Source organism: Haliotis asinina, chromosome 1 (genome assembly GCF_037392515.1).
Source record: "Haliotis asinina isolate JCU_RB_2024 chromosome 1, JCU_Hal_asi_v2, whole genome shotgun sequence".
In the NCBI taxonomy this organism is placed as follows: Eukaryota; Metazoa; Mollusca; class Gastropoda; order Lepetellida; family Haliotidae; genus Haliotis; species Haliotis asinina.
In genome coordinates, this window is record NC_090280.1 from 96,362,438 (window position 1) to 96,506,616 (window position 144,179).

A 144,179-nucleotide genomic window follows, 5' to 3' on the forward strand; every position below is an offset into this window, starting at 1 on the left:
CGTAAAACAAAACATTACATGGAAACAAAAGTTGGTACTTTGTATTTAAATGGTCAATATTACAAAATGTATGTTCAAAAGCGACAGCTCCGGTACATTTTGAGTTTTTCATTTAACCAAGTGTAATTTTGCTCCTGTTTTGTTTAACACCATTGACACTTTTTAATAACCCTTGATAAGTGAGGTAACTGCTTCAGGGCATGCCATTTGAGGTCATGTGCTCTCACAATGAACAACCCAGAGAATGTCCAAAATAGTGGTGAGAATAACTATTGTATTTTCATATTTCATGAATTATTTGATTTGTCAAAGTAACTTTAATCTATCTTTCCATTTAAGTCAGGGTAATGTTTGTTTTTGAATTGTTCTATATTTGGTCATTTTGTGGCAAATAGTAAGTTAGTCAAAATTATGTAAACACGTGTTTTCATGGCACAAGGTTAACATTTTTCTCAGTGCTTTTGTAAAAGTGTTCATTTGTATTTGTAAGTGTTTTATTGTATTTCAAATATGCTTAGGAGCAAATAACAGGTTTTTTTGTGCTTTTGACATTTGAATGAATTTGGAAGTGGCAGTATGGCTATTTGCTCACTGGCAAATTCAATTCTGTTTTACGGCTTACAATGACATTGTCCTAAACCGTACTTAGTTCTTCTACTGTTTTCAGTTAATCTACTGTAAAATGCAACAGATATGAACATTAGAACTAGAATTGGAAATGGATGGACATGTCGGACAGTGAATAAAGTCATGCATTATTATACAGGAACCGTGCTGTTCGCAACACTTTACATAGTATGCATATGACTGGCATTGCATACATAAAAACAAACATTACAAGAAAACACAAGTTGGTACTTTGTATTTAAATGAACAATAATAGAAAAGGTATTTGATGAGAACATATCAGTTGAACAAATTAAAGGTATTTTTCCAAAAATATGTTGTTTTTCTCTGATTTAGCTATATCATTTAAAGATCATATATACCTTTGGTTGGTACCGTATGCATGAAGGTCTATTACAAGGAAGGAAAAGTTGGTACTTTGTATTTAGATCAGCATAATGACTGTTCAAGAGTAAAAGCTCCATGCGTTACATAGTATCAACGATACCAAATATGTGGAAGATACTGACGGACTATCATTAATATGACACCGCATAACAGAAAGCTACTAAATGTATAACTATATTATTCCTCGTGCATTTCGTTGTTCATCAAAGAATGATGAGTGAGTCTGTTCATCATAACGTAAGCAACATTTCCTGCATATCAATTTGTATTTATTGTTCTAATAGGCATATTGTATTCCCAGATGATATGGTAGTCAATGTCAACAATGCACAGATCACGGGAACATGTCACAAGTCCACATCCACATGTTGATGTATACAACAGGTTCAAGCTCTTACAGCTACACCTTCCTGTACATGACTTTCACATGCACACACATGAAGTTGAAGAATGTCCACGGCACAATTTAACCTTAACTTACTTGCAACATTATCACAGAAGAATATATATTTAATGAAGTTTTATTACGACAGATACGCATTGTGTCGTTCATTAAAATATTCAGGCCTCTGTTCTATTTACATGCAAAAATAAGCAGACAAGAGTTATAAAAACATGGCCATGACACAATGAGCATCGATCTTCGCAAATGGTATATGCTGACATGCATCAAACAAGGCGGGATTTACACTGCAGCCGGCTTTGCATTTCCAACAGCGTCTTTCCAATACACTTGGTGCGATCATCTGCGATATAAGACAGTGCAGTCTGACTCTGTGTTGGCATAGACGGGTGTTTTCTTTGTGCTACTAGTAGATGTGGAGGAGGAAGAAGACATGGACGAGGAAATCCTAGCATCTCTGTGCATGAGGAAGACCCCTGATAGGACATGGAGATGGTGGAATCATCCCTTAAACCAACAAAGATTACTTGAAGGAGAATGTAATCGTCTAATAAGAGAAAAGAGGATGATGAAATATTCCGCAACTATTTGAGGCTTTCAAAAGAGCAATCCTATGCATACATACAATACCGAAACACACTAGAATGCAACCCGCTGTTGCAGCACGGAAAAGATTCGCTATCACCTTAAGATGAGTTCAGAACTTTTCACCGTTCCTTAACAGTCAGAGTTTAAGAGCTCTTTCATTTCTACATTGGTACATCAAGTGTTACAATTCAAATCAATTAACAACAATCGTTGATGTGGTTTCGAAACATTGGACTAAACGTAAGCAGAAAATACACTACAAACAAAGAGTATGGGAACAACCTAAACGTTGATAGTCACATATAAGTTTAAACGCAGCGAGATTATTTATATTCTAAGGTAAATGCAACTTTTTGTGTGCTTAAAAGGCACTTCAAGGGACAAGTTCCCAAGCAACTGATTCAATATTCGGTGAGTTTGGGTGAAATGAAATAGCGTCAAAAACAGCAAAACAAAGGTGCTGAAACACACTAGCACCCTGTTTAATTCAACAGATTAGTGCATTTGGAAGACAGACTTCTCTCGCAACGTTTCCTTTGAAAGAACGTCTTTTTACTGTCATTCTGCTTGTTCTTAGAAAGAAATGTATCATATGTTTGCTTTTCTATGAAATGTTATGTACAGACAGGCTCAGATACACATTGTGAATAATACCCCATCAAAGTCACAGCTTCTCTGCATCTGGAATCGTGTGTTTTTATGGAAAGATGGGGGAATACTCTTACCTGATTGCCTAGGAGTTGGGAAAACACCTTATTGGAGTGACGTCATCGTAGGAATTCCTCATGCGAATTCATTTGAGTTACGTCAAAAACAGGAGGCCTACCTATTTAAATCGCATCGGATCGCAACGCGTACAAAATTCACACCTAGTGTATTGTCAAAATGAAACAGTATTGCTTGGGAACGAACCATATTAGTTCCCCCTTACGACAACATTGGTTGCCGAAGATCAGTTTTGAACCTGACGCATTTGTGAACCCGAGGGAATGAGTAATGAATAAATACATAGTCAGTCTCATGATATGGGTTGTAGTAGGATAGTCACCCGGATACCCATGACGGGTGGGTAATGAATACCCGAGTACCCGTCTCAAGACCCGGACCCGTTATGCCGGTGTGATTAATCAGATTAAACAATGTAATGTGTCAAATATTCTTTAGTGAATAAAAGGTTGCATAATTATTGAAGATTTAGGCATAATTTACAGTCACTTTGTTATTACAACACATGGTTAAGGTATTAAAAAATCAAAGTTTTAGCCTCAGAGCTGAAGACTACATTTGAAGTCAGAAATTAACATAACGGGTATCCGGATAGGCTAGGGTAATAGGGGGTGGGGTACGCGGGTTGAAAATTTGGACCCACCCAAGCCCTAGATTGTAGATGCTTCCCAATGTATGTCGCCAATATCAGCTGGTCTCTGCATGAGTGGTAAATCAGAGGGCCAATTGTCAAGTTGCATTTGGCTAGACAATACTCGCACAGAAGTTGGTATACACGTTGGCAAACGCTTTAGAATTAGATTTTCCAAAACCATGAAATCCTTTACACATTTTGATAGTAGTGGGTGGCCTCGACTGTATGGATACTAAAATACCATCTGTCGTTCATTTCCCAATTTCAGTGTGTCGCATGACTACCTTGTCCTTTAAGCGGACCATTAATGAACTGACAATAGTTATCGCATTATGGGATTGGCTAACGTGAATCACTATCTAAATCAACTGATGAACGTCGAAAAAACAAGATCAGCTCTAAAATACTGACAGATTAACAATACCAAGTCGGCTGTAGTGAACTCCATTGTTCCAAAAGATATTATGAAGCAGCCAGCTGTGGTCAGCAGAGCGTGTTTTAAATGAAGGGAAGCTTCTGTTGGCCTAGATCTATATTTATTTTTCGAAATGCAAATGTTACTTACAGGGAGGTTATTTTTTTCTTTTCAAATTCGTTTACCTCATTGTAAGAACCACATTCGTTCTGTGTGGCTGTGACTTACACATGACAGTTGACTTATTGGACAGAACTTTCGATCCAGTCTAGACCCTCAATGGTTCTGTATCTCAGAGCTCACCGGGGCTAATTCAGTACATATGTCCTCGACTGGTGTTCCCCAAGGTTCCGTTTTAGGTTCACTTCTGTTTGTCATCTATATTAATGACATTGTTGACGGTATAGATAACAACATTCGCCTCTTTGCAGATGATACATCGATATATATACGATAATAAATGACCAAGTCACAGCAGTCGCAACTTTAAACAGAGATTTGGCAAAAATTTCAGATTGGGCTAAAAAGTGACAAGTTAGTTTTAATCCTAGTAAGACTGAGAGTATAACATTCACTCGAAAAACGCAAAATAATGTCAGGCCGAACTCATTAATGAATGGCGAAGTTGACAATCATAAACATTTAGGTATTACACTTCAAAGCGATTGTTCTCGAAAAGTTAATATATGCGATATGATAAAGTAAATTAGTCCAATGATCAATTGTCTGAGAAGTTTGAAATACCGTTTTAAACGCTAAACACCTTATGTAATTCCTTTATCTTACCACTTTTTGATTACTGTAGTCATGCCTGGGATAACTGTACGATTGAACAGGCACACCTACTGGAGAACTTGCATTTAGACGCCTTAAGATCCATATGCGGCGCGGTTCGTGGCACAAGTCATGATAATTTTATACAGAGAAACCAACTATAGCACATTGAAAGAAAGACGACACCGCTCTAAGCTCATAATGTTTTATAAAATGTATTATTGTCTGACTCCAGATTATTTGAACAATCTTGTACCAGGAAGGGTATCTGAACAAAGCAACTATAATCTTAGGAATAATACTTCTATTCAAAAAGTTAACTGTAGAACACAACGATATTCAAACTCATTTTTACCAAGCGCGATTATGTCGGGGAATTCATTGCCTGATGGATTTGTTAATGCTGTTTCCCTCAGTCAATTTAGAGCAATGATAAACCCAACAGAAACTCATAACTACTTTGATTTGAATGTTGGAACAAGATTTTGTCAAACCATCCACTGTCGCCTCAAGCTCGGCTGTAGTGATCTAACCGCGGACAGATATAAGTGGCACATATCGGAAACATCCAGGAGTTCATGTGGCCATGATAACGAAGACGTTCTCCACTATCTCTTTTAATTGTCAGAACTATACGAATCTATGTAATCTATGTATTTTTATGCTCAAGGTTATGATGATAAAACAACTTTATACGGAAATGGTGCATTGAAGAACGTAATAAATAATGATATTCTCAACTCATTACAATACTTCATTTAAAAAAGTAACCGTTTTCAGTGATCATTTTCTATGCATATATATTGAATGTAAGAATATCTAGATGTACACGATCTTCTGCACCAACTGACTTGGTTACTAGGCATAACCAACACCTAGCAACAGTTGTATGTTATTTGGTCCTACTATTGATCTTTGTCGTCAAACTTCTTCAACTATATATCCACCTGTTGGAACACTTTAACGCACTGGAGCGGCGTTAATATAAGCTTCTTGCCTTATCCCGATTTCAGCACATTTTTAAATAAAAATACGTTTAAACCAATTGAATTAAAACATTCGGTCACGTGTCGGGATAAATGTATGTTTTCCAGTTTCAACCAAATGTGCGTTCACTTAATAAGTGAGTGTTAAATGTACATATCATGCTTTTGAAGGATAATCTCATAAACTTTGTACATGGTTTCCCCCTATTACCTTATCAGTAAAAAAATAGTTTCCTACATGTCTGTAAGGAAATGCTGTAAAGTAATGAGATGACTGAATTTGGCCGTCTGAAACAGTGACCGTTCCATGATGATCAACTGTGAATATGGTGATTCATATATATAGGTGAAACTTCCCATCCCGTTGACGCCCGCATGAAAGAACACAAATCCTCTACAGCCAAGGCAGACAGCAAATCGGCCCTCTCAATTCCCCACTGATCGAATCAAGTTCGGCGAATTCTAAGTCCTAAAACCAAAAAGCAGGACTTTACAAGACGGAAACTGTTGGAAGCCATCGAAATCCGCCGCCACAAACCTTTGATCAGTGGAGACCAAAGATACTACATACCATTGGCCTATGAAGAACTAATCAAACCATAGACTATCTAAGCATTGTGTCTGTTTGTTGTTACTGCTTAATCCCACTCGTCATTGGCTTCTTCACTAGTGCTCTTTCTTGGTTTAGTTCCCTACTGGCCTCCTCCAATCATGTACCACTTGTTTACTTTATCACATACTGTTGTTAATGTTATTCCACTGTTTGTCACAACATAGCATGTATAAAAGCTTCTCACTATTTGGTTGTATTCACATTTAGCTTCAAAACGATGTAAGAATCTACATCGAAACGTTGCTCAACGTAATATACAAGAAGCTGTGATCCATAAAGCTGCATGTTTCATTTTTGACTCACCAACTTCCAGAATGCCCATTTAACACGCTCCATGATGGTTACACAGCGTTGAAAGTGTACCGAGCTTGATACCATTAACTATGCTTCTCATTTAAACATTTATCTGATGTTTGTGGAATGTAATTTAATAATTGAGCATGCTTCCTACACCTGTAGCCCCACTTAGTTGAGTTATTCAAATTTAATATATGATGTAAATGTAATCACAAGAATCGTATATCATCTATCCAACAAGAGGTGGAGTCATAATAGGTGTGCAGTATATTCCGTCACATGTTGGATAATATCTATATTGTGGTGAGTTAATATTTGATATTTGTGACACATTACCTTAGATTTGTGGCTCAACTGCACAAGTGTAAGCGATATTACCTATTGATCAGACAAACGTAGCAGTACCTAAACACCGATCCACCGTCACCACCCCACTCTAACCCTACCTATCCCACACCCTCTTCCTCTCTCGTCATCAAGCACACGACGTTCACCACCTGGGGATTCAGAAACGCATCCTTTTCCAGGTCAGTAGGAATGCCTTGATGAAATTCAACGTAGGGATAAACACGACTTTGAATGACATTATACATGAGCTTCCATCGTTTGTAGAGCCATAGAATACGTTCGGGATATGGTTTAATGTTCAATCTTTCTAGAAGCTGCTTCACCAAGTAGGTTTTTCCACAGGAGGTGGGCCCAGAAACAATCATGGCAAACGGGTGTTGCAACTTAAATTCATCACCCACATGGAGCTGCTATTGCTGCTGCTTGAGATCCTCTCCAGAAGTTTTGTTCAAAAATGACGGGACAAGTCATGAGCCCAAACATATTGTTTGGAGCACACGGACAGGAATACATGGTCACACGGCGACAGTCCTACTACAAATGACACATTTAGCCTTTTGTCTCTATTTCAAAACCTGTTTTCATTCGTTTTGTGGGCACTGCTTCCATGGTGTTTTCCCTATGGACGACATTTTTTTTCCTTCAACTTCTCTTTCGCCTGTTGAAAGACTGGTTGGGTGGGAGACGTAAGAGCAAACGTGTCTGTAGAAGTGGGTGAGTCCATTTTGACCCCTTGTTTCTCATAATAGATGACATAATCATCTACATTCGTAAAGGGATTGGGTTAGCCCTTGGCCTGCAAGTAGTAATTTTTGGTCCATTTCTTAGGGTCATCCAGATAGGGTCTCCAGTATCTCCTGTCCATTGTTTCTGCTCACACAGCGGTTTCAGATGAAGTGTCACTATCACGGGTCCACGACTAAATGTACCTAGGTTGCCCTTTTAGCCCTTTATGCAGAACTCCCCTCGTGTTCAAAAAGGAGCAGAACGTGATTTCGATCCACAGTCCTCTGGGTTATGAGCCCAGTGCGCTTCCACTTCGCCACTCTGCTGTACTTGCATCTGCCTTGTGTTAAGACATTCATATCAACCAATGACAACCAAATAGTCACAAATACATTCAGTCCCTATATTAAACATGTAAATCCATATGACTACCCTAGGGGCCATCTCTGTCCGAGGTACTCCTACCAGGGCCAAACAGGGACAGTCTGAAGACCACTTTTCATGTTCACTCCAAGGATTATCCTCTACGTCCCAGTTCTTGAGAATGACATTACATTGAACACACCAAAAATCTGTTTTCATGAAACCGTTTGCACCACTTCATTCAGACTGAGGTCGGGGGATGATTGTTCAAAAAAAAAAAAACATGAGTCAGTGACTCTGTGACCAGCTTCGTGCTCTCTATGCTTAGGGGTCTAAGACAGCTCTTAGTCTTGAGACTTGTAGACCTAAGACTTCTAGGCGACCTCTACACAGGCCAGAGTGTAACTCAGTAAGTAAATTTACCGTACTTGTGGGGAGCTAGGAAGGGAGTCCTTTTTCCTGATGGGTGTCCCCTTTTCCTCCTCCTCCTCCCTGGCTGGGGTCCCAGTGTCAACCACCTTTCCTACTCTCTGTATCGCTTGAACGAGGCCAGAATAATTCTTCCTTAGGGTATCCCGGTGAGTAGCTTCCATTTTCAAGACGGAGAGAGAGAGACCTGGATGTCGTCTGAGTATTTAGGAATGAAACTGATGTATGATCCAAAATGAAAGGGATTTTATATATTCCCACTGTCAAACCGGATGAAACCAGTTCATCTACGAGGGGATGTCAATAAGTTTTGAGCCTTGCATAGAAAAACACAAAATATTGGTGTGAACCACATTTATTTTTCAACATAGTCCCCTTGTGAGTCAAGACACTTGTTCCATCTTTTCTGCCAGTCGCTGATGCCATCTCTGTAGAAGGCGCCATTTTGGTCCTCAAACCAAGCCTCAGTAGCAGCAATAAGCTCATTATCATCCTGAAATCTACGACCACGCAAGTGTTTCTTGAGATTTGGGAACAGATGGTAAACACTTGGTGCCAGGTCTGGAGAGTAGGAGGGGGTGCGGCAAGATTTCGTACCCGCATTCCTGGACAGCAGCGGCTGCAACGCGAGAGGTGTGTACTGGAGCATTGTCTTGATGTAGAAGAATACCACGTCTGATCTTGCCCCGGTGCTTCTCCTTGATTGACTGTCGCACTTGCCTCAACAAGTTAGCGTTATATTCCCCATTCATTGTTCTTCCTTCAATGTTCTTCGTCGAGTTTCCTTCAAGAACTAAAAACTTAATTACTGCTCTATACTCAATTTTATTCATTTTCACTGCCGTCAGGAGGGTCTGTTTCTGTCAATGTGAGCTGGTCAATAACTTCTGAGAGTAGGATACCAAAACGTATATATCACATCAGCTACACCCCAAGGTTCAATGTCGTACCATAGGCTGTGACACCTGGGTATGAACAATGCTCAAGGCTCAAAACTTATTGACATCCCCTCGTATCTGTATGGTTGCTAGGCGTCTGACCTAAAATACACCCATGACTGCGATGACCGCTCAAGGTCGTGGTGAAAAATAAGGTTAGTGTTTTCCAAGGTCATTGCCGAAATGAGGTCACGCAGGTGTTTGATGACGCCAGAACCAACATGGCAGATTTTTCTGCTATTTGAGCCTGTATACAAAATATATGTAGTCAATTCAGCATATGGAGAGGCTGTGGAAATATGTTTAACTCTTATTCATTTTCTGTACAAGAAGCTGATCTTTGCACCCCCAGCACCCCTATCTCGACCCCTTTTGTTCTCTATAAATTATACCATTGAAAGAGCAGTGAGATGACACGAGACTTGTCAAACACCCTGTAAAATTGTTATGTGATAGGGCGAAAGTTTCTGTTGTTTGGACTCGTATAATGTGCTAGAATATAGGATATTTTTCAGTGCTTAAATTAGCACTAGTAGGATGCTGAGATGGACGTGTGCTTTATCTCCCAAACCACAGAAAATATAAAGATGTAAAAGGAGCCCAGTTAAAGTCTAGAATGACTGGCCAAGTGTAGGTCGCCTCAGCTAAAATTATTTTATATTTTACAGAGTATATTTTGTTGTCTCAAGTAGAAAACATATTTAGGTGACGTTTTGGTCTGGGACTAAACGTTAAACGACGTAGTCTGTGGAGATTGGCACGACACGTGATGAAATCTGTAATAAAGAAACATATTGTATGTAGGAAGCTAATAAAGGGACTGAGTTTTACGCCGCACTCAGCAATATTCCAGCTAAATGGCTGCGGTCTGTAAATACCCGAGTCTGGAGCAGACAATCCAGTGATCAAACAACATGAGCATCGATCTACGCAACTGAGAACTGATGACATGTGTCAACCAAGTGAGTGAGTCTGACCATCTGATTCCGTTAGTCGCCTCATATGACAAGCATAGATTTTTTTAATACCAATATATTAACCCTGACCCGGTCGCTAGTAGATGTTATGAAAACGTATACAATATACTTAACACGAGGAATAGAGTCGGGTGTGTCGAGGCCACTAGTAATCACCACAGCTGTTGAGTATTTATTGGACATCCCTGCTGGTGATCTCAATAAAGGTGCTCTTAATGAAGGTCCATTAGAAAAATAGCTCGCATTAATACAATAGATATTGATGTAATATAATACTGAAGAATACGGGCTAGTTCGCATCAAAGGCGCAACAACTTCTGTCACAGAACGCATATAAGTATCAATGGAAAAATGATGTTTTGATATTAACGGGTTGTTGTTTGTTTGTTGCTATTTCACTTTTGGTTTTGTATTTTGTTTCTTTGGATATTTTATTAATTCATGTTTGTTTTATACTTTATTTTTATTTTATTGTTTGGTGTTTGTGATGGTGCGGTGTGTGCGCGCGTGTGTGTAGGGGAGCGGGGGAACGGAGGAAGGCATCTTAAAATGTCCAATTTTAAAGTCTTGCATTGTTGCGCCGACTAAACATTGCGACGACGACATGGCCTTGTGGGTAAAGCGTTCGCTCGCCACGCTGAAGATCCGGGTTCGATTCCCCACATAAGTAACATGTGCGAAGCCCAGTTATGTTGTCCCAGCCGTGATATTACTGCAGTATTCCCAAACGCGGCGTAAACTCGCTCACAAAATACTAAATATGCTTACAACAAATTGTCGTAATACAGAAAAATCTGAGAGTCACCTTAACAAGAGCGTGTGTGAACATGTATGTGTATGACCGCTTGCCTCTGATTAAAAACCAAACCTTCAATTGAAATGTGTTAACAATTTACACGGATTACAAGTAAACATGAATATTAACAATGGTAGAATGTATCATAATGCCTGCATTTCGTATAACTAAGGTACTATAAACAGCAGCAAAACTAATCAACCATATCGCCATAGCTATATCATGTGTAACATAGCTGCATACAGCTGAAGAAGAAGAAATATTTGTCAAACAAATACTCTACCATGTAATTATTGAATGACGTACTTACAATACGCATGTGCTGCACGCAGAGTGTTGCGGAAATAACAAAGCGCCCATGGACATTAAAAAGGGCTAACCTGATTATTGTATTTCATATATATTATAATAATTATAGTTCATATATATATATATTATTGTATTTCACATATAAACTCACCGATTGCAAAATGCGTATCAGAAGGTAAATATTATTGTAGTGTGAATCCATGATTAAGCTTGGACGGATTCAATTGAACCCATGTAATCGAATGTCACAGGTTTTCCAAGTAGTATATGTATGGTATATGTGTATGGTATATATACAGCCCGTATAGAAAAACAACATCATATCTGGGAGTAGCGTTAACCAATAATCTACAATTACCTGAGGGCCTTTTAGGTTTGTAAATGGATTGTTTCTTAATGATAAGTTGGTTGTTGTTGTATTTATTATTTGTTTGTTGCTTTTTGTGTTTGTATTTGTTTTAGTTGCGTTTTATGTTTTGTATGTCTTAACAATTGTTTGTGTTATGTTTTGCTTTTTGTTGTGTTATTTGGTGATGTTTCTTTTGTTTGTTTGGGTTTTTTGTAGTTTGCTTGTTCGTTTGTTTGGAGTGACGGGGGGGGGGGGGGGCTAGTTGTTTTGAGTGTTCTAGTTAAAAAGCCTGAGTGCTTGCACAACATTCCGAAAACAATCCATTCCGAAAATAATCCATGAGTGCATATAATTCGTTCGTTGTTCGTTCGTCGGCCACTTACACATGCAAGGTGGTGTTAGATAAGAATGTATTCATTAGACATATTGTCACCTGATATGTTACTAACAGCACATTTACAACACATTTACCGTTTACTCTAAATCGATGGTAATTACCTATGCTCTGCTAAAAATAGGTCGCTGACCGTGCGAATTTCTAAAAATAGATTTGTGTTTACGTTTCCTATATCTTCGTAGCAACTATTTATCTATTAATCACGTCCCTCGGGTTGTTTATTGAATTCAACAATTTTTTTAGATATATTTCAATGTATTTATTATCAATGTTCATTGTCCTAGTATGATGGCACATTATCCGTTTCAGAACCAATTTTTAATTCCCAGTTTATTCATCGAGCGTACACTTACTGTTATTAGTTGAAGGGAAATCTTATTTCCTGATCGTTCGCCCAAATGGCATGATAGAAAAGATAACTTCTGTTATTTGCAGGTCGCCTACTGGAGCAAAATAGTTGAATGGGACGTTGGTAACAATGAGTGGAAATGTCGGCGATCTTACTCAGTATCAGAGGGACATTCTTGAACAGGTAAAATATTATGTTGTGATGGTCACAGTCACTGGATCTAATTGCCATCAGCCTCAAGACAAGTTACCGTCATTCAGTGTTATGAATTTGAGTGAAGTATGGGTGTTAGCCATGGCACCATATATGTGTTCTTTGTCAGATACGACATGCACTTATTTATTTAATGGTGAGCTATCATATGACAACTCATATTAGCCATGGAAATGATATGAACAGCATAAACGCTACAGTATCATAAATCGCGAGACAAGACTTGCTCTTGTGTGTCGAAATCTGATGATTGGTCTTGTGACATGTGATAATCCCCTGCGTGATGTCGCCCAGCACTAGCAGAGCTTTTGTCTGATCTGATCTGTTTTATCTGAACATGTTCCAGGGACCAGTCATTTGCGCTATTTTTGGTACAGTCAGATCAGAGTCCGTGCTGTTGTGTCAGAGTGGGGTATTCCAAAATACGCAACATCAGCATGGCAACACACAAACACACCACTACACGAAAACATATTCGGCCACCCCAGAACCACAGCACACAGGGGTGCAGACACGCCCAGAGCACCACCAGAGTCCCACCCAAGCCACCCACACACCCACACACACCCACACACCCACACACCCAAACACACACACACCCACCCACCCACACACACACACACCACACACACACACACACACACACACACACACACACACACAGACAGAGCATCCCCACCAACAATGCACGTGTATACACACATCTCTACTCACCCATTCACTACCCTTTCACAGCATAAAACAACACCCACTCAATGATATTTTGTTTTTAATAATAATAGTATGCAATTTGTTTATGGGTTGGCATTTTCCCCAAATTGTTTAGACCATCTCCATGGTATAGTGGTCAGAGAATCTCACTGGAGAACAGAAGGTCATGGATTCGATCCTCAACCACACCATACCAAAGGACGTTTAAATGGTGGCATCTACTAATGCCTACTAAATAGCTACAGTCTTAAACAAACAATTTTACACACCAGTGGTCACACCAAAATTATACTGCCTCTACCCTTTCACTGAAGTGGTAGGTCCCACTTGATTGTGCACTAATGCCTATAGGGAATGAAACACAGACTTTAAATGACATTTTATAAGGTGTAATCATATCACTTTCATGTCTTCTCACAAAATTACATCACACTGTAATGTCTCTGTATAGAATCTCTTATGGAATGGGGGATGGGCGCAGTGCGACATCTGCACCAACTTGTTTCTCTGAGTTTTCTCCAACTTCTGCAGCACTTTTACAAAAGCAAAAATGTTAGGTTGAGCCCTTTGCACAGTCTTGTTAATGTGGGAATGACAAGCCTCGAGATGGTTGTTCGTCCTCGGACCATGCGTCGCATGATGGTTCCATATTCCGGCTAGGAACTTGGCATGGTCATCCACCCAGATGCTGATGACATGGTCGTGGAAGACATCCTTCTGTGCAATGGCAGGGGCATCGTTCATGATCTCAATCCATATCCATGTCTTGAACCATAGCCACTCCAAGGAAGGGAAGTGCTGCTGTTCTTTGCACCCAAATGCTGAGTTCAGAATCCTGCTGATAGACTTCGCTGAAGCCAAGAGACCTTCCTCCAAAGAGCCTGTGTGAAGTGAAAGTAGCAGCCAGGGTTATCACAATCTGGATCTTTCGTCTCTGCTTATTCAGTCCATTCTTCCCTGAATAGAAGGACTTGACTGACGCTGCTTCATCTCAATTGAGTCTTGAAATCTCCTTGTCGTAAATAGTGGGTACTGGCGCTGTCTCAGTCTGCGCCCGTCGCCGCAGAGCACTGACAGTTTTCAGAGCACCTTGATCCTCCTGTGGATGGTTGTGAAGGGACTGATTTCAAACAAATTGTCCAACTGCAGTGCACTTTCCAAGGCAGCCCCCATGAAGACACTTCCAGTGTACACAGGTCTGTTGTCAGTTTTTGAGTCTGTATCTGTAGCCATCTAGTAGTATATGCTGTCCTCCTTTCTGTGATATGAAGTACTCAACTTTCTTTGGGTTTGCCATGGTTAGAAAAGAAGATTTTGGTTACAAGAATTTTAAAATAATACATTTCCTCTTCAATAAGAAAAATCTCTCTCAATAAATTGAATTCCTTCTCACTCCTATCCCTAAATATGTTTTCTACCCTTCTACTGTGCGAGATGCAGTATAGCCTCCGCTAACTGCCCTTTGTCCTCTTATTCCCTAATCCATTGCATTAGTGCACTCTAACCGGTACAGTCCATGCGTGTGCAGGTAAGCGTATCACTGTCACAACAATTTTTGTAGCTATTATTCCCTGTAGCTATTTGTCCCTGTGGGCATTAGTAGACCAAACCGTTTAAATATGGTACTCGGTGGTCCCTGCCTGGCATTGATGGGTAAAACGAGGACTGGTCAGCTCAGAGTCAGTATAATGTGTCAGCTTGGTATTCATACTTAACTGTGGCATGGCATCACAATGAACTTAAACTATAAAACCATGTTGATCATCCTGTGAGCGAAATATTTTTATGTACGGTCTTAAAGCCTATTTCCCCTCACCTCCAAAATGGTTTGGTTAATACTGAAATGAATAGACAGGTTAACTAGAAACAAAGTGCCAGTTTCGTTTTTGAGTCAACTGATCATTTTCTGTTCAAAATATGCACCGTGATTGTTGAAAATAAGCGTTACCAATTATGATTCTAATATAAGAACAATGTGCATACATTACAGGGATCAGAATAGTGTTTAATGTTTGTGTCATGGTATGCTAAATCTTCAAATTGTGGCATGACTTAAATTACATACATCATTTAAAACACTTTTTGGCTCCACATTAGACTGTTTATCAGTGGCACTTTCGATCTTACAGTTTAAATGAGCATGGCCATTTTGAATGCCACTGAGAATAAGCAGTAACAGGAAATCCTGTTTGGATGATAAAATAGTTCCTGGGTTAGTGTATGGGCCTGGAACAAATGAATCTGAACTGTTCTTACAGCCACAAGAGTGTTCAGGATATCCAGCTTTCAGGTTTGCAGGTTCATATGATGTTTACTCATTTATTAAATGATAAATTGAAATGACATAATTAGTGATTTTTAAACTTTTAAAGTTTTAATTGGCACAGGTGAATTATATGTATTATGGCACCCTTTGAAAAAAGTTACATTTTTATGCCTGCATAATAACGTTTTTTTCTTTTTTTCACAGTTCAAGAACAAAGTAAAGGACATATTAAAACCGGAGCATGATGATAATTATCTTCTCCGGTGGCTGCGAGGTAAGTATAAAAGATGCTGAAATCTCACAAAGAGGTTATCTCATCTCTTATCAGTGCTTAATTAAGAGTCATCATTCTGTAGTCTTTCCAGTTTCTCAACCAGTCCATATATTATGTGCCATATAACAGCATTGAAGTTTATATCTATTATATGTTTTTCAGCCAGGAGTTTTGATTTGAAGAAATCTGAAACAATGATCAGAAATGTGAGTATAGCACAAGATATGGTAAACAATATTCGGCTCAACTGAGGCCAATTTCACAAAGTAGCTCTACAACTGTTTTAGCTCTTTTTTAAAAGTGACTTATAAGTGTTCCAAACCGTGTGCTCTTGTACTGTTTCAGAAGCATTCTAGAAGTGGCAAGTAATAGGAATGACAATCTACATGGATTAACCATTTCTTTATTGTATGATAGCAACATTTCGATAATGATATTTGTACCATTTTCAAGCCTGAGGTTGTGAATAGATACAGCAGTATATAGTTCTCATGTACCCTATGTGATATATACTGTGGGAAAAAGTAAGAGATCACGTCAAAGCACAACTGTTCGCCTTTTCTTTCAGTTCATAATAAATAAAAGAACACTTGTCCTTTTATGTGATCCCCTAATTTTTTCTCTCAGTGTATATCATATAGGGTACATGAGAACTATCAGTGACAATGGATGTTAGACAAGATGATTAACACTGAAAATGGTATATGTAGTGTAACAAAACTTCATGTCTATTCTTGGCTTCAAGTATAGAGATAATAAAGCTCTCAGCCTTGAAAGTGATTTCCGCCAAGATACCAGTCTTATGCTCCATTTTAGTAAGGTCACCTTTGTCCATTCTACTTCCAAGCTGCAGTATGAAGTAAACAGTAAATTCCAGCGCAAGTGACATCAGTCATGCTTACAGTCACCATTTTGAATTTTCTTATGTCATGTTTGCATATCGTGTGACCTTATGTCACCTATAAATAGATCGGTCAACATTAGCATCAGAGTGGCAATTTTGACAAGCAAGATAAGATCCAGGGCTACGTCACATCCAAATTCTCATTTTCAAATTTTAAGATGTTTTTATTGTATAACTTTTAATTAAGTAGGATATTATTAACACTCTAGGCAGGAAAACTGGAGTTAAATGTAATTGTGCAAAATTGTTTTGAGTGTATTTTTCAAAAGTCCATGTGTTTTAAGATTTAGAGGTATTCCATTTTATTCAGTCCCATTGTTACCTTTCCCTTTTAATGGACAGTTATACATCACCTCTGGAAATGCTGAGGCGCTGAGGTAACCTAGTGGTTAAGCCTTCACTCATCTCGTCAGAGACCCAAGTTTGATTCCCAACAAGGGTACAATGAGTGAAGCCTGTTTCTGTTGCCCTTCACCATGATGTTGCTGTTGCCCTTCACCATAATGTTGCTGTTGCCCTTCACCATGATATTGCTGTTGCCCTTCACCATGTTATTGCTGTAGTATTAAAGCTAAACTCACTCTACTTCAAACTAGATTCACACGATTAGGAAAATCGTAATTTCAAATCAGAACTTGTTTTCAAATCAGTCTGAGTGTTGTGATAGTTATGGCGCTACAGTCACTCTGAGGTTCAGGGCCTGGAATAGTGTTAAACCAGAATGACTCTTCACATCTGTAAATAGAGTGACAAGAATTACCATTTTATTTTTCAATATTTTAAGCTGACCAGTGATCGCGGTAGGTTTTGTACGAGTGCATGCAGAAATAAAATCATAAATATGTAGTCCAACTCTTTTGCGCGCGAAATTTTCAGTTCAATCCTGAATCATGATAAAATTTATTGTCCGTCTATGTGTTGCGGTTTTAAGGTACTTTTTGAAATTATGTAGATCAGAATCTATGCGTCCCAAACATGCACAAAATAGGTTTTGTTTGGTTTTATTATTTTTCTGTGTGAAAAATGCATGTTTCTGTTTTAACGCAAACACTGCTGACATTATATTTTAAATGTTTAGAAACACATACTTCACCCAACAGCATACACAATCTGCAATGTGATTATGTTTTCGATATATTATCAATGCTCAAAAATCACATGAAAAATTGATGAGTTGGTGAAAAAGAATTGCATCTCAATGAAACTTTTGTCATGGATGTAAAGTATTTCTTGGTTGCCATGGTTACAGGATAATGCATGGAGGAAGCAAATAGGGGCTGATACAATACAGGAAGACTTCAAGGTCCCGGAGGTTTTACAGAAGTACTACATTGGAGGCTTCTGTGGCCATGACAACGAGGGGTGTCCTGTGTGGTACGAGCCATTTGGTCACATTGATTTGAAAGGTAAGAAGTAGAGAAGTCCAGCTGACCGTGCTGTCCATCCTACAGCAGCACCTTGTAACTTCATCTGATTCCAAGGAACCTTTCCCCTGGTGATACAGGTGAAATATTTAGAGTATGGCATTAAATAAACAAAGAAAGAATACTGTAAAGATTCTGTTTGTTTGTTGTTTAACACTGCACTAACAGTATTCCAGCTGTATGGCAGCAGTTTGTAACAGTCAAGTCAGGACCAAACAATCGAGTGATCAACAGCATGAGCATCAATCTATGCAATTGGGATACGATGACATGTGTCAACCAAGTCAGAATGCCAGACCATCCAATTCTGTTGATCGAACGTAGGAAAAAAAAGTAACCGGAAAAAGAAAAAAGTCACAGTTTTTTATATAAATACTTATGTAAATACTTAATTAAGATAAGGAATATAAGCTTTGATCATCTTCTTTTAGTTATTTAAAACTGTTGCTTTGATCATCTTATTTTAGTTGTTGTTCGTTTACTGAGCAACTTCTCACCTGCCCAGCTTGATAGTTTGAGCCACTTTGTTAAGTAAACTACAGTAGAACACGGATATAACGAACTCCAAGGGACCAAGGGATTTAGTTCGCTATATCCATTGTTCGTTATTCATGTTTGACCGCCATATTGGCTTATAGAGATGAAGAGACACATATTTACATGGGCTACATATTTTTATTCTTGTACATTATGGTTGGCTTCATTTTGTAGAAGAGGCCAGTTTCGTCAGCATTAAAAATGACGAGTTTTCAGCCAATCATTGACGAGGTTGGGGTCAACTGATGCACTTTCCCCGTGAGCTGATTTACATACGATACCACGCCTCTGTTTGAACCTGTCAATCCAACTGACTGTTGATTTCGGAATGCCAAAGTCGAGAGCGATGTTTGTCTTCGATCTTACTCCTGATTCTACAGCCTGGATTAGCTGAAGCTTTGTGTCAAAGGTGATAGGTTAAACTATGTTGATTCACCGCCAGCGAGGTTAAACAATGTTGATTCACTGCCCACAAGGTTGATGTATACCGCTAAGTCGCTGAGTTGACACTGAGCTGACACTGAGTGAGTTCGCTACTCACATCGTTAATTGGGCTTGGGGTCAGGAAATCAGTTCGCTATAACCGTTAATTCGCTACTCACGAGTTCGTTATTCACGTATAATTTTAATGATATTATAAAGGGACCATTGACGGGACTTTTAAATTTGTTCGCTATATCCGTTTGTTCGCTATATCCGTGTTCGCTATATCCATGTTCTACTGTATTCATATGTAAAAACAAATCTCCACTGAGCAATTTCCTTCACTGTCCTGATCTACTTAACTTACTTGATATTGAAACCATTTTGTTAAGTAAACTATTCTTCTGAAAAAACAGCTGGCAGTCCATCTGCAAATTCCTGACTAGAGTTGGTCAGAACATTAGACTTATCATCTGAGAACAGGATGGAAAAAATGTGCTTTTAGTGAGAACTGAGAACAGAGAACAGAATGTGAAAAATGTGCTTTGTTGATAAAGAAAAAACAAATAACTGAAAAAGTGTTTCTTTTATTCCTGTTATTTTTTTTCCTAGTAAAATCTGTTTCTTTTTTTCCGTTTCTTCTTTTCCTGCTACCTATTTTTCACGCACATGTTAGTCACCTCTTGCGACAAACATCAGTCACTGAAGACTAATTGTAACCCAAATCTTCTCGCTTTGATATGATTTTTATGCACATTATAGTGAAGTTTATCACAGGAAGTGCGCATCAGAAATCCAGGATAGGAGCTGCAAATCCAAATTCACAATCATGTTTCTGAGGTTTTTTTCAGCACCATACATGTGCTGGTGGGTTTGCCAAAATGGTAAATGCTGACCTCCTTCTTTGTACTTTTTCACAATGCTTTAACTGTTGGATACTGTATAAAGAAGCATTGTCTAAATTTGCACTCACTCATTCAAACACTATTTACAAGAAATTCTATTGACATTGTTACATTTATTGCAGTATGTTTCTACCCTTCGTGTCAATGAGGAAAAGTTGTGTTTGCTCACAATGACATCATTGTAAGTGGGCGTATGTAATACTATAGGTCTTTATCTATTGTCAGTCCATTAGCGCTGAAACATAAAATCTCTTCTTTTTCAAAACCAGCTGAGATTGTTGTTATCCCCCACAACGCGTTTTGCAGGGGTATTTAAATGGTTTCCTTCAGTCTGTGCACATTTGTCTTTTCTGGCGCATAACTTTCAAACTGTTCAATAGTTTTTCACCAAACTTGGCACAGAGTTAGATCTGGTGAGGCACTGATGCCTTTTGGTAGTTTTGGATTTCTGAATAAAATATGTTTGCTGTTTCTATGGCAACAACATAAAAATACTTTCGGCGTTTTAATGGCAACAACTTTGACAGACATTGGTGGTAGTGCTTTCTTACAGAGCAAAACTTCAAAACTGTTCTCCGTTTCATCAGATTTCATACATGGGTAGGTCTAGTGGTGAACTGGTACCTTTTGGTAGTTTTGGACCTCTGAAAAAATGGGGTTTTTTTTGCTTTTTTTTGTGTTGCCATAGCAAGATTTTGGCTTCAATTGAATTTGGTGGTAGTGCTCCTTTCTGAAGCAGAACTTGAAAAATTTTCAGTACTCTTCAACCACTTTACTATGTACTCACCAAAACACTTGACATAATCGTAACTCATAGACATATTCATGAAGAATATTTTGCCATTTTGGGTGGTATTGATGACTTTGTCTTTTTGTTATTCTTTTCCCAAGAAGTGTTTTAATTCTCTACTACGACAATTTTTGGGTGAAATGTAATGACTTATGGATTTCCACTTCTTCAGAATCTACACCGGAATGTTGTGTTCATCTTATAAGAGAAGTATTTTTGACAGTGTATGAAATAAGCCAAACTCCCTGCCGGAAATCAGGGCTGTCAACTTAAAAAATTATCAGCCCAAAATGGATTTAACAACACCAGACACCAAGAACCAAGAATTCACTCACATGTATAAAAACATGTGAAATTGTACATCAGACTGTATGGCTGGGTAGCTATAAATTTAGACTGTCCATCAGAAATCTAGCTCATCTGGGGCAGTCAAACGGACCAAATTTCGTACATTGCTGTTATGTATATCATTTCCAAATTCAGTTCAGAGGAATTATTGACTCACCTTCACAATAGACAAAAGAGCTTTGCAATCATCATAATCAGTTGACTGGTTGAGGGAAGGAGCAATGTCACAGCAGGAGTCACCAAAACTGGGCTTCACACACAAGCATTAAAACAAAGCTTGGGATTCTTGTTAGGATTCCAGTTTTGACATGAGTCACCAAAACTGGGCTTCACACACAAGCATTAAAACAAAGCTTGGGATTCTTGTTAGGATTCCAGTTTTGACATGATTCCTCCAGAGATTAGTGTCACCCAAAAAAATCACAAATTTGAAACTGGTATTTATCTGTGGTGAGTTAAAGTAAGAATCTTACCCTGCACAACTTCCTCTGAAGCCCGATGAAGCAGTCAGTCAGTTTGAGGAAACAGTAACCTTGGTAACTCTGTATTCAGTTTTGTTTTGCTAGCATCAGTAGATCATGTCACTATCAGAATTCATGACCAGAAAAGAAATAGTATGGACAGAGTCTGTATCATGTGTCTATCTATCCGTAGTCCTCGTCTGAGTGGATGCATGTCATTACAGGCAGGTGTTCTGTGGAGGCAGTGAGGTAGCCAAGTGATTAAAGCATTTGCTCATAGCACCGAAGGCCCCGGTTCGATTCCCCACATGGTTACAATGTTTGGAGCCAATTTCTGGTGTCCCTAGCTGTGATATTGTTGGAATATTACTAAAAGTGTCGTAAAACCATACTCAGTCACTATGCAGGTGTTTTGCAGTCTGTCTTTCTGACTTTCCGTGTCACTGCATTCTGTGACTCTCCATGGTGTTGCAGGTGTTCTGCGGTCAGTGAAGAAAATGGAGATTATGAAGATGAAGGTCCAGCAGATGGAGAAGATCTACCACTATTTCAGGACAGCTAAAGAAAAGGTGAGGTGTGCAAAACCAAAGAAACAAGAGCATGACTATATTATCTCTGACTAATCTTGATCTAGCTACCTCTATTCATACTGATTAGTCATCCAGTTTTTATCCTTTGTAGATAAGATAAGTGTAAATTTATGAATCAGCCATAGTATGGCATGGGACTCTGTTTGAAGGTGAAGTACAATATGTACTACCCATTAGAAGTTTAGACCAGTGTATGAAATCCCTAAGGAAGTCCAGAAAGCCAGGCCCTAGATTTTCAAAGCTCTCTCAGCCTTAAGATAGGCACAAGTGCCATACATTAGCATTAACTTATGACTGTCTTAGAGCTAAGACTAGTAAGAGAGCTTCGAAAATCTAGGCCCATGGCTGATAACTAAAATATGTTGCAAGCCTTGTTAACATGTAATCAGCCCTGTATTAATAATAGGAAATTGAGATATGGTCTTAAGAGAAGTACATAATGAATTACTTGAAGGGAGGTAAATTTTATTATTACCCACGAGGTACTTCGTAAAGGTGTTTCATAACAAAGTGTTATGACACATGTGTGTGAAGTTTGACAGTACTGGTACTACTTTCCCATTCCCATTCATGCTTTTCATTCACATTTTCGCACCTGAGAGCATGTAAAATGAAAACACTTCTATGGAATTGGATAAAATGTATTTCATTTATTGTGGATACAAGGATTATTTTCAATTCTATGATGACTAAAGTTTCTGTAATAAAAACGAAAATAAAACAATCTGTACAAATACGTAAACAAATACGTCTAGTAGGCCTCTCTTGAGTGTAAACAAATATGGTGTCGCCCGTAAAAGTTATTGATTTCGAACCAATTGACGGACAATTGGTTGGAAGAGTTGTGAATGTTATCAAGAGATTGAATACCTTCTGCGTGTATGTTGCCAGGACTGCACAGTAACACACAACATCAAAATACAAGCAGCGCGTGTATCTCTATCACTGTCACTGTCAGCCGCATCCATTCGTGTCCTCCTGCACAAACATATTGTCACTGCCATGCCTCCCATTTAGAGATCAAAAGCACTTCCCAGAATCTGAACACAATAGGCTTGAAATCGTCTTCGTTCGAGGTTGTAGGCTGTGTTTTGAGACCCAATTTTCGGTGGAGTCTTCAACATAAACATCAAATCTCGACAAGTGGGAATTTCAAGCTGAGATGAGAAGGCGTCACTGGCATCCTGCGCAAAGCCTCACCAAATTATTTACAGTAACTCGTCCTCCAATGAAGAACATTAAGCTCAACTATTTGAGACATACAGTTCCCTGTTATTCACATTCATCTTTGTTGTTGAGTTTGCCGCTCCTAATTAAATGCTCCATAGAATCTTCTTCTTAGGTAACACATGACGACTAGCCCAACAGTGATGCCGACTGATGTTCAGGCAAGATTTAGGTCACATAGTCAAGTATTTACACTTCACAAGTGTTTTGGTGAATTACATTATTGTGTTCAAAAACAAATCCTCATTGGAAAAGAATTAAATTTTCATTATGACTTAATTCTGTCTTAATTTGTTTATTTTCTTGTGATTTGGTGCCGTATAAGGAAATACATTGCCTCTACGCAGCGTACGTTTTCCTGGAGTGAAGCGGTTGACATTCCAATCGCCAATATGATGTATTAATCCACATTACACGGTTCTGTATAGGAAAGCAAAATATTGCTTTATTTTAACAATATTTTCACTTTTTAGAAAGTGGGTAATAAATAGGATACAAAACTCATTCCCCTTTCATATCAAGTTTATGTCCCTCGTGAAATAATTTTGGTTTGTCACTAAAGTTTGACAAATTATTTCTCGAGGGACATAAACTTGATATGAAAGGGGAACGAGTTAAATATCCTATAAACATGTTCAAAAGCAAATTTAATAAAACCATTACTTGGTGGTAACTGTTAATTCATTTAGTGTCACTGCCATCTGAATCAGAAAAGTAGAAAAGAATGACATTATTCATCTACTGAATTAATTCTATAGAGCAGTCACATTTAGTGTTAGATAAATGGGTAGGTTGATTTGTGGAAGTTACAACTTGATTGATCATGAACTTTATAGACATTATCTGGCTACCACAATTGCAAAATATTTTCAAAATATTTCCCGTAATCAGTGACATAGTCAGATATATGCCCTTGGTAAATGTGCTGACAAACAGGGCTGGCTATGAAATAATGTTGTAAGCTCATCATGTAACTAACAAGCAGCGGGCCACCAGGCAGACACTATTTCAATTTTCATGCACTGATCATTTTCTCTACTAACATGGGCAAACCAACAGCAAACCTTATGCAGATGAATTGCATGACTGTCTTGCATCAAATTGCTGAGAAGCATGTGCAAATATTGTTCACAAGAACATTTGGTCTTTTTTATGAATTCTATAATTTTCTCTGAATTTCATCATTTGCTGAACTAAAGACAATAGTTTTTCAATGTTACGAATTTGTTGTATAACACGCCAGTTCATGTGTAAACAGTACCTCTATATAGTATGGAATATTTTACAAAATCCACTTTTGACAGGAACTTTTGATGATATTTCCCTTAATTACAATTAAGCCCAAATATTTCTTCTTGAAAACACTTTGCAGAAATGGTAGGGAAATTATCTTATTTATTACCAGCCTGAAACATTTAATATGTTTTCACAATTAGTTTTGAAGTCTCAGAAACATCATGTGTTTCATGTCTTTCATGTGTTTTATGAAAGGGTAACAAAGTTCCTGCTCAGATCATCATAGTGTTTGACCTGGACAAGTTCAGCATGAAGCACCTCTGGAAGCCAGGTGAGTGAATGTCCAGAACCTTCACATGAATTGAGGTTTGTAAACCTAGTCTTCCCCAGAATCTCTACAAAGACATGTATTGAGGTCTATGAACCTAGTCTTCCCCAGAATCTCTCCGACGACATGTATTGAGGTCTATAAACCTAGTCTTCCCCAGAATCTCTACGACGACATGTATTGAGGTTTGTGAACCTAGTCTTCCCCAGAATCTCTACGACGACATGTATTGAGGTTTATGAACCTAGTCTTACCCAGAATCTCTACGACGACATGTATTGAGGTCTCTGAACCTAGTCTTAGCCAGAATCTCTACAAAGACCAGCATTGAGGTTGAGTCTTCAACAGAATCTCCAAATGGAGACATGCTTTGAGGCCTGTGAAACTAGTCATCACCAGAAGCTCCACATGGAGGCATTGATATCTGTAGAGCAATGCCTGCAAGGACCCTTATAAGTAGGCAGATTTTGCTATCTGGGGAGCACATCTCCCAAGGAAGCCTCATACTGAAACAAGCGTCTGTGGACCTATTCATGCTAAGAACATTCAAAAGGAGATCAACATCTGTTGACCTTGTCCAAACAGGAACCCCCTCGAGGAGACAAGCATTCTGTAGATCTATATTTCTCAGGAATCCCCACAAGGAGATACGTATTGAGGTCTATATTTCTCAGAAATCCCCACAATTAGAAAAGTATTGAGATCGGTGGATCTCAGAAATCCCCAGAAGGAGATGAACATAAAGTCTTATGGATTTCTATTTCTCAGGAATCCCCACAAGAAGATAAGTATTGATATCTGTGTATCTATATTTCTGAGATATCCCCACAAGGAAATGAGCATTCATCCCTGCAGATCTATATTTCTCAGAAATTCCCACAAGAAGACACGTATTGAGATCTGTGGATCTACATTTCTCAGAAATCCCCACAAGAGGACAAGTATTGAGAACTGAGAATCTCCATTTCTCAGAAATTCCCACAAGAAGACACGTATTGAGATCTGTGGATCTACATTTCTCAGAAACTCCCACAAGAAGACAAGTATTGAGATCTGTGGATCTTCATTTCTCAGAAATCCCCACAAGAAGACAAGTATTGAGAACTGAGAATCTCCATTTCTCAGAAATTCCCACAAGAAGACAAGTATTGAGATCTGTGGATCTACATTTCTCAGAAACTCCCACAAGAAGACATGTATTGAGATCTGTGGATCTTCTTTTCTCAGAAATCCCCACAAGAGGACACATATTGAGAACTGTGGATCTATATTTCTCAGAAATCTCCACAATTGACAACTGTTGAGGTTTGTGGATCCTTATTTCTGAGAAATACTCACAAGGAGACAAGTATTGAGGCCTGGGGGGTCAATATTTCTCAGGAATCCCCACAAGGAGACAAGTATTGAGATCTGTGGATCTATATATTTCAGGAATCCCTACAAGAAAACAAGCACTGAGGGAATTGCATCTAGTCTTTGCAGTCTGTTTTTGTTTTTTTTTGTTTTGATGTTGATTATTTTTTGTAGTCAATATTGGACAGATTGTACTCAAATGTATCCTAAAGAATTAGTAACATTAGGAACGAAAAAGAAACTTTTAAGTTATTTGGTACATAAGTAAATAAATAATATCACATTTACCAATGTTTTATGACTGATTGATCACCCCAGTTTTCTGTCCCCAGGGGTGGATGTGATGTGCGACCTCATCACCATGTTCGAAGACCACTACCCAGAAACACTCAAGTCATCCTACATTATAAATGGTACAGTCAACAAGTGTTTCGTACTAACATGAGGGGAATTAAAATATGATGCTGAAGTTGTTTGATATCCTTCATATATCAGCCGCTGTTTGTGTTAGTAACATGGGGGATAAGCCTTGTACTTAGAGCTATTCCTCGTCATGCTGAATACCCTGGGTTGATTTCCCACATGGGTGCAATGTGTGAAGCCCATTTCTGGTGTCCCCATTTATGATATTGCTGGAATATTGCTAAAAGCAGTGTGAAACAATACTCACACAATCACTCACTAGCAAAATGTATAAAATGGAGAGGAACTTTATTCCATTGCACTATATGCCAGGCATGTTTAATGAGCTTACAATTTAGCTATGTTCAAAAGTGACAGCGCTGCTCAGGAAAAACAAAACTTTTGTTAAAGGTCACATGCAACCAAAAAATCAAACATAATTAAAACACATTTCTCACTTATTCATGACATATAATATACATTGCTGCTTTTAAAAAAAACCAAATAAACAAAATTATAAGCGTACAATCGCGATTCAAAAGTGCAATATTTTGTACTTTGGCTTACTTCCCCTGAAACGAAGCCCTCGGGAGACCGAATCCAGTCATAGCGGGTGGATATGCACTCAAGTGTAACGACGGCTTCCGATTGGCTGTTTCATTTGCTGATATGCTGAGGGTTCATTGTGTGTACAGAAAGATGATCTGTTTGATGGGCATTTTTAGAAGTATGGCGAGTCACAAGAAAGTAAGATTCTTTATGGATAACAACTTCTTTTTGTGTACTTGATGCGTTGTTTCAGTATGGATTCATATACTGTTGTCAAACAAAATCATATACACTAAAAGAAGTCGTTATCCATGAAGAATGTATATAGAGATGTTGGGTTTGGAAAATACATGTTCTCTGAATTTGCGTTCGATCCAATCAAATATCATGTCAGTAGAGATGGTAAACTACTGCGTGGCTGGAATCTGTCCAAGTACAAAGCAGGACTTGAGTTTGCACCAGTTTCCGTCAGATCCAGTCATCCGAAAAAAATGAATGTAGTTTGTTTGCAACCCACAGACATAAAAACATGTCATGTGTATCACACGTGCCTAATTGCATAATGTGACAGACACGGGACTCGGGTGCACGAGTCATAAATCAACTTATTTTCTTTATGTCGTATAGTCTGATAGGTGCTAAGTTTAAATTGCACGTGGTCAATGATTGAAGCTGTGTATTGCATGTTGTCTTTAGCAGACAGGCAGGCAGACATATAGGTGTGAATAAACCAGACAATGAGCTTTCTCTGTGACAGAGACTGCTTACCACAATCAACAAGTTTTTTTACATAACGAGTAGATTATTTACTTGTTTGTGTACACAACCAAGATTAGGCTACTGCTCACGACCTAAGACGCTGGACATGCATACTGTTTCAAGCTCCACGAACCTATTCACTGCGCATGCGTTATGGACACAGCGCAGCACAGCAGTTGAAACCAGTTTTCCCCCCAGCGCTGGGGGGAATTTAGTGAAACGTTTGAACTCCAATTTTGCAGGCTTTTCTTTCATCGCGTTTTTTTTCAGCTTTATAGGTTGAATTGGCATTTTTTTATGATTTGTTTCGGTAAGTGCATACCGAAAGGTACCAGAATCTGCAAAGTTGTGTTTTACGTTGCATGTGACCTTTAAGCATTTTGCTGAGAATGTTTGTAGTTCATGCAACATAATTCCAACTAAGGTGTCACAACATTTAAGTCAAATATGAACTTAACAAGTTTTGATAAATACATTACTAGCATTTGTTCCTGAAATGCATTACAAACCCAGGAATATTCTACATCAAAATTACCACATGAAATCATTCACTGAAGAACATACATGAGATATGATAATTAAAAGAGAGGGTATTTTTTATGTTGTGCAATAAGATAAAGTTCCTCTCTATGTATGTTTATTATTCTTTTTTTTTTTTTAAACAGCTCCTCGTATATTCCCAATCGCCTACAATCTATTTCGACCATTTCTGAGTGAAGGAACAGTGATGAAAGTCCAGATACTAGGGTGTAAGTTAACACTATTTATTCCTTCAAATGCCTTCATGGTGATAAGCTATGGAGAGAGCAATATCGCTGGTTTGAATCCGGTTCACCTCATTTTAAGATGACACTTGTTGTTACACTGCCTAGCACTGGGGTATCTGTGTCTTTGACATGGTATCTCTGTGGGATGTTGAGTAGCAGGTACATACAAGTATAATCAAGAAATACTGGGGACAATAGTACCCATTTTGAAAACATGTTAGTAAATAATCGAGTCTGGACCAGACAATCCCATTATCAACAGCATGAGCATCAGTCTACACATCTGGGTATGATGACATGTGTCGACCAAGCCTCACCACCCATTTCCGTTAGACACCTCTTACGGCATGCATTGGTTGCTGAAGACCAAATTTAACACATGACTGTTATATACCATACCAAGTATACCTCATTAAGACCATAAACAAATTAATCTTTTCAAGAAAAAGATGATGAGGAGTGACTAGCCCAGTTATTATCTGTATTTGACTTTACTTGATAAAGAAAAGATACTCCAAGGAACTCTGTTGCTGACAATGCAGGTTTTATTTAGGGAACAATACTGGGGTTTTTGGAGAAGTAACTGAGATAAAGTGACATCTTTCCCTGGTTGTTGCAGCCAACTACAAGGAGGTGCTGGCACGCAACATCCCACCTCAGGAGTTGCCCACCTACTATGGGGGAACCAAGAATGATCCCGATCCAAGGTGTACAAACCAGGTGAGTGTTGAGTGAGTGTCCAGATGTAAGAATACTAAGATCCACGTGTGTTTTAAGGAAAGCCCAGATGTACTGTATATGGCACTTGCGACTATCTTAGTGCTAAGACTGCTTCGAAACTCAAGGCCCACATGTGTTTTAAGGAAAGTCCAGATGTGAGATCCAATCAAGTTTTGACGAAAAACCCATATGTAAGATCCAGGTGAGTTTGGGGGGAAAACCAAATGTAAGATCCAGGTGAGTTTTGAAGAAGAGTCCAGATGTAGTATCCAGGCGAGTTTTGCAAGAAAGTCCAGATGTACTTTCCAATGGAGTTGTGAGGGAAGGCCCCCATATACTATCCAGGTGGGATGAGTAAAAGTCAGAGATCACTTGTGTATCCCCACTGGATTTTCCCCATTGCTGACAAGCCATCATGTAACTGAGATACTGTTAAACTTCCTGACCAGATCTGCTTTGGAGGAGAAGTCCCAGAGTCCTACTACGTCCAGCAGATCGCTGACCTGTTTGGCTTCACAGAGTCCACCATCGGCCGGGGGTCATCTCTACAGGTGGATTACGAAATTAAAGTAAAGAATAGTGCCATCAGGTATATTCAAACATGCCATTTTGGAATATTCCACTTCTGTATATCGATGCTTATTGTAATGGTGTAGCTACATTTGCTTTGAAAATGGCAGCCGTTGTTACCGATGATTAGTGCGCTCAGCAAATTGTGTTTCGACCGCACTATTTATTTCTCCTACCCACCTTTATGTTATGTCAGTTGTAGCCCACTTCTCATAGTATTGTTACATTATTGTTGGTGTTAAGTAAGTTTTGAATACACTGAGAGTTTAACGTTTTCTCAGTCCGTTACTACGGAAGTAGTGAAAAATAACTACTTTATAATTAAATATCTCTTTTGCACATAGGAGTTAGTAAAATCATCTCATGAGGTTAGATAGGTTAGTTTCAGATCTTTCCGTGCATATATGATGAAAGATGCTATCATTGTTGCGTACATGCATGGGAAGGCAATTAGAGTACTTTACAAACACAGATTCAGGAACAAAGTGAATCTTGACTGCCAATGAGAGTTTGTTTTCTCTGACGCCCGCTTCGGTCATATTTAAGCGAAAGGACCAAAATAGTGCGGGGTCAGTAGGTCATAAGCATATAAACACACACGTCAGTCAGGCACACACATCAGTCAAACTGGATACCTAGTGGAATATGTATTGGACACTTGGGAATTTACACTCTGGAAATGGAGCAGTCATTGTAAAACTGAGTAAGTACCTTCTCTAGTGTTGCTAAGTCAGGGGAAGTGCGACTGCCAAGTGTCAATCTGAGCATATTGAATTTTTACATTACTGACCATTAGCCTTTGAAAACTTAGAGTTGGCCTGCGTAAATTAGTGTACTGCCTAGTGCCAATCAGAGCATATTGTAGTTTTCAATCACTGGCCTTTGCATTTGAAAACGTAGAATGTGCCTGCATAATAGTTAGGCTTTCCTTATATAGTAATAGCCTGATAGTTGTCTTCTTAAACTGCATTTATTCATGACTGGTCGAATGGTGTTGAAGTTTCCATGGTCTGTCAATGAGTTGTCAGTATTTCAGGCAGAGTGTTGTTTTCACCCTTGATAGTGAGTAGCTCCCTCGTTGTTGAAGGTAGGGCTGTAGGTGAAGTATCTCTTATAGTTGCTTTTAGGCAGGTTCATGTTTGTGACTCTTTTATATGACTACCTGTCGATCATTAGGAAATTGTAGAATATATCTGCCTAATATTCCTCTCTGACGAAACAATGTCAAACCGCATGTAGTCTTGCATTGGTTCTAATACAATTTCTGAAATTCATCAACCTTGTTGTGTGTTGTTTTCACGTTTATGCTATCTACAGTTTATAGATAGATTGTTGAATGACTAATAGTGCATTCCACTGTAACATGTATTTCCTGTTATGATCTTGAAAGAATCATACAAACCATACAAATATTATTCCCTAGGTGGCAGTTTAAGACTGATGGTTTTGACATTGGCTTTGGAGTTTATCGTCGTACAAAGGACGGTCGCCAAAAAGCAGGTGATATGGAGGCTGTGATGGCAACAACAAGGGTTAACAGTCACCTGGTGCCAGAAGATGGCAGTGTCACTTGCAGGGACACAGGCACTTGTGAGTTACCTCCCCTTATCTAGGCTATATTTCACACTGACTTATTTAAAGCATGCAATTCTGTGATGACTTCTTGGCACGGATATTGCATCTTGTTTTGCCCCTTTTAAGCACCATTTTCACCACAGTGTAAATATAAACATTGTCATTCCTCTGGTATTCTGGTATTAGCTATCACAGTTTAGAGGTAGTGAAATGTTACATTCCGCTTTACTCTAACACATTTTCTCATGACCATTGATGATTGAAACTCCCATGAAACTGATGGTGCACTACTACCCACACCCCACCCCCTGGTCTGAAAAGGCTGTATCCACCCCTGACTGCACCCCAACCCCCTCAACCCCCTTTCATCAAAAAGGTGTATCTACCCCTGACTGCACCCCAACCCCCTCAACCCCCTTTCATCAAAAGGTGTATCTACCCCTGACTGCACCCCAACCCCCTCAACCCCCTTTCATCAAAAAGGTGTATCTGCCCCTGACTGTACCCCAACCCTCTCAACCCCTTTCATCAAAAAGGCTGTGTCCACCCCTGACTGCACCCAACCCCCTCAACCCCCTTTCATCAAAAAGGTGCATGCACCCCTGGTGTCTGTCACTCACTTCATCAGCTGTATGCCAGTAGTTTTGAAACATATACTGCTTTCCAAACAACTGACTGTTTCGTTGGATTTGTAGATGTGGTTCGATTTGACAACACATACAGCTGGACTCGGGGGAAGAAGATCTTCTACCAGATCGAAGTCCTGGAACCAGACATGACAGACCTCCAGATGCCAAGATCTCCATCCCAAGACAGCAACAGCGTATTCTACGACACAGTCAGCAGCTAACCTCAACTCAGTGATATTAGGAAATAATGTTATCTCCACTAACTACTAATGACTTATAAACGATGCTAGCTCAGACATCCAAGGTACCAGCCACTGTGCACAGTTGCTCTCCTGGTGTACCAGACACATATCAGTATGGGTTTGAATCCCAGTGTGTCCAAGATGTGACACCTCAAGGTGTATAGTTCTACCGAGCAATTCTGTTAATTTGTCTGTCCATTTGTGACAATTTCGTTCAGCCAATAACTTGAAAACTGCTATTTGGATTATTTTCAAAGTTCAGGATCACAGTCTTTGTCTAAGTGAAAGGTGCAGTTCAAATTTCTGTAATGATGTTTTAACTTTTTTAAGAATTAAAGCAATTTACAAATTTGAACTTACCTACCTAGTGCAAAACTCGTGAGTTACCTCCCCTTATCTAGGCTATATTTCACACCGACTTATTTAAAGCATGCAATTCTTTGATGACTTAAAACATGTGAAATGTTCTTCTTGACACTGTAATTCTGTCCTCTGGATTTGTGCATGTTGAACGTTAATGTGTTTGATGATGACCAATTTCAGACAAAGAGCAAATTTTAAAATCATAAGAAAATAATGTTTTGAATGTGTGAACCCATTCTCAAATGTTCAACAGTTTCGGGTATATAATAGATCTAGATTACCCTTAAACAGTCTTCAAAATTGACTTTTTAGCTTGTAGCAAGCACTTGTAGCAAGTAGCAAAATCTCTTACCTGGGAGCAGCATCCTATCATAATTAATCTCTCCCTCCTAGTCCCATTACTGATTTTGGCCATATGGAACTGTATTAGGTCTCCTGACCCTCTCTCCACTCACCCACCACCTGTTCACTAGTGGTGTATAGGATCAAACCTCTAAAAGTCTGTGGGTCTACAAGTTTGATTTTCATCAAATCTTCAAGGGTATCTGTCTGCAGTCTACATCTCCAGTCAAGTGGAGATGTATCCTTTGTAAATGATGGCTAATTGATGAATGTATGTGGTTTCACTGAAAATACTAGGTAGCAAATTCTTGCTACTGTGTTTTCCTTTTAGGTAGAAAAATAGAATTTTAAGTAGCAAATTTGCTGCCTCAGGTGCAATAATTTCAAACCCTGTAAAGGCTTATCAGGGGAAGTTTGAGCACATGATGTACATTTTGGCAGAGGGCATCTTCCACAATATGTTGTTATATATGTCAATTTTTAATGTCTTTGCACTCATAGAAAATGCTTTTTCAGTATTTGCACATAAATGAACAGACCAAGCCAGCTAATGCTTGTGTGAAAGTGTCTGCGATTGACGGGATCAAGGCCAAGTTTAGGATCAGGGGAATGAACATACCTCATGGAGTACAATATTCAGGGACATGTCATGGTATTTTATTGGATGGCCATGACAGCTTGACGTGAGACAACTGTGTCGTGACTTGTTGCCATAACAACCCAGGGCTAATTATCAGGTTATTCTCTAGTCACTGGTCATTCCCCAAATGTGGATGATACAGTCCACAATGACAGTAAGATTATGGTCATTTTCTTGACAAAATATTAATGATTGATTTAAATATTGTTCAGTGGCCAAGATTTTAGTAAGAATGTAATTACATTGATATTTTGACTCCATAGAGACAGGGCTTTCTAAGGAATGTCAAGGCCTTTGTTCTTGCCCATGAAACTATTTATATTTGACTGTTTGGGATGCATTGACATTTCACCCTCATTTTGACATTTCAACTTGTGTCTCACTGGCCAGGCAAGGCCAGGCATAGAAAGATGACACTGGTTTTTTGTCTTTGTATTCTGTGGTTATATACTTTGTTCCTGTGTCCTAAAGTTGAGAATATATGGCAGGTATCCAGGAGCGAAAATACAACATTTTCTGAAACTACAGAAGCTAGATGAGTTTTGCTGCTGCTCCTTGCAACCTGTGTGAGTGAGTGGAAAGGTGAGCTAGTGCATGAGTGAGTGAATGGATGGATGGATGGGTGACTGTGTGAATGAGTGAGTGAATGAGTGAGCAAGCAAGTGAGCCAATGTGTGAGCAGGTGTGTTAGTTCTCAAATCTGCTGCCTTTTGCAATATAACAGCAACATTGCATCAGAAACACCTGAAATTTGTGTTACAAACAGCACCTGTTTCAGAGATGTAAAGCCAGATCTTTGGCAGGACTAGGGATCACTTCAACCACTGGGCATCAACTGTACCTGAATTCACTGAGGTTGTTTAGCAAAAGGATAATTGAAATATAGGGATTGTAGTGCTTTACCATTATGCTGTTAGTACCAAGTATGATATTATGTAGGTGTGAGGTGAAGTATTTGCTTCTGTTATATGAGGGTAATTGTTAATGCAGGTATTTTTGTTTGTATATGTCATTGTGCATTACCTGTGTGATCATGTCAGTGGTCAAGTCAAGTCCCATCAACTTGTCTTTTCTTGTCATCTGGTATTTGAAAGATGAATGGCTGTGAATGTAACAATATTTAGTTTGGTTTTAGTGTTTAGAAAATTTCTACTGGTAGAAGTAGTATTTTTCTGTGAAATAGATATTTTGATAACAAAGTAATTTATGTGAACAATTGCATGAGACAAGAAGTATTTGTAAGGGGAGACAACCAATGGGAAATATCCAGGACCTTAATGCAAGGTGAGGATAACCGTGTACCTGCTGCACTAGGACATAAACAAATACTTACTGAAAGGGGAGATATTCAAAATGATAAATTGCAACAATGGTGTGGTTTGTTTTTGAGTGGCTCTGAGCACTTTCTAGTGCAAAGATAGTTACTGACATTTTCTGTTGTTATAGATAATCAAATACATCATCGATGTTATGTTTTACTGATTGCATTTATGTTTTATACAAATTGCCGGTGTTCACATGGTGGTGACTACATACCTATTCACTTGAATATTTAGTTTGTCTATGTGATATAAAAAATTCCACATTACCTGGCATCTTGTTACATTATTGAATAATTGTATGAACAGAATATTTTTATTTTTTGTGTGTTGAGTTATCAAGGTGAAACCGACAATGCAAAATATGCCCGTATTTGGAAAAGGTATGTTTAAAACATTTTATGTTAAAGAACTTTTAGATTGTTTGATACTGTTTACCAATATTATGTAGTATTTAACTGTGTTTTTAACCTTTTTTAATGCTTTTGTTGTCACCCTACGTACACATCATATTTGGAACACCAGCCACTAGCTATTGCTTTGTTGCCATGGCAACAGGTGCATCAGGAAATCATGATTATGAAAACTTTCATGAAATGTTATTTGGGTTTTTTTTTCATTTTCACATGAATTTAATGTGATGATTTTAGAAATGTTGTTATATCACAATGTTGCAATGAGCTAAATAAGTTCCAAATGTTGCTAGATAGGCAGGCTACCAATTGTGGCAAAATATTAATACTAGTCCACAAAATGATTCCCTAGCCCGAAATGTGAATGTGGAGATGGATTTCATCATTAAGCTGCCATTATGATGAATACTTTTGTCAGGGGGTAATCTTGCATGCGTTAAAAGTGTAACTTAACAAGTGAGAGAGAGTGACATATTTGCAAAATGACCCCATGAAAATTCACAAATCTGTTGGACCAGTGACTTTTATTTACTGGCCAGACTGGAATTTTACTAGCCATGGGCTAGGAGGCCAGTGACTGTTTCCATGATCACCTTTGCACATATCTCATATTCTCTGATTCCATGTACCATTTTCTGATGACGCTCACAACATGGACGAGAGTTTACATTTTATGTCATAAAATGTGCATTGATCTCTGATGTCATTTAAGACCCTTACAGACTTTACATTACTTTTATTCAGACGGAAGAATGACTGATGTGCTTACTTGCATGACATTGTGGTTCAGACATCATTTCTGGAATATTTTTTTAACTAATTTTTGATAATGTTTGATGTTGTTTTGGATTCCACCCTCAATCTGTATATTTTGAAACAAGGCTACAAGAAAGAAAAAATCATATTATCTTTATTCTAAAAGGACCATGACTCACCTTTGTGATCTTGGCATGTTAAAATAGGTTTTCCGTTAATTAGAAGTACTCATACTAACATGACTAGTTAGACTACAATAGTCTTGATCTTAAATTCTATCTTGTTTTTAATATAGTGACTAATGAAAAATGGAAGACAGTCATAAAATGATGTCACAGAATTATGCATCATGTTGATATTTAGGATGATCAGATTACCCAAATACCCTGTATTATAGCAAGATGTAGCTGTTTAGGTATGAGTTTTAATATTTGAATGAAGTGTCACCGGGGTTGAAATTTGTGTCGTTATCTATTCAGTTAATTTTGTGGCTTAAGATGGACTGATGGTTAATAGTCTTACTTACTATCTATATGGTAAAACATATAGATCATATGTGCACATTTCACTTTTGCCTAGCAACCATTCTATCGGAATTTCATTGTCTGTGAGGTCATTAACCAATTGAAAGCAACATCATTGAAGACACCTGCATTTGTAATAATCTCTGTTTTTGTTTTGCCGTATGAATTTAAGTTATTTGGATTCAGCAAAATTTCTACAGAGTGGCACTAGAGCATAGAGTGTCCTGAGGTACATTTGTCAACTGTTAATATAATTGTTTGAAAACAGTCCTCATTTTCACTTGTGTGACATTTGTCAACCATTTCTAGCAGTGTGGGCATCAGCAGTAGTAAGGTTTATGGACAAACATGGATCACAGCATTGCTTGTTAACACCCATTTTGAAGGTGTTTTTCTGACAAAGAGTTGCCTCCCGTAGTTGTGTCAGCAGCTGTTGATTATGATTCACATAAATTCATCCTAATTTGGATTCTTAATTTGTAAGCACCTTATCCTGCTCATGCATTTGACTAATGTTGATAATCTACATTGAATTGACATCAGTAATATGTATGACAAAAGTCCAAATCAATGTTAGTTTTCAAACACCTGATTAAACAACATAACTTTAAGGGTCTCTTGGTAGAAGCTCAGCTCCCTTGCCACAGGTTATTGATGTTTTTCTTGATGTCTTTGTTATAAGACGCTTCTGTCTCACGTTCCTGTCTTTTTCGCAGATGCCAACTTCAAGCAAGGGCAGATAACTCTAAGGATATTACTTTGTTGTTGCTCTTGTATTCAAGTATTTACATGACACCTTACCTTTCTCATGTTTAACATACATTAGCATTTTCATAAAAACACAAGATGTTTATCATGCTTTACTTCAGTCTTATCTCAAGAGATATTGTATGGACAGTTCATTTATGAAGTGGGTAGAGATTTTTAGTGTATGCTAATATGCAGGCATGATCTACTCAGGCCAAGAGCAGTGATGTGGTTCTATACCCTGCATCAGGGTCATTTCTTGACTGTATAGGACCATATAGCTGCTCTCGGCTAGCACAACCCCATTTATGTAATGTTTGATAAACCATTGAACACCAATCTCAATATATGTAATATGTATATAAATAATGTAAATATTGTATAACTTTAACATTTGAATTTGAAAATAGAACTGAGTCATTTTCATCTTGGCCCATTAGCACAATTGGCAAAGAAATCACTAGCCCTTCCTTTCTGACAACTGATAAATACCAGTATTAGATTTGGGATGTTTTTGTGCCACTAATCACTGTAGTGAGAATTGGAATCCTAACAGGAACCCCAATGTTGAATTTGGCTTCTATCAGTAGTTTGTAGTCCATGTATGGTACCAAAGTTCCAAAGTGCTATTACAGTATATACCAGACGGCTGATATCATGGTAGTATACGGATGGTGTATATAATTTATATGGGATAACTATTTATTTGTCTATTTCATACAATAATTAAAAGGTACTTACATTCTAGATGACCATTTTTCATATATTTTAGTTGACATTAATTGTCAGTGGAAATATACATGTGACAGTTAATTAATCACCACTTGATTATTTACTCCCTGTAAGTAATTCAGTCTGTGGTATGCAATTCAGTGACTGACTTCATGAGCATCAATGTCAAATCTCTTCATTCATAAACATCTTAGTGTATGTTATCCCAGAGACCATATAATAGATTTATATGGTCTCTGGTTATCCTAACAACAGGTTTGGCATACAAAATATGTATGTGTTTTGAAATGATGTGCAATGTTTAATCTGTGATGAGTGAATAAATGAAAATGTGTTATGTGTCCTGTGTTAGCATTTTGTGTGTGAAAGTTCATAACATTCTCAACAACTCCCTGGGTAGTTATGTGGTTTTGAGTGAGTGAGTGAGTATGGATTTACACTGTTTATAGCAGTATTCCAGCAATATCACTGCACACCAGAAATAAGCTTCACACGTCCTGCCCATGTGGGGTATCAGCTCAGCTCGTCCTGGCAGTGAGGTAGGCGAGTGGTTACAGTCTTCACTTGTCACAGCAAATGGTTACATTCCTCAGATTGGTACAGTGGGTGAAGTCCATTTCTGATGTCCTGGCTGTGATATTGCTGGAATATTGCTACAAATGAAAACATACTCATTCACTCATCCTGATAGAGATTGCGCAGAAAACGTTAGATACTTCTATGTCCCTTGTGGCACGATCTAAATGACCCGCTTCAGGGTCTAAATGAAGCGGGTATATCCATACAGTAATCAACATACGGTGCTGTGGTGGACCTTGAAGTGTCTAGCAACGGCAGACTAGGACACCCTTGCTTCCCGACGTACAATGGCGATATTTCGGTCAGTAGTATTTATTCTTGGCGTTTATTACCTTCATTTAAGCTGTAAATTTTGAAATGAAGTGATGAATTTGGTTTAGCCTTTAATACCTTGCACGTGCATTACGTGGAAAACCCTTTCAGCAAGGCCATTCACGTATCGTTTTCATGTTTTATGACACGTTTACGGGCAATACACAACAACCATGATATGATTCACGGGATTCAAACGCGGGAATGGTCTCACTGACGATTGCTGCCAAAATATTTCGAAATGAACTGCAGAAAACACCTGTGTATGAGCAAAATGCCTGTGAAGCTGTGAACCACGACGTCAAGATCGAACCCACTGAAAAGACCATGATCAAACATTGTAACCTCCAAATCTTCATTTATCGGCCCTTGCTACGAGCAACAAGCCCTAGACAGACATTTGCTCGTTTGTATAATGATGAATCCAGTTATATGACGGTGATCTGTAAAAACATCAACCGTGGATCGGTTTGACCTGTGATCGACATTATTGATTTAGGTGCTTGACATACGAACACTTGTATCAACCAAGTCAGGGAGCCAAACTTCCCACCGACATTAGTTAACTGCATGTTACAAGATGCTGAAGCTCAAACCCATACATTATAATGTGTTCTTATTGAACTATCATTTGATAAAAACGGACTGTGACAGCCGCAAATATATTTACGTATCACCGACAATGATAGAATTCCCTTTGACGTAAAGAGTAAAGCCTCTCCCCAAAATGACCAGCTGTCATATTTGGATGGAGATCTATTTTCTTGCTCGTCTGGAAAGATCGGTATTTCAGACATTGGTATACATGTCTACATGTCTACAAACTGTAATAAAGTCTTTTGAAACTTGTAAACGTTCGTATATTTTTGTATTGCCATGTCAAAACGAAGTAACTCTACTGTAGTTGTGTTCATAAAAGTTCGTTTCAGTAGTCCGTATGTTTCACTATCCGAACGTTTTTGATGAAAAACAGAAGTGTCCGGATTATCGCGGCCTGACTGTACATAGGCATTAACAGTATACATTTTCTCTTGAAAAAGATAATATTCCAGCTGTATGGCGGCGGTCTGGACATATCGAGTATTGACCAGATCACCCAGCGATAAACAGAATGATCATCGATCTCCTCAGTCGGGATACGGTGGCATTTTTGAACCAAGCCAGCAAGGTTGACCATCCAATCATGACAGGTGCTGAACACCAATTCTTGCCCGGATCTTCACGGGTGCAAACGAATGTAACACACCGGTGATAGGTGAGTGAGTTTGCTTTACGCCGCACCCGGCAATAGTCAACCTATATGACGGCGGCCTGTAAATAATCGAGTCTGGACCAGACAATCCAGTGATCAACAACAGGAGCATCAATCTACGCAATTGGGAATCACTGACGTGTGTCAGCCTTCACAGGTCAGTGGTGATAGGTACATTGGACTTTTACATGACACCAAATATAAGACGAGAAAGCGATAACACTAGGCGAGACAGCGATAACATGAGACTAAAGTGATAATATGAGACGAACGATAACATCAGGCGAGAAAGTGATAACATGAGACTACAGTGATAGCATGAGACGAGAAAGCGATAACACTAGGAGAGAAAGCGAAAGCAGAAGTTTAAAGTAATAAAGTGATAACAGAAGATAAAACGCGATTACAAGAGATGATACTGCGATAAGAAGGGAAGAGGTAGCGATGGTTACTAGTCTCACGTTATCGTTTTCTCACCGCCGTTTTTGAAACCGATAAGAGCGTTGACCACTGTCGTCGACCACAGAGATACACAGAGCACAATTTAAATTTGGTGATGAGACCCAAGAAGGGTATGTGCGAGTCAGGTTGTGGCGACTTTCCCTAACAACAAGCGTTGAATTCAGGGGAGCTTTGCGTTACCAATGTGAGTGAGTATGGTTTCACGCCGCTTTTAGCAATATTCCAGCAATATCAAGGCAGGGGACGCCAGATATGGGCTTCACACTTTGTACCCATGTAAGGAATCGAACCCGGATCTTAGGCGTGACGAGCGAACACTTTAACCACAAGGCTACCTTACCGCCTTGTTACCAATGTGGTTAAAGCCATTCGAGAAAACTCGAATCCCAACGCAAAGAATATGTGAAGCACATCCTTCCTGCTACCCCTTGGAATTTATTACACAAGGGTTAAACCAGTCATTCAATTAACCAAACTAACAAAAGCAAAATTCGATCAAATTATACAGTTTAAAACATAGGGGCACTTTAAGGGTACATATTTGGTAAATGGCCTTGGATATTGTCTTTTTTCAGTCAGTTGAATGAAAGTGAGACAATAGCTTTTTGACAGGCACTTATCAACAAGTCCGTTTTCCAACTGCGAGTGCCCCTCGGTGTGTACTAAAACTAGGAATGCGAACCGGCAAAAACAGTCTGACCTTTCCCCTCGGAGTATTGTCAAAACCCAACATAGCATGACAATCGGAACGCGGATCGTATTGACTGACCCTTGCAAAGTAGCCGTGGGTCAGTGAACTGGCTGAGTACGGGACGGAGGTAAGTTGTCTGTATTCTGCATGTGAGGGTGTGACCTATTTCAGTTACCACATAATATATGCATTAATTATCAGTTGTCATGTGTTCGAACCCCGACAGCGACGTGCCAAAACACAAGGTGATCCTTGTATCCCTGCACGTCGCTTAGCACTGTAAGACTTAAACAAGGTGTCTCTATGCTGTGTCTGAGAGGGGTATCCATGTTTATCGGTGACATTTCATCTCCGTAGACTAACACCGGTATTTGTCCGGATCAGTGAAGACAGCTCACTCGCCTGCATACCTACAAGCCTACATGCCTGCAGAAGTGCAATATTCAGATTCCACTCCCCAACATTACAAAATTAAACAACAATTTTACTGCCTGCGTTAGACTGTTAACCTTCTTAGCGCCACCCATGCATTCTTCTCAGGGCTCAGGTTCTTCTTACATCAGTGACTGGTAATGTCATGCTGCTTGGTGCACGACCAACATTAAAGAATCTACTATTTAACCTTTCACACTATAAGGTTTCATTAGGGTAAGCTGTTGTATGTTTTCTTCTTTACATCGATTAATGGTGCTGTCATATATTGCTTATTGCAAGAACGACTTTCGATGTGGGGTTTATTACAGAACTGCATAATATTTCATAGCTTGTACCCGCGTGGTTAGAAATTACAGGTGAAATTAATCCATACAACTTTCTTGCGAATCTGTACGAAGAGGAAGTAAGTAGAACCCATCCTCTAAAGGGCACTATACATCCTTGCGGCTACGATTGGAAAGTGAGTGAGTGAGTTTACTTTTACGCCGCACTCAGCAATATTCCAGCCATTCCGGCGATCTGGACCAGACAATACAGTCATCAACAGCATGAGCATCGATCTACACAAGTGGGAATCGATGACATGTGTCAACCAAGTCAGCGAGCCTGACCGTCCGATCCCATTAGTAGCCTCATACGCATATTCGCCTTTTTATGGCAAGCATGAGGTGCTGAAGGATTATTCTACCCCGGACCTTCACGTGTCCCGATTGGGAAGAGTCGTTGTAGTAGTCTAGTCGTTAAAGCGGTCACTCGTCACTCAAAAGACCAGGGTTCGATTCTCCACATTGGCTCAAGGTATGAAGCCCAATTTCTAGTGTCCCTTGTGGTGTTGCTGGAATATTGTTAAAATTGGAATGACAGACACAAAAAGAATTGTTTGATAGTGATAGCTTCTATGTGGAAGAACATCATGAACCAACTGAAGCCAGCAGCGAATAGCTTAAGGACATTTTTTAATGACCGAATTATGGGATATTATGCACTGGTTGGTTGATAATGACCTATGTATGTATACTATTATACTAGTTTGTATATTACGTTATACCCATTTGAAATAAATACATATGGTGGGTTAATATAAGATAGTGACGGCATGTACTGGTCAAGTGGGAGCGACACATCCACACACATTCAAGCACTTATGTAATTACTACATAACAATGTCACCTCAGAAAAACATTATTTACATCACTTGATATTTTTGAACGATTAAGACATGGTATTCTAAGATCGGAAGTGATTATTAGTCACTTGATTACCTGTCACCTTGATCTGAAGATGTGACTTAACGTCACGCGGACATTGCTAACGATGTGTCACCGATCTTTGTGAGTGATTATAAGTTTACGCCGCTTTTACAGCATTACAACAAGTTCACAACTGGGAACACCAAAATGGACTACACACATTTTACACATAAGGGGAATTTAACTCGGATTTTTAATCCGAAAGTTTTAAATAACCACAAGGCCATCCCACCCACCCACAATCCTTGAAAGCATGTTCGCGAGACAACAACACCGGTAGCCTTCACCTTCGAGGTAATCTCTGCTTGAAGGACATTCTACGTAAAACCTGATCTGACAAGTGTGAATTTATGACACCAGACTATAATCGTCTGAATGTCCACTAAGGAGTGGCTTCTTGTATAACTGACCAAGCGTGAAGAGAATAGCCGGTCTACCTCTGACGCTGTTGTGATTAGGTTTAATCGGGTATAAATAGCAATGACTGGCGACCTTCCGTCAGAGGACTCTTGAAAGGAGACAATATCATTTTGAGAAATGTGAAGTCATTCGTGACGGATCGGGTATTTCCGCAACTGAGAAATGTCGTTTACGGTGAATGGCGAATATAGGGCAAATGACTGAAAGAAGTTGCTTTAAAATCGCGAGGCGGTGGGGTAGCCAACTGGTTAAACCCCCCGCTTGTTTGATTCCGAACCCGGGTTCGATCCTCCACTTGGATAGAATGTCTTAAGCACATTTCTAGTGTCCAGGGTCGTAATATTGCTGGAATATTGATACAAGCGGCGTGAAACTAAACTCACTCACTACCAACTGCTATCATCAGCTCTGTTCAGCGGTTGGCGAAGGGTGGCCTTACGGTTAAAGTGTTGGCTCATTCCACTGAAGGCAAGGTTTGAATCCCTAGAAGAGTAAATAGCGTGTTGCCTATATCTGGTGTTTCCGAAATGAAATATAATAAAATATTGTCAACAGCGGACTAATGACAACATCATTCATTTATTATATGAAATATGCCGTTTTTAAGATAGGACTCTGCAGCTAAATATACCCAGTGTCATAATTTAAGCGTTACCGAGGTGAGTAACCTGTGGGGAGTGAATACAGGCCAACAGGCGTCAGCTAGTCTGTGTTTTCAACAGTTAAAGGGGGTGTTGTTTATGTCTATGCCACACAACCTGGATGATTTTATGAAACAGGGGAAACGGACACTGGAAAGTCCAAGACAACGATGCTGGAAAAGGTAACCCATTGTTTACCCCATACACATGCAGTACATAATAGCTATTTACATAATTTAACACATTTGCTTTGAATAAATTAATGATTTAGACGTATCTACACCAGAGACTTTGAAGTTGAAAATTTCTTGTCAGCTGAGAGGCTACTCAAAAATGACTGCGTGCATTCCGTTGATCATGTGGTTAAATACCGCGCGGCATTTGATCTAACTCTTTCACACACGTTAAGCCCCACAGTCGCTACCGGTTTCATTGAAATGGGAATAAATGATCAGCCATCAAACCCACATAGCCACTGAGGTCTCAACGAAAATGAGTGTGTCACCTATTGCAGGTGTTCCCCGTTGTGATATTGCGTGAATAATGCTAAAAGAGGAGCAAAACCAAACTTACTCACTCACTCACTCAGTCTTTCTTTCGGCTTCAGTGCTCTGCATGAACGACCAACGGCATCAGCAGCGACTGCGTGGCTCACGACTGTACTCCTCACAACATCGCGGTACTAAAAGATGCACCGCAAGAAAGTAAGATGTTTTGTCATGAACCCATAAATGTCTTAACACTGATACAGGTTTACTTACGTGTGTACTGAAAGGTGTGGCCATAGGGTTTAACATCCTTTGTCATTCACTCACGTAACCATTGTATTCGCGTGCATATACGAGTGTTTGTTCGGTTGTGTAACGCCGCATTCAGTAATTTATTAAGCTATATGGCGGCAGTCAGAAAATAATCGACTCTGGCCGGATCAGATTATCATAAAACATGAGGATATTTTTTATGGATATACAACTTCTTTTTCCTGTATTGTCGACGTTTCGCCATAGATTCTTATGTCGTTGTTAATACCGTTGCTTGGAAACCATATTAAAAACTATGTCGAAATATCGCCTATACCGTATGTAGAAGTTGTATATCCATAAAAAGTATCTTAATTCTTCATGTGCTCAACTTCTAGAGTGTCAGTCAAAGAAAACATCCAATCATCAACATCTTAAGCATCGATATACACAGTTGGGATACGATGACATGTATCAGCCAAGTCAGCGAGCCTGCTAACCCGACTCAGTTAGTCACCTCTTACGACATGCATGTTTTGCGTGACCATTCTAACGAGTGTCTAGCGCATGTACGACTGCCCAAATTGCTACTAGTGTAACACATCTGGCTCAGTGAGAGATCATTTCACAATCTAAAAGTGATGCGCGTCGATGAATTCGTTAAAATGCGTTAAAACCATCTAGACTACCAGTTGTTCGACTGTCCTTGTGGTGGCGGAGTGGGTTAAATCGCCAACTCTGTGTGCTGGCGCATAGGTGCCTGACTCTTAGAGTGTGGGCTCGAATCCTGAGATGGGCTGAATCTTCAACAGCACGAGAATTGGTACGTCACAGAGAATATGTAATCCCAAATATAAGACATGTTTAATCATACGTATAACATTTACCCACTACGGATTCCCTCCAACCCTCTCCACTTCTCTCCAGAGACAGTGTCTGTTATATATTACCCCTGATATACCGATCACCTGTCAATCGATGGATCTGTGTAAGTAGAGTCAAGGTCATCCGTGAAATCCCCACATCATGCTTCGAGCTAAGTGGATAACTGGTCATGTGACAGATTTATCCTTCCCGTCACGCAGCGCAAATGCTATGCACGCGACAGATGAGTAGACTTTGTTATAATCAAGCATACACACTACATTCGCGTATACTAGTACTTATACACTATATACAGTCAGTTCGCATTCGCCCCAAAACACCAGTGTAAGCCTTCTTGTTGATTTGCTATGTTTTGTTTGGGCGCCGATTCTGATATATGCAGTCGTGGGTGCATGTAACATTCTTTTCTGGAAAGACTAAAATAAAATATGAATTGTTTAACTGTCATATTTTACGAGGAGACTGGTGCTAGTCTAGACTACAGTACGCCACTGTTAAGTCAATCTGATTACAGCGACATGTTAGGTATAAGTCAGTTTCCTATAGCTGCAACAGTAACAGCAGTAGACAGTCACTGTCACCGGAGTTGTAGTACTGGTGCACAAGTTGCTGTTATTACACTGAAGCGAAGGCGAACGCACACGCCCACAGCGCTGGTCAAGTGTGAGTGTATTGTGACATTGATGGTTTTGTAGCTGATATTGTGTAAGTCGTTGTTTTATGGATCCACAGTATACACTACCCCATCACAATGGATCCTGTGTCCGAGACGACGGGGAAAAGGACCCGGCGTTGCAGAAGGTAAGGGGGAAAGAGGTTATGCTTCTTGGTAAATATCACAGGCGAAGTATATGCAAGATGCTTTTTAATGTGAACGATAACAATATCACAATATCTGAGGTTATTCTGGCACTGGGTGTCAGGTGTTAAGGAACGCACCCACCAGGTAGTGGTCTCGTTAACAAGGAAAAGGTTTCAAATTCCAGGGGGTTTGGCAATAGGGGTAGCCTAGTGGTTAAAGCGTCCGCTGGTAACGCCGAAGACACAGGTTCGAATCCCTTCCAGCATGGGAAGTACACATCCGGTGACGTGATATTGCTGGGATAATTGCTAAATGTGGCGAACACCCATATTCACTCAGTCACTCAAGAATTTCTGGAATATGCGTTTGGAACACAATGGGTAATGGTTTAAATTAGAGACTGGTGCCGCTTTCAGGACACCCTGAATGGTGCGGGATGTATGACAAGGGACAGGAATGGGAACAATTTAATTGTTTACGAGCCTTATCGGGAACACATTTTTTATAATGACACTCATCTAAAACTAACTATGCTCTGTTGATGCAGAGAAATCTGTATGCAGTCAAATCCGAGTGTCTTCCCTCAATATTAAGCCAAATGTTATTAACTGGTCTGCGTGATACATGTATATAATTGTTTTTTATATTTTTATTTGTATTTTTAGTTTGATTTTTTCATATTTAACTTCACACCATGTTCGCAACGACTTTACTCCATGACTCCATGATCCGCAACCTCATTCCATTTTTAACCTTTTAATATTTTATATACATGGCAATAATTAAAAACACAAAATAAAATAAAATTAGAAAGGCCGTCCGGATAAACGTCTATGATGTCGACAATGTTGGTGGTAGTAATGGTGAAGTGAACGCCCTTTGTACAGATGAATGTGTGTCACCAGGGTCTGTGTTGTAACTGTCAGATTTACTTATGTTGTGCAGGCGTCAGGTATATTTTCAGTCAACGTTCTTATATCGTTCACATTTTTGGTATCTTGTTCTAGTTTAAGGCTCAGATCCAGGACTTGCTGACTGACAAACATGATGACTACTCGCTGACTAAATGGCTGAAAGGTAGGTTGACGTGTCCGTGAAAAGATACTAGTATGTCTATACAAGAGTTTAATGTTTCATCATAGGCATATCATTATCACTATTGTAGTAGTAGTAGCAGCAGTAGTAGTAGTAGCAGCAGCAGCAGTAGCAGTAGTAGTAGTAGCAGCAGCAGCAGCAGTAGTAGTAGCAGTAGTAGTAGTAGCAGCAGCAGCAGTAGTAGTAGTAGCAGCAGCAGCAGTAGTAGCAGCAGCAGTAGTAGTAGTAGTAGTAGTAGCAGCAGCAGCAGCAGCAGCAGTAGTAGCAGTAGTAGTCGCAGCAGTAGCAGTAGTAGTAGTGTCTGAGATAGGGGTGATAGTCACGGTAGTATTTGCTCTGTATGGGTAGGGCTGTATTATCATGTTATGTCATGTCATATTACATAGAGAGTGATGGCTCAGGAGCCAAGGGGTGCCTGGACACCATGTTGATTTCGGTTTCATATTCGATCCCTGATTATGACCCTTGCTCTATCAATACCCTCGCTGCTCGCTGCTCGTTGATTTCATCTACGTTATACACGTCAACGGAGTACGACACTCAGAGCTTCCCTCTTAGACAAAGTCGTCAAGCCGTGTTATAAGTGTTAACATTGCTCAACACGGCGTTAAACAACATTCATTCATTCACACGTCTTGTATGTAGTGACGTTCGGTCCAACACAGTACTCATTACACCTTTGCTTATCTCTACAGCTCGGCAGTTTGATGTTGCCAAAGCCGAACACATGTTTAGAACGGTGAGTATATGTAAATGACCCTTCCCCAATCATTCCCCTCACGGAACAGTTGACGTTGCCAAAATACTAATGCACAGACTTATACTGAAGAAATAAAGTTTCGTGTCATCAATGAGTTTGCTATATTTTGATGAAATCGTAAATCCGAAACATACGTCCCTACATATTCATGATCCCTCAATGTGGCACTCGTCATAGATTGTGGCATAAACGAATGTATCCTTATATTTACGTACCGCATTAATTGGTATCATACACTTATCCATTCGCGAGTACATTATCTAATACCATAAACATTAATCAAGATATTGTCAATAACCATTCAGCGAGTAAGAAAATTTCCATTGTGCATGTTGCAATTTAGACCTGTTTCGTCAACGTTACCGAGAGCGGTGGAGTAGCCTCGTTGTTAAAGCGCTGGCTTGTCACACTAAAGACCCGGGTTCGAGTCCCCACATGGGTACGATGTGTGAACCCCATTTCTGGAGACACCCGCTGTGATATTGCTGGAATATTGCTAAAAGCGGCGCAAAACCATACTCACTCACTGAACCTAACCGGAGTATAACCCAACTCACCCACTCACTTTAGGCTTGAACACGATCCAACTCTGTATCTTATTCTTCAGAGCATGGCCTACCGAGAAAAGATGAAGATAGATGACCTTGTTAAGAACTACACTCCGCCAGAGGTGAGACAGCCATCAAAAGACTGATCCCAAAACATGTACTGGAGTGTATTACGTATCGTTTTATAACCAACAGTCTGTTGAAGCAGTTCATAAGCGATAGAGTAGGTTGAAGGTTAAAGCCTTCACTCCTCACGGGTTCGATTTCCTGTATGGGTAAATGTGTGAAACCCATTTCTGGCGTCCCCCCACTGTGATTGAATATTGGTAAATGCGGCATAAAAATACTCTCACTCACTCATTCATACGACAGTAAGTGGCATTGCATTTGGACTAATTGGAGTAATCCGGGGCGACTTACTGAGAGTGTTACGCTTTCCCCACATTGATCAAGGAGAAGATTAATCCCCAACATCACGCCAGGAATCAACCAGTCAATGCAGTCACTCGTTATAATGGGATCTACTGCACGCATCGTGTTCAGTTAATGTTAATGACCCAAAGGTTTGGGTGGGAAATGTAAAACGTCAAACCTCACGCAACGGAAGTTATATCTGAAACGAATTGTGATTTTCAACCAGTTAATAATGAACTGCAGATGCATATCAAAATGCTGTTTTCACAACATACCTTAGGGGTACTAACTACCAAGCAACGTGATAAGGGTATATATGGGAACTATCTGCAGTTTAAACAAACTGTTCAGGGCCCACTTGCACAAAGCAATCTTAGTGTTACAATGATTGCAACTCCCACTCTTCAATATAGGCTTAAGATAGTCATAGCGCTAATATCGCTTTGTGCAAGTGGGTCCAGGTTATAAATTAACACTTCTCCGTCTCCTGTTCCACAGAGAGGTTTAAAAATATATAAAGAATACAAGTCCGTAACGATTGGGCAAGACTAGATTGCCTCGGCTTTAAGACATGTTTCCCAGGCTTCTTTTTGATTAATTTTATTCTTATAAACTAGGATTTCTCTGTTTCGGGATAAAGGTGTCAAAACGACACATCTGCAATATGTGTGTAACGAGGGGCCTTCAATATATTTTGCAACTTCAATATATGATTTTGCACTTTTATTTTTCTATACAATCTCCATTCACATCACTACACATATTCTATTTGTCCTTCAAGTGTTTGATACCACTTTTATTGAAATCGGCAGTTTTTTAACCCTCTAACCCCCACTTACGACTATCTCAGAGCTAAGATGACTTCGAAAATCTTGTCCCTGGGCTGTAGGGTGGGTGATTTAACTATTCACGTATTTAGGCCTGTGCAGGTCTCGACTAGTGAACAGGATGCAAAAGTAGAACACCACGTGTTCACACCCCACGGCGTTTCTTGCGAATAGGTTTTCGCAAATCCTTCATTAAATTAGCATTATACTGTCCACTGATTGTAGTTCTTAGCTGCATATAATCTTCATTAATATGCCTCATGTATCCCAAATATGGTGGTCATTACCTTACAAGTGGATGGTTGAGCGCGAAACATGGTCGGAGGGTGTTTCCATTGCATGGAATCCAATTTAGCATGGAATCCAATTTAGTTTCTGGGTTCCAGTGGTGGATCCATGTTTCATCACCTGTCACTCTACAAGAGAGACATCAGGCTTCATCAGCAGTATAGAGACATTGCAGCTCTCGACAACTTTCAGTGCTCTGATCCCTGATCATGAGCTCTGATGTTTCTATGTAGCCATCTTGAAGATACGTTGGACATACCAAGATGCTCATGGTTTCAACAGTTCCAACTGATATCTGGAATTCCGTAGAATATTCAGATTCTTATATTCGGCGGTCAGAAAAAAGTCTTCTTTCTACAGCGGTTGTGGTTTCCGGTTGGGTGGCACCTGAAATCCTGACAAACCGAATTAGTCAGGAACATTCTAACCCCTCACTTTGCATATCACATCGATCATGAATTTCTTTTGCTTGCATCCCCCATGGTAAAGACGTTTATTATAGCGCGCCAGTGTTGATGTTTGATTGAATTCTGGATTGTGACCAGCTTTAGGTGACGGAAACCATCATATCTAACGTCTTGTTGTGTGACTGGAACTTGTTATAACACGTGTCAACCTGCTGTCGTGACTAGTAGCACACCTGCCACAAACTGACGGCATGTTCTCTATTCGCCCACACCTCATTTCGTCCACAGTCTTAAAGCAACATGTTATGGTCTGTTGGCTAGTGACTATACATATCCATCAGCATGTGTCATCCCCGTGATTTGAAAGTGGACTCTCCCATTTCAAAGAAAATAGTCAGTTTGGTTCTACGAATTTTTTATTCCTCCATCATTCATTCATTATCATTTTTACATTTAAATACAAACATGCATATGAGTTTAAACACAATGATTCTAGTCTTACATACAGTCTAATAGATTTCCAACACATTTTCACACACTATCCCAGCTGCGTGAAAGTTATTAGTTGATGTTCATTATTAATATAACTTGATAAGCTGCCCAGCCGCGTCGAGGAACTGAAGCGCTGTTCTCCTTCCAGTAGCTAGCTGACGACGAAGCCTGTCCAGACAGCAGTCCAACTTTCTGTAAACTCTGTATCTGGGGCGGACAGCTGCGCCATGTCAGATCTGTCCCCTGGCCAATCTGTTTAATGTCTCGAGTTTCTTTAGGGCGATCACAAATTCATAAATGTTGGGGTGATGTTTTTTAACCATCTTCTTGAATCCGTTGTGGAATCCCTCGAAATGATTGTTAGTTCTGGGTCCATGTTGATTACACATGCGAGGCGGGAATCGTGTGTCATAATCTACCCAAGTAGACGTCATGTAGTCGTTGAAATGGTTGATACTATCAACGTCTGGAGACTGGTTCAGGACTTCCATCCAGGCATCGTGGACCTGATCCACTGAGACAAGGGGAAGAGAGGCAGCAAGTCTGCTTTCCGTAGGTTAGCCATTGTGATTATCGTTACTTCCCAAACTACCATTTTATAGGGTTACAGTGAGTTAAAGAAATGAAAGCAGAGAAGTGAGTTGCGAGAATTAGATAATCGAATCTCCTCTCCATTTTATTTTCACTAAGTTGTAATTTTCACCGAGTAGAGATGTGGGCGAGCAGAGATGTGGGCGAGTTGAGATGTAGACGAATGGAGACTAACCCTAAACTGACATTGTTTGTGTTGACATAAATGCCCTAGTTGCAAAACTAAACGCCCAGCTACAGTTCAGATGTTTAAAAAACCTCACAGGTCTGTCACCACACCTCATTTCGTCCACAGTCTTAAAGCAACATGTTATGGTCTGTTGGCTAGTGACTATACATATCCATCAGCATGTGTCATCCCCGTGATTTGAAAGTGGACTCTCCCATTTCAAAGAAACTTGACTGCCTAATGTCATCGTATCCCAGCTGCCGTGCTCATAATGGTAATCACTTGATTGACTGAACCAAACTTGATTTTATTTCCGTCAGATATTCGCCCACACCTCATTTCGTCCACAGTCTTAAAGCAACATGTTATGGTCTGTTGGCTAGTGACTATACATATCCATCAGCATGTGTCATCCCCGTGATTTGAAAGTGGACTCTCCCATTTCAAAGAAAATAGTCAGTTTGGTTCTACGAATTTTTTATTCCTCCATCATTCATTCATTATCATTTTTACATTTAAATACAAACATGCATATGAGTTTAAACACAATGATTCTAGTCTTACATACAGTCTAATAGATTTCCAACACATTTTCACACACTATCCCAGCTGCGTGAAAGTTATTAGTTGATGTTCATTATTAATATAACTTGATAAGCTGCCCAGCCGCGTCGAGGAACTGAAGCGCTGTTCTCCTTCCAGTAGCTAGCTGACGACGAAGCCTGTCCAGACAGCAGTCCAACTTTCTGTAAACTCTGTATCTGGGGCGGACAGCTGCGCCATGTCAGATCTGTCCCCTGGCCAATCTGTTTAATGTCTCGAGTTTCTTTAGGGCGATCACAAATTCATAAATGTTGGGGTGATGTTTTTTAACCATCTTCTTGAATCCGTTGTGGAATCCCTCGAAATGATTGTTAGTTCTGGGTCCATGTTGATTACACATGCGAGGCGGGAATCGTGTGTCATAATCTACCCAAGTAGACGTCATGTAGTCGTTGAAATGGTTGATACTATCAACGTCTGGAGACTGGTTCAGGACTTCCATCCAGGCATCGTGGACCTGATCCACTGAGACAAGGGGAAGAGAGGCAGCAAGTCTGCTTTCCGTAGGTTAGCCATTGTGATTATCGTTACTTCCCAAACTACCATTTTATAGGGTTACAGTGAGTTAAAGAAATGAAAGCAGAGAAGTGAGTTGCGAGAATTAGATAATCGAATCTCCTCTCCATTTTATTTTCACTAAGTTGTAATTTTCACCGAGTAGAGATGTGGGCGAGTTGAGATGTAGACGAATGGAGACTAACCCTAAACTGACATTGTTTGTGTTGACATAAATGCCCTAGTTGCAAAACTAAACGCCCAGCTACAGTTCAGATGTTTAAAAAACCTCACAGGTCCGTCTTGAACATGCATACAATATCTCTCAAAAGATTACAACGAGACAGAATATACCCACAATACTATGGGCGTCCGTGACAGAAGGAGGCTAATTCAGGACTATTCCTCTGGGACCAGTTTTGCAGTAGGCATTGCGGGGTTTTGAGTGATTAAAAAGCTTCATATCATCTTTCTGCTAGCTTTGGGAGCATCACCTGTACAATTTGGTCGAGTGCATGCCAAGATGTGTCATAATTAGATTAGGAATACCAACGCCAACGGGGGAACACCCAGAACTGAGGCCGATAACGGATGTTTTTGTTTGGGGGGGGGGGGGGGGGGGGGTATTTATTTTTTTTATCTTTTTCGCTAACTTGACTGCCTAATGTCATCGTATCCCAGCTGCCGTGCTCATAATGGTAATCACTTGATTGACTGAACCAAACTTGATTTTATTTCCGTCAGATAACTTGACTATTGCTGAGTGCGGCATTACACAGTAAATCAGAAAAGCATGCACTACTTGTCGACTCACACTGTATTTCTCGTCTGAGTTCGCTTTAGACGAATTAGCACTTAAATGGTAAAGTAAAGTGGGTACTTCGCGATAACAAGATTTCAACTCAGGTATGCCATTAAAATGTGTTTAGGTGAATGCTCTATATTAGTGGGTCATATTTCCTGTAGGTTCTCCAGAAGTACCTGACGGGTGGGTTCTGCGGGTACGACAAGGACGGGTCGCCAGTCCGGGTGGAGAGATACGGGCACCTGGACATGAAGGGCATCATGTACTCCTGTAAGAAACTCGACCTGGAGAAAACAAAGATCCTGCAGTGTGAGAGAACTGTCAAGGACTGGGAGACGCAGTCACAGAAGGTAAAGCGGGTGTCGGGTGGATGGGTTTTTCAGCGTGAGTTGGTCACCGTCAGCCATATTGCTACGAAACCAAACTTAAATTATCTAAGTTTTAAAAAGCATATTTATTAATTACATTATTTTTTACAAACTGAGAACATCATAGAACCAAATCTAACAACACAAAATAAATGTGTGGGAACCGTCAGTGTGTGCAGTGTTCTGCAGATATTATCAACCTTTTCGATAACAGCTTGGTCCGGTATCAATTTCAGCTCGGTCGGCGCGTGGACGGCATCACCGTCATTTTCGACATGGAGGGCGTCAGCAGCCGCATGATGTGGCGGCCGGGTAGGTACCGCAGAACCATACAACAATATGGGTCGCGTTGGGCGAGCTGGCTAAAACGCCAAGCTAGTGATCCAGCGAGGTTGAGGTGTCGGGATCGAGCCTACCCGTGACACATTGGTGTCAACTTTGTGTGCAGACTCTTTCAGTGTTGTCACAGCTCCTAGTGTACAGTACACAACCCTGTGCACTTAAAAGAACCCACGAATCCTTTGATATATGACCAAATGGTGGCCACATGAATACGTCCAAACACCTAGTTTCGCTCAGCACTATTCCATTGTACCAGTGAGTGAGCTTCTACTCTGGTTTTAGCAACATTCCAAAAAACAACACGGCGGGTGATATCAGAAATAGGTTTCACAAATTGTACCCGTGTGGAAAATCGAACCCATACGTTTGGCGTGACGAGCGATTCCTTTAACCACGGACATACAAGAACATCGAAGAATATCGGAATATTCAGATCCTCCCTTTTATTTCACTTGGTTGTCACAGGTTTCCTTGTCAGCATACAGTTCAAGAGTTCAGAATCAACTATTCAATATATGGAGATACGGGTGGGGAGGGTACATTTATGTCGGGGACAGGATCATATCCATCTCTGAACTGATGAGGAAAGGAGTATACTTTCATGTTATTTTCAGACCATTAGTCGTGGCAAATGCATAATGATTTTACAGAATGTATTCCGGGGTTGTCTTAGCCGATTGATGAACGTGGAACTGACCCTATTTCTTTGAATGCCTGCAGGTCTACAGATGTATCTCTACCTGGTGAAAGTCCTCGAGGACAACTACCCCGAGATGATGAAGAGGATGTTTGTTGTTAACGGTGAGTTACAATTAACACACAACTCAAGGATGTTATTACATCATGGTATTTTGTCACGTGTTCATTGGTATGGCGCTGATAGAGCGATCGCCCAAGACTTTGGGGTCACGCGGGTGGATCTGTGGTGATATCAAAGAACCATTTAGATTTCCTACCCGGGTGCCCCACTCCTATTTCAATACTCTACCTGGATACCCGTTATGTTGATTCCTGACTTCAAAATTGAAAGAAATGGCAAGTTTTTCTTCAGCTCGGAGGCCATAATTTGGAGGTATGTCAATGTCTTAACCACAATACGACCTTTTAAACACGAAAGAATAACATATGACATTGTTTAATCTAATTAGTCACATGATAATAACGGGTCCGTGAACAGAGACGGGTACCCGGGTCCAACTCATTACCAACCCGTTCGGGGTATCCGTGTTACCCGTCCCATCTATAATTGGGATCCTAGAAATTACATGAGGTTCGTCGTACTTTGAGACAGGTCGATTTGTCGACAAGTACTTTGAAACAATGTACGTCGGTTTGACCAATCCACGCATTATTTGCGTGTGAGAGAATTGAATTTGAAGCCTTTTTTAACAATAGTCCATCGGAGTAGGAAAATTGTTCCGATACGGGAATCGAACCCGATTCTTCGGCGACGAGTAAACACCACATCCACAACGTTAGCCCAAACGTGTGACGTAAGGTATTTTTCTCTGGCGCCCGTTTTTTCGAACTGGGTCACAGATCGTGCTAATGTTTTAACACGCGGGTGTAGCTTTATGCGTCTGAATATCGCTGGGGTAGCCTAGTGGGTAAAGCGTTTGCTTGTCATACCCAAGGCACGGGTTCGATTTCCGAGATGGGTACAATGAGTGAAGCCAAGTTCCGATGTCCTCCGGTGTACAGGAATATTGCTCACTCACCCACTCATTGAATATTGTTAAAAGCGGCGGTAAGCCCAACCAGGGACCATCTGGCCCAACCAACAGAATAGCCCTGTCTCATTGTTGATCTTCCGCCAGCTCCCCGGATCTTCCCACTGCTCTACAAGCTCTGCCGCCCGCTGATCAGCGAGGACATGAAAAACAAGATCCACGTGCTTGGAGGTGAGTGACGACTAAGTTGGCGGAGATATACTAGTCAAACGAAGTTAGGGAACACTCGGTTATTTTAGTCTTATTACAACAGGTTATCGGCATTACGTTCTTCCCTTGTGGTGCAATTATCTGAAACTGCTCATTTTTTCAGGAAACTTCGCTGGGGTATTATTGGAACACATAGACGCTGATCAACTTCCGGTCTTCCTTGGTGGGGCTATGACGGGCAAAGATGGCGACGTTTATTGCACAGATTCGGTAGGCACAAAATGCTAGATTTTCAGAGGCTGCCAACACCCTCTTCAGAATATTTTCGGGACCAAAATGTGTGGAAAACGTAAATACAATGTGGACGCAGATTTAACAGTTGAAAATGTAATGGGTGTTTATGTTTGAAAGATAGTTTTAGTAGTTCAACTTCAAATGAACAGTAAACTGAAATTGGTTTCAAGTAGTGTTCAGGTTTGAGGTATGAGGGTGATTCAGGGAAACAAATGATTTAATGTAAACCCGACAATCCGGTGATCAGCTCCTAAGTCTCCGTATAGAGGCACTTTTAGAAGTTGTATATGCGAAAGAAAAGCAATTTTTATGGACTGTCAACTTCTTTATTTCAATGAGTGCGACGTTTTGGTGGAGGTACTAACTCAGTTATCAAGCAATTGATAAATCTGCTCGACACACCAAAGTTACATTTTCGATTTCATTCATGGATTCAATGTGTGAAGCCTGTGCATGGTGTCCCTTGTCGTGATATTGCTGGATATTGCAGCAAGCGGCTTAAAGGTATTCTCACTGTCAGTCTAAGACCTACCCAACACATAGCGCTTCTCTCAGATGGAACACACATGCCGTCATATGACATGAATATTGTTCAAAGCAGCGCCGTGAACTCACTTACTCACTGCAGATCCCCGCGGGTGGAGATGTACCGGAGACCTACTACCTGCAGAGCCTGACTAACACTGACAACATGGAGACCACAACAATACCTCGGGGAGACAAGATCAACCTGAAGTATGAGGTGGACACTCCAGGCAGCATCCTCAGGTAGGAGGACGACCATCCTCGGTCATCCAGGGTATTATATATCGAGTATGGAAATAAACCAGCCAGGTCTCTGATCGCATGAACCGTCTTTACATTTTGCAAACCCTGCAACAAACAATCACAATCACGAAGTGTCGCAACATTTTGTACCAAAGCTGTTGAGGAGTGATCATGAGAATTTAAGTACATGTAGATTGGTTTAAGTGCACATGAACCTAATTTCATTTTGAACATAATGATTCAGTGATGTCCACACATTGCTCTGTAGATATGTTTTTGGCCCTACTAATTAGATTCGATCCTGAACAATTTGAGTTTTTTCACACGCAGTAGCATCTTAGGGACGTTTCAGATTGTGTTTGGCTTTTGTTGTTGTTGTTGTTGTTGTCGTTGTGTTTGTTTGTTTGTTTGTTTGTTTTACGCCGCACTCAGCAGTATTCCAACAAGATGGTGGCGGTCTGTAAAGAATCGAGTTTGGAACAGACAGTCCAGCTGCATTAGCAGCGATCTGCGCAATTTGGGTACGATGGCACGTGTCAGCGAGCCTGAAGACCCAATCCCGTTAGTCGCCTCTTACGACAAGCATGGGTTGCTGAAGACCAATTCTAAGCCGGATCTTCACGGGTAGCTTAAAGACACAATGTCACACCACACCTCTCTATAAATACTCTTACTTAAGCATTTCTCTCAATAATACTTATTATCAGCCCCGGTGGAAGCTACAATATAAATTATTCCACAAAAAAGTACTAAGATGTAACATTAAATTAAATAGTTCGCATGAATTAATGGAATTAAAACGACTCTTGCGCCCTCTACCAACCGAATATTATTTCAAGTGACCCCCATAGAGCTATGTCTCTTGGAGCGCTCTTTACGACTATCAAACGCACAACGTGTCATTGAAACCAGTTCAGCAACCATCGGCAACACCGCGTGCGACAGTTTTCGATGTACGGGGCGATCGTTTACAATTTCCTTATATGGCAAGTCTTATCTGTTTGAAAACTGTTCGCCTCGAAGTTTCAGTATTCGATTTCAGGCAATTCGTAAGGGATGATAAGTCTCTTATTACACCAACAGGAAGATAAAGTAAGTACATATGTCCCCAATATATAAAATATGGGTCAAAATATTGTCGATAATGTGTGACAACGTGCCTTTAACTATTGTACTGACTTTCCTGAAGACTTTGAGGAAGGGCAAGCAGATCATCTGTCTGCAAGAATTGTGCGTGCTGGTACTGGTTTCATTTACCTTTCGTTATTTAATGTCTACCAGGTGGGAATTTAAAACTGAAGGATTCGACATCAGTTTTGGAGTGTTCCTGCAGAAAGAGGGTTCAAAGATTCCCATCGTGCCTCTAGAACGTGTTAACAGTCATATGGTACCAGAAGATGGAAGCTGTACGTGCGAGGAGGCGGGAACATGTACGTTGACCTTCACCTTAACTGATTCTGATACACTAACTTGTCAAATATCATTTCATCGCACGACCTGACAAAGTTCATGAGTGACTCAGACAAGAGTTTAAATGTCAGCTATTTTCAGGTCGGAAAATGATCAACATGTTATTTAACAATGCCCTTGTTCTATTTATTTAACAGTGAGACATATTACAAGTAGTTTCCGCAAACATCACGCGATTGAAATACTTTCATTATGTAGCGTCAGCAACATTGAATCACATAATATCTAAAAGATCACTTTTATACCTTATCATTGTACAGTTGTTCCTGCATGTTCCGATTAACCACATCTCTATACCTGTATGCCACAACTGGGCACTCATGACACTGTTAACCCTTTACCTCCAACTAACCACAGCTGTGTTAACCCTTCCACTTCAGACATTCTGCGATTCGATAACAAATACAGCCTGTTCCGACAAAAGGTCCTGCATTATTTCATAGAGCAGATCCCTGCATCTTTGGTGGTGGGAGACAGCACCTACCAGTAGGTCCTACACTGACGTCTGAATCTAGCTAATGTCTGTTGTCAGCGTCAAGCATACTGTCATTGCCCCCGTCGTCTGTGTGAAATCATTGTCTCTATTGCATTGCCTCAGTCGTTTGGTTCAAATCATTCCTCTGTCGTTTGCTTCAGATCATTGGTTCTGTTGAAATCATTCGTTCTGTGTCTACTTTAGATCTTTCCTCCGTTGTCTGCTTTAGATCATTGCCACTGTCGTCTGTTTGTGATCCTCATATCATTAAGTCCGTTGTCTGCTTTAAATGATTGCTTCTGGCGTATGTTTGAGGTCCTCAGATCATTGAATCTGTCGTCGTATCAAATCATGTCCCCGTTTTAGATCATGTCCTCCGTTGTCAGCTTTAGATCATAGTCTATGTCGTCTGCTCCATATCATTTCCTCCGTTGTTCGTACCATGTCATTGCCACTGTCGTCTGCTTCGTATCAATGTCTCTGCTGTCTGTTTGAGACCCCAAGTCACTGAGTCCGTTGTCTGCTTCAAACCATTGTCTATGTTGTCAACTCTTTCTGCGTCACGTCTCTGCTCTGTCATCAGCATCTTTCTATGATGTCCGTTTTGCGCCACCCACTGCGCCTCTTTTGTCAGCGTCACGTCATTGTCTGGTAGGTCTCCTTTTCCATTTTTCTTAAAGGTCACATGCAACCAAAAAATCAAACATAATTTAAACACTTGTATCACTTATTCATGACATATAATATACATTGCTGCTTGTAAAAAGACAAATAAACAAAATTATAAGCGTACAATCGCGATTCAAAAGTGCACTATTTTGTACTTGGGCTTACTTCCCCCGAAACGAAGCCCTCGGGAGACCGACCCCAGTCATAGTGGGTGGATATGCACTCAAATGTAACGACGGCTTCCGATTGGCTGTTTCATTCGCTGATATGCTGAGGGTTCATTGTGTGTACAGAAAGATGATCCGTTTGGTGGGCATTTTAGAAGTATAGCCAGTCACAAGAAAGTAAGATTCTTTATGGATAACAACTTCTTTTTGTGTACTTGATGCGTCGTTTCAGTATGGATTCATATAATGTTGTCAAACAAAATCATATACACTAAAAGAAGTCGTTATCCATGAAGAATGTATATAGAGATGTTGGGTTTGGAAAATACATGTTCTCTGAATTTGCGCTCAATCCAATAAAAAATCATGTCAGTAGAGATGGTAAACTACTGCGTGGCTGGAATCTGTCATTCGTCCAAGTACAAAGCAGGACTTGAAACTGACAAGAGTTTGCACCAGTTTCCGTCAGATCCAGTCATCCGAAAAAAAATGAATGTAGCTTGTTTGCAACCCACAGACATAAAAACATGTCATGTGTATCACACGTGCCTAATTACATAATGTGGCAGACACGGGACTCGGGTGCACGAGTCACAAATCAACTTATTTTCTTTATGTCGTATAGTCTGATAGGTGTTAAGTTCAAAATGCACGTGGTCAATGATTGAAGCTGTGTACTGCATGTTGTCTTTAGTAGACAGGCAGACAGACATATAGGTGTGAATAAACCAGACACTGAGCTTTCTCTGTGACAGAGACTGCTTACCACAATCAACAAGATGTTTTACGTAACGAGTAGATTATTTACTTGTTTGTGTATACAACCAAGATCAGACTACTGCTCACGACCTCAGATGCTGGGCATGCATACTGTTTCAAGCTCCGCGAACCTATTCACTGCGCATGCGTTATGGACGCAGCGCAGCACAGGTGTTGAAACCAGTTTTCCCCCCAGCGCTGGGGGGAATTTAGTGAAACGTTTGAACTCGGATTTCGCGGGCTTTTTTTTCATCGCGTTTTCTTCAACTTTATAGGTTGAATTGGCATTTTTTATGATTTGTTTCGGTAAGTGCATACCGAAAAGTTCCAGAATCTGCAAAGTTGTGTTTTACGTTGCATGTGACCTTTAAACATTCCGCCATATACACCTACCGGATACAAGTAAGCATTTTGTATAAACTGTAATGTAATGGACTTCCCTTGTGAAGTACATTTAATTACTTGAGCACCTTGATTAAAAACACGAAAAGACGAGGAAAATATGTGTCGACGACAAGCGGTTCCTTCCCTTTTTCTCTTTTAATCCGGGACCGTGGGGTAGCCTCATAGAAAGACTCGAGTCGTTTCCCCACATGAGTTCAACGCATTTCTGAGTCCCCATCCGAAACTCACTCTCTCTGTTTGAATCATTACATGATCTCTAGAATAACTAACATTACGTGTTATCACTGTGAGTGGTTTTAACACAAACATTAATTAGTGTGAAGTAGTCTGAGAATAGAATCTGTTCACACTTTTAAATCGACAATAGGTTTATTTGCACCTGCACAACATACATATATGACTGTACCTGAACACAACCAGAATCTAACACTCCATCTACCCAAAGTTCGAATTCGATTTTAGCTGAGTTGTTCTTTGATTGCAACTCATTTCCTTGTCTACCAAATGAAAAACTTCTAATAATACTACGCCATCTGTTCCGCTTCACAAAAAATTAAACGAACACATTAGTTAAGTTGAAATTTAGCCATCGAGGTTTCATTTGATTAGGATACGCGGACACATGAGCAGGTTACACAGATATCTGCTCTGGACTCTCCTTGTAATGTTTACAACATGAGGAGTCAGTTTCTGATGATGATGCAAGAATGTTGATGAAATCGTTGTTATGCCATTCTAAGAGCCTTATCCTCTCTCACTCCAGACGAACTTTGTTTTGACAACTCGTACAGCTGGGCACGAGGGAAGAAGATTCAGTACTCCGTGGAGATAGTGGAAGCAGACGACAACATCAAAACGGAGATTGACCACATGATCGTTGGAGATGGGGGTTGGAACGACCTCGTCATCAGCGACACCACCGTCACTACCCGGATGTAAAGATCACGTGATGAGAGACATCGGGTATCATGAACGGTACAGAGAAGACTCGTTGGCTTCCACTGTGGCCATGCGCACGTGTCAGCGGGTGAGGGAAGGAGGGGAGAGTCAAACTCGTGATCTTTCATAACACGCTGATGTATGGGGGTGTGACAAAGGTTGTGGGGAGGGTGAGACAACCTCGTCATAACTGACACAATCTACGAGTGTATGATATCGTCATTACTAAATCGCGAAAGTGACAAAGACGCCTTAAAGCCAAACAACCTCATGTAACTGATATGAATGAAAACATATTACTCAGTGTCAATACTCAATAAGTATAAGCATACCTAATAAAGCACTGATATCATGTAACGTCTATATTAGTTTATTCATGTTAAGGGCTCTGTAAGTATAATACCCCGTGCTTGTATGGATACTTAATTTTATTTCTACCTTGACTGTATGTATTCTTTGTTATGACTTTGTTCTATGTGTTTGTTTGTCATTTAAAGCAGCACACAACAATATCCCATGTAATTTACTGCGTCGGAAAATATTCGACCGGACACTCCGGTGATTGATGTTGTGAACAACGTACTGTCACCCTAACCAGTGAGCAGACCCCAGATCGATCTTATCACCACGTCTACCTTAAGCCTGTGTTGGAGAATGGGAGTTACAATCATTGTAGCGCTAAGATCGCTTCGTACAAGTGAGTCCAGGTCAGTCGGCGTTACGACAGTCGTGAATAGTATGTTAACGTATGGGAGTTACGATCTCCTTAGCGCTACGACTGTCGCACGTAGTATGGAAGTTACGATCTCCTTAGTGCTACGACTGTCGTACGTAGTATGTTAATGTATGGAAGTTACGATCTCCTTAGCACTACGACTGTCGTACGTAGTATGCTAATGTATGGAAGTTACGATCTCCTTAGCGCTACGACTGTCGTACGTAGTATGTTAATGTATGGAAGTTACGATCTCCTTAGCGCTACGACTGTCGTACGTAGTATGTTGACGTATGGAAGTTACGATCTCCTTAGTGCTACGACTGTCGTACGTAGTATGTTAACGTATGGAAGTTACGATCTCCTTAGCGCTATGACTGTTGTATGTAGTATGTTAATGTATGGAAGTTACGATCTCCTTAGCGCTACGATTGTCGTACGTAGTATGTTAACGTATGGAAGTTACGATCTCCTTAGTGCTACGACTGTCGTATGTAGTATGTTAACGTATGGGAGTTACGGTCTCCTTGGTGCTGAGATCCTTTTGTGAACTGGGACCCGTTCTTTTACATTCGTAAGTACACGTGTCATTCTTATAGATCAAGAAAAGAAGCGAGTTGTTACCCATGCATCCGTTGGTCTACACTAAGGGCCAGATTTAGTTTCAGGGGGATCTGTTCGAGACCCGATGGTTTGGTTCTGATGTTTGAGAGTCTGAGCGACCATTTTGTGTGGGAAAATGTGTTCATGGTGTTTTTAGGCGTGCGTGTTATTGGGAATATATAATCAGATGCCATTGCCTCCACAACAATATCATTAAAATCATTTAACTTGCCTTCTCTTACGATACCTCCCTGCGCCATAATCTGAGGACCCATCTACATTCAGCTCACATCGGCCGTTTCCGTAGGCGCAAGGGAAATGCCGATCGTGTTTCGAGAGGACACCTTCGTAGAAGGCCCTTTCCGTAACTTCGAAGAACATTATTCGACTTGTCCTGGAATAACACGAGTTGATTACGAATGCCTCAGATTATTTCGCAGAGACGTGTCTGTGTCGAAGTGCAGATCTAATGTTGAACAGATTGGACAACAAACTGATAACTTTTGTAAGTTGTTAAGAAAATAAATATGTCTGTTATTGGTATTTGGTGTTGTTGTAATGTCCGTTACTCAGCAAAAGCTGAAGTCAAGATAAAGGTTTGACCATGTATACCATGATACAGTATACTATTATAACTTGAGGTTCTGATGGAACTGCCGTTGTCGTATTATCTGAACTGTCCAACTTATTCTGTTTTCTGATATTGAACATCGAGGGGAATTTTACAGCCTATTTGTATGTCACGCCACTTGAGTTTATTTTCTCGTATAAAACGTCATAGGATTTAACACTGTACGCTGAATTTGACAAGTACATTATTTAGTGGAAATATGTTCATTTGAAGAAGTGTTTCTGCAATTTGTCCCATAAATCACCTACAGGAGCTTTTGCTTAAATCTGCCGGACCACCTCTTTTTTTATAATTCATCTTTGGACTCAAGTGGGTCAAGTGGAGAAAGCGTTCGCTCGTCATTCGAAGCCCAGGGTTCGATTCCCCACATGGGTACAATGTTTCAACCTTTTACGCACATTGTCCACAGGACCATAATGGTTACCCAGGCAACAACCGAGAAAATGCCTGAGGCGGAAAAAGTTGAGCTGTAACTTTAGTATCCAGGAGGATTTTTTTTTTGTATCAAAAACAACCTAAAAATGAATATATAAAACTTTTACAAATATATACACAATAAATACAAAATGGATACTGATGATAAAGACATAGATGCTAAATATGTTGTTGTCGCGTGCATGATGACTATTCCAAAACATTTGTTGCATTGATAACACGAATACTGGATGGTATGAAGGACTGTCGAGCTCTGTTTAAGTGAAGGTAGTACAAAAGCCGCGTCCAGGTGGAACTAGTTCGAAATGGTGAGGTAAAATATGGGTACTGACAATTTTAATTTTAGTTATCTTTTTGACAATCTGGCACTCATAAATAAAGGGAACATACTTGAAAGACACTCCACTGATTTTGCCGTCAGAATAAACAATTTTGAAACATATGTTTTCGTTGCGAGCGGACAGACCACAGGGGTTCGAATCTCCATTTGGACAATAATTTTCAAAAATATAAATCTAGACTTTTGAAATCGTATAATGTTTTTTCAGATGCTAGAATTTACATGTTTCAAATTTGAACGAAATCGGTGAAGAAAGGATTTTTTTAGGAAATTCTACCGCTACAATCATTACGTAAAAAATACACGTGTTTAGATTTATGTTTTTGAAAATTATTGTCCAAACATAGATTCGAACCCCTGTGGGACAGACCCCCATACCAACATGACTCCTCATCCAGCTTTCCTGTAGCGTACGTTCACACTTACTTACGTACAGTACACTGCAGGTGTTGTGCTAGAACAAAACATAGGAAATAATCATACCTCCCTGTTGATTGTGTCATGTTTGATTTCGAAAAGATCGACCGAGTGCCATTATATCCTGAACATGATCAGTACTGAAAAAATACGTCTACGTGGTTTTACGTGTTAAACGTTATAAATAAATTTCGCAGAATACGCTTCTACTCTGGGTATATTAGACATCATGTATACATCAAAAACAAACACATTTACTTCTATGATACAAATTTACATTTCGAGCATTGTTGGGGTCAAGTACGTTCAGTTTGGGTTGAACCTGGTTCGATTACTTCACACAACATACCCAACCACAGGTTGATTCCTACAAATCACCCAATCACAGGTTGATTCCTACAAACTACCCAGCCACAGACGACTTCTTACAAATTACCCAGCCACAGGTCACGTCTTACAAATCACCCAACCACAGATCACTTGTTACAAATTACTCAGCCACAGATCCCTTCTTACAAATCACCCAGCCACAGATGACTTCTTACAAATTACTCAGCCACAGATCACTTCTTACAAATCACCCAGTCACAGATGACTTCTTACAAATCACCCAGTCACAGATCACTTCTTACAAATCACCCAGTCACAGATCACTTCTTACAAATCACCCAGTCACAGATCACTTCTTACAAATTACCCAGTCACAGATGACTTCTTACAAATCACCCAGCCACAGATCACTTCTTACAAATTACCCAGCCACAGATCACTTCTTACAAATTACTCAGCCACAGATCACTTCTTACAAATCACCCAGCCACAGATCCCTTCCTACAAATTACCCAACCACAGATGACTTCTTACAAATCACCCAGCCACAGATCCCTTCTTACAAATTACCCAACCACAGATCACTTCTTACAAATCACCCAGCCACAGATCCCTTCCTACAAATTACCCAACCACAGATGACTTCTTACAAATTACTCAGCCACAGATCACTTTTTACAAATCATCCAGCTACAGACGACTTCTTACAAATTACCCAACCACAGATCCCTTTTTACAAATCACCCAACCACAGATCACTTGTTACAAATCACCCAGCCACACACGACTTCTTACAAATCACCCAGCCACAGATCACTTCTTACAAATTACCCAACCACAGATGACTTCTTACAAATTACCCAGCCACAGATCACTTCTTACAAATCACCCAGCCTCAGACGACTTCTCACAATTCACCCAGCCACAGATCACTTCTTTCAAATTACCCAGACACAGATCACGTCTTACAAATCACCCAGTCACAGATTACTTCTTACAAATCACCCAGCCACAGACGACTTCTCACAAATTACCCAGCCACGGATCACTTCTTACAAATCACCCAACCAAAGATCACTTCTTACAAATCACCCAACCAAAGATCACTTTTTACAAATCACCCAACCACAGACGACTTCTTACAATTCACCCAGCCACAGATCACTTCTTTCAAATTACCCAGACACAGATCACGTCTTACAAATCACCCAGTCACAGATTACTTCTTACAAATCACCCAGCCACAGACGACTTCTCACAAATCACCCAGCCACGGATCACTTCTTACAAATCACCCAACCAAAGATCACTTCTTACAAATCACCCAACCAAAGATCACTTTTTACAAATCACCCAACCACAGACGACTTCTTACAAATTACCCAACCACAGATCACGTCTTACAAATCACCCAGCCACAGATCCCTTCTTACAAATTACCCAACCATAGACGACTTCTTACAAATTACTCAGCCACAGATCACTTTTTACAAATCATCCAGCTACAGACGACTTCTTACAAATTACCCAACCACAGATCCCTTTTTACAAATCACCCAACCACAGATCACTTGTTACAAATCACCCAGCCACACACGACTTCTTACAAATCACCCAGCCACAGATCACTTCTTACAAATTACCCAACCACAGATGACTTCTTACAAATCACCAAGCCACAGAGCACTTCCTACAAATTACCCAACCACAGATCACTTGTTACAAATTACTCAGCCACAGATCACTTCTTACAAATCACCCAGCTACAGATGACCTCTTGCAAATCACCCAGCCACAGATCACTTCTTACAATTCAGCCAGCCACAGACGACTTCTTACAAATTACCCAACCACAGATCACTTCTTACAAATCACCCAACCACAGATCACGTCTTACAAATCACCCAGGCACAGATCACTTCTTACACATTACCCAACCACAGATGAATTCTTACAAATTACCCAACCACAGATGACTTCTTACAAATTACCCAACCACAGATGACTTCTTACAAATTACCCAACCACAGATCACTTCTCACAAATCACCCAGTCACAGATGACTTCTTACAAATTACCCAGCCACAGATGACTTCTTACAAATTACCCAGCCACAGATCACTTCTTACAAATCACCCAGCTACAGATGACATCTTTCAAATCACCCAGCCACAGATCACTTCTTACAAATTACCCAGCCACAGACGACTTCTCACAAATCACCCAGCCACGGATCACTTCTTACAAATCACCCAGCCAAAGATCACTTCTTACAAATCACCCAGGCACAGATGACTTCTTACAAATTACCCAACCACAGATGACTTCTTTCAATTACCCAACCACAGATGACTTCTTGCAAATTATCCAGCCACATATGACTTCTTTCAAATTACCCAACCACAGATGACTTCTTACAAATTGCCCAGCCTCAGACGTCTTATTGCAAATCACCCAGCCACAAATCACTTCTTACAAAATACCCAGCCCCAGGTTACTTCCAATATATTATCGATGGGCTTGTTACTTTAAATCTTTTTCACAAATTCTGCGGAAGCTCCAGACTGAGTAACTTCATCACATATGTGAATGCGATGTTACAATACAAATATATAATAATGTCCCCACAAGTGGGCACTTAATCTAAATAATACCACGGTACTTACTGTCATTGTGTTTGGTCCTCCTCAAACTGTAACCATTTTGACTCCAAAAAGTCTGCAATGTGATAAGAAATAGTCTCCTTTTCCACATTTTGTCGCTTTTAGATCTTTGTAAACGCCTTTAACCTTTATGTGTTGTCACCAAAAACTAATTCAGATGATTTAAGACACTATAGCTGTAGTCGCCTGAAGAAGTTTTTATAATATATTTTAGATTAATACATTTGCTGCGTAAATTAAAATTTGAGAAACTGTCTGAGCCTTTGGGAAGGTAACATTTTATGGTCTGATTTGAAAGATATCTTGCTTTGAACTATTTTTTAAAAAGAACAGACGTTATAGAGGATGGAGAAATAGTCTTTAAAAATTGATTAGTGGTATGCGAGTGCGACGTAGAAGAGTTATTCCCCTTCGACCAGACGACCGCGGTGGACATTCCAAACAAACAGCAGCTGAGAAGTTACAGTCTACACGTTGGAACAGATAAACAATGCAAAAGGCAAAGATCCTCGTCCTTGGACCATGTGAGGTACAAACATAGTAGTAGGGGCCAAGTGTAGGATGTTGTCAGTGGAACCGTAATGAATATTCCAAGTCACCTTAGATAATGTACTAAAGTGAAGCGGTGCACTGCCCCTAGTATCAATTATCTATTATGGTTCAAGTGGCTGACTACCACTAGGCTTTTGTTTCTTTAATCTTAGATATATCGATAGGTTAATGAGTGTGAAACCGTAAATTGGATTTTGGTCGGCAAAAGTAAACTCGCTCAGTCACTGATGACGGAACGAATCCAGTATTCTGTAGTCTTACCGATTTAATCGCAAATCTTGTCAGTTCTTCCCCATAGTGGTTCTTGGCAGAAAGTGTTAGTACCCAATACTAAACAGAACAACTCTGAACATTTCTCTGTGACTAGACAGATAATATCAGTGGTTCATGTTTCAATTTTTGAATCAACGAACTGGTTAAGCATTGGTTTTGGGAGCAGTGTAATCAAATAGCCCATGTGAAGTGAATATATACTGGCGTCTCCTATTCTCGCGGTACTTACGAATATCAGCTGAAACAATAATATAAACAGTTCTTTTCGTATGTATGCTTGTTGTTTTTAAATGAAGAGATCCCCCCCCCCCCCTTCTAACATCTGCATCTATCAACTGCTTGATCCGTCAAGTGTATTATCTCACTAGAGCTCGATTAAAAACATGGTCATCTGCCGCCAGAGACCATATAATAGAATCTATTATATGGTCTCTGCTGCCGCTGACTTTTCGAGGCGTCTCCCATTCTCGCGATACAGCGAGAAAGTAATGTTATTAGGTGTAAGGAAGGGGAATCTTATCGCGAAGGATGGGGGAAAGTTACGATTTTTCCAAGTTGGTTAAAACTCACGAATATTCGTTACACTGCAAAATTTTGATAATTCACAGACTTGGGCCACTTCCTAGTTACCGGTCAATGATGTAAACAACCGCTAAGTATCACACATCGGTGACCTCGGCAGGAAATGTGTTTACCGCGAGAATAGGAAAATAGGAGACGGTCCTATACTAAGTATGCATGTTTCTCAAATGTCACTAAGCAGTGCTCTCCATAAATCTAAGGATGAATTTGTACAGATAGACATGTTGACTAATTTTAAAACTTTGCAGAGTGGGAAGACTGTCTTGTCCAACTTTTTGGCCGATGCGACAGAAACATCAGGTGGGGAGTATCATCCAACCCAAGGAGTTCGGTAGGTGGAACACTAGCTGTTTGTTTGCTGTTTAATGCCACGCTTAAGAATATATGGTGCTGGTCTACAAATAATCGAATCCAGACAATCCAGTGATCATAAGGATGGGTAGCGGCCTCCACAGTTGTGATACCATGACATGTGTCAACCACATAAGTGAGCCTGACCACCCAATTATGTTAATCTGCCTTTTACAACAAGCATGGATGCCAATTCCAGCCCACGTCATCACAGTTGAAGTGCAGCAAAAGAAACAGACTACCTCCCTGTCCTTACCAATAGGGCAATCAACAGAAAAACTGCTGTCACATGAAAATTTACTGAAATAATGATCTCTTAATCTTAAGCACTAGTTGATTGTTTGTACTGCTTACTTACTTCATCACAAGTGAAAGCAGCTGAACATGTAGAAAATTGTTGATATATTATTAATGGGTTTCTTTGTCCAGGATTCTTGAATTTGAAGGTAATGCAGTTGGAAGTGGAAGTCGACCAAAACCAGTGGAAGTGGAGTTGTGGGACTGCAGTGGAGACAGAAAGTAGGTGTCCTTGATATCATGTTTCATCATTTTTCAGATCAGTTTTGAAAGAAAAATCATTATTTCCAAATTCAACTCTCCCTACATCTAAATCCCCTCATCCTCCATATTTTCAGAGCTTGCACTAGACTATCGCTAGGTCTGGTTATACTGATCTGAGGATCAGTAATTATCAACTAAATATCATTCGATTAGTGATATGTATCAGAGAAGTAACTCTGAACAAAAAGGACAAAATAAGTCTGAAAGAAATTAATACTTACATTTTATGTCCAAGATTTTGCAGCTCTGGTCTCTGTTGATGCAAGCAGTGATCATTGGGATCGTTGACATAAAAAGTAAAACAAACACAGGTTTCCAATCTTTAGTCCCAGTATGTAATATTCTTACCAAACATACTTACGTCCAAGATGTCTCTGGTCTGGTCTCTGGCCATGACCCATAGTGGGGGATCAGCCTATCTATGAGAGATAAGTAGTATAGGTAATAGGGGTTCTAAAACACTTTCACAAAATGTCTCTACAAAGCCTTATTTACTAAATAAGGCTTTGGTTGGGCCATTAGCTCTTGCTACTATTACCCCTACTACAAAATTACTGTGCCTTGGTAGGAGGTAATAATGTGCCGTACGGTACGATCAATAATTCTTCTCTTACAAATCCCCTACCCGGCCCACCCCTCAAGTAGTATAAGTTGGGTTCGTCGGCTTTTATATCCACTTTATCTATGTTGTAAGTTTTGACTGACCATATAGGATCGGTGGCTCGCTTACGGCTATCGCCCTCGTGTTCCCCCGGCTGGTATAGATACCTCACTAGGGCCCTATCTGGTATCTGTTTCTCCTTCCCACGCAATGGAGCGGCCGACTCTGCAACTATTGATTTTAGTTTGATAGCGTCTGCCGGTTTCTTACCGGTGAGACGGGTGACTTCATGGCTGATTGCCGACACCACCTTGGGTAACCTCGTGACCCATTCAGTCGATCGTTTTCCAGGGGTGGTCATCTCCCTAGCATACTGATAGCCGAACAAGCGCTCAGCCAAAGTCCTATTAAATCTCTCAACTATGGCTTGGCTGCGATGGGCTCCGGCCGTGCCACGCCTGACCTTTGTATCGTGTTTGGCTAGCAGTTGTGACACGGCACCCATGAACTCCCGTCCGGGGTCAACTTGCAGCTCTGTTGGCCACGTCAGCGGGCTGCGTTTGTATATGCGTTCAAATCCTCTGGCTACCTGGGCCGAATCTTTCGTGGTCAAGGGTTCGGCTTCCTTGTAACGACTGGCTACATCCACTACGGTTAAGGCATACTTGTACCTCTTGTCGTGGGGTAGGAACAGTAGGTCTGCCTGGTGAATGCTATTAGGTATGTTAATACCGAACCTCCTTCTAGGCACGTAGCGTGGTGCCGGCAAATAGATCTGCCACAGGGCTTGTTTTTCAAGCCACGCTTTGGCTTCCTCTGGGGGTACTCGCGCTAGTTTAGCTAGCTTATCTACTGCGCTAGCTCCTTTCCAGTACCCACGCGGGCTGTAGTAAATAGCCTCAAATTTTTTCATGTCCATACGCGTATGTGTTTATACCATCAATAGCTATCCAACGTTTCGTGTCCATAGGTGATAGTGACGTCTTGTTTATAGTCAGTCCGTATATCTTATGCCCATCACTTCTAAGTGTGTTCATTTTATGTCTAAAGGTACGGGTCTTGAACAGGGCTTCCTTGAATCTGGCGTGTTTGATGTGTTGTTTCACCACATACTTCTTAACCCCCTTAGCCTTCCGGATCTCACTATTGTCGGCTTTCAGTATGGAGTACATCTTAGGTCTCAAACCTATGTACTCGGCTATGGGCGTGCCAGCACACTCGTCCTTCATCTTACCTAGGACCTTTTTATTTACTGTACTGTGTAGGGTATGGGTCTTAGGGTAGTCGCTGGTGTCGTATAAATCGAGGTGTTTTTTCATGTCCTCGTACACGTCCTCGGTTCGAATCTCCATCAGCAGGGAATCCGTGTCAGTGTACAGCACTTCACACCTGTCACCGTACTGTTTCTTGAGCTCGTTGTAGTAAAAGTCATACATCAGGTGTTTGGATAAATCGAGGATGCTCATCCCCACGTAAACAGGCCGGTTGAATTTTATGTGGTTTTTCTTCATGTGTAGGGCAACCAGGTTGTCTGTGAATATCTTACTACGGTTGAATGCCGGACTGGCTATCAATCTCCTGAGCTTGTCTTCCTCACTCGACCGAACCAGCTTCACGGTCACGCGTTTCCTCAGGTTCTCCATAGTCTTACCAAACACCGAGTTGTTCATGAGCTTGTAGAGATTTTTCTCAAAATCACTGGTTGCTTTTTTTCGTAGGTCTGTGTTCATTCTGATGTAGGGCTCCATCCATGGACTCTGGTCGAACATGAGCACCCTGTGTATTTTGGTCAGCCTCATACCCAACGACAGGTACAGCTGTAGGTTGCGATAGTGAACGATGTACTTGGTCTTATTCATTAAGTTAGGCACGAGTTTTTCAACGTCTGTCACACGCCCACCTGACAAGTTATGTTGGTACTCAGACATCCAGTCTGTATTAACCCTCATACGTTCGGGTGCAAGGGGATAGCTGTTGTGCGATGTGTGTAATTCCTTGGGATACTCTAAGTCAACCTCGAGGATATAACCTTTGTTCGAATCTGGTGCGACCCCCATAACATCAACGTGGGGTACCCATTCGAATCCCCCTGTAGGTAGATACTGACTCATGGCCCAGCCGTACAGGTTGTTTGCGTCGAGGTAGAGAATGTGATTGGTTGGTTTGTTAGGATCGTAACCTTTCACGTATTGATTATTTGCTTTCGCGTATCGTTTGGATGCCATGGAAATCCCACCTCGCAAACCTTTCTCAATGAATAGGTGCATGTCGTAATCTGTGAGCAATTCCAAATTAACTCCGGTCTTTTTAAGCAAGGCGTCCCACGACAGACCTGGGCTGGTGTAATACCATGCGGGGTCGAGTTTATACTGCTTTAAACATGTCTGCCGAAACGTTTCAAACACGTCGGCTAACAGCAGTACATCTGTCCTCAAGTACAGGTCGTGATAATCACCCAGGTTCTTACAACCCAGTTTATTCCATACGTTAGTCGCGTGTGAGTAATCATCTCGTGAGACGGACGCCTCATTCAGCTTGCTATAAAAGCAGTCAATAGGGGGTAGTCTGGTCTCGGTGAACTTGGCCCAACTATCCATGTACTCATAGGGGTACACACCCTTCCTCATAAGCAGGGGTCTAGTCTCGGCGTCTGTGTATCGATCGGTGATAGGGAAGGTATTGTTGGCCTTGACCAGACTGTCGAGTGACGACAGGAGGAACTGAAACGAGTCAATGAACCTAAGTCCGTTTAAGCTGAAGGAGATGTATCTCTCCATGTTGTTGGGGATGCACGTTATATTACCATCGATTTTCGCGATGGCCTGCATGATCAAGTGTGAGTCGTACCCTCTCAAGTTGTGAAAGACAACGGGGATGTTTATTGTCTTAGGGTTGATTTTAAGCTTGAGGTTGCACGCGTTGTGAGCGGCGCCTCTATACTTACCAGTTATGTGGCAGTGATCTCTCACCGAATCACCGTTAAGTGGTGAGTCGCACACGTGACAGTGAGTGCTACTAGCGTGAGCTAGCCTGTCGGCTCGGGTCATACGCATGGGAGCGATTCTATACAATGCATTCCTAATAATTTTTTCTTCCTCCTGCAAACACTTTAGAAACCTTTCAGCCGCGTCAGGGCCCCTATACACTACCGGAGCTTTCGTTTCCCCGTCACAACGGACGACAATGTATCCAAAACCGCAGGCTTTATGCTCTTGTGTCTTGTGGGTGAAGCTACCCCCACTAGGGGAATCCCCACCCACAACTAAGGCTTCGAAGTCGGCGTATATAATATAAGGTACAGACATTTGGTTCTTGTGGTTACTGAATTTTAGGATATTTTCACCTTCCTTAGGCATTTCGACTCGTATGGCCGTCTGCCCAACACCTTGGCAATCATCCCGGTGGGATTCTAATAAATCAGCTCGACTGAAACCGTGTAGACATCGTTCACAGAAGTGGGTCTTTCCTTTGTATGCTGATTGGTCATACAACAGCCTGCTAAAGTGTTTTATCCATGTGTAGTGATACTTGTCACCTTTCTGGATCATGAATATATTGATAACTTGGCGATCCTTCACCGGGCTGACCCTGTGTACTATTGTTGTGTTACCTTCGTGCCCAAAGACATTTATAGCCAGATTATTCTGTTTTTCTACTTTAGTGATCTGAGATATGGGGGTGGGTTCATCTATACCATCCCAGTTGAGCCCATCGTCCTGTGGATAATTAGAAGCCCTGTTCGGATTAGTGTCAGCTGGAAATAAAGCTGACCTGATAGCTAACCTCAGGCAATCGTTTCCTCTATTCTTAACGTTTACTATGGCTTGTTTGTTCTTATAGTAGGGGGGCAAGGCTAGGTATGACCCGCCTCTGAACGGCACGTAGTTAGCTATGTCTAGATAGACGTTATCGATTTTATCTACAGCCCACCCGGACCCCAAGTGTGTGTAGCGTTCTAGGTATTCTCGTATCTGCTGAAAACTATTATCGATTGATGCGTCAATGGTCTCTGCATGTGTGACAACCTCTTGCTGACCTCGGAAGTAAGGCTGAACATACTCAGTGACCCCTGTGGAGCCCTCCTTATCGAGCGACATTTTCACTGTGATCTGAAACTTGATACTTCCTAGGTTATTTAGTTCCTGGTTGACCTTATCAGCTATCAGAGGCTTGATATCTGTAATGTCTATGTTTCTATCAACGTCCATGCGCCAACCTCTCAAATAGTTGCCTACAGCGCGCTCAGTGCTCACGAACTGTAGGTCAATAGCTCTATTCTGTCGTAATAATTCTACAAGCTGTGGTTTCCTCATACGGGAATACCCGCCTAAACCCAAATCGTGTGCCTCGGCTTTCAGTTGTTTTACAGTGGGAGGTTTTGCTACGGGGGCATGTGATAACAATGCGGTTAACCCGGCTCTCCCCAGGTTTGAATAACCCGTGTGCCCAAGCTGTTTTGCTTGAGCTTTTAATTGTTTTACCGTAGGAGGGGCTTCTAAACCTAGTAATCTCAACAATGCTGACTTCCGCATTCTAGAATACCCGATAACACCTCTCTGTTTTGCGACCCTCTTGAGCTCGCTTACAGTAGACATCGTGTTTACACCTAAGAGAACTAATGTCTAATTGGTTCACAGTAAGGGGAGGTAACTCTTAAGTGGCTATCTTGAGCAGTCGCCTACGTTCTTTTATGTAGCCTTTTTTATTCTCGTAGATGAGTTGATGTCTGACTACGTTCGCTCCGTGAGCTTTACATAGACAGTAGTGTCCTTTAACCCCGATACCACACACAGAACACGTGTAGTTAGGACTTCCCATATGGAAACAACAGAACCCCTGATTCCTGCATTTCCTACCACAGGCCTCGGTCTTCCCCATAAGTATATATTCGCATCGGTATGGAGCGGGTCTCATGTTTACTTATATAGGTGTTTTAGTTTAATTGCTTCGCAACCAACGCAGTAGCTGCTATACCCAACACTATGAAGCCCAGTTCACGATTCATTTGTCCCTTGGATGGTGTGTAGTACTGAGCGAGTGTGGGTTTATTGAGCGGTTCCAATTGTTTACCAGTTAGTAGGTAGTATTCTTTCATTGCTTCATCAACATCGTTGAATGTTTGAACGGCATGGTTTTCACGCTTGAGTTGTTCGTTAATGAAATCGATCCTCTGGAGGCGTTTTTTAGCGTACTCGGCCTGTGCTCTTTGTAATTTCTCAGTAGCGAGATCGTGTCGCTTCCTTTCTTCCTGTATTTCAGCCGTGTGATCATCTCGTAGTTTCGAGAAGAGGTAATTACTCCCGGAAAATGCCAGGGCATTCACTAACGCCCCACCGACCATCATAGCTATCGTGGCCATCCCTATATTTATTTCATTATATTATCAGGTATTATTCCTTGTTTTACTAGGATGTCTTTTGTGGCCATCGCCATACCAAGGTTCATTATGAGCATACCCATATCCTGCAGGTTGAAATCTAGCTTGATAGTTGGTTGTTTAAGCACCATTTTAGTCAACCGAGCGTACCCTACTGCTAGACTGGCTACCACTGTGGCGTGGTATGCGTCGTTGACGAACGTTTTCCCCTCAGACATTATGTATATGATATAAAATATTAAAATTATAACATGATATGCGGGTCTACCATGGGGGATACCCCCATACCCCCACTGTTGTGGGTGGGTGGTGGCTCACTGTGGGAGGGTACCCCCACGTATAACCACGAGATAGCCAAGGCAGCAGTTACACCTACAGCCAACAACAGTTGGGTTGGGTTGGTCACTTTATGTTGGTTACACCACCGTTTTTTACCGGCAGCTACTCTCTTAGGATTCTTCTGTCTGGTTACTGTTGGGGGTACCCCCACTGAAGGGGTCTCCACCGTCACTGGTTCCTGTGAAGGGGGTACCACCACTGGGGTCTCCTCCACTGGGGTTTCCTGTGCAGCATCCATCTATACTATTATTATTATTCTTTCTCTCAAATTGACAATGTTTTGCCGTGATAATCGCCGCCGTCACTGGAGCCAACAACATACCATATTTGTGGTACAGCCCGCAGCTGATAGAGCTCACGGCGTGTTCGATAAAAGGGTCTTTCTCGAGGTCTTCCCACAGGTAAAGTCGGCGCTCTGGTGGAATGGGAAAGAAGTATGACACAATACCGGTGTATATCTGGGTCATAGCCGATCCTATTGTTTTTGTCATTTCTGCTCCGAGCCGGGACTCGTATCTAGCGTACAGCTTATCGATTTCTTCGGCTGACATTTTGTTAATTTTATCCGGAGTGTAGTCTCCAAAGTAATGTTTGGCTTTGCCGCCAACAGCCAACGCCACCAGTTTCTCTCGCTTGTCATCAGTGGGGCCTGCGGGCGGCGTGGGGGAACCCTCCAACTGTTCGAGCAATTCCTCACACTCCATCTTATAATATAACAAGTAAGATTTAGTTTTAACTATATAATACCCGATACAGACAAAACACAGAGAAATGAAGGTTAAGTTGCACACGACAAATACTTCAAATATCATAGCTTTGCTTAGCTTTTGCTTAGCTTTGCTTAGCTTTGCTTAGCTTTAGCTTAGCTTTGCTTAGCATACTATATATGCTACTGGTTGGTCGGTCTTTAGTACGAGCTTAGCGTGTTTAGTTTCAGCGAGCTGTTTCTTCACCCGTTCCCGTTCTAATTTACTCATCACATCGTTCTCTCTCAAACACTCCTCGAACGAATCCCTGTCCTTGCAGTGAAATAAGGCCACCCATCGCGTCTGCTCCCTGAGGTCTTTCAACACCGAGTTGAACTTCTGCGTTAGCACCCAGACGCTGTGATTTGCATGCCGGCCGGAGAAGGCCAGGTACGATAGCATGTCTCTCTTTTTTGTTATCTCGCGATTAGCGCTGCAGTCGTCCAGTATAAACAGCGTCGGTTCCCCTTTAAATTTCTCGTGAAGAGCTTTCAACCAGTCCTGCAGGCGTGTTCCAGGGTCGATTTTGTGTACGTCCGGGTCCGTCATCACCCAAGGTCGCGCGTACGTTTTATTCATGCTCAGAGTAGGGCACATGATAACAATGTTATCGAACACATCCTTGTAGTAACCCTCCAACATATCCAACACGAAAACTGTCTTCCCACAGCCAGTCTGCCCGCACACTATAGCGCAGTGTGGGTCAGTGGGTAGTTGTGGGTACCCCTGGGGGGTGTGGGGCAGTGGGGACTGTTTATTGTTGGGGGGTGTGGGGGGGTACCCCCCATCAGTAGATGGCTTGCACGAATCTCCCATTGTCTATATTAAGTTGCGCGTCCATAATAACGTACAGATATAATTTCAACTTACCAGCGGTTTGAGCCTTCTTAGTAATCTGGATGGTTATCCCTTCGCTGCCGTTATCTATACGGCGCCCGCTACCGTGCAGTTTATCATCATCCGTGGATCGCATGTCCAACCATAAGGCGTACTTGGTGGTCAGGTATTCACCGATCTGCACGGAGCCTAGGTCCAGGTCCTTTGTTATGTAATCCCCCACTGGTAGCTTTTTTATCTCATCCCACTGCTGGTGTGGCCTCATACCATGACTGAACAGCTGGTTGGGCACGCCCTCGATGGTCACTTCCACCTTTTCAATCTCGGGGTTGAAAAACTTCTCGCTGTCCCTCCGGAATGGATCGTAATCCTCCACGGGGACGACCAGGATACCTTTCATCGATCGCGCCGGCACGTTCAGGTTGATATTCCACACAGTGTCGCTCTTATCTCGCACGACTGATCTATGCCTCAGTACGCAATCGTACAGAATGGCCATCTTCCCAGAGTACTGGTTTCGAACCTGCCTGGCCAGCTCAGGGCTAGTGACCATGTCGAACTCTAGAGAGATGTTGTCTATGGCATAACTAGCCTCATCACCGTTCGGCGTACGCACTACTTTGCTATAGTCGTTAAACGTGAGCTCGTATTCGAGCCTATCACCCAGCGCGGCCTGGTAAAACGGCGCGTGTCCCGTGAGCAACTCGAAGTCGAGCGGCACGCAGAATCGATTCCCGTATGCTAGAGCGATGGCCTTTTCACCGTCCGATAGCTTGTCTTGCTGGTCTGTCGTGAAGACGTATCCTATGCGCGCCCGGGTTGATTTGCTGATACCCTGGTACACATCATTGACTCGTTCTCCCTCGCTTTTCCAGAGATCCCTGTAGCAGTGAAACACGTCGCTGTCGTCGATGCTCAGTACCTCGTTACCGCTTATCTTGACGGTCGTTTTCTTGATGATAGCTCGACCCACGTTCCGCACTAGCTCGCGTTTGTCGTTGTCGGAGGTCAACGTGATATTGAACGCCAGTCGAACAGTGCCTGGTACAATGAGGTCATTCTCACCAAGGTTTGGAAATCTAACCAGCAGAGTTTGATTCTGGTCTATCTTGCTGGGATTGTTGGTGATAGTCACCGACTGTCGCACGGCTCTGGCACCTAATGGCTCTCTCAATCTTCTGAAAGGATCTAATTTTCTACCGTACATTGTTATATAAATGAAATATATTTTTAATACTAATGGATGAAGACATACCTATGGATGATATGTGGGACGATAGTGCCCAGGCATTCAATGATGACCAGGAGACCTCATTCTCGCAAGGTGACGAGCTCCTTAAAGGCGCCGTCGACGATTATTACAACGCAGTTGAAAATAAATCCAAACTCAAGCCGTTGGGAAGGAACTATTCCGATTTTACCCTCAGCAATGGCACGCTGCGTTTGAAGTCTCGCCCGGAGATCGATCTCATGAATAAACGCACTAGAGAACCGCTTGCTTTATCAACATTAGCCGGTAAACATGGAAGTCAGTTGGTCCAAGATGAACTAGGTTTCATAGATTACGGTGGCGCGCGACCTAAGCAGTATCCTCCGAAGTTAGTTCAAGGTCTGGAAGGCATCAGGGACGCCACATCAGATCAAAACATGACTTATGATATTAAAAAGATGTTGGCCGACTACGAGAACGAGCCCTTCCCGGGGCTCGAATTTACCGTTCGGGAACTGAGGGGGTTGGACCTGTTGATGCAAACCATTCGTGGTCAGCTCTGGAAAAGCACAGCCAAAATAAGTGAGATAGACGACCACATCGCCTATGAAAAGAAAAAACTCGGTGAAACTGAGGACGAGTCTATGAAAACCACCATCGAGGAACGAATACGTAATTTGGAAGATGAAAGGCAGACCTGGTTGGAGACAGCGTCCGGCTACAAAGAAAAGCTTAGATCCCAGGTCAGCCGTATAAGGGAAACCATCAATCAAGTCCTCCACCGAGACACCACGTTAGCAGACAGGATTAGGATATTGTTCCGGGAGCAAGGGATCACCATCGCCAGCATTCTGACTGCATTGGGTTTCATTATATCAACCCTGGTGGTGTCACTGGTGGGAGGAACCCCTGTGGGGCCTGCCGGTGGGGGAGTTACCCCAGGCGGTGGTGGTGGTGTTAAAGACTGGATAAAAAAACTCGGGGAAGGCCTAGCTAAACTGGCTGGTAAAGCCGCCGAAGCCCTTCCCGGCATCCTGGGTAGCATCGTCTCGTGGTTGTTGAGCGCTCTGTCTAAAACTGCCATGTGGCTCAGTCAAAACCTGTGGGCAGCCATCGTCGCCGTGGCGGGTCTGGTGTACGTAGCGGCTAAGAAATCTTTAACCAAATAAGTCCCAAAGCTACCCCACCAACCACTAGGGCTGTTTTATTATCAATATGCTGCTGATAGGGGGGTACCCCCACATGCACATGAGGGTGTGTGGGGGACACATGAACTTTAGGCTCCGGGGGCGGCGCAACTATACCCGTTTCACGTGGTTGGGTGTGTGGGATATGTGGGGTGTTAATATCGGGGTTGATACCCAACTTTTGATCCTTCGTGGCTATGACTATTTCGTTGTTATAACCCACCACTTTTTTTATTCTCAGTTGCATATCACTCGGAGCCATGTACAACCCCACGCCGAACACGTAATTGACTTTCGATCTGGCGTATTCTAACACGTTTTGGTAGCGTTCGATGGCCCTCGGGAGATCAACTGGAGAATTGATAGCATCCTCAACGTTGGAAACGAATTGTGTCTGAGCGTCGTAAGCAGTTCCCTTACCGAGGATGTTGGAACGCGTCATCGACTGCGCACCCAACAGCGCCCACACGTACGTTCGAATCGAGTCGTTCAAGCGTATTGTACCAGCACGAGTGAATTCTTTCGATGTTTTTGAGATCATTTTAGTCCAGGCTGTGGCTGCATCAGGATTGGTTTGCTTTATACAGCTGACATGGATCTTTTCATTCGTTGTGGGGCCTGTAAATGTATGACGGTTTGGGTTGTATGAACCATCTTTAGAACCGGCCTGATATGTTCCGGACCTGTAGAAGTACACGAGAACTATACCGAGACCATGGTTCACACCAGGAAGGCGAAAGTCTTTATTCGTTGGAATCTCAAACTCCCCACAAATACGTTCATAAGCGCGTCTATCATAGGGGTTATTCGTCATACTCCACGCTTTATCTTGGGGAAGAGGAGCACTTATTTCCTTCAATATTCGTCTCGTTTGATAATAAATATGAAACAAAATAACCGCCTTACTCAGTTCGTCTATACCGTAGTCTGGTGTCACACCCGACCCTGTCGTCGCACACCACACAGCAAAGTTTAGTTGGTTCTGCCAAAACTGCATTGGGTTTTGATTCCAGTTTACCACCGCCTGCGCGTTATTAACGGACACGATATATTTTTCAAAGATATTAATAAAGGTTGTTTTAAACCCCGTACCATCTGCATTCACCACGATTTTCAAGTGTGCTAAATCCATATTATAATATATAAATTATATATTATAATATGTACATAACACTTCCAGGAATAACGAGCGGTGAGGCCGTTCAGCTGACGCACGCGATCGATAACACGTCAGGTCAACTCGAAGTCGCACTCTGCGATATCACCTACCTACCGCAATGGACTAACATTAATATCAGCAACAATAAACTGTTCGTCAGTGGAACTCGCAGCCAGATAACTGACGGCTACTACAGCGTGTGCTCTCTAAACGACGAGGTCTTCAAACCCCTGGGAGCCGAACTCAAGATGAACGACTCAAACGGTAAAGTGGTGTTAATCAACAACGGAAGAACCTCCTTGAGGCTCGGCCGACCATTAGCGAGGATACTCGGTATGTCTCCTGACGAGATAAAACCAACAACAACCGTCACAGGCACGAAGTTACCCGACCTAGTACCGTACCGAGAGCTGTACATTCATCTCGATCAGGTTAGCACAACGTACAACATTCAAGGAGGACACCCTTCCACTATACTGAGAGCAGTGCCGGTTAAAACTGAGAAATTCAACGACGGTAGAACCGAGTCGTTTTCACCACGGCAGTATAAGAGATTAACCCAGGGCAACATACCTGAGCTGACAATATCGGTGTTAGATATAAATCATAATCCTGTAAATATAGGATACCTCAGCTTAACACTTCATGTAACATGACCAGCGCACAAGGGCCCGGAGTGAAAAAATGCGTCAATATCGGGATCTCCGACCTCGGAGACACGCGCGGTTTCGACGCTCCCGGAGTAGATGGTAAATCGTACGCCTTGCAACTGAAAAACAACATTTACAAACGCGTTGAAGTCACCTCCGGTGGAACCCTAAGTGATATAGTAGATACCACAAGAGCAACAGTCAACACTAAGTACACCCTTGTCAACACCGGTGATAATAATTGGGTAATATACCCATCGTTTGGGGGTAAACTGTTCGACTTAGACGATGTTGAGAGCACTACCGTCGTCAAAAACAAACCATATATGCTCGTATTCACCGAAGATGACAAGTGGGTGTTGTTACCCGAGAACGACTGGTTTATCAATATTAGACTCGTCTCCCCTTACGTGTTCACGGATAACAAAGACAACCACCTAAACAAAGTCGTGAACAATGGAACCCTGCTCGTGGCTTACGTCCCAACTCAGAGACGTAGTATAGTCGTCAGCCCAGTCAACACTATAGCAGCCCACATGCTATCGAGTAAACCAGCCATGCAAAACGTGAAATTGCAGTTGGTGTCTGAATTCGAAGGCGTGGTCAAGATACTAGAGGATCTACCGGCAAACTCAACATTGTTCATCAAAGTCTACCTAGGGGAACCATCGGGGAATGATGTCGAGATCGTGAAGGGGATCAAACTCGGGTGGGTGAAACGACACCAGTTTCAAGTTTGCAACGTTTACGTGCGGGTGGGTGTCGACTCCAAGACCAGTCTGCAGGGGGTCAACGTGATCGTGGAAAATAAGATATCACTAATCAATATCTTCCTGCCTGACAACATACACTTCATGGGTATGAAGTTAACCCCTGAATTATTATCAGAAAACCAGTTGGAAATTATATCGTAATAGTATAATAATGACCAGTCATCATCCCAACACTACGCTTAACGACCTAGGAGATACGGAGGGCTTCAATCAGCCTGGTGAGGAAGATGAATTATACATCCTGCACTTCAAAGACAACGTGTACAGACGGGTGTCATTATCAGATTTAAAAGAACCCAAATGGCTGATCAACTTAACACTCGCCTCACCTTATATCACAACAAAAGAGAGGTGGAAGTTTATCTCTAAGATTAGGAATAACGGTATCTGGCCCGGGGATTTCATTACGGGGAATGAAGCAACAGCCACGGTATATTTTTATGAAGGAAAAATTGGATTAATTTCTGGAATAGAAAGTAAATTAACATTTAGCAGTAGTTATTTACACGAAAGGCAGCTTGAGATATACTCCCCCTACACAATCATCATAGAAGTCATGTTTACGTATTTTGACCAGGAAAACTCCTCGAAAGGACGTCAATTTTTACCCGGTGTCAATACACTGGTTTACCGAACACTTAGATCAATATTGCCGTATTATTATACAACGGGATACCCCCACGGGTTCTATAAAACGTTTAATAAGCCTCCCTGGGGTTTTTATTACAACAGAAAAGTCTATTAGCCTCTCACCTATTATCATTAGTTATGATCTACTCCTTATAGGCTTCAAATACATTGATAGACTATTAACTGAAACCCAATTAAAATATTTTTCAAAATATATATTATAGGATGGGTCTGTACCCAGTCGTAGAGGAAGTAGCGAAGACGTTGGAAACCGTAGATGGGTTCCGCTTGAGGCAGTTATGTGATGTGAAACGTCAACTAGAACAAGACCGTGACACGCGAAAAGCATTATGTAAAAAGTACAATAGAGCTTTCAATATCGTGGACGGGGCTGACACTGCCCTTATGACAACCAGCATGGGACTAGGGGTGGCAGGCGTTGGGTTGTTGACTACCATCGTGGCTGCACCTATAGTGCTAGGTATTGAAATAACGGCTGGGGTGACAGGGTTGGTAGGGGTGGCGCTTAAGTTAGTATCACGCAGACTTAATCGTAAGGCATTGAAACACGACGAGATCAGGGTTCTGGCCGAAGCAAAGCTGAATACAGTGAGTGAGCGAATTTCCACGGCACTCTCTGATAGTAAGATCTCAGAAGAGGAGTTTCGTTCAATCCTCTCTGAACTCAAAAAATATAACGGAATGAAACAAGATATTCGATCCAAGTCTCGTAAGTCTGCTATCAGCGAGGACGAGAAAAAAAAGTACATAGCACAGGGAATACAAAAAGCCCAGCAAGCCTTTATTATGAACACCAAAGAGATCGTAGACGGTTCACGTTAAACTGTTTCATCGATATAAACATAACATAGGGGCGATAGCCGTAAGCGAGCCACCGATCCTATATGGTCAGTCAAAACTTACAACATAGATAAAGTGGATATAAAAGCCGACGAACCCAACTTATACTACTTGAGGGGTGGGCCGGGTAGGGGATTTGTAAGAGAAGAATTATTGATCGTACCGTACGGCACATTATTACCTCCTACCAAGGCACAGTAATTTTGTAGTAGGGGTAATAGTAGCAAGAGCTAATGGCCCAACCAAAGCCTTATTTAGTAAATAAGGCTTTGTAGAGACATTTTGTGAAAGTGTTTTAGAACCCCTATTACCTATACTACTGAGATACGATTTTGACACTGATTTTGAGGGTCAAGATGGGGGTTCGACTTATCTACGGGGTCGGCTTATACACGGTAATATACGGTATGTTTCACATTGCAAGTGAGTTATGGCATGGTTGTGCACAGACTGCTGACAAAACAGAGCCCTGAACATGATTTAGAAGCAACTTATGTGTAAACACTGTTGTGTGTTGTTGAATTCAAACTTCATTTTTTGACAGGAGTTTATAAACCATATTATCGATGCACAATTTTCATGTCCAACAGGTACAGTTTTTGTGGACAGACAACTTCTTTATTGCAATGAATGCTAACAATGTTGTCAAATGTCACCTCCATTGCCATTAAGAAGTTGTCTCTCCTTAAAAACTGTTCCTATTCATCATACTAGCTTCTAAATGTCACTCAGACTCAAAGAAGTTAATTTTCAGGTCAACAGTCATTGATAATATTTCCTACCAATAATGTTTCTGATCATCAACCTTTCAGTCACACCAAATAATGCAAATTATCCTCCCAGTTTGTCCCGATTCATTGGGTAAACAATGAACTGATTGATAATGTGAAACTCAAAACCACAAGATTGGTTGGTTGTTTAATGCCACGCTCAGCAATATTCCAGTTATATGGTGGTGGTCTGTAAATAATCAAGTCTGGACCATACAATCCAGTGATTAACATCATCATGAGCATCTATCTATGTAATTAGGATGAGTTGATATGTGTCAACTAAGACAATGAGCCTGACCACCAGATCCCCTTAGTCACCTCTTACAGCAAGCATGGGTTTCTGAAGGCCAATTCAAAGCTGGCTTTTTACAAGTAGGAACCACTAGAATGGATCCAGGGGTTTGAGTGGTGCACTTACAATAAAGAGGAAATATGTTTTTACTGACAATTTTTTAATCAGTGGATACTGAATGGCAATAGGACATACCACCGAACTAATCCGCCAGAGGCGTGCGTGTACTAGAGGTTATATTCTGTGATGGTTAAGCCATTCGAATGCGCTGCGAATTAATCCCAGCAAACAAAGGGAGATGACTCTATTTCAGATTTTAAGACAAGTGTCTATATCAGTTGCACAAGAAGTTTGACCTAACAATGGGGATATTTGATATTCAGGAAGGTTTTCTGTTCTACACTGCCATAGTAAAGAATAATCCACAATGCTCAGTGTTCATATTAATGCACAAACCTGCATTTTTGTACACAAGAAAATCATAAAAACATGCAAAAAATATTATGCATGTTTTGGAAGCACAGGTTTTGATCTAATTTTAAAAAGAATCTTTAAACAGCAACATATGATAAAAACAATAAATTTTGAAATGATTCTGGATTGTAATGAAAATTTCATGTGCAAAAATATTTGGACTACATATTTATAATTGTATTTGTGCACACATTCGTGTACAAAACCTACCACAAACACTGTTGCTCTTTGCTGCCTAAATGTGTACCAAATATTGGTTCTGGATATGGTAGATGTATGAATATTTATGTGTTATAGATCCAGAAAGTTTTCATACATGGTCTATCTGGACAAAAAGATCCATAAAAATTAGAAACACAGACTCATAAACCCAACTTAAATTTGTGATTACACTTTCTCTGTAAAGTACAGATTCTAGTCACTTCCAGGATTCAAACCCACACCCCCAGAGTTTGGCACACAGAGTCAGCTGCCTAACCCGTTCTGCCACCGCAACTTTGTGACTGACTTAGAGTTCAGGCAGTAAAGTGCTTCTCCCTCGAAATAATCAGTGCCTCAGCGGTCGGGCAATTTTGTGTTTAATAGTGTATGTGAATATATTTCTACTATGAAAACACTGTGTAGATTGAAGAACATTGTACTGGGAGAGCCCCAAGCTTAATTTTTAGCCTTGATATTCAATGATGTTGTTTCTATGGATGTTTTTCAGTATTTCTTAACCTTGACTGACATCAAATACAACATTACAGGTTTGAGTCCTGCTGGCCAGCCATGGCGCGAGATGCTATTGGTGTCATATTTGTCTTTAACCCTGATGAGGCCAACCACGATAAGGAGCTGGACACATGGTAAGCACCATGCTGTGTAAAGTGTTAATGCATACCCTGATTCAGCCACACCTTATTTTCTCAAGGTAGTTGTATCACTACAGTTTATTCCAAATGTAGCTATTCAGTACTTCCCTGGTGTATGTGTTGTAGTGCTTTACTGAGTGAAGGTCTCATTAGCGATATGATACTTCAACCTGGTGTAGTGATATGCCTAGTGGAGGTTTCACTTAACATATGGAATTTAAATCCATTGTGATATGGCTAGAGTAAGTCTCACGTAAGGAGATTAGATGCAAAATGTCAGAATGTGAAGAAGTTGCTAAATTTGGTATCATTATGTAGAAAAAAGGGTCTTGAATCGAATTATGCCTTTAAAAATAGCAAGTCACCATGGCATATGTTTGACAAGTGGTGCCCCCTTGAGGCACCATCTGTTAAGAGTAATATGTCAGTAAGAATTCCTGTAAAAGTGAATTGTTTATTTTTTATTATTGAGTATGTGTTTTTTATAAAGATATTTCAGCACTGATCAATTTTCAAGGCAGTATGTAGGATTTGATATTTTAATTAATTTCTAAAAAAATGGAATTTAGAAAAATATTGATTCAGTATGAAAAAAAGGATTTTTATAATATCAAGATTTTCTTTATAAAGTGAATTTTCATATAGTAAATTCACAATAGATTAACATTCAAAATTAAAAAGAAATTGTTACCAGAGGGTATCAAGATTATCTTCAGTTGAAACAGCATACCCAAATTAAATTTGATAAGGGCAGATAACACTTGCCCAGATTTACCTCAGGATAAATGCTTGTTTGATCAAAATACAAGTATCATGAAGTATTATTAGAAGCAAGATAAAGGAAAATAAGTGCATGACATAAAAAACTAACCGATACATGCTCCTACTGTCACATCCCGCTGCATACAGTATGCGCACAATCAAACGTGATGACTTCTTTAAGGCATGATACTTAAATCTGCTGTTGTGATATTACTGGTGTGTATTCCACTTAAAGTATGATACTTCAATCCGTTGTGATATCACTTCTGTATCATCCATCAAAGTATTTCTGCATAAAATCTGTTGTAGTGATATGCCTGTTTTAAGTTTCACAGACAGTATGATGCTTAGATCAGTTGCGATAATACACTTTATGATGATTGGTCAAGATTATTGGGAGCTGAAATGCATCAGTGACAGTTTTAACCCTCTGTTATTGGAGTTTACACATGGCAGTGCTGGACCTATTGTGATTTCCCATCTGGGATGTATTAGCTCTATAGTTCTATGATTACTGAGGTCTGATTTTTTTCCCCATTATAATTGTAGCTTTGATAGCTGTTGGTCAGTTGAGGTGTGTAAGTTACAAGTGTATTCATAACCTACAAGAGCTTTGTGTAAGTATGCCCACAAGTATTGTACACAAAAACGTAGACATATATACAGATATTTTATTAACATTAAGCCACAAGTTATAAAATAAAGAAGAAATATTGTTTGTTTCTTTATTTTGTTTGTTTATATAGCCAGTTACTGGAGTTTTAGAGTGAGGTTTAAATGTATCAGTTTTATTATGATAAGTATTCCTATGTATTATTTGATTCTCTTTTCCCATACTTTAATGTCATGAGCTAAGAAAACAAAGGTCTTTGTGAGCAGTGATTCAAGATTTGATATATTTTTAGTAAAGTTTGGGTTTCAGTGTCATGCATTACAAACAGTTCACATCAGAGACTGGTGAGTTTTTGTATGGGAGGGGGGTTGCTGTTGGAATGAGGCTAGGGGGGAGGCCTTGGAAACTAGGGGAGTGGGATATTAGGAACAAATGAAACTGAAAAAAGAAAAAAACAATGAAATTCATTGCAAGTATGAAAGGGTAGGTCCCAAACAAATCTAAGTTCTGATTTTCAAAGAAATTAATTTTATGGACTCATCATTTATCATGTATATTATATGAGGAGCATGACATGATTTTAAGTGAACTATATTTGTATTTGTTTTCATTTTTTCTTTGATTTCTAATTTCTATTTTTAATCGATTGTTTTATTTTAATTGAATGTTTTACTGAGTGGAGATAGTGAAAAGCTGTTGCATAAAATTTAGTGTCAGGAACAAAATATGATAAAACCGATTCCAATGGTGCTATCCTCCCCTGAAATAAATGGCCTGTTTTTGTAAGTCATGGTTCTCATTATTCGTATATTTTGCATGAAAAATTGTAGTCACTTTGTTAATCACATTGAGAATGAATTTTTCGACATGATCACTGCATTGGTCTGCATAATAATGTGGTACACTCACCTGCAAATGGAGGTAACGTGCATGTATAGTTTCACCTTTGTACTTTGTACATGAAAGGCAGAACTGCCATTTTTGCACCAACCTACCTCCCATTTTAGGATGAACTACTTTTTGTCTGTGGCGGGTATCAAAGCCAGTAATAGTGTGTGCTTCGCCCATCACAAACCCTCTGCCTCAGACCGTATCAAATGTAAAGGGCGTGAGTATGGAAAGGGAAATAACTCTGTCACTGTTTGTCTGCACTGTTTCCCAGCATGCAACCTAAACATGAGCTTTTGAATATTTGTCTTTATGTTGTCATTCATTATTAATTTTGTTGAGGGGGTTTTATCAGTCTCAATGTCAATGTTAGCATTGTGTTCTGACTGTCTAAACTCTGGGGGTGAAATGAGACAATGCTTGTTAAAGAGAGACACGAAAAAACAAATTTATCAAACAAACATCCTGCAACTCATTTGGTGCAGATCAGATGTCAAGATGAACTTGATCAAATACAATGACTTGAAAACAGAGGTGTGTTTCCAAGTCGTGGGGGCTGTGGGTTAGCCTAGTGGTTAAGGCATTCACCCATCATGCTGAAGACCTGGGTTCAATTCTCCTCATGGGTACAATATATGGAGACCATTTCTGGTGTCCCCTGCCATGATATTGCTGGAATATTGCAAAAAGGGGTGTAAAAGTTATACTCACTCACTCCAGGTGTTGTGCAACTGTTGTATTGTACATGTTGTAGCTATGCTCATCATATGAATTAACATAATGTGTCTCAGACAAATAGGTGGTACAGGTATATGTTTGTCATGGTTACATTAACACACTGAGCGTTTTTCTAATACCATGATTGCAGCTGTTTCTCTGTCAAGATGCTTTTCTTGTATCAATGGAGATGTGCACTGTCTGGCACATTGCGTTTCAACATGCACCCATCCAACCCACTTCCTTAAATATCCACCCTGTTATCACCCTGGTCTGTGTTCACACAGAAACATGCACCTACCCTCCCAATCTACTGGGTAAAACAGTACTGAATTATTCACCTTAAACAGAAGGTTTCCTTGCCACCCCAATGGAGGACTGACAACATCCACCCTCTCATACAGCATCTTTATGCTTTTCCATCATTATTCAGCACCATACATTCAAAACTACATCTTATTGCCAACCAGGTCAGACAGTGAAATCACACCATGGCAAAATTCTACCATCCCTGTTATAGACAACAGCTATCTCACAACAATGTCTTTCCATCCGACCTATGGACAGCATCTTACCATCCCTTTTATGGACCACCCCATGGCAACATCTTACCATCACTTATCAACAAGATCCAAACCCAGAATCCAAACAACATTCTGTTGTCAACAATTCCCCAAGACCTGTTCCAACGGTTCCAGCCTGCAATCAGTGTTTTGGTGTTAACCCTTGATGCCTGTATGACTTGCACCTACTCTGTACATCCAGGTATAGCTATTTCGTGGAGCAGCAAGGGTTAAGGGAGTACCAGAGCATCGTGTTCGCACACCACAAACCCCAAACTTCTGACCAGGAACGCGTGCAGTTGTGTGAGTAAAACACACCTCCATCACTTACCTCCCTTTGTTAGCAGTAGTTCGTCTCACTAATAACATTAACATTGAAAAGACCTCTTAGATAAATTGCTATTATACCACAGCCTATACCAAGGTTTTATTTAAGATTTGTGGAAGGAACTCCTTTATAAAAATATCATGATATGTTGCTGCAATTCTCTCCCAGTAAAACACAAAGTCTTTATCTTTTCATTTCTTATCTCACACTTCCTTTCATATAAAGGCTAAATAAAAATAGTGAAATGTTTCTCTGGCATCGGCGCTTCACTTTTATTTGTGCACATAACACATTTTTTATTGCCATTTAAGAAAGTAATTTTGACGTGGGTGCATACCAATCATCACTATAAGAATGACTGTCTGTAAGAATGAGTGTGACTGAATCTACAAGTCATTAACACGTGCTTACCTTCCCAAGCTGTATTTCTGAGTGAAAAAATTTAAATAATTTTTCCTCCCGCATCACTTTTTTTTCAAAAAGAAAAGAAAGGAAAAAAAGTCCTACCACCCTCATCACTTTTGAAAAAAATGTGCCTGAGAAACATTTAAATTTTTTTATGCAGCCTGATACATTTTGCATTTTATGTCATTACAAGCTGAAAATCACTAATCTGTACTTGAATGTTGTACTTGTTGAAGGCTGTGGGGCAATTTAATGTACTTCCATTATAAAGATTATTGTAATATGTTTCTATATAGTGTTGTGATGTTAGCCTGCATATCATACATGCTTATAATGTGCTTGAGTATTGAAATGTTTATTTTAAACAGTTATTTGTGTAAGTTTTCTGTTATGAAACACATCTTTGCATTCCAACTGCAGCAAGACAGCCGATGATGCTCTGTAACCCATTCTTGTCATGATAATTATGTGACTGATGTGATCAAGTGGTCAGACCCGGCTGACTTGGTTCACACATGTCATTGTGACCCAGTTGCTTTGATTTGAGGTTATATGTGATGTCAATCACTGGTTTGTCAGGTCCAGATTTGACTGTTGACACAGTATTTTTGTTCATCAGCAAGCAAAATGCTTTGGGAATAATAATCAGCAAAACAATAATTTACATTATATCCTGAACAATCATTAATCACTTTTTATGATGCACTCACATACAGAAATTTTCAAATTACTTTCACAATTATCATGGTCAAGTCTTATTATATGTTATCACTGATTAGAAATAGCAAGACAAGAGAAACATGAGTCTCCAGTGTGTGAAATAACCACTGCCCCACTAACCCATGGCTAGTAAATATCCAGTCAGGCTAGTAAATGTCAAGACTCACTGGCTTGACTGGCTAGTGAATTTTCATGGGGTCATTTTGAAATAAGTCACTCAGTCTGAGTAATGGTTATAATACACTTTTAAATCATGCAAGATTTTGGTCTGATGCATGTTTATCATATTAGCAGCTTGACGATGAAACCTGTGTCACGCTGATGATATCCTGTTTTCATCTATATTTGGTTTGCTTAGTTTCTACATTCAATTTTTCAGCAAGGGAATTGTTTGATGTGCCAGTACTTTTCAGGGACAGCTGACCCGTGAAGGTCCTGGGGTAGAAGAGGCCTTCAGCAACCCATGCTTGCCATAAGAGGCGACTATGCTTGTCATAAGAGGCTGTCAGACTCGCTGACTTGGTTGACACATGTCATCAGTTCCTAATTGCGCAGATCAATGCTCATGTTGTTGATCACTGGATTGTCTGTTCCAGACTCGATTATTTACAGACTGACGCCATATAGCTGGAATATTGCTGAGTGTGGCAAAAACTAAACTCACTCACTCACACTCACTCGGGGACAGCCAGTCTGACTGGCTAACAAAATTTGGAAACTAATTTCACACACTGTAAGTCTCTAACATCTCTTTGTAGAAATTTCACTTATGTATCTTTTCATGACATCTTAGAAGGTAAGTTGTCACAAAAGAGATGATTCTTTCCATTTGTGTGGTTATTTTGAGATCAGTAATTTCAGTTACTTAGTGTTTTATCATAAATATGACTAGACTTTTCATTGTCATCAAAAGAACTACAGTTTGGTGCTCAGAGTTGCCAGAACCCATTGATCTTTACTCACAATATCAATCACTAGATTGTCTGGCCAAAACTTAATACAGCTAGCTAGAATATTGGAGTTTAGTGTAGAACAACAAACACCAGTCTGAAACAATATGATGTTGACAGATAGTGAGTGAGTGAATGTGTGTGTTTAACACGATTGGTTTTTTTCGTTGACAGCTGCAAGTTTCAGCAAGATAAAGACGGTTCACACAAACATTGAGGAGGACGCGGAAGGTGTTCGTCAGGAATTCTACCGGTTCCTGGGGACACTGGTCACAGCCATGACAGACAAACAGGAAGAAGAGGAGCTGAACATCATGAACAGCCGGTAGTGACATCATGAACAGCTGTCAACATCATCAACCGCTGACTGCAACATCATCCACAGCTGACTTAGTAACAGGAACACAGTGTTCACAAATGGTGTTTCAAAGTAACAGGACATTGGGTCCTGTAAGTTTCAGATGTCTGTCTAATCCACTGAAAATTCACAGGACCCAAGAATAAAAATGAAACACACCATTTAAGATTTAATGTTGCTTATAATTAGCATCGAAATTATTTACAAAAGTAAAATTTATAAACAGTGGACAAGTGTGACATGTCACATATGACAACTTCAGTTAATGTCATTGTGAAATATACAGTTATACATTGGGGCTGGCATGTTCCACTGGACCATTAGCAAATCTGACTTGTATGTCAGAGGATCAGACGCTGTTCGTGAACACTGTGAACATGAAGCAATTATTGTTATTTCACAGGGACAGATACTGGCAGCATCATAAACAGCTGTTAGCAACCTCATGAACTTAAGACCGCAACATCATGAAGGGCATATATATAGTAATGTAACTATTTAAATGTTATCTTGCATGGGATATTCAACAACTACTACTCATGCGCCCAGCATGTATTCACATTAACATACAATTTCACCGTGAAAGCTTATACATGCCATTTCAATTCTGTTACATTTGTAGTCGACCATCACCACAATTACAATTCTTATGGCGAGCCTGATATCATGACAGGTGCTGGAATTACGGCTTGGAATTATTGGTAGGAAATTGTCCTCCAACCCTCCCAGGGAGTCAATATTCTCTGTCTCCATCCTTGAGTTTGTCTTTTACTGCAGTTTATGACCTGCTTGTTAAATGGTTATGATGTACAGACTAGTGGCCCATGCTGCACTAAACAAGGCTGGACATTGTTTATGTGACAGATGGCTGTATAATGTTTCACAGTATTGCTTGAGATCTGGAGAACTAGACTCGTCTGTAGTGGGTGAACCTCATATCCTACACATGAGCCTTTATACTGTAGAGGGCTATCACAGACCTCAGTGATTCAAACCAGGCAGTGTAAAAGTGTATTGCTTTATTGAAATTTGTCATTCGTTTATCTAGTATTACAGCCCCAATAATAAATGGAGCTGTTGAAGAACTAGTCTTGCATTAGACTCCTTTTATATGCTTTCACATCCGGCAAATGTCACTGATGGAGGTAATCTAGTGGTTAAGGCATCTATTCATCTTGCTGAAGACCTGATTTCATTCCCCACTTGGACACAATGTTCAAAGCCCACTTCTGTCATCTCACTCAGGGTATCCATGTGGGCCTAGTCCTTCAAGCAAGATCAAAGAATATTGCTAAAAGCAGCATGAAACTGCATTCACTCACTGATACATTAGTATGTATGAATTTTGAGATTTAGGCATATGAACAAGCTCTTTAAAAGAACAAATTTGCCCTGGTTATCTTATGAGTTTATCAGCACCATTCACAACTGATGGGGCAGTGGGTTTGCTTTGTGGTTCAAGTATCTCACTTGTCATATTGAAGACCCAGGTTCAATTCCCTGCATGGGTACAGTGTGTCAATGTGTGAGCCCATTTTTGTTGTGCCTTGTAATGGAATATTGCTAAGAGTGGTGTAGAACACATGCTCACATGTGCTGCTTGTCACCAAACTCATAAATGTTGAAGACCTCTATTACTTCAAGAGACTTACTGACTTACCCTGATACTGAAGGAGAGTTAAACCCCACTCACTCACTTACTTAGAGCCCACATATACATAGTGATGTACCTGTACCAGATGTTTGCCCACAGACATTGATTCAGGATCAGCCACCAAGAAATTGTTTACAAACCACCCAAATTACAACCTCATATGAAATACAGGAGGCATTCTAGACCAATTAGGCAATTCGCCAATTACTTAAAGATCACCATGCTGTGTCTGCTCTGTGTACAGAAGTGAGTTATTCTGAACCAGTTTATTAGAGAACATTGTGGTCCCTCCGTCCGGGTGGAGCCTTTTCATTGAATGAAAGTTTTGATTCATGGCACATTCATTGCAAATATTTACAAGTCTGACAACAGGCTCTGTCAGTTGTTAGTCTGTTTCTTGAGGCCAAAGAACAAGTCCTGGGACTCCTTTCATGAAGCAGTGTTTACTAAGGTTTACCTTAACTTCCATTCTTTAACATTGCACTAAGGTTATCTTAGTGATTTACAATCACCTTAGTGCCCTGTGAAAGGAGACCGTGGGTATTAATTATTTAGCCTAGCAATGTATCAAGGGAAATGGCAGATGAGTAGTTAATGATGGTGATTTGGAGATTGGAGGTGCAAAAATGCTGATTTCGCACATGGGGAAGTCTAGAGATTGATAGGACCATCAAGAACTTGTTATGATGCACCCAACACCCATGCTTATCTGGTAACCAGGCATCTTACATCACCACCTTGCATCTGTTTCCGATGCTATGTGCGACTTATGTGACTATGATGATACAGGATGTTTTGATGGATGACAGGATTGGTCTAACTGAGACACATTACTGGGACAACGTGTGTATATGTTGCACTGTAGATAATCTGTGGACACCCACCTGTTTCAAGCAGAATCTATAAACAAAACATCTAACGATCTCTGTTGTAAGGGTGTTCCCACAGTGGGGGTCAAATTCGTTCACATGATGCTTTTTTCAACATAGGTTTTGTCCTAAATCGTTAATGTTGTTTCCATGGCAAGTGTGTGATACCAAAGACTATATGAGTCTGTGGCCTTTGTTGATGCTGTTGGGCGGTGGGGAAGAATGCTTGTTAAAGGGACTGCTTGTCAGACCTGGTTCGATTCTGACAGTGCATGAAGTCCGAGTCAGGTATCCTCCTTCCTTATCTTGCTAGAAGTCTGGTAAAAGCAGAATCCTTAACACCTTAAAACCCCTCACCACCTCCACAGAAAGTACGGTTTTACAATGTGCTGTTTCAGACACGCCCTCTAGAATCAGTGCAACGACGCGGCAGTGCAAACGACGTCAATTTCACGCATTTTGTTCTCCATTTCGGCTTGGAATAAACCGGTTTGACCTTTTATTGATATGATAAAGATAGGATGTGTCTAGTGCTTGTCTTACAAATTGTAGGGTGTTAAATGTTTCCTTACATTTATGGACAGATTAAACCGCTCACATTAAGCTAGTAACATTATCGGAAATGACATAAATCCTGAACATGTGTGATTAAATCCCTGGAGTTTTATTTCCAACTCTCACAATCATACTGTTAATGTTTGTCAATAACTGCCAAACAGCGACATTTTACACAGATGTGAGTTCACGGGATTTGGAGATCAGCGATACCCGTCATTTTACATACAATTATCGTCATCAAGCTTCTGTCAACTTTTATTATGTTTAATCATGCTCATAAAACGTCAATGCATGAGCTTGATACTGAAACCCTGGGTGATATTTATTGATGTTTAACATTATATCCATGATGTCTAACTGACACAGCGTTTCTTGTCACTAGTGGGAAACCAAGTAGTAATGCGTTCGCTCGTCACACCGAAAATCCTGTTTCGATTCCTCACCAGGATTCAATATGTGAATCCCGTTTCTGGGGTCCTTCGCCGCCATATTGTTAAATGCGGAGTAAAAACTCCCACATTCACTCTTGTCACTATAGTCAGTCTTGACATCGTCATCGGACCAGATAAGCAGGTTACCATATCCACCTCAGATAAAGTTACAACAAACATTAACGCGATAGTAACGTCCTATGTATTGGTGTATATTACGTTGTAAATCTCTTGATGTTCACCTTCACATTCCGTCCAGACATCTGTTGGAATAAATATTTTCCAGTTTCATTACTGGTTATTTTCACTATGTCTTTGTTGTTTTACTGATACTCGGCCTTATTCCAGCTACCGTATTTCCTCGATTAAACGCCTGGTAAGTATAATGCATCGAATTCCTACTATTATTAGCTTTGCGGTTACGCAGCAGGGATGAAGTGAGTGAGTTTGTGAGTTTAGTTTTACGCCGCACTCAGCAATATTCCAGCTATATGGAGGCGATCTGTAAATAATCGAATCTGGACCAGACAGTCCAGTGATCAACAGCATGAGCATCGATCTGCTCAATTGGGAACCGATGACGTGCCAACCAGTCGGTCAGCCCGACCACCCGATCCCGTTAGTCGCCTCTGACGACAAGCTGAGTCGCCATTTTCAGCTATCATGGTTAGGTGAAGACCTATTCTACCCCGGGCCCTCGTAGGTCCCGGGGTTAAAGACTGGAAAGAAATCTACGCATTTAATTGAGGAATTACAGTGTGTGATGGCGACCTGTTAGACGGTTGACCAGACAGTATTGTGGCTGATGAACCTATTCACACTGCAAAGCTCCACGATGTCAGTAAGTATTGCAGTCCTGTCAACTAGTCGCATCTTTCGTCACATGATGTTTACCAAGCAAACGAGTGACCGAATGCATGCAAAACCATCCTCATGATCAACATTTTAGTCTGCTTTCAAAACAAACGTGCCACGATTATTCTGATTTTTGTCTGACATTTTCTGATTTGTTTCCATGACCGCAGTCGAAGTTAGAATTCCGAACATTTCATAGTGAATCGGTGTGCGAAATAGCCACTGTCCCACTAGCCTGTAGCTAGGAAAAATCCAGTCAGGCGAATAAATCTCCAAAGTGACTAGCCCGACTAGCTAGAGAATTTTCATGTCATTTTGTACAGAGATCACTCTCGCCGACATAATACACTTGTAAATCATTACAGATTATGGCCTGATGAAAATGCTCATTATAGTAGCAGCTCAGTGATTTAACACGTGTCTACAGCCAAAGTTAGGGCTAGTGAATTATTTTGTGGGCTGGTAACTTTTTGGCACAGCTAACTCCATTATTTACAGACTTCCTGAATACAGCTGGAATAGTGCGACGAAAAACTAAACTCATTCACTCACTCACTCACTCCTTACAAGTAATACCACCCACCGTTGTAAGACTTCATGTATCTCATCAGACTGGAAAGTAAGTCAAGAACTATGATGCAGTATGTTAATAATAAGCAGGAATATAACGAACTCGCGCTGCATTTTCGACGATTTCATCCTTGCAGCATGAACATTCGAAATACAGGTGCTTGTAGTCCTTTATAATTGGTCAATAAAATTGATTCGTCAGAGTTTTGTGCAGTTGAACCATCTGTGATGCCATACTTGTATCTTGGTAGTCTAATTGTATTGTGTTTTGTCTGTTAGAGGAAAACATCGTGTTTCTGTTGGTATTTCGTGATGTTCCGTGCACGGTGTGTGTTCTGGAAAGGATAGTCAGTTGTTAATCAAGTTTACAGGGCTACAGGGATAAAGCTGTGTGTTTGGCAGGTGCCATGTAACTAACATGTGGCACACATTTCACACACTTTAAGCCGTGAGGTATATGTAAATTCTATGGCACTGGAAGTTCCTGAAGCAATGAACAGTAGTTTCAGTGCACGTGTTACATGCCCGGTACAAGATCAGCGCGTACTGCTTAATGAGGGGACCGCTTATATCTTTTTAGATACAGACGTTATTTATTTACATTTTTTTAAAGAGACCCGGAGATTTTATACTAGGATGTACGAAATGTCACATGATTTAAGGGGGGCAATACACTCGTAACTGTCCATGCCTCCTCAAGGCCATTAGATTTTAGGAGTCGGGAAGCACTCAAACATTCCTTTCAACGGAGAAATGTTCCCATTTGAGTAAACTCAAACTTACCCATTCGATTTACAGATGCGATACTCCCCATGTTGTACCAAAACAAAACAACAGAAGGAAGGGCGATACATTTACCTGTAAGTTTGTTTTATTTGCACTGAGTGACATAAGCTGAATAGAGAAGAGTGCAGGAGAAATTATCACTTCGTAGTTGTGGAATAAATCTTTCTCATCTTGTGTGATAGAGAATTACATTATACTATACTGTAAATACATAATCCCACACGTAATTAGTACTACTAAAATGCGGATCTTTGGTCACAGACAAAAAAAAGTCGATTCATAAGTATTACAGTTAACACTGTCATCTTGGGAGCACAGTACACATGAGCCTGAGGGGGTCGGGTGGTCAGACCCGATGACTTGGTTGGCACATGTCATTGTATCCTACGTGTGTAGATCGATGCCCATGCTCGTGATACTCTATGGTCCAGGCTCGATTATTTACAGAACGCCGCCATATATCGCCATGTGCGGCGTAAATCTAACCTCACTCGCTCCCTTAATGACAGTATCTTGTCGTTTGGACAGCTTGACAGCCATTTTACTGTTCAGCGAGGAATAGAGCCAGATAAAGCCACTCTTTAAGGGAGGAATGTTTAAGATGGGTCAGAACATAATGCAGTCTGCTGTATCAGTTTGCTACCACAGTCCGACGATCCATCTTCGTCATGCTGACCATCTTGGTGTGGCCCTGTGACGTGGAACGAGTGTTGCCGGAGTTTCTGGACGAAGACCGAGACGTCCTGAATGGTATCCGGCAAAAGATTTGTAAGAAGATGTCCCGAAACCGCTTCCCGACGGCGCAATAGAGGAAGAAATTCGAGGCGGAGTTAACGATCACCATGGTGTCTGCGAGGGCGATGAAGTTGTTGCAGAAGACGGAACACTCATTGTATTTGTTGAGGCCGCGGGTCATAATGAGGGAGGTGACGGAAAACAGCTCGCAGAAGAAAAACATTGACGTCACGGCCAACACCATTGCCGTCAGTCGCTGTCCCTTCCGCGCCCTAGCACCAGCCCGGCTGACCTCGAAACTTCTGCTCTTCTTAAGAGCTCTTATGAGCAAGACGTTGAGGACTACAAGAGTTGAAGCTGGGACGAAAAACTCCAGCGTGAAATTGACCCATACCATAAACACTTCGTTATACAAAAAGCCATTGCCAAAATCCGTTCTGTTAAAGACGACGTTTGTAGAATTGGTATCGGCCTGGTATTCATAGTAACTGGTGTAAGCCAGATACCTCGGTGTGTGGTACAAGATGCTCCAAAGCAAGATGGCGGTGCTTGCTTTCCAAGCTGCCGACCTGCTACACAACCGCGTCGCAAGGAGCGGTTTGACGACGGCGATGTAGCGTTCTACGGTGATAAGGACTGTCATATATGTTGTTCCTGTCTGGGCTATGTAGGAGACGTGGAAGAAATAGACGTATCCCGGCTTCAGCCAGCTGTTGTAGGACTCCGAGATGACCTTGCTGCCAGAGAGAGTAGGGAGCGTCTCCAGGATTACCTCCGACCCAAGTAACGTGGAATCGCACAGAGCCAGCAGTATCAGCAACAGAGGAGCAGACGACTTTTGTTTGTATTGGGATAGCACTATAATTGCCATTGTATTGGCTACAAGCCCAAATAAGGCAATCGTCGTACCTCCTATACCGTATATCCCTACTCGCCCTGTCCAGATCTCTGCACTGTATATTGCTTCACCCACGTCTGTGTCATTCTGTACGGTCTCTGACGTAATGTCAAAGATACTTTGTGTCACGTTTCTTAGCATATCTGATATAAACGTGCTCACGCTCAAGTTCTCTTGAAACATGCCGTCGAATACCAACAGTCTTTCACGTCTGACCAGACCTCCCAACTTCAGGGTCGTAAGCGGTGACGCTGCAGGGATGAGATCTTCTGGAGCAACACGACAGCGCTGCGATGTCTAGGTGATCTGGCACTATGTCGTCACTTCCTGGATCTGCAACGAATTTGAGTCGATAAGTATTCATGCATGTGTGTTCTTATATCATCTGAATTCCTGCTTTTACCAACAGATCCTACAACTGACCCCCGAGAGTCACGAGAGCCTCTGGTAATTCACTCGCGCCAACACCACTGCCAATGTGACTCCGTTCTCCTGTATTACGGCTGGATATTGCTTACCAGGGTAAACTCATTCACTCGTTATAACATGGCTCGGAGGAAAATAATGTATATGCAAGTGATTTATGTCGCTTTAGCAAAACCGACAAGCACTGACACGGCGTAAACTACATACAGTCGTAAAGAGGTATGACGTTTTAAAATACTCTTAGAAAAAAGTAGGTGAACTTCATTTTTCAATTTACAATTGAAATAATATATTAGATATATCGGAGTCATTCCATGTTTTCATGATAACAATGAATGTGTTTGTGAGTGCATCACCACTTGCACTTGCAAGTCTGTCAGCGAATACGCCGAGCAAGGGTGTCACTACAAAAACAGTAGTCTGACTGTCCTTGTTATACCACCAGACAGGCATACAGCATGTACCTACCATCTGTTTAGGTATTTGGTATGTCTCGTCCGAGGATCAAACCACCCTCAAACCACCACTAGACCAATCACTGGATTATCTGGTCTAGAGTCGATTAGAGTCGATCATTTACAGACACCCGCCATGTAGCTAGAATATTGCTGAGTGCAGCGTAAGCTATCCATACACACCTTCAAAGAACATGTGCACCCTGGATATCTTTCTAATTTTATCAGCACCGTTCTAATCTGGTGGGGGCGGCGTGGTAGCCTAGTGGTTAAAGCGTCATGTCGAAGATTTGGGTTCGATTTCCCATGTGGGTACAATGTATGAACCCATTTTAGGTGTCCACCGTTGTAATATTGCTGGAATATTGCTAAAAGTGGCGTTATACCATATTTGCCCATTTACTGACAAGAGCAGGGATCTCACCACTACTGTCGGAGAAAATTGAATGGTCTCTTCATAGAAAACCTTCCACTCTCATTATTGTCTCCCCAAGACAAACACTTAATATCAAACTTTCAAAATATCGGTTATACGGCCCCTGGAAGCCAAATGCAGCGTCCAGTTTATTACCTGTCCGGGTCCTGCTGGCATGGTCAATAACGGTGTTGTAATTGCATACGGGAATAAATGCTAAAGGTCAGGTGAAATTGACGAACTGTCGTGTCGAAATAGAATCTTTTGTTATGGACACAAAACTAAAATGAGACATTGAAAATATGGCATTCAAGTCAGTGAGTGTACTTGGTAGTACGCCGCTTTTAGCAATATGCCAACACGACGGTGGGTCAACGGAAATGGGCTTCACACATTGTAGGCATGTTTAACATGCTAGGTACGCGGGTGTGTTGCATTTTCACTATCCCTTTCCATAACATAATAGGAAGCAAACAAATGTCTATATCGGCAATTCCTAAAGACGGCCGTCTTCAAAATATTGACTCTGCGAACTGAGTAGAGGCCTTATCGTTAAATAAATATGGCCGCGGAAGAAAATGGAATTTTGCGTTGATGGGGCGGTAAATATCAGTATCTTGATTGTAATGGGTCTGTTATCTATAACTGACTTAGTCGGTGCCGATCTATAAAAGGTTCACTTCAGTAGTCATCGCCGTAACTCCCAATGTGTGAAACTAGTGACCTACATAATCCCTAACACCACCAAAGTTGACATGACGGTACTCAAGAAATCCCAGTTCCAAAGACGAATTGATAACAGATCATTGCAATGTAAATCACAGGTTTGCGAATCTCTGTTTGGACAATACATTTCTAAGTAAGAATCTACACATTTGCAATCGTGAATTGTTATTATATGTTATGATTAATATATATTTCAAATTTGAAAGAAATCGGCGAAAAAAATGAATATTTTAGAAAATTCTACCGCTACACTCATGACATAAACTACATGTATGTATAAAGAGTATTTTATGTAATGAATTTTCTAAAATATTCATTTCTTCGTCGATTTCGTTCAATTTTTTATCATATGTTACACACAATTTATTAAATCAATGTACGATTGCAAAAGTCTAGATTTTTAAAAAAAAAGAAGTATTGTCCAACCAGATATTTGAACCCATATGTGAAAAGTACTAAAATATGATTAAGTATTACCAAGAGAGACGAACAACTAGTGTCTTAGACCACAGGTTTTAAAAAACATTTTACGATGGCCCCGACTTGAAACGCTTTACCGTCCAACATATCTAGACAAGGTCTAGATATATTGTACTGTGAAGCGTTTCAAGTCGGGGGTCATCTCAAAATGTTTATATTTTCTAAAACAATCTATAGTCCTCGCAATGACGCGAAGACCTGTGACTTAGACCCGTCTCCGCCAAAGAATTTCATTTCGTGAATGAGTATGCTCTAAACCCGCTTTTAGACCTATTTCGGGATCTTTATTTTCGAGACTTTAGTCTTCCTAAAAATTCTTAACTGTGATCGTAGCCAATGTGATAAGAAAGCTTCTTAGGGCAACACATGTTTCCAGAATATATACCCTGGTATATCTCGGGACATCCGAATCGGGGTCAATACATGGTACCGTTGTGGGAAATCGAAACCGCATCTCTACACTGACACACGGATGCTTTAACCTCTAGGCTACCACCCCAAACCGACTTAATAATACACTGGACAAAAATAGTTAGGAGTATTTGTAAATTTTGAAATTATGAAGAATGATATATTTCCTTTATTGACACAGTGATGAAATACCAGTCATAGAAATACCAATATCCCTAACTTATTTTGTCCAGTATAATATGATGTTATGTCCGAGATTTCACTTTCTCAATGTAAGTACACATTCTGGTACTTTTTAGGGCTTTGTTTACAAATGTCATCGTATCCCAATACTTACGAGGACAATCAGTTGATTGTCAGGTCCAGACTTGACTGTTTACAGCTGGACTATGGCTGAATGTGGAGGTTAACAACAATTCTACCATAACTTTAGTAAATACTTGATTGTGATTGGTTAATCAAAGTCATTCAGAGGTATATGACCAGTATATATAAGTAATATTAATGGTACATTTCTCATGTGCATTACTCCATGCACAATGCATGCTCGAAGCGCCCAAACAATCTGATTATTATTACCCTGATTAACCCAAGTTGCCTGTTGGGCGCTAGAAGGTAAGTGGTTTCATTATTTATTCTAACGGGTACCCATATTCTGCAGGCTGAACAGGGGCAATTTTGAACAATCTCATTTGCCTAAGGGGAGACCAGATGTGTTATGTGCTTCGTTGTCGGGATCGACTGAAGCCCTTGAAACTCTCAGGAGTCAAGCTGACCGAGCTCCCCACATGGGTACAATATGTGAAGCCCATTTTCTAGTGTCGCCTGCCGTGATATTGCTGGAATATTGCTAAAAAGCGGCGTACAACTAAACTCACTCACTCACTCACTGACCGGGCTCGATGGTGCTTAACTGCAACTGATTCGTGACCTCGGCTTTGTGCACAGGGCCACGTGTCTTCGCGCATTTTTGGAATGTTAATAATGCGGTAATGGAATGGAATATAAACATATCGTGTTGGAAAATCAGGGGGAATTAACGACATTACAATTGCTCTAAATTTTTTAAACTGAACGCGTAGCCTAGTATAATTTTGTTAGAGCTGTTAGATCTATAATTTGGTTATATACCGCTGATTTTCCAACACAGTATCTTTCTTCTAAACAAAGAGAAACTTTTAGGGGCAAGTCCTGTTTTGGATTCGAACCCCACTCTCTGACTTCCCCTGTAAGGCAAGATGATGGAACAGTACCTACCACAGTTCGGCAGTATCCTGGACGTGGGACGTGGTAGCTTCCTCGAGGCTATGATGGTGGAGGGAGATTGCGCTCCGCTAATATTCCCGGATCGGCTTCAGGAATCTGATTTACAGATGGCATTGACAGCCCATCATATTGTAATTGACGCCACTTATCCGTCGTGTTAGAACATGAGATGGTCATATGTCTCGCAATAACAGCCCGTTGTTAATGTTTGCACAAGTTCTTGATGTCGTCTGCTGTCGAGCTAAATTGAAGAGAGCAAACGACTGGATCCGGCACGTGCGACGCGCGTGAAATAGCGTTGTGTGTTTGTCTTGGACAGTTATAGTTCCAAAGATGACAGGCAGTGTATTTTGTAAGCAGGCTGGTGTCGTTAATTGAGTTCTTGGGCTCTCGGTAATACCCTCATGAGTAACGTCTATTAAATACACTTGCCGCTTGGTTTTAGAGTTAACAGGCCTCTGGCAATCCTATCTCCTTTGTATATCAGCAGGATGTTCATTCAGTGATGTAAATAGTGTTTAAAACAAGTCAACATTATTCAAGGTGTCCGTAAATAAATCGAGTCTGAATGAGACATACCTACGGTTGATATACTGAGCATCGATCGTTGACGTAGAGTCTTATGACAAGAAGGAATCATTGTACGGAGACATGGACGGGACGTGGGAATATTTCTGTCACAATAAAAGGCAAACGTTACCAGAGGATGTACATGGATCTAGTCTCGGCCCGTATCCCAAATGTGAGTGAGTTTAGTTTTACGCCGCAGTCGACAATATTCGACCTATATGGAGGCGCTCTTTAAATAACGTTGCTACATTTCAGCAGGGGGACACTTTGACTGTGTAGGGCTTTGGGGTTTCTATGAACCCGTCATCTACAGCTGTCGGTCGGTCCTTAACGATGACGCTGACAATACCCCGTAGGAAGATAGTATCGCTTACCCTCCACGACCACCATTGTTACATAAGGCATGTCACACAACTCATTGTAGCTATTGTCCATCAGACACTCCCTGTAGTCATCATCAATATGAATTCTAATGCATGGATGCCACGTCAGTCCCGACCTTGGGGTTATGGGCGTCGTCATTGCTTTCACTAACCTCAATTGAAAACAATGCCACGGTTACTAGTCTGTCTCACAGTCTCCGAACTACATTATTTTCACTACCGCCTAGCCCTCCCTGCAATGCTGAACCCTAAATGAAGCAAGTACAGAATTCCCCAGGTTCTGAATCCCTGGTCTCCTGGGAATTCCTCTCCAGTCTTTATGGGTTTGTTTGTTACGATCAACATTATATATATTCAGGTTGTAGTCTAATTTCAACCTTGAGACAATTACAGCCATAATTTCACTGCTTTGTCCTTCACGCCAAACTGATTTTGTCTTGCACTTGCGTTATATATACTGGGCAAAAATAGTTAGGGATATATGTAAATTTTGACATTTTGAATAATGACCTATTTATTCATTGACACACTCATGAAATATCAATCATAAAAATACCAGTATCCCTAAGTTATTTTGTTCAGTATATATTCATTTCTTTAACTGTCCACAGGTTGGTATGGTAGCGGTGGTTAAAGCGTCCACTTGTCACGGTTGAATCCCATTGCTGGTATATCCCTCGTCATTTTGCTGCAAAACCAAATTCTACCAATTGAAAACACTCTTACAACCTTCAAATCTGTAGGTTTCCTCGATCCTTCAACTGCTAGGGGTACCCCATCCCTATTCCCCTACTCTAACCGTTTACCCGTTACGTTAATTTTTACATCAAATTTCTAGGAAATGGCAATATATTCTTCAGCTCGGAGGCTACATTTTCGATTTTTTTCAATATCGTAACCAGGCATTATTTTCAAAAGGAGTGACAACATAATTATACCTCACTCTTCAAAGACAATACAACATTACAAAAAGTAGTTCCACATTCCAATGGGGTCATTGAGGTCATGGTCGGATAACTGACCAATGAAATTCGTTTTAGAGTTTATTACACGTGTGCAACATATGATTTTTATGTACTCGGTTATGTTTCACTGTATGGATAATAATTAGGTATAATTATGCAGTCTCTTATTTTGAAAATAATGACATCGCCATTCCAACCGTTATGTTGGTATAGAAAAGTTGATGACACTTTCACTGTCCTAGATCCCAGCCACAACCCTGCAGAACTCCTTGACCACCTTAACAAACCGCATCCAGTTCACGATTGAAGTAGAAGCCCAACACAAGCTGCCATTCCTAGACGTATCCCTTGACAACTCATCTGAAAGAATCGTTCCCACTGTCTATCGAAAGCCCATCCACACTGACCAGTATATCCACAACCTATCCAAACACCATCCACAAATAAAGCAAGCCATAGTCTCCACCCTAGCCAGACGTGTCAAAGCGATCTGTGGCCAAGCCCACCTCCAAGACGAAATTGACCACCTCAAGGGAACTTTCATCACCCTCAATGGATACCCAAAACAACTCGTTGACCAGACTATAGCCACAACTCTCCAGCATCAGAACGACCGCCTCCCTAAACCTGAGCTTGCACCCATCCGAGTCAACATTCCATACCACGGCAAGATAAGTCATCAAATCAGTCGACTCCTCAGAAAAACTGCCAGTGTTGATGTGACCTTTTATTCTGATAAGACATTGAAAAACATCCTTAGAGCAAAATGGAAGAGGTGGCAGTGATGGCAGTGATCAAACCAACCCCAACCCCAGAGACTGCATCTACAAGATAAACTGTGATTGTGGCAGCAGCTACATAGGTGAAACCTGCAGACCATTCAACATCAGACTCAAAGAGCACAAAACTTCAGTAAGAAAACTAGATCTGAAATCGGCCCTATCTGAACACATCGTCAACTATCCAAACCACTCCATCAACTGGAAAAACACCGAGATCCTGGCTTCCAACATCAGTGATTGGCGGAGAAAGAAGCTTTGGGAAGCAATCAACATCAGAAGATTAGAACCTCAGATCAACAGAGATCAAGGCGTGTACCTACCCTCTGCCTGGTGTTTCAACAAGGACTCATAGTCTCTCAATCTATCAGCTGTACTGTTAAAACATTCCTCCTTTTCATCTCTCCTCTGTGATTGTACATACCTAATTACATTATGTGCTTGTACATACATCTTACCTCTCTGGCTTCATGTATACCTACATATATTCTGCAATGTTACCTATGCTCATTATCCACCTGAAGAAGGGACAAGAATTAGCCTTGAAACGTCGTGTTAAAGGAATTAAAGAAGTTGTCATCCATAGTGTCTTGTATTACTTCACCAACTTCTAAATGCCTTTGAAGAATTTCAATGAAATGCTATCAAATACAAAACGTTACAAACAAATTTTCACACACCGTGTTTATTGATATTAGATTTCATGAAAAATACAAACTTCATGAGTAAACATTCATTGTCTGTTTACATTTGCTAAGTTAACTCAATCGCAGACAACAAGATGGCTTCTCCCATCCCTGTCAACAGTCTCGTTCAAATAGATGGCCAGCTAAAGGGTCGTGTTATCAGTGTTACACAGCCCCAGAATTCCTTTAACGTGTTCGTTGTGCAAAGTGCCAATGGTGTTAAAGAAGTTCCAAGATACAGAATTATAGGAAGTTACCTGGGACTGTAACATCACCGCATTGTGAAGCAAACAGTGACATGCATCTACCCATGCAAGTACTCAATGATCTCCTTAATGACAATTTCTCTGATGAGCCTAAAGTCGAAAGATTTCGGGATGATTCTGACATTGAACTACAGGACTTTCTGAAGGAAAACGAAAACACTGCTAAAAAGACGAAATATGACCTTACTATCTTCAATTCGTACATGTCTTCCATGCACAAGGAACACCGACAAATTCATGACATTCCCCCCACTGAGCTCAACGGAATTTTAACAAACTTTTTCATGAGTGCCAGAAAAGTTAATGGCGAAGAGTATCAACCAGCTACACTACGTGGCATGCTTGCCAGTTTTGACAGACATTTAAAGCAAGCCAATTATGGTAGGTCCCTAGCGACTGATCCCGTTTTTGGACAAATGAAAACGGTACTCATATCAAAATAAAGACAGATAATGAGAGATGGAGAGGGTAACTTACCAAATAAATCTGAGGCCTTGACAGACGACGAAGTAAACAAATAGTGGAATTCTGGGCAGTTGGGTGGTGACAATCCTGAATCCATAATAAACATTTTGTGGTGGCAAAACACAATCTACTTCGGGATGCGGTCTTGTGCATCCCACCGCAATTTATGCTGGGGTGACATTTCACTTAAGACCGACACTGATGGCAGGGAATATCTTGAGATGTCCGAGAGGCAAACGAAGACACGCACTGGGGCCGATCCAAGAAATGCGCGAGTCCTTCCTCCTCGGGCGTGGGCCAATGACGAAAATCCAAGCAGATGTCCGGTTGCCATGTACAAACTGTACAAATCTCTTAGACCATCAGATCACTGCAATTCCGACACACCTTATTATCTTGCCACAGCTTGTAAGTGTGGACCGCTTCCTGGTCAAATATGGTTTAAGCGACAGCCCATAGGTAAAAATAAACTCGGTTCGTTAATGAAAAGGATGACAAGTGGAGCACACATCACTGGCGACAAACGGCTAACTAACCACAGTGCTCGCAAACATTTGATTCAGAAGTTGCAGGACAATAACGTAGCTCCAACGCATATCATGCAAGTGTCTGGACATACAAATGTACAGAGTGTGAACAATTATTCACGGATTTCTGATGCACAACACAGGGAAATGGGAAATCTGTTGTCTTCAACCGGAAATCAACCTGCCCTGCTTCCATGCTCGCTTCTCGCGTCTTCAGTCGTTCCATCATCTGAAGTTGTGCAAACTAAATCCACATCCCAATGCATATCGTACACAAACACAAGCAAAGACTTGTCTAGTGATGTTGTTCACACTATCCTCGGAGGTCCAATATACGGGGGTACATTCCACATCAATATTGGCAAGTCTTCTATGGTTCTATGATTGAGACATGACCGGTTACAAAACGTCGCCGTGTTGCTCGCTCTCCTCTCTATCAGTGACTCTTCTGACGAGTAACTTTCTCATTAACAATGTTTCCAGTTATACAATTCTAACAGTTACTTAAGTTGATAAATATACAATTTCAATTCAAAATGTGTTTGTGTTTTTTGTCTTCGTGCAACAGTAGCCAGTCAATATGTCGCGCTCTTTACTTAGTACCATTACACAGAGGGTTTACGTCCATAGTAACGTATCATTGTTTTCATACGCGACCTTGACCTTTACGTCAAGCGGCAACAGCTGATTTCATTTTACGTGGACTTCGTTAGAATGAAGATTTTTTATGGATATCAACTTCTTTATGAGAGAACACAACGTTTCGGAGTTAATGCTTACTCCTTCATCAGGTGATTGAGAAAGGGATACAGAGGTGTATTTATATGTACAGGTAAAACAATAACAAAGTAACAAGTGGAATGAGTTAACGAAAGCTAGTATAAACAAGCACTGATAGGAAGCCGATAGTTAAGATAACAATGATGGAAGCCAATGGTAATGCATTACAGTTGATTGGATATGTTTACATAACATGATTGGGGATAAGGATGGAAGCCATCAACCGCGACCAAGGAGTGTACCTACCAAGTGCCTGGGACTTATTGATAAATTAATCTCATCTACCTGTGTACATTCTATCTATGTAATTCATGTATAGCCTATCTACCCGAGTACATACTTGTGTTTGTACATCACCAACCCTCATGTAACATGCTCACCCCCTATCGTGTGTTATGTACATCATCCTATCATGCGTAATGTATCACCATTGGCTTCCATCCTTATCCCCAATCATGTTATGTAAACATATCCAATCAACTGTAATGCATTACCATTGGCTTCCATCATTGTTATCTTAACTATCGGCTTCCTATCAGTGCTTGTTTATACTAGCTTTCGTTAACTCATTCCACTTGTTACTTTGTTATTGTTTTACCTGTACATATAAATACACCTCTGTATCCCTTTCTCAATCACCTGATGAAGGAGTAAGCATTAACTCCGAAACGTTGTGTTCTCTCATAAAGAAGTTGATATCCATAAAAAATCTTCATTCTTATGTATTTTCACTTCTAAATGACATTCAAAGACCTGGTGGACTTCGTTGTTTAGAAGAAATTAACACACTCGCTCGTGTACTAATCTCTATATCTTCAAAGACAATACAACATTTTTATCGTGAGAGAAAACACATTATTACGGGTCCGGGTACTGAGACGGGTACCCGGGTCCAACTAATTACCCACTCATCCCGGGTATCTGGGTTGGCCGCTCCAGCCCAACTAACGACCCTTCAGCTGTACAAGGCTTCAGCTGGCAAAGACAAAGAAAGGATTTAAAGATTCCAACATAGCCGAACTTGACACCCACGGGGGAGCATCAATCAAGATCTGGGGTTGGATCGGTAGATCTGGAAGAACCGATCTCAGTGTGATACAGCTTAGCAACATGGATGTGAGCTACGAAGATGATATTCTGTAGGTGGACATGAAACTCTATTTTAGAACATTCTGACTTCAGCGCTCCCCATGGGGAGCACGGCTTCATTGTACCAGAGTCGTTGTTTCATATTCGGGTGAATGAGTTTATCTGCGCATGAGCATCGATCTGCGCAACTAGGAACCGATGATATGTCAACCAAGTCAGCGAACCTGACCACCCGATCCCGTTAGTCGCCTCTTACGACGCCTTTTATAGCAAGCATGGGTTGCTGAGGGCCTATTCTACCCCGGGACCTTCACGGGTCGCTCTTACAAGCACAGTCGCCTTTTATGGCAGGCATGGGTTGCTGAAGGTCTATTCTACACCTTGACCTTCACGGGTTTCATACTCGGGACTGGAGCCCAATGGACTGAAAGGAGTTCCACATGTGGACATGATACAAATGGTAAACTTCAAGAATCACTAACCTGACACACAAATGGTAAACTCCAGGATTTCGCACAAATGGTAAACACCAGGATTTCACCAACATGGCAAACTTCGGGATTTCACGCAAATGGTAAACCCCATGAATTAACTACCATCGTAAACTCCAGGAATTGCTTGCTATGAGAAAATCGAAACGAAACGCCATAAGGAACGAAATGGCAAAATATAGCTTGCCTCAGCTTGATGTTAATCAGGCCATTGTGCCTGATTTGTGGGACTACTTAGAGTCCAGGGGATACAAAACAAATGCAACAAAACGGGGTATTTTGTAAAAAAATGGCAAGGAATGTGTAAATGTCCAATAATTAACCGAATATGATACATGAATTTGAAGCAATCATTGTCTTTTTTCTGAAATGGAGATTGCCTGTACAGTTATTTGTCACTATTTAATTTAATTAAATGTCCGTGAAATAAATATATATGTCTCCTTTTATTATATTTATGTCACTAATAAGTGAGTAACTGAAATTTGAAAAAAAGCACCCATTAAATATTTGGCTGTGGCGGCTGAAGCGATGCAAAACTAGCGCAGGTTACGTCCCTTGAATTGCTGCTGTATAGATATATACTACCGACAGAAAATAAGGGAACCAAGAAATTGAATGTAAATGACTTTGACTGTGACAGGGTCCGTTATCGTGGCGTATCTCCCAAACGCAACATCCAATGACAATGGAATTGCGCATAATGCATGCCCAGCACGTGCTACACGTGCATACAGAAGTTAACTCCTGTAAATGTAGTTTGAGAAGTCGCAATCACTAATGCAACAGAGATTGACACTTACTGACAGAAACGCCTCCGAGGCAGTATCTCGGTGAAGCAACAAAATGGAGAAAACCGACTCTATCAAGCTCGTCTGAAAGCAAGACGGCCTTTTAAGGGTGTCACCCTTTCAGCTCACCATAAGCGCCAAAGATTGGCATGGGCTAGGCAGCATCAGGGACGGGCTCTGCGCCACTGGCGTTACACCATGTTCTCTGGTGAGTCAAGGTTTTGCCTACGATTCACAGATGACAGAAAACGTTGTTGGCGTCGGAGCGGGGAGCGATATGCCAGAGCAGCAATTCTTGACCATGATCGATATGGAGGTGGTACTGTCATGGTGTGGGGTGGGATTACACATGACAGACGATCAGATTTGGTCATCATTAACGGAGCTATGACTGGTCATAATATTGCGTCCTGTTGTGGCTCCATTGGCTAGAGTTATCGGCCGAAATTTTGTATTCCAAGATGATAATGCCAGACCACATCGGGTCCGAATTGTCTCCGCTTATCTCCGACAAGAAGGTATCCAGACATTGGACTGGCCCTCTAAGTCCCCAGACCTGTCCCCAATTGAACATCTCTGGGACGTTCTTGGTCGACGGGTGTACGCCAGGGACACAGGACCCGCCAACCTGGCCCAGCTTGGTGCAGCTCTCCAAGAGGAATGGCGGGCAATACCACGGGCAACCATCCGGAAATTGATTAACAGCATGCCATCAAGGTGCCGTGAATGTGTAGCCCAACATGGTGGACACACCAGATATTGAACTTGACGCCTAAAATTGATTTAGTGGATATTTAAAGCAGTTTCAAATTCGCTATTATTTCATTAGTTCCCTTATTTCTTGTCGGTAGTATATTTTGCATGCGTTTCAAGAAATGTGACGGCCTGGCCTAAGGTCCACTGTTCGTGAGTATAATTTCACTTACATGGTCAACACTGAGACTTCCCCAACATAGTAAACTCCAGGATTTCCCCATGGTAAACTTCGGGATTTCACCAACACAATAGATTCTATGATTTCACACAAATGGCCAACTCCAGGATTTCACCAACAGGGTAGATTTCAGGATGTCACAGAAACAGTATACTTCAGGATTTCACCTACATCGTAAAGGATGAACTGACACATTATGATATACACATCTGGGGGCACAGTGGGCGAGCTGGCTGTGAATGGGTACCTCAGAGGGATAACTCAGTGCACCTTGTGGCTACAACAGCTGTATGCTCCCTGGGACGTTGATACTGACATGTGTGATATATAAATATCCTATATTGATATTAATATTTTTTTACCACCTCAATATTCCGGGTATGGTGGCGGTCTGCAAATATACAAGTCTGGACCTAACAATCCAGTGACTGACATCATGGACACTGATCTACATAACCAAGTCAGCAACATCCTCTTAGCTCCTTCTTAAAAGCATGGGTTGTTTGAAAGTCATATGCAACGTAAAACACAACTTTTCAGATTCTGATACATTTCGGTATGCACTTACCGAAACAAATCATCAAAAATGCCAATTCAAGTATAAAGTTCCCGTTCAAACATGATTTTCAAGTTTGATAAATATGAAATTGAAAAATTGTTGCAACATTCAAACAAGCAATCATAAGCTCACACTGTGTGAAATAACTTTTATTGTGGAAGACAGTGGGTGCATCATAAACAGCTCAATAACAAATGTCATGTCTCACATGTAGACTGGTAAATATAAATACATGCTATAAATAGGTGACGTGTGTAAGTGGAACATTGGTCAGATACAGATTTCCAATAGTCACTCCTAAACAAGCAAACTAAAGGAGAATCAGTTATACATGTTTTTCTCTCTGTGTGACCAGCCAATGCTTTAACCACCTGGCTACCCAACTAACTCTGGATTAATACTAGCCTCTGACAACACCCAGATATATCAATGTATGACTGTACAATACATGAACTCTCACACAAGTTCAGTATATCAGTATCAAATAAAAAACATGTTAGTGTAGTAATTACTTGATTACCTCTTGTTTCTGATTCATTTAAGGCCAAACTGTACAAGGACCAGGCCAAACTGTACAAGGACCAGGCCAAACTGTACAAGGACCAGGCCAAACTGTACAAGGACCAGGCCAAAATGTACAAGGACCAGGCTGTTGTCTTGGAAACAATGGTGGAATGGCATTAAGTCTTCATTTCTACATTTCTGTGAAGTCCTTCCAACAAGATTCAAAAGATATTAGCAATGCATGTAGACAATACACTTGTATATGTAAGGAAGTTTGCACCAGTGAATATATATTTTTAGAATAAATTTGCAACCCATGGGTAATAAAATGTAACATCCACTGTTATGCATACATAAGATATATTGCCATTTTCCCATATAAATAATTTAACACTTTCAAAACAATTCTAATAAAACTCCATATTCTCATCAGATGCACCATTAATAGCCCTTAACAAAAACAAGGGATAAGGGTATTGTAGCTCTCCTGACACTTAGTTAACACTTTCAAACATAAAAGCGACACTATCTGTAAAGAACAGTTGCTGTCAGCATTACTATTCGTATATTCCCTGCATTTATTGTGTGGCCAAAATTAAAATGGTAAACAAGTAACTAAATTTCAACAAAAAAAATTTAAATATGAAACATTAAACAATAACGATACTATTTTCAAATATTCATGAGCAACAATTAAACTTACTTTCCCAAAAGTTCAATTAAAAGGCTTTCAGTATCATCTTAAGTGTTTCACCATCAGCATTGAATCTTCATGCTGATGACAAGTACATTCATATTTTTATCTACACTTCTAAGCAAAGTTTTCATAGAATGGGTGAACATAGTCAAAATGAAAAGTTCATAGAAATGAGAAAACTTGAAATATTACATAAAACTGATCATATACATAATGTATACCAAATTTCATAAGGTTCAGGCAAAAAAGTTCAATTACTGGCAATAAATATAATTATGTAGTTGCCATGGCAGTCATATTGAAAATTTGATCTTAACAACTAAACAAATTCATGTAAAAACATTGTGAGAACAAGCATAGGAATTTTTTTATTAATTGGTCCAACAGAGAGTAAGTATGATTTTACGCCGCTTTTAGCAATATTCCAGCAATATTATGATGGCAGACACCAGAAATGGGCTTCACACATTGTACCCATGTGGGGAATCAGACCTCAATCATGGGCGTGACTAGCAAACATTTAAACCTCCAGGTTACCCCACTTCCCCCTGGTCCAATGGTCTCCTAAGGAAACTTGTTGACAGACACAGAAGAAGATGGTCAAAGGTGTATGAATTAGCATACTGGTGTCCTACTGTTTATTACCAGTTGTGCATTCATGATCTGCTTATGTTATTCCAGGACAAAATTTCTTGGAGGTTCAGATAGAGGCGAGCGGTGACGAATTACCAAGTCTGGTGTTTTGTTGCTCTGTCCATTCAGCTGATAAACACAATCAAATCTGACTTGTCAGAACAACTTGGTTTCAGTGATCTTCAAAACTTGGATATTTTTCTAGTTCTCAAAAGAGGGTGTATGTTTTGTGGTCAAATGAGTATGTGTGGTTTTACATTGCATTCAGAAATATTCCAGCAATATTCCAGCAATGGACACCAGGAATAGGTTTCACATATTAGACCCATGTGGAACCCAGGTCTTTGACCTAACAATTCAACACTTTAACCGCTAGGCTATAACCCACTGATCCGAAAGGTCTGTTGACCAGTACATGCACGTGCTGAAGGGTATAGGTTTGCCAGGAATTGCTCACACAACAGCACAAATTTATTCATTAAAAAATATGAACATTTCTTCCAACAACACTGATTGCATTTTCATAGTGTAAAAAGTTATGTTTACAGTATATAAATAGCATTATCATTATTTTTATACATATTAATACTTAGCACTACAGTACAAGAAATATCATTGCTGGAAAATGCAAATATATATATAAATATATAAATATTGTGCCCAAACTCTTTAGAAAATATTCTAAAATGAACTTATTGCAAAAACAATGAAAATGTCATTTCTTTTCTTTAAATAAAATATCAGCTGAAATGTAAGGAACTGAGCAAAAACCTTGCATGGGGCAGTTGTGTTCAAAACAAACATATGAGAACATTAAAGAAACATATACACTACTAGAGACTACCAACTTCATTCACAGTGCTACAGTTGGTCTGTTGGCATGGCAACCCATGAAGATCCAGGTTAGAATCGTTCTTCAGCGACCCATGCTTGTCATAGGAGGCAATAAACAAGATCAGGTTGTCAGGCTCGCTGACCTGGTTGACAAACATCATATTATCCCAATTGCATAGAAAAATGCTCATGCTATTGATCACTGGATTGTCTGGTTCAAATTCCATTACTTACTTACTGCCACCATATAGCTGAAATATTGCTGAGTGCAGCATCAAACAACAAACCAAGCAATGAACTGTAGGGATGACAGATTAAATAATGATATCAATAAACTGGGAGAACCTGAACTCCTCTTGAGTAGTAGAAGAACATATACAAAAAGGTAAATGGTTCAAATCAAACTTAAGCCTACATCCTGCCATATGCAAGTGTCTCAGAAGAATGACATAACTGTTTCACAAATGTTCTAACAGAGGGAAGAATATATGCATGGCCATTGGTAAACAGTTTTTACACACATCACAATCTGTCTTCATTAGCAAGCTGATTCAAACCCAATTTCATTCATAGTCATTCTGATTTCTTGAAAAGTTTTATATACAACTCCAAAAACAACTCTAGTCTATTGTCAGTTAAACAAATCCCCCTGCCCTACATATCTTAAACATTTGGATGAATTTAATAACTATTTTATTGTGAGCAACCAATATTGTATGGTGTATGGATAACAGTATTGAAATAATAAGGAAGCACACTGGGTGATAACAAATAGTATTGCATTGACAGTCACTTGTCAATCAAATCTGATGTAGTCAATGGAAGACTTACAATATTGCATATTGTCAACTGTCTGTAACAGTTCTCTCTCTACACATTCTTCCACATATAATGGTATTTAAAAGACATGCACTTCAGTGTCTCTGGTACAGAATGTGTAAACACTAGAGGTGTAATGATACTGAGATACAATATCATCCTGATACAGACCTAGCATCCAATACATTGATCTATGCCCTTGTTGTAATACATGCAATGCATTGAACATTATACTGGTTGAAAACATGTGCATACAGACAGAAAGCGTTCAACAAGTCTAGATAGATCCTCTTGTATTTCCTGATTAAAGGTACAATGTCACATTTTGGACAATACTTTGGCCTATTGTATAAATATTGGGGTATATGCACTCACTTTAGCTTCTGATTGAATCTATAAAACTTATTATCTCTTACAACTTGCCTGAAATCAATCGTTGAAACTCTGAGGTGAACAGCTTCCAAACAGAGAACACCTACTATAATACAATATGGAATGTAACAACTGCTCTGCTCTTCGAAAACTGTCGCATGTGTTGTTGTCTGTGTTTGCCAAACTGGTTTCAATCACAAGTTGTGCGTATGTTTTAGTCCGGCAGTGAGTTCAGACTCCAAAAGAGTTCTAGGCTATTCAGTAAGTGGGCTCCAAGGGACATGACTACTATAAAATAATGTTTGGCTGGTAGAACATGCAAGAGTCAATGTAATGCAACGTTGCATTCATTTGAACTTTTTAATTTATATTATAATCTACACATCTAGGAATTTTTAAAAATAACTTACATGATAGCTTCCCATGGGCTTATAGCATTATTGAGAGAAATGCATTATTTACTTTTACAGAAGTGTGGCATGAAATAGTGCATTTAACTATAAAGGGAATAAACTTTACAGAGCCCTACAGTATCAGTGCATATGCCCTCTGTTTAGTATCTTATCAACCTCTGAAAATTAGACACAACCTATCCGTGGCAGAGAATATCAACGGTGCAGAGACAGCATTTTGCAATAGGTGGGGTCCACACTTTATTTTCACCCAAGTTTCAATGGTAATATAACAAAATTTCAGGACAGCACTCTTGAACCCCAACTCTGCATCCGCCTATGCATGAAGGCGATGTATCAGGCTACAAATTATATCATGGTAGCTGGAGATGAATCACATTCCAACCACACCATATCGTAACACCTGGATACCTCTTAGTCTGTGCCAAGATTCACCTGACATGCAGCAACAAAGAACTATATAAATAGCAAATGATATCCTAATCAATGCACAAACAAAGTGTAGACGATATAATTCTGAACAAACTTCAAACATAACATGGAACAAACACATAACTTGTTAGGCCAGATATTTTCTCCTGGTCAGTGATCACAGAGCAGAAACATATTTTGTCTGTGATTTTCAAAATGTTACAAAAAATAATTTTTAAAAGCCTCCATCATCAGATTTTTCGCAATATACATGAAACAAGACATTAAAATGGCCCGAACTTATGGCACATCAAAACATGGCAACTTAAAATACAATATTTGGGATATCAAGTGGTGGTGCATGTAAGTAACTATGGTAACAGGAATATAATGTGAGGATGGGAACAAATGGAATGAATAGGAAGATAAATATGTGAAACAAAACAAAAATAAATTTCATAATTCCACAACAAAAGACTTGATTAAATGTGGTGCACTGAACATGCTGACAATATAGACATTTGATCATAAAAATATGATAAGAAACAGACCTCAGTCTGAAGTGACCTCATGTCTACAACTGGTCCTATGTCCCCCAGGAACTGAGTGGGGTTTCAAGTTTTGGTTTGGGGATTCAAACCCCAGACCTAGTCCAGACTTGTGAACACTGTAACCACTAGACTACCTTGTGTACATCTAGTGTTGAACATATGTTAAACATCTTGTTAAACATCTACAACAAACTCCTTCTGAGAAGACACCATTAGTACAACTCAGGACGACAGCAAAAACATATTCTAATGCTTCCCTTAATGCCTGTTAGCCCTGATGAGTGTCTTTAATACATGTATACTTGTTTGAGGTAACCATGGTAATGACTTGCATACTGCCAAGTTGGGACTAGAAATATTCTGATGTCACATGCTCATTTATCATCAATCTCATTAAGGAGTTTGAGAAAGTAATGTACTTACATTAGGTAACATAAAAATATATTCTTGTTTCCCATCAATATGGGTCCAGCTGGTCGATTTTATTTTTACATTTTCTTTTCTTTTATGTCCCAAATCTCTTGGTTTCTGTGGAAATTTACACCTTTTCTCTATAAGAAAATCAAAACTTAGAACCATGAAAAATTCATGCACATTTTAAGAATGTGAAGAGCATTGTCTCTTGTGTAGAAAATATAAAAAATCTTAAGGTATGGTCGAATTTTGGGGTCAGGTGGTAATGAGAAGCAATATTTTCTGAAAACTAAATATTGTGTCATGAAATGGGGGTTTGAATTGTTCAGTCTGAAATAAAATCATTGGAAATTCATGGATGTTAAGTGTGTAGACTTCGTATTTCAGAAAGCATTTAAATATTCATAGAACTATGACTGCTTTGCAGACTGGATCCATGCTCTCACTGGGTAGCTAGTCCTGACTGAACCAAGCAAAAATGCTCATTAACCATATTTCAGTCTGTAGCAAAAACTGAACCATAACACACAGAAAAAACAGGTTAATGTCATTTGGCAGTGATACACCTAAGAATTGAAAATTCATGTGTGTCAGTTTCTGTTAATGAAGAGCACATTTCAGAGCATATTCTTACTCCTTCAAGCTTGTGTTCCTCAACATACAGAAGTTGTAAACAAGCATAGTTCACCCTTCATCATAAACAGGTTCAGAGTTATGGCCCTTGAACACTACTAGTTGGTCACAGAGTGCTTGGATGGGTGGCCATGTTTGGTAGCTTGAATCTCTAGACTTTCATGCACTTCTGCCTTACACCTATGAGGCCACACCTCAGGCATGCGAGTTTAAAAATTGCCCTGTTCACTCAGCAGAAAATGGGTGCCTGGTGGTAAAGTCATATGACTAGCACTTCATAGGCAGCTTGGGTTACCTGGGGTAATATGTCCAACATGCCTTGTGGGCATAGAGCATGTCCCCACAGCATGGAGTTCAGTGCTATATGAATACTACAATTATTATTATTATTGCTATCTTTATATTTTCATGTAAATTAGTAAAATACGTGCATTTGGAAAGCTGACGCAGTTTTATGCCAGCTTTTAGCAATATTCTAGCAGTATCTTAGCAGGGGACACAAGAAATGGGCTTCCCATTTGGGGAATCAAACCCAGTCTTTGGCATGACAAGCAAGAGCTTTAAACACTAGGATACCCCATCGCCCTTTAACAACCTTAGGTCAGGTGTTCAGACCAAATACAACCAATCATAGTAACAGGCAGAAATAGAAACACAAACAACCACTGACTCAGACTCAGACAATCAATCTCTTTCTGTTGAGGCCAGTCACTGAATAAACAGAAAGGCACAGATTTGAAATAATTTGTGCTTGTCGACCTCAAAACTTCCAAAAATAGTTTGCACTAAGACTTTGTAAACACAAAGGCAGTAAATCTTTGTAATATTTTGCTCAGACACAAACCTTGCCTGATGAGTTTCTCTGAAAAAATGGTACCTCACATGCAAATAAGGGCACTTGTCATAACACATTATCTGTGTCTTGACCAATAGTAAAATGTTCATAAACTGATTAAATTGCTGGTGACTTTAGAAAGGCAACCTTGGTATATTTTGTGTAAACTGAAAGTTATGTGGGGTACATTTGTCAACAAAGAAAGTTGGTACCAGAACTAATACCACCAAGAGCTATAATTAGGTCATCAAGAATTTGAACCTGAGACCAGCACCAGAAGCCAATTCAGGCAGATTGTGAAATCAAATATGAAACACTGAAATCCATGTAGCATGTAAAATGAAAAGCAGAAGAGAGACAGCCACTCTCCAGTTGGGTGAACTAAAAGACAAATCAAAAACAAACTTGCTGAAATCTGATGCAATACAATGATAGAAATATTATAATATGTGACCTGAGGCACTATAAGAAATTATGGCAAGTAACTCAATAGGGAGTGTTTAAGTCCATATTGCATAACTTTTGGCCAAGGGAGATAACTCTCAGCAGAACTCCTCGTTGCTGTCATGTGACTGTACACTGAGGTCAGCAAGGTCAGTGTTGATGATGTCAAGTAGCCATGCCGCTTCTTCTACCACTACACACATCAACTTGTCCAGGTAAGTCTTCTGTGCCGTTGCTTCCTGCACTGTCTCCCTCAATGCTTGCAACACCTCCTCCTGTTCACAGAGATGATTATAGGTGGTTATTGATAGAAGGGAAATCAAGGTCATTACTAGTGGAGGGAAATTACAGGTGTTAATGGTGTAATTACATGGGTAATTAGGGAAGGGAAGTACAGGTGGTAAATGATGGAGGGGAAATATATCGAGAATCTCACCTAACTGTCAACTGATATAAACAATATCAACACAACTTGACAAAGTTACAAATATTCTAGGCTTGCCAAGGATATTTTTACTTCAAGTTAAGTGTTGACATATGATATCAGAAGACACCAGGGAGAGATTATATTTATCAACAAAAATCACTCTTCATTAGTTTCCAATGAGAAAAGCACATCTCTGAACACAGTATTGTCACTAAGCTTGTAGCGCAGTGATGTCATCACGTGTACAACATCATAGCATTGTTACATCATCAAGAGTATGACATGATAGCATTGCTATGCCATCAAGTTTTTATGTCATAAGATTGTGAGTCCTGTAATGGATGGTGTCATAGCACTGTGATACATGTAACTGATTACATCAGGACACTTTACAAAATCTACAGTCAAAATGATCCCCTCGAAAATAGCAATTGATCTCACACAAACAGTATCTCCAACTAAGTGAAAATGTGCTTAATGGAGAAGTGGAAATATAGGTGGTGAATGGTGGCGGGGAAATTATAGTTCAACCATGAAGGGGAATGAAGAAAAATTGATTCAAGCCACTCATGTTTTTGTCACCCTCTGGAAATTGAAAAATATAAGAGGATGCTACTGCAGACATCACCTTGGACGTAGTCTCCTGGTCCAGGTGCTGTATCAGCTCTTCATACAGACAGACACCTACACCAACACTGTCTGTGTCGGGTGGCATCAGGCCAGCTTCTGAAATACCACACACTCAATTAATGCTGTGTTGCCATGGTTATGGATCACTTGAAAATATGGGTCCTTTCATCTGGTGCTACCATGGTGACATATCATCCTACCCTATCAATACACTGGCCATTTAAAATGTTGTTACCATGGTTACAGACATCATCCGTTCATTTCACCGATCCCATTATTTAGCGTTACAGATATTCATAACAGCTTTGGTGCCCACTGATTGAGTCAGTGACCTGCTCAATCTAGGACCCGTCAAGGTCCCAGGGTAGAATAGGCCTTCAGCAACCCATGCCTCCCATAAAAGGCGACTGTGCTTGTCGTAAGAGGCGACTAACGGGATCGGGTGGTCAGGCTCGCTGACTTGGTTGACATCGGTTCCCAATTGTGCAGATCGATGCTCATTTTGTTGATCACTGGATTGTCTGGTCCAGACTCGATTATTTACAGACAGCTGCCATATAGATGGAATATTGCTGAGTGCAGCATAAAACTAAACTCACTCACTCACTCAATCTAGAATCAGTTATTATGAAACATAATGGCTACGAGTACAAGGATCATTACACATGAATGCACTTTCCAAGCACCTAACCTGTTTACCAGCTGAATCATCTCACAGGTGGTAAAGGTTAGGCAGAATATTGGTGAAACAATGATTCTGATGACAATGATGACAGTAATGACGATAGTGATGATGCCGCAGGATAAAAACATCTCTGTATGACAAAGCCTCTGACAAGAAGAAAGAAACTGACCAAAAAGAAATTACTGATGACAGTAACAGAGAAGTTTCTGTGGTGGTAGTAATGATGATGAAGATGGCAGTGATAAGACTGTAGCAATGGTGAGGGCAACAGTAATGATAAGAATACTGATGATGATTCTGATGACAATATAGATGATGACCATATTAGTCACGGTGATGATGAAGATGGAAGCAGTGATGAGGTCAACTGTGATGAAGATGGAAGCAGTAATGAGGTCAACTGTGATGAAGATGATGGAGATGACACTGAAGACCCACTCTTGCCCGACTTGGCCAGTGTTATTGCTTCTAGTTTTGCCAACACAGCATCTCTCTGTCTCTCCACATCAAGTAAAGCACCAGCCTGGAGTAGAAAGAAATAGAAATTTGAAAGACGTAACCTCAGAACAAATTACAACCTCATGTATCACAGCTGCATCACACATATAACATTTGCATCACAGACAAAACAGAATTACATAACAGCAGCATAAACGTAGCAAAGCTGCATCACACATACTACAGCTGCATCACACACATAACACAGCTGCATCACACACAATGCAAGTGCATCAGACACATAAACAGCTGCATCACACAACACTGCTGCATCACACATGCTACAGCTGCATCACACACATAACACAGCTGCATCACACACAACACAACTGTATCAGACACATAAACAGCAACAGAACACACACAATATTGCTGCATCACACACAAAACACTGCTGCGTCACACATACCATGGCTGCAGCACACACGACAGTTACATCACACATGTAACAGAACTGCAGCTCATAACAAAGCTGCATCACACACGTAACACAGCTGCATCACACACGTAACACAGCTGCATCACACACGTAACACAGCTGCATCACACAGATAACACAGCTGCATCACACATGTAACGCACCTGCATCACAAATATAACACACCTGCATCATACATAACACAGCTGCATCACACACACAGCTGCAATGCATAACACAGCTGTATCACATATATATCAAATAACACACTACACTAACCTTGACTTCAAGAGCTTTCTCAAGGTCGCTAACCTTCATAACATGTCCAGACAGGGCTTCTTGCAGTTGCTGTACTTCTTCCTGTGGAAAACAGGTGCAACAAAAATAGGAAAATGGAATTGTCATTTTATAAAATGCTTCTACTAAATCCCTTCTCTCTCTAAAGATACCTGGACGATGTGATCAGCTTTTGTTTATGTTCATCATGTGTATTTGATGCTATATATAGCACTCCGCTCTATCATCATGACCTACGTATATATTTCTGTCCGGACCAATCAAACCTGAGACTTATATTGTGAGCAATCAATGCATACCATAAAGGTAAAATCACATAGAATATAGATACATGACCACAGCTTTGTACCTGGAGCGCGATGTTATCCTTCACACTATTGATGTGCTCAGTTGATGTATTCTTGATCACCTGATTCGGATCTACATTCTCAGACTTGAGGTCGACCAGGAAGTCCCTCAGTTGCTGCCATCGGTGCTCTGATGATCTCAACTGGAAACATGATATAGACAATAACGAGAAGCTCTAATCACCAATCCCAATCATTTCTTTCTCTGTGTATGATAAATGAGCATATCGTGGGCCTTGTATCATGATACAACACTGAAAAACTCTCTATATCATTACTAATGTTGGGAAATGGTTAAATCTCATAATTGATTATTGATTCAATACAACTGATCAATTACTGAAAATAATTGGTTAGCCTCATTTATCAAATTTTCCTTATGTTTGAAAATGCACCCAAAAAAATGAAGAAAAACATATGTAGCTTTTGGGGTTTTTTTTCCCATTTTCTCATCTTAAAAGGATCACTAGTATGTTACGAACATAAATTTCCTGGAGTGTGTAAGATAGATTCAATCATGACGTGGAACTAGCTTGTAGTGCTTATGAATGTAACAGACAAAACCAACCTCGTGAAGTTCACAAATAGTTTGTGTTTTATTATGAGAAAACATGATCAATTGCTTGGTCATGATATTTTTGTGAGTGGCGACCAACAGGCGTTTTTAAGTCACGATAGTTTTGCGACTTGCCTAATTATCAAAACAGTTTAGTTTGACAGTTTCAAAGCGTACATGTATCTGAAAGTTTTATCTGAAGTAAATCCAATCACATATTAAAGTTTGCCGCTAATCTTGAACACCATTCAGAGGAGTACTTCCGCATGTATGCAATCAGTGATGTTTTCCTGAAAAAAAACTAAAAAAACCACTTGCTGCATAGGCCAGATAAGCTTAAAACAGTTCAAAGGGATTAAATAATTAAATGGAATGACTAATAAATTGGAACTGATGAAGGACCAGTTTTGTCTGTGTTGGCAAAGCTGTTGATCTCCAGATAAGTGTCATGAAATCTATCCAAGCCCGCTGGATGGTCTCGGTCTTTCAAACAGTCCCTAAGAAATGTGTGTTGCATGGCTGGCGCCTGTCTGGACTATCGGACGTACTGATTGAGTGACTTTTGTTCAGGTATCCATTGTTTGACAAGTGACACATGAGTACGAGTAATGCTAGTAATTAGTCATTCTTCGTGTTGTTGTCATTGCTAAATATATGTATTGTCTAGATCTATTGTTAAATATATTTACTTGTGAATAATGAAGCGAAGATAGGACAGGTTGTTTGCTGATTATTCATTGCATTCTACCAGCAAATTGCGTCATGATATTTTTGCGAGCTCAAGTCATTCGTAATTTTGGCAAAAATATCATGCTCGCAAAATTTAATGATTTACAGTAATCACTATTTCAATTAGTCTGACCACCACTTATCATTACACCACTAATTCTAACACCGAATCCTGAGAGTGTAGAAACACCAACAGACCAAGTCCACACTCTAGGCCTAGATATGTATGGGAATCACACTATACTGACACACAATGGATGTGATCATTGGGAGACCCACCTTAAAGCTGAGGTCAGTATTCTGTTGGTCATAGCATTCCGTCACCGAACTCCTACAAAACAGTTTCACCAACATAAACAAAACCTGTAAATATCAGTTATCGTACAGCATGACAAACATCAACAAAGGATCGTCTGACTATATGAGTAAGCTCAATCATGTTTACTGACAAAGGAAAAATACCTTATGGTTGAAAACTTCTATTATATAATAGAAAAGCATTGTCATCCATACAGTATCCTGTATTTCTTATTACCCATCAACCTCTAAATGCCAATCAAACAGATACAATTTACTGACAGAGAGAGAATGGTTTCAGACCACGTTTGGTAACTTTCCAGTATCATCACAGTCAGGGACACCAGAAATGGGCTTCACATGTGGGGAATCAAACACGGGTTTTCGGCATGATGAGCAAATGCTTCAACCACTGGGCTACCCACCGCCCTAATATTTACCGACTCCTACATCAAGCAGGTGGCACTGCAAAACAACATCTTGACATACATGAAGGTTGTTTTATTTAGCACCAGTGAAATTCAAGCTGGTCTGCTGACTGAGACTACTAAATTTTATTGAGGAAATTCAATAATGCTAATCCTCCCTGACTGAGGAAATTTCAGAGCTATGATTCTGAACCAGTTTCAAATGTTTTAGCATACCTACAAACAGTAAGTCTTACATAAAATGTAAACAAGACAAATACTTTTCTCTTGCTCACATGTGACGGACTACAAACTATTAGAACAAGTGAAATAAAGTTCCTATTAGTCAACTGGACTGGCCTTAAAGAAGACCTGATAGACAATCCAGATTGAACTTGACAACTAGTGGCTGAAGTCAAGAACATGCATCCATACCATCAGGATATGATGCTATGAAACAGGCAATGTCACATACTATAAGCCCCAGACCAAGCTACATATCTTCTTCTCTGTAATCACTTCACAAAAACAAGCATGAGTTACTGTTGACACTGCCAAAGTCACTTCAGTACCACAGAAGTGTTGTGCATAGGCACAATGTCAAGAATACTTGGACCACATCAAAAGTTTGATTACGTAAACATCATATTTTGGTAAATTGTGAATGAAATTATTTTGTTCTTCGTAATTTTGGTTGAGAACATTGAAGGAGTTCTGTTTATGTCATAGACTGGCATTCTGGCATCCTTCATTACCTTCTGTGTTGCCTAGCAACCACCATTTGCAGTTGATCAGACTTGAGCATCAATCGTTCAAGTAAAAGTTCTGTAGATGAAGAGTTATCTCCCCTCATAAGTGATATTCCATTAACTTCCAATATTCTGAAATGGAAATGTCAGTCTCAGAATTAACATCAATAAAATAGCATCACAGTTATTGAAAATAATTACATCAATATCCATGTTCAAAACATTATGCCACATAAACCGAGTGTTTTTTTCAAATGTGCTTTCTGAAATGGAAATAGATCTTGCTTGACGTAATGAAACTACTTATAACTTACAAGTCACTGAAACGTTACAGTCATTGTAGTCATTTAGCTACACCTCCCTCCCCCCAAAAAAACACACACACATACACTCACCAAACTAGCATTTTAACTTATTCAGATTAAATTTTCTGCTGCAATACAAAATCTTCTGAGAAGGTTGAGATGACATGTGGTTCAACTGCCTGTTGAAAATTGAAAATTAGTCTACTTACTGTAAACTATATCTACAAGAAAAATGGAACTGGATATTTTGGGCTCAGGCTACTTGATATTTCAGTTGAAATGTGTTTGTTAATCTGGCAATTGTTGAGCATTAGACTGACAGTTACAATGTTGACAATATGATGCCCGGAGACCAACACATCTAAGTGAGACTCATTTTATAAGTGCTTCGTTTTTAACTTCACCATGATATTGCCTATCTCCATGGACAGATAAAACTGAAGAAAAGGGTTTTGCTGAAAATCTAACAATCTATTTCACATAACAATTTTAAACATTGCGGAGTTTCCATTCTTCTTTCAATGACCAAAAGAGAGAATAAAAGTATAATAAAACAGAATTCAATTAATTTTTAGTTCAATTGGGATATGACTATGTGTGTCAAATAGGTCAGTGTAGTCTCACCATCCGATTTCGTTAGTCGCCTCTTACTCAAGATAATAAATTTAAACAAGATCTTCATGGGTCCTTCGGGTATGAGGGACTGAACTGATAACCTTCCTTTCTAAGGGCAAAAACTCTCTCCACTAGGCCATAGTGATGGACTAGGGAGGACTGGGCTGATCTTAAGCTAGAGGGACATATGAAGGCATCATTTCACTTCAAAAAACCTTACCAGATGGTTTCAACTACTCACAAATCTGCAACCCTCAGGGGTGATGTTTCGGAGACGCTCCTGACAACAACTGTGCCTTGACTGGAGACGTCACACACAAAGTCGTATCCATCCTGCCCTCGCTTGATGATGAAACACTGGACACACTGCGGCCCACTGGCTCGGAACACATCGAACAGGGCAGGTCGTCTTGACAACCTGAATAATACCATTGCTAAAAAAACCCTGTTCCCCAATCAACAGGACCAACAGCATGGAAGAAGTAAGCAGGAATATTTATGCCATTATTAGCAATATCACAGTGAGGGACACTGGGCTTCACAGTTTCCATGTGAGTCCTAGTCAAACCCAGGTCTTCAGCATGGAAGAAAATATTCCAATTAAAGAACAATACTCAATACAAGTTGTACTGTAACAGTGTTTGCCATTACTGTGTGGAAGATACAAAGTTCCAGAAAACACTTTGTCTTGATAATGATTCAATAATGTTAAAGGCTAGTCTCATTAAAATCATGCTACTCAAAGGTCTGAGGACAACCCACTATTTCTCAAACCATACTGACAGGCCAAGGAAACATTAGAAAGGAAGCCATTGTCAATATGTACAATCACCCATTCTCCTGAGCTGTACTGATTATACAAGACACTGCTGATTATTTCGATGGAAACAGATGTACAGCTTTGAACAGTATCCAAGTGATATGAAGGCAGGGGACCCCAGGAACGGGTTGCTGAAGACCAATTCTAACCTTTCATGTGTATAGAAGTGAAAGGTAATAGTGAGTGAGTGAGTTTAGTTTTACGCCGCACTCAGCAGTATTCCAGCCATATGGCGGCAGTCTGTAAATAATCCAGTCTGGACCAGACAATCCAGTGATCAACAACATGAGCATCCATCTGTGCAATTGGGAACCGATGACATGTGTCAACCATCAACCCTGACCAGCCGATCCCGTTAGTCGCCTCTTACAACAAGCTGAGTCGCCTTTTACAGCAAGGATGGGTTGCTGAAGGCCTATTCTACCCCGAGACCTTCACGGGTCAGTAAAAGGTAATAAGGTACAGAGACATATCTACAAAGTTTGTAGTACCTACCCCTTGGCAGCCTGCAGAGCATTAGGGGTGGACTTCCGCTTTAGATACTTCCTGGCAGGTGAAGCAGTAGGGGTAGAGTCAGACAACATCCCATCCACCCCAGACTCTGACCTTGACCTTGCTTTTCCTGCATGAACTGAGAGTACAGAGGCGCCCCCTGGTGAGGGACTCCGTGAGAACACAACTAGGGATGGTGAACTACTTCTATCCCGACATCGGGCTATACGTATAGCTGCAGCATATTTCTCTTGGTCCTGAGCATTACTGTAGCGAGTCTTTCTCTCTACTTTCCCAGACATCTGGCCAGGCGACACAAGGTTGTAGACTTCAGACAGCAGTTCTTCTCGATCCATTGGAAGGACATCATTGTCATCTTGAAACCAAATTCAGCAGACAGTCTGTTACATATACTCTCAAACACATTATGCCATTTTCATATTGTCTGGGAGACTTTTGGATAATACTTTTTCTCTTCACATATGGTAGATTTTGCCAAATGAATGCATGATAATATTTGACATGTCACTTGAGTCTGTAGGTTTCAGTCACAAAACAAAAAAAAACCACAATGACAATCACAGATCAGAGTTCTGGATTTAAACCATGTGCTTACAGAATCCCTAAGAGCAAAATTCTAAGAAAAGACATGGTTTTCGACAACAATATTCTAATTCTTTCATATTAAAATAGAATCATGATGGATTAACTGCAGTAATATAAACAAATTCAACTTTAAATTCTCTAACTTTGAGTAGTATACTCTGACAATACAGGGGAGCCATGTCTATCCACTATCCAGACAAGATCAAACTTTCCTCCTGGCTAAACTTTCCCTGAGGAAGCTTTGGCCTTAGGCATTAACAATGTTACATAGCCCATGTCTATAATTCCATATATCAGATAAAGTACTTACATACGAAGTTGAGATTCAAATGTACCAGGTCATTTCCTGTGACTTTATACTCTGGAACAAAATCCCACATAGCAGAGAACTAAAATGTGTCTAAAAGTACATAAAGGAACAAAGAGTGACTACAGACACTTCAAAACCTATCCACTCAAATTTATCATCATGTAACACACCATTCAAGACATGTAACATTTCCTGCAGCCATTACCCTGAAACTGGGGCTGTACTGAGACTATGTACATGTAACTTCGGAAGAGGGAGTGAGATTGGTCTAATGACTTGCTTTTAGCAATATGGAGAATCAAATCCAGGTCTTCAAGTTCAACATGACTTGCAAATGCTATCAACATCATGAGCATCAATCTGTGCAACTGGGAACCGATGACATGTGTCAACCATGTCAGCGATCCTGACCACCCAATCCCGTTAGTAGCCTCTTACAAGCAGAGTTGCATTTTGTGGCGGGCATGGGTTGCTGAAGACCTATACCGGACCTTCACAGGTATATTCAAGTGCAAAACCTGGTCTCTTCAGATAAATTAATAACCACTAACATGACTGTTGCTAAAGACCTATTCTACGCTGAATCTTCACAGGTCACAAATCTGTAAGAAATATCACTATACACCAACACAGTAGTCATCTTCAAAATCAGACTGCCCACTCAAATACTGTGGAAATCCTCTAAATCAGCATTTGTTGGTACTGGCAAAAACTCCAGGTATAGAGGGTGTGCCGGTTTAGAGAACTTTTCCCTTCTCAGCCTAAGAATGGTCTTCTGTGTACAGTGAAATATGACTGACAATATGTTGATAGTGAACATATTCATTATTCAGCAATCTAGTTAGCTGGATTGGTCCAGCCATCTTGACATGGTGCATGACTGACAAATTGTGACACAACAGTTAATCTATAATACAAGTGACACGTGTCACCAATTTACCTCAACTACTTAGGCCTAATCCATATCCATACTCTTATCAGGCAACATCAAAGAGCTGAATGACAATGACAATGGTAATCCACACACTCAGCTAAACAGCCAGTCAACAGGAGAGAAGGATGCTGTATTAGACGGCATTAAATTACTACACAAACATAGTCATTCGGTGGTCTTTGATGTACCGAAATAAGAAAAGAATTACGCCAAATAAGAGGGCATGTAAATGATCATGAGTGAGTGAGTGAGTTTAGTTTTACGTCGCACGTTGCAATATTCCAGCCATATGGCGACGGTCTGTAAATAATCGAGTCTGGACCAGACAATCCAGTGATCAATAACATGAGCATCGATCTGCGTAATGGGGAACCGATGACATGTGTCAACCAAGTCAGCTAGTCTGACCACCCGATCCCGTTAGTCGCCTCTTACAACAAGCATAGTCACCTTTTATGGCAAGCATGGGTTGCTGAAGGCCTATTCTACCCCGGGACCTTCACGGGTAGATCATAAATGAACTAGCGTCTATTGAGAACAAATACTGATGCCAATATTGAGAGCATGCCGGACTGGAAGGTTGACAGTTTGGGGGTTTCCCATGTACAACAGTGATTATTATGATGTGAACATTGATTTAAATAAAGTTCAAATTTTCAGATCATAAAAGTATCAAAAGAGGTATTGTATCTGGGTAAACAGTAATTTTTATCCACAATATTAGCATTACATATCCCTGTCATAACTTGTAACATCTGGCTATTTATATATTTTTCACAACTGTATCAAAAGAATAAATAAATCTCTGACATATTGTGATGTATATGAGCCCATGCCCCAAGCAGACACTTACTGCTCACAGCAGGGATGAACTTGTGCAGATGTTTCGACCTCATCCACTGCTCCACATCATGGATATCCCATGTACTGACCTGCAACGTCACCACACTGCATCACCATCAACATCAGACACCGGCATTATATTAGACACCACAGGTTATAATAGATCCTTCCTTATTCATTGCAGAGGAAGATCTGGGGCTCCTTTCATGAAGCAACTTTTACTAAGGTTAACCTTAACTCCCATTTAACACTGCACTAAGGTTACCTTGGTGACTTACAATCACCTTGGTGCTTTTTGAAAGGAGATCCTGGTCACATGATATATCTCCTAGATCACATTATTGTCATGTATACCATTGACAGCCAATGTACTTGTGTTTCAACTTCAGAATCCTTGACTATCTAGTGCAGCAATAGGCACCTCCACTAGTCTGTTAGTCCAAATACTAGTGAACAAATTTGAAGGACTAGTTGTTTCCACTCCAAATCTTCCATGTTTGGTGTTGAATACTGCCTATGACTATTTTCCTGTAACTTCTTGCTGAATAACGCTCAAATCTCTGTAACTCAGGAAACAGCAGTTAACACCATGATGTTTTCAATGATAACAAGTTTACAACAGACTACAGATACACATCAACAAACAAGCCAAAACAAGCACTCACTTGATGGAGTGCCTTTCAGATTAATTTTCATTTTGCGAATGGTCTGCAAACATGACCAAAGTATCTACTAAGATTGTGTAATGTCTGCAAATGGGGCAGGATTTTCAGGGTATCCTCAATAAGCAGTAAAGTTCCTTTTTTTGTGTCATATTGGTACTGTGATAGTACTTACAAGTTTTTCATGGCTTAAGTCTTCCCTTGTCTGTCGAACTTGCAGTGAACTGGGGCCTTGAAGTGGAAACAAAAGACAAGATCATAAAAACAACAACAGAGCTTTAAATTCATAATTGTTAATTGTCAAGTGAGTGACTGAGTGGGTTAGGTGTTCAGGTGGGTGGGTGGGCAAGTGAGATAACACCAGAATTGCGGTAAACACATTGTACCCTTGCGAGGAATCAAACACAGGTGTTCAGCACAACAAGTGGTTTTACTAATCATTCAGGTACCATACCGTCCCACCACATGTAAGTGAAAAAACAATAGGTATGTTTTTTTCTGGCTTGCTGCCTTGGTTGACAGGTATCACTGTATCCCAGATGTGTAAATCTATGCTCATAATGTTGATCATTGGATTGTCTGGTCTCTTGATTACTGGATACATTGTATTTACAGATCCTGTCTATGTTGTTGGAATATTGCTGAGTAAGGTTTTATACAACAAACATTCCATTTGTGGCAGTGTCCTCAAATATTTACTAAAAGAGGTTTCATATTAGATTAAGAGATGTGCTTTTGGAGAGATATATGCTTAAAGGCAAGTTGTGCATACTTTTAGATCTCCTCCTCAAATCAGTCCTGTGTGGAGATAGTGCAAGCTGCATCGGTTTACTGGTACATGTTGGGCTGTGAGACGGGGTCAGCAACTGATGGAGAGGTTTATCGCCCGACATCAGATCGCCTTAGGTCAGTAAATCCTGTATCATTACCATGTACCATACCATCCACGACGCTGGAACATACACATATATATGTACATGTATCCATTTGTAAAGCACTGAATATCCACCTCAAAGATGTTCAGTGGTGTTAACTTGTTGTTAAAGTGAAATTATGCAAATTATGTAAAGCACTGGAAGTTGACAGTCCAATGACATCTTATCCCACCTGGTACCTTTTCAATGCTTGTTGAACTGAGGCAAATTTGAACCATTTAACTTGCCTAAGGTGAGATCACACATATCAGTGCTATGTTGTTGGTCAGGAATAAGTCCTTGACACAATCCCAACATGATAAGCAGGGACCAAACATTTAACTTTGAAACAAACAAGTGTCAGACTAATTCAATTCACTTGCTTGACAATAACATTACAATCTATGTCAAAACATCACCTACACAGAATAAAGAAGTTCTAGAGCAATAAAAACAGCCTCATTCTTCGGAAATTGAAAAAATAGAAGCCTTAACAAAACCTAATATTTTGTAAAATAATATTTCTGAATTTACCAGACAGTTATTCTAGATAAATCTCTTTATTAATTGCAGTTACTACTTGGTGAAAATTAGTAGGCAGGTATTAGGGGTAGTTAACAAATATAATCATTGAGATTGCTAATTGTTATTTAAATACTGATCAATTATTGGTAAATATCTGAGAAGTATTTTTTAGCAAAAATGCCACAAGTTTTTTTTAAGAATTAAATATATTTCCCACAACTGGTGAGCCTGTGACATGCTTATGCACGAGTTATGAACAAAACAGGGTCATGAACATAATTCAGAAGCAGGCCATTAATGAAAACCGAACCTTGTATATTGTGTCAGTCAATTTAAACTTTATTCTATCACAAAAATTAGCGCATGATATTATATGAGACTATTTTATATCACTAATAATTTAATCATTTTTTATTGTCAAGAATATTTCCAATTATTGATCTTTTTTGCCTGCCCTAACAAGTATGGGTCAGACAAACCACGCATCAGGTAAAATCTAGAGTAGCACCCATTCATTACCAATTACCAAGGGGCATAACTCTGCACAGTCTGTCATGCGTGTTGCACCATTTTGATAAGACTGATCTGGCCCTGATAAAGCCATTAGAAAGGTAGTAGAAAATGATTGTTGTTTTATGCAGCTGTCATCATTACACAAAGAATCGCTAATACATTATAGTTCATTTTCACACTTTGTCTAGTTTACTAGTATTTGGATTTAACAAAAACCTACTGAAATGACTTTCATAATTAATCTAAATGGAGAGTGATGGGGGGGGGGGGGGGGGTGGTGGGCGGGGGAAGAGGAGATGAGATGTGTAGGGGCAGGGGTTAAAGCATTGTTATCAGGTTACACTTTTCCATCACAATTGCTTGCCAGGATGCAACAAAGACAGATATACGTTTTTAGTAGCAACTACATTGTTCAATTAGCAAGTCCACACTAAGTGAGTTGTCAAGGGACGTAACTCTGTAGTACTCATGAAAACCTGGTCCAATTTTGGGGGTCCTTGTTTTACGCGTTCTGGCTTTTTCCACGATGTATTTGGGTGAAAAACAACGACTGGTCCCTTCAGAAGATATTCCCGAGTTGGCGCCATTGGCGAAAAAGGTTGGTCTGCTCTGTTCTTTCATAGTTTTCCAACCCTTTAAAATATTGCTGAACATTGAAATTTGTTTTATCAATCGATGGCACACTTTAGATTATTTTTATCATAAGCACACATCAATCCTCTCCATTATAAAACAAATTTTAACTTAATGTAACCAGGGATGCACATTTCAGATAGATTTGTGTGAGGGAGGGGTGTATTGCCAGGGGCAGACAACTCCATGTGTGAATCCAGCTAACAATGATTGTGTCATTAACTCATTCATTGAGTAATTTTATTTAACATGCTTAATATGTTTTAAAGTGTTCAAATGTGTGTACTTTGATTATTAAACAGGTAGGAAAGCATTATTTATGTTTCAAATACCTTGTGCAATATGTATGTTATTTTCAGATTTACATGTATTTTCTGTCTGTATCCAGAAGTGACAGCCATAGAACACAAAATTGTGGCTAATAATAGTAATATTTGAAAACTGACAATATTTTACTGATCTTTTAATTTAAGCAGAATTCAGCATTATTCATTTGTGGATGTCATAGCACTTACATAAACACATGATGTAGATTTGGGTAGAGAGTAAGTATTTTTTGCACATTACAGCATCACAACATACCCGCAACATACCCTGATATAATTCAGGATCAGATTTGCTTCAGGTTTGAAACATGGTATCTTCAGCACTGTCTTTAAAAGCACTGTCTAAATTGAATCTTCAACACTGGTGATACGGGTTTAAGATTAGAATATATGAAAACATGTTACAATCTTAAGTTCATCTTAATTGATGCAAAACAAAGGTAGCACTTCATAATCTTGACTCTCTAACTTGAATCTGTTTCAATAATTTAGTGTTAAGATACTGATTTTGCCAACATTGACATTGTACATCAGTCATGATGTTTAATGAACCGTTTCTTTCTTCTTCTGCAGACCTGAAACATATGTTGATTCGAAGTTCTAGGATGTTCAAAGAAGACGTATAATTCCAGATGAAACATTTTTCCTCTGTAAAGCACTGTGCTGATAGAAAAGACTATTAATATATTTGTGGTTCAACAACATTTACTTAAAATAGTTTGGTACTTGAAATAAATAGGTGTGACGTTTTTTTCACAAAAATGGAAATGTGGACATTTCGCAGAGTTGACAGTAGTTGGCTTGATCACCTTGTTGATCAAGAACGGATGGACAGAATTTAATCAGGTAAAGTTTGTTGCAATGCTGATGTATCAACAAACCTTGGAAAAATAGTTTTAAAAATCTGAACCGTTGATCTAAAAATGGTGTGGACTTGCTAGTTCAATGCTGGCACTCGTCCTCACCCAATATGATTTATCAAACTCAAAAGGGGAGCAAAGACAGCGGTAAAAACAAATGATTTAAAAAACCGCCTATCTATCTTTCAGCCCAAAATAGTATTGCAAGGCCTATGGTACTAGAGCAGATGTCTATTCGTGATAGAACGCCGGTAGAGTACTGAGGTGTCTAACGAAGTTAACCTCCCCTTCCCCTCCTCACGCCCCACGGCACTGGAGTATTTCATTGTAACATCTGATCGGCTGTTATATCGAGGGTTTGTCCACCCACTTTAAGAGTCACACGGATCCCGCAAATACTGCACAGATAATGATACAGTATTAGCGAAACAGTTCGGAAACTGATCCAAGTATTGAAGGAAAGTGCTTGAAAGTTCACGGTAAGTTTATTCCCCAATTTGACTGACGAATTTACATTAAATACGTATACAGACACAAGTGTCAAAATTTTCAGTTATCTAAACTGTGGAATATCTCCACACCAACAAAAAACAACTAAAGCTGTTACTTACCCGGCGCTTCGTAGTGTGTAAGTGTGTGTGAAGTTCAACATGTGTTGGTTTTCAAACACCTGTTGAGTTTGTTGTCATGTTCATCCGGGCTACCAGGGAGCAGTCATTGGCGAAGATGTTTCATGAGTCGCTCCCTCGCCAGCTCGACAGCTTGATCAAAGATCTTCTGTACGGTTATCTGTTCAGTAGTAATGGCCTTTTGATGTGGAAAAGGTTTCGTCGCTTCTGTTTGTGTCTTTCAATCACAGTTATACCGTTGGATCGTCACCTCGATTATCAGGTTCGATTTTCGACACGAGGGCAGTATCTGAATCCCACCTAGTACATTACTAAAATACTATTAGCCACGGTAAACTTCATTACTCGCCTCAGTAATTAATTCACAATTCATCCAACGCATGTTGGTGTATATACATGCAATACCAATACTTTTAAACAGTGTGTTGATATATCAACCGTTATTTCGTCGTTTACCAAAACGGAACCATTCGCTATTATGATTTTGTTAAGTCTGGACTTACGCCCCTTGAGGTCACTAAGAGGGACACCAAAAACACATTGTACCAATTTCAACTTATAAGAGAGTTAGTTTGTTGTTTAACGTCAGCCAGCAATATGGCGGCGATATGTGAATAATCGTGTCTGGATCCGACAATACAGTGATCAACAGCATGAGCATCAATCTACGAAATTGGGATACGATAGAATCAGAGATGGCAACCCTATTTTGGGCCTAAGTGTAATACTGGATGTCAAAAAGTGTAATGTAGACCCAAAATGTGTAATACGGGTCGCTTCGATATAGTGCACGTTTTCACAAAAGGAATATTCAAGACAGAAATATACGTCACAAATCATTATGATACTGGATCCATCAAAAAAAAAAGTATTGGTCAGGTGATACAAGATACTTTAATTCCTTAGAAATTAACTGGAATGGGCGCGATTTTAAGAATTTCCATCGGCGAAAGGCCATTTCTTAACCCCTACATTAGTGCTTTATTAAACACTTCCTTTTATCACTTTCTTAATTTCCCTAAAACCAGAAGAAAAGCGTAATTTTTGCATATCAAGTGTAGTGGTGTAATTAATCGGTCAGAATCGTAACAATTACACCGAAAGCGTAAATGTTGGCATCTGTGTGGAATTTGTCAAGCTTGACGCTTACCACAGGCACAGGTTACCAGTTCCTCACGAGTTTCATAGGCGGATCCAGAAGGGGTGTGGTACGTCATCAGTTTAAGTGATGACGTACCACTTAAAACAGGGAATATGAAATGTGCGCCCCCTCTTTCCCAAGAGCGCGATATACCTAATGTAGCCTACGCCAGTCTACAAGACGTGGCAAGTCGATATTTCAACATTTTCTGAAAATGAGGAAAGTCTCGATCAGGTATCCTTTCCCATTTTATTACTGTATTTTAACGGGTTTTGGTTTGGTGAAAAAAGGTTCATTTCAGATAAGAGACCAGATGTTAGGCGGGATAAATTAGTGCGAGACAAATGTAACTGAAGTCGTGCTTGGTTTATCACCAAGATACTTCGTACCTAGAATTGGGGAATTAGCAGGGTGAGGGGGATCTCCACACCTTAATACAAACAGAAGGGTTCCAGGGTCAGACTCTTTATGCAATATATGGATACGATGTCATACAAAATCATTCAACCACAATGATATAAATGTCGTTGATGCACTTGAGAAGGATAGAATAAACATATAAACCTTACCACATATAGCAAATCATTATCAATTTAAGCTAAACTGAATACAAGGCTCCTTTACCGTTTCGATAATTAACAACTGGATGCCTGTACTAATAATATCTGCCATAACATGATCTGTATTCATTTATCATGTACATTACTCATAAGCATTGCATCATTCTTGAACAGCGACCATGTTTCAGTTTAGGGGCGTCCTTTACCGCAAATGCGGTACAGTGTTGTTGAACATGTACTGATATTATCCGATGTACGGTAAATTTGACATAACAACATTTTGCAACTGTTATAATGTTAGCGCTAGGGTCGATTTGTGGAACGGCACCGTGGTGAAAATATTTTAGTACTGCTACTACAAACAAACGGAAGAAAAAACGAACACATGGCAACAGAGCTCGTAGATACGAATGACCCATGCTGTGGATGATGGCAAGATCGTGGTAGGGTGTCCAGCCGTTGTTCAGCGTCTGTCGTCTTGCTGCCGACCAGCTGTACAAGCCGCCACCTGGCAACAGAATGCTCCTTGTTCAAAATGATATGCAGTTTCGATTTTTGCAGTGAAATTGAAAATGACTGATACGACAACCTGCAGGTGTTGAGTCAGCGAGGCGCAAAGATCGAGGAGCACTGTCTCCACGTGCATGACGTCACATTCTGGCGAAGTCCCCAGTCTGGGACGTTTTTCATTTGCACAGAGACAACCTTTACCGGAAGTATCCATACATACTTAGACCATGCTCTTAATAGCGACTGTCCCTGAACATAAAGCCTTAACATCACTGTACAGTTCTGGATTCAATAACTACAGTGCCCAAAGATCCTCAATGAATACTGATTCAGAATCATATTGTGATTAAACGTTGATTCAATTCTGCTTTAAAAATTTGTTTCTGTTTTTTTTAAAAAACATTTACCAGACGAGAGAAATTCTTATTTATTCTAGAATACGATAATATTTCTGAGTACGCCTTCCTGTTTTATACATATAACTATAATATGTGAAGCCCATTTCAGCTATACCCCGCCGTGGAGTATTGCTAAAAGCGGCGTAAAACCACACTCACTCACTTCTTCCGACTGTATACCGGTAACAAGCATGCAGTCCACTACACGTATTCTCAGTTCTAATGCAATTCTAATGCAGTGATTACGAGCATGATACAGTAATTTCGTCATGTGAAACTGCTGATAATGTAATTGGGCGTAGCCATTTAAATAGTTCTACATCCCTGATCGTGCCGATAGCATCAACATGTGGAGAGCGACACCTATAGGACAGTATACAAAGTACACACATTAATAGTCGGAGATTGAATGTCACCGCGCATCTGCTAAGCTTTACCCACCAGTGTGATATTTCACACAGAATGTCAGAGCGACTCTCTCTCTCTCTCTCACACACACACACAAACACTCTCTCTCTCTCTTTCTCTCTCAGTGGATATGATATTTTTGTTAGACACAAAAGGGGTGTGTAAAGGAAGCGTTCAGTCATCTGCTTCTTTGTTTTATAACCCCTCATCTATCTAGGGGATTCATATACACTACGACCTTAAAGTTAACCACCCCAGATATATCTCACGAATGAATGAGCCCCGGTCTTAATCATATGGAATATATCAGGGACTTAATTCGTCGTCGAGTACAGCAAATGGATCCACCGTAGAGAACCAGGCCCAATTGGAAGCTACTTTACACGAGGAATGGCGAAGACTGCCCCTTCAGAGGATCAGGAGGCTGGTGGGGGTTGTGAGGAATGTTCACATTTGCCAATAATTTCAACATTAAACATTTCAGGGCCATATTTGAAAAGACATGATTTTGTATTTTGTGGAATCTAATGAATTTACAAAAGCTCCCGCTGTTCCTTTGTGGTCACGACCCGAACTTTTATGCACGTGCTAAAAATCTATCATTGTAAAAATACACACTGGGTTCTCTGTGTGTATATATAGGTGTTTGGGTTTTTTTCTTACTCTTCATTGGTTCGTTAAATAGGGTTCTATAAGAAATCTGTCAGGCATAGGCCTAACTGATGTGTCAGTTAAAGTGAGACGTGGCGCGTTGTACATGTTCGCAGATCGATACAACACAGCTGTTACCGCGGAGATATTCCCGACCGATACGTCCTAAGTAATTATATTTGATTATTATCGTTTTTTTATCCACCCACACGACACTGAAATGACCCGACATGTTAAAAACCTACAGAGAGTGCAATTGCAGGCTATTTGGGCTGAATGTTGAATGTGTTTGGATGCGTGTGCGTGTCTATGGCAAGGGAAATTAGAGATATTTCCAGCTGTTTAAAGATATCTTGAATTGGATTGAAGATAACCCGAATAAAGATATTTATCGACATCTGTAATAGAATTATTGATATCGCTAATTGAATTAAGGATATGTTGAATTATACTGAAGATTTCTTGACTTGAATTGGAGATATCTTGAAATGGCTACATATCCGTAAATACTTCCAGTTCGGTAAATGGCGGGTGAACATGCTCGGATATGCCGAGAACCGCGATGCGGTCCGGCCAAGTGTTCGGCTTGTCAGTGCTATAACCATGCCGTGCCGAAATGCCCAATGTACCCACTCAAGAAACATAACAGTCCTTAGTTTATCCCATCAAGACCTATTTTCTTCTCACTGTCATACGTGAATTGAGTAACCCCTGTGGGAACACAGTGAACACAAGACCGAGAACCGTCTGTGTGATAAATAATACTACATCTTGAAGGGTCTTTTGGAGTTGGTGGGTGGCCTCGTGGTTAAAGCGTTCGTTCTTCACGCCGACGCCACGGGTTCGATTGCCTGCATGGGTACAATGTATGAAGTCCATTTTTCGTGTCCACTGTCGTGATATTACTGTAAAATTGCTAAACGCTGCGTAAAACCATATTCACTCACAGGTTCAACGTCTTTTGATTCAACCGTAGATAGAACCACTGAGCTTCGGCTTCTTTGATAAATTCGACTATGCAAAAGCCGGGGATTGATGTGTTGAATACTAGTATACAACCACCTAGAGATGGGGGTTCATATTGGTCTGTAGTTACACATGCTTGTCGTGAGAGGCGACTAACGGGATCGGGTGGTCAGACTCGCTCACGTGGTTGACACATCATCGTATCTCATTTTCCGTGGATCGATGTTGATTACTGGATTGTCTCATCAAGACTTGATTATTTACAGACCGCCGCCATATACCTGGAATATTGCTGAGTTTGTTGTTAACAACAAACCAACCAAATGTGGCTTTTAAAAAATCACTAGAGCACGATGGTCGCATTCATAGCACGTGTGACAGATTCCAAATATTAATTTTATATTCGCTTCCTGACAAATTCGGAATAAAATTTGGTCTCGCTTGTTGTCGTACCCTTATTCCCCAACTTACCCTTATTCAATGACCAACTATCCAGTGATCGACATCAAGAGCATCGATGTAAGCAACAGAGATACAATGTCAACGAGCCAGGCCAACAGCCTGCTCCGTTCAAACATTGTTCGCGGAAGAACAGTTGTAACTCGGGTTTTGATGAGTTTGGAGCTACCACCACCAGGGGCACGGAAGT

General features: G+C 40.4%; 6 protein-coding genes across 6 annotated transcripts in view; 4 read left to right on the plus strand and 2 right to left on the minus strand.

Moving 5' to 3' along the window:
• LOC137255876 (uncharacterized) overlaps positions 1-940 on the plus strand; it is a 10,401-nt gene extending 9,461 nt beyond the window's left edge. The window contains exon 5 of the mRNA XM_067793458.1: positions 1-940. This exon is cut by the window's left edge and continues 3,209 nt beyond it. The gene's annotated coding sequence lies outside the window, so the exon portion shown is untranslated.
• Positions 941-12,511: 11,571 nt separating this feature from the next.
• Positions 12,512-34,100, plus strand: LOC137255901 (SEC14-like protein 2). Its single transcript, XM_067793489.1, has 12 exons — positions 12,512-12,614; positions 15,826-15,895; positions 16,058-16,101; positions 18,049-18,205; positions 22,162-22,256; positions 24,996-25,071; positions 26,754-26,834; positions 28,797-28,880; positions 29,518-29,618; positions 30,068-30,207; positions 31,612-31,778; positions 32,459-34,100. Exons 1-12 carry the CDS (start codon positions 12,561-12,563, stop codon positions 32,611-32,613), a joined length of 1,224 nt encoding a protein of 407 aa, XP_067649590.1. The 5' UTR covers positions 12,512-12,560; the 3' UTR covers positions 32,614-34,100.
• A 7,708-nt stretch (positions 34,101-41,808) lies between these two features.
• On the plus strand, positions 41,809-64,830 carry LOC137255892 (retinal-binding protein-like). The gene is made up of 14 exons (XM_067793477.1): positions 41,809-41,893; positions 45,120-45,216; positions 46,870-46,938; positions 47,947-48,016; positions 48,730-48,773; positions 49,402-49,464; positions 54,595-54,783; positions 55,038-55,113; positions 55,864-55,944; positions 56,961-57,044; positions 57,187-57,293; positions 57,946-58,085; positions 59,367-59,515; positions 62,794-64,830. The coding sequence occupies exons 2-14, from the start codon at positions 45,202-45,204 to the stop codon at positions 62,967-62,969; spliced, it is 1,263 nt and encodes a 420-aa protein (XP_067649578.1). The 5' UTR covers positions 41,809-41,893; positions 45,120-45,201; the 3' UTR covers positions 62,970-64,830.
• A 4,692-nt stretch (positions 64,831-69,522) lies between these two features.
• Positions 69,523-98,311, plus strand: LOC137255909 (intraflagellar transport protein 22 homolog). The gene is made up of 6 exons (XM_067793502.1): positions 69,523-69,632; positions 70,759-70,841; positions 71,291-71,380; positions 88,081-88,179; positions 91,931-92,031; positions 94,306-98,311. Exons 1-6 carry the CDS (start codon positions 69,594-69,596, stop codon positions 94,458-94,460), a joined length of 567 nt encoding a protein of 188 aa, XP_067649603.1. The 5' UTR covers positions 69,523-69,593; the 3' UTR covers positions 94,461-98,311.
• A 2,532-nt stretch (positions 98,312-100,843) lies between these two features.
• Positions 100,844-102,028, minus strand: LOC137284737 (FMRFamide receptor-like). The gene has a single exon (XM_067816669.1). The coding sequence runs from the start codon at positions 102,026-102,028 to the stop codon at positions 100,844-100,846; it is 1,185 nt and encodes a 394-aa protein (XP_067672770.1).
• An 18,117-nt stretch (positions 102,029-120,145) lies between these two features.
• Positions 120,146-138,961, minus strand: LOC137255920 (uncharacterized). Its single transcript, XM_067793514.1, has 14 exons — positions 138,879-138,961; positions 135,269-135,448; positions 134,672-134,727; positions 133,845-133,923; positions 132,058-132,108; positions 131,145-131,517; positions 130,071-130,247; positions 128,916-129,041; positions 127,736-127,787; positions 126,174-126,314; positions 125,807-125,887; positions 125,050-125,134; positions 123,925-124,022; positions 120,146-123,144 (listed from the first exon to the last, which is right to left on the minus strand). The coding sequence occupies exons 2-14, from the start codon at positions 135,387-135,389 to the stop codon at positions 122,968-122,970; spliced, it is 1,617 nt and encodes a 538-aa protein (XP_067649615.1). The 5' UTR covers positions 135,390-135,448; positions 138,879-138,961; the 3' UTR covers positions 120,146-122,967.
• Positions 138,962-144,179: the final 5,218 nt, after the last annotated feature.

Excerpts from the sequence above, each read along its gene's own strand:
- LOC137255901 (XM_067793489.1), top strand. The coding sequence starts at position 12,561 with ATGAGTGGAAATGTCGGCGATCTTACTCAGTATCAGAGGGACATTCTT. Across the intron at positions 22,257-24,995 it reads TCAGGACAGCTAAAGAAAAG|GGTAACAAAGTTCCTGCTCA; the intron begins GTGAGGTGTGCA and ends GTTTTATGAAAG. Across the intron at positions 29,619-30,067 it reads ATCCAAGGTGTACAAACCAG|ATCTGCTTTGGAGGAGAAGT; the intron begins GTGAGTGTTGAG and ends CTTCCTGACCAG.
- LOC137255892 (XM_067793477.1), top strand. Across the intron at positions 55,114-55,863 it reads CCGCATGATGTGGCGGCCGG|GTCTACAGATGTATCTCTAC; the intron begins GTAGGTACCGCA and ends GAATGCCTGCAG. Across the intron at positions 57,294-57,945 it reads ACGTTTATTGCACAGATTCG|ATCCCCGCGGGTGGAGATGT; the intron begins GTAGGCACAAAA and ends TACTCACTGCAG.
- LOC137255909 (XM_067793502.1), top strand. The coding sequence starts at position 69,594 with ATGCAAAAGGCAAAGATCCTCGTCCTTGGACCATGTGAG. Across the intron at positions 69,633-70,758 it reads TCGTCCTTGGACCATGTGAG|AGTGGGAAGACTGTCTTGTC; the intron begins GTACAAACATAG and ends AAAACTTTGCAG. Across the intron at positions 70,842-71,290 it reads CATCCAACCCAAGGAGTTCG|GATTCTTGAATTTGAAGGTA; the intron begins GTAGGTGGAACA and ends TTCTTTGTCCAG.
- LOC137284737 (XM_067816669.1), bottom strand. The coding sequence starts at position 102,028 with ATGTTTCAAGAGAACTTGAGCGTGAGCACGTTTATATCAGATATGCTA.
- LOC137255920 (XM_067793514.1), bottom strand. The coding sequence starts at position 135,389 with ATGTCGGGCGATAAACCTCTCCATCAGTTGCTGACCCCGTCTCACAGC. Across the intron at positions 126,315-127,735 it reads ATACTGACCTCAGCTTTAAG|TTGAGATCATCAGAGCACCG; the intron begins GTGGGTCTCCCA and ends TCATGTTTCCAG. Across the intron at positions 125,888-126,173 it reads AGGATAACATCGCGCTCCAG|GAAGAAGTACAGCAACTGCA; the intron begins GTACAAAGCTGT and ends TGTTTTCCACAG.